Source organism: Piliocolobus tephrosceles, chromosome 9, assembly GCF_002776525.5.
Source record: "Piliocolobus tephrosceles isolate RC106 chromosome 9, ASM277652v3, whole genome shotgun sequence".
NCBI classification, from domain to species: Eukaryota; Metazoa; Chordata; class Mammalia; order Primates; family Cercopithecidae; genus Piliocolobus; species Piliocolobus tephrosceles.
Window position 1 is genome coordinate 54,127,838 of NC_045442.1, and position 141,355 is coordinate 54,269,192.

Below are 141,355 nucleotides of genomic sequence, written 5' to 3' on the forward strand. Positions count from 1 at the left end.
TCTTTCTTTCTTTCTTTCTTTCTTTCTTCTTTTTCTTTCTTTCTTTTCTTTCTTTATTGCCTGCTTCTTTCTTTCTTTCTTTCTTTCTTTCTTTCTTTCTTTCTTTCTTTCTTTCTTTCTTTCTTTCTCTTTCTCTTTCTTTCTCTCTCTCTTTCTGTCTTTCTCTTTCTTTCTTTCTTTCTGTCTTTTTCTTTCTTTCTTCTTTTTCTTTCTTTTCTTTCTTTCTTGCCTGCTTTCTTCTTTCTTTTTCTTTCTTTCTTTCTTTCTTTCTTTCTTTCTTTCTTTCTTTCTTTCTTTCTTTCTTTCTTTCTTTCTTTTTCTTTCCTGCCTCCTTCCTTCCTTCCTTCTTTTCTTTCTTTCTCTTTCTTTCTTTCTCTCTTTCTCTTTCTTTCTCTCTCTCTTTCTGTCTTTCTCTTTCTTTCTTTCTTTGTTTCTTTCTTTCTTTCTTTCTTTTTCACATAATGAGCACCTACTCTGTTCCAAACAGTGTTCTAGATGCTACAGAAGCAACCAGGAACAAAAATGACAAAGCTTTTGCTCTCCTTGAGCTTCCCTTCTACAGAGGGAGAATATGGTGGTGGGGGGGGGGGGGGGGGGGGGGGTTGGGGCACAGGATGGGAGAGACAGACAATAAATAAATAAGAAAAACATAATATATGTCAGATAATAATAAGTGCCATGAAGAAACATTTGACAGTGTAAAATGCCTGAGTCATGAGGCGCTGGCTCTTCTTACCCAGCAAAAAGCCTTCTAGGGCCACGATACGGGCAAAGCAAACTGGAAAGCGTTGGGGAGAAGTCTATTTAAATGTGACAACTCAAAGTTCCAGGTAAAGGCAAGTTCAAATTCCAGGCGTAGGAGGAAGAACTGCATGATGGGCAGTGCCAGCTTAGCCAGAGGGCTAAGTATGATAGGAATGTAAGGAAATGAGATCAGAGAGGCAGCCACAGTTTCGAGAATATAAGGCTCTGGAAAACCGTATTTTGGATTTTATTCAAGTGAGATGGGATACTATTGGAGGATCTTGAGTGGGAGAGTGAAATGATTTGACTCAGATTTTAACATCCTCATTCTCACTGCTAATGGAGAAAAAGGATAGGGTGACAAAAGGGAAAGCATGCAAGAATCTAAAAGGCCACTGAGCAACCCTGGAAAGAGATGATGGGGACTAACACTGGCGGTGGTGAGAGGGAGTCGGACTCTGGGTGTATTTTTGAAGGTAGAACTAACAAACCTTACTAATAGAATGGATTTGGAAGACAAAGTCAAAGATGACTCTTTTTTTGTTTTGTTGCAGAGACAACTGGAAAGATGGTGTTGACTCCAAAGATGGAGCTAAGGTTCACTACAAAGGAATCTATATTTTTCTAAGACTTTTTGGTATTGTTACTGCTCTGATGTAGCTAAATTACACTGTGACTATTTCTAATTACTTTGGCTGCTAAATGGCTAATGGCTTAATTCATGTAAAGTACAGTGCTGGGACTGACTACGAACTCAGTGAATACTAGCTACTGTTACTACACTTTAGACCACAATTGAACTTCTAGTTACTATACTTTAGATCACAGTTTAACTTCAGTAAAATATCCGGAATAACCAAACCAAAAATTGGAATAGTTCATGAGAAAGTAACCCAATGTTTTCCGACTTGGTGACTTATCCATTTAAGTAAACGAAGGGTGTTCAAGTGTGTGAATGCTCAGAAGAAACTAAACTTGAATGCATGGATCTCTGATTTGTTCTTTTGGAACACAAGTTTAAGAGCTAGAGATTAAAATAATTAGTGGTCTGCTAAGAGATGTTGCTGGGGGAAGGACATTTAACCTTTATAAACCAGAAAATGTGTTTTTCTTTCAGTCAGATTGTGTTCTGCTCTGTGCTTTACTGCTTAATTTTCATGAAAACAAACTCAATGTGTTTTAGAACAAGAACAGTTGGCAGAGCATGTGCAGGCCTTACATTGCCTATTGCTTATTTTCATAACTCTATTTAATTATAATTTACATATAACAAAATGCAACCATTCATAAGTTTCTCAAGTCTTGACAAATAGATAACATTTGTATAACCACTGTCACAATCGAGGTAAACAATATATTGCCATCTGCTTTCCCAGAACCCCTCATCTCTTGTGGAGATCACCTCTTCTATGTATTGTTAAAGATTATTAACTCCAAGTCACCAATCTCTGTCCAGCTAGGAAAAATGAAGCCTATGAGTTCAGTGGTTTTTCTCCTTTCGGGGAGAAGGAGGGAATTCCACCTCACAGTGACACTCCCTGGTATAGTGGGAAAGAGAGGGTGGTGTTAGTGACATACTTGCTGAATTTTATCTAATTCAGTCATCCTTTGGTATCTGTGGAGGATTGGTTCCAGATGGATTCCAAAATCTACAGATACTCAAGTCTATGATATAAAATATCATTTTATATGGGTAGGTTGCCTACCCATATCCTGCTGTATATTTTAAATCATCTCTAGATTATGTATTATACATAATACAATGTAAAAGCTATATAGTTGTTGTACTGTATTTTAAAATTTGTATTATTTCTAATTATTTTATTGTTACTTTTGTTGGAGTTTTTTTTTTTTTTTTTTTTCCTGAATATTTCCCATCTCTGATTGGTTGGATCTACAAATGAGGAACCTGCAGATACATAGAGCCAACTGTGTTCTTTTCCTCAAGTGCTACTAGATAAAAGTATGTCTGTCTGTCTGTCAGTCTGTCTGTCTTTGGGTGGGACTTTTCTAACTTCGTACTGATGCAAATGAACAAATTGTGTACCTAAAGTGTGGAGAAATGATAGGTACCAAGGGAGAAAGACAAGTGCCCACCAGCCCTGGGCCCAAATCTTAGCTTTAACACCAATTAACTGCATGACATTAGACATGGGCCTCAGTTCCCTCATTTGTAAAATGGACAATAGTGGCCTCATGTACTGACTGGATCAGTTTGTGTCCTGGAGGGTAAGGCAGGACCTGCTTCTGCTGCAACACTCACCATCACTGCTTCACAGGCCTGGCCCAGAGGAAGGAGCTGATCCAGACTGTGGAGCCCACAGCGTATCTCTAAGTGTCTTCTAAATCTTTTGGCCTCACCTCAACTTTGGTTCCCTCAGAAAGATTCTTTTTAAAGAACCTGTTTCTTGTGATATTCTTTGTGGCACACTCCTTTGTGGCCCATTTTCATGGAATGAACATAATGAAGACAGGAAAAGAATCAAGAGTAGAAAAGGCTGAAAATGCCTGAAATAATCAAGTTGCAAATTTTTATGTGGAAGAGGCTCATTTCTTCATTAAGAAAGACATTTACAGATACGAAAATACAACCTACATTTTCTATTTTTGTTCATTTACTATTTAAGGTCTTTTTAAAAATAATGCCACTGTTTTATGAGAACACATGGGATGATTTATTACACAAGGTCAAAGTATTTTCACTAGAGGAGAGGCCACTGAACTGCAGAAACTCTACTTAAACTTTTCTCACAATCTAATTAATACCCACTCCTAGTTTAGAAAAAATTACTAGCATGCTTTAGTGTGTTCCTAATAATGAAATACACCTAACTTGTGGCTAGAGCTTGACTCTCTTTGAATTGTGGTGTGGTGTGTTTGGGTTTGCACCCAAGTTCCTGATACTGTGGACAGAGCTGTTAAACCACTGGGGGCCCAAACTCTCTCATCAATCCAATGGGGATTGCAGTGAAAATAAATTGTAGCCTAAAAATGTTTTACACACACACACAAAAGCACTGCAAGATGAAGCTATGTGATTTTAAAATGTAAGAAGTGTAATTTCTTTTGTTCATTCAATACATATGTACTAAGAATCTCGAATCATAATTCATGACTTATCCATAATGTAAAAATCTTGTGACCTTGGGTTAAGTAAATACTTCTTAGAGCCGGTATCGAATGTACCATACATAAAAAAGAAAAAACACTGATGAATTAACTTCTGCAAATTTAAAAATTTCTGGTTTTCAAAAAGAATGTTTTCTCTGTAATGAGAATGAAACACAATTCGCAGACTGAGAGAAAATACTTGCAAATTATATCTAATAAATAACTTATATCCAGGATGTATCATTAACTCCCAGTGTGCAATAATGATATGGGTGGGAAAGCCTATAAGAAAGGAATGCTTAAAAAGTTAAACAGATACTTCTCCAAAGAAGATGTATAGATGGTAAATAAACACATAAAATGACATCATTAGCCATCAATGACATGCAAATTAAAACCACAATGAAATACTACTATAAATCTATTAGAATGCCTCAAATTGGAAAAAACAAAAAACAAAAAAACTGACCATATCAGTGTTGGTGAGGATGTGGAGCAACCAGAATGGTAAAAATGTGAAATAGTCAAATCACTATGGAAAACAGTTCAGCAATTTCTTAAAATGTTAAACCACTAAATGACCCAGCCAGTCTACTTCTAGGTTTTTATCCAAGAAAAACCAAAGCATATGTTCATACAAAGATTTGTACACAAAAGTTCGTAGTAGCTTTATTATGGTAATAGTCAAAAACCAGAAATAATCTAAATTTCTACCAACAGGTCAACAGACAAGAAAATTGTGCTCTCTCTCTCTCTCTATATGAATACTATGTAGCAATTAAAAAGAAATGAACTATTGATATATGAAACTATGAGAATAAATTTTAAAACAATTATTCTGAAAGCAAGAAGCCACACCAAGTAAATCAATAAATAGAAAGTATAGAAATAACAAAAATTCAAATAACTGTATGTACTTGAAAGCAGATCATTATTTGCCTGGGAATGGAGAAAGGAAGGAGTGATGATGAGGAGGGCCTACAAACAGGATTACCAATGGGCATAAGGAAATTTTTACAATTGATTGATATGTTCATTTTCCTGGTTTCAAGGTATATACATATATCAAAATTATCAGATTGTATATTTTATATATGTGCAATTTATTGTATATTATATAATAAAGCTGTTAAAAAACCAATTGATCATATTTGTTTGTGTCTACTTCTGAACTTTATTTTCTGTTCCATTTATCTATGTATCTATCTCTCAATACCACAGTGTCTTTGTTTTTTGCAGCTTTAGAGTGAACCCTGGAATTTGGTAGTGTGAATTATACAACTTCACTTTTTCTTTTTTTTTTAGATGGAGCCTCCCTCTGTCATCCAGGCTGCAGTGCAGTGCCGCGATCTCAGCTCACTGCAACCTCTGCCTCCTGGGTTCAAGCAATTTTCCTGCCTCAGCCTCATGAGTAGCTGAGACCACAGGCATGCACCACCACGCCTGGCTAATTTTTGTATTTTTAGTAAAGATGGGGTTTCACCATGTTGGCCAGGATGGTCTCGAACTCCTGACCTCAGGTGATCCATCCTTCTTGGCCTCCCAAAGTGCTGGGATTACAGGAGTGAGCCACCACACCCGGCCATACAACTTCATTCTTTTTCAAAATAGTTTTGGCTGTTTTATTCCCTTTGCCTTTCCATACATATTTTAGAGTGTAGATTTTTTTTAAGGGAAAAATATTCTGCTAGGATTTAAATCAGGATTGTTTCAAATCTACAGATCATTTTGATAATAATTGACATCTTAAAAACTGAGTTTTCAATCCATAACTATGCCATATCTTCAATTTATTTAGGTCTTCCTTGACTTTTTATCAGTATTCTGTGTATTGATTTTTAAAAATCATATGTGTGAATAGATTATATTACCTATAAGTTTCAGTTCAGGATAGCAAATACGGTTTTATAAAGTAGTCATTATTGAAACCTATTAAGTCTAATAGGTTTCAGAACCTGACCTAAAGAAGTATTACATAAAAGAGAAGACTGACTTTCAGAATACACCAAGACTCAAGGGTTGGTGAAAAGAGAATGATTCAATGAAAGGTGCTGAGAAGATAAAAGGTGGGAGAAAAATATGGAGAATGAAATGTCAATAAGGCCAAATGAAGAAAGAGAACATTTATAATGGAGAATACATTCAACTGTCTCCAATGCTATTATGTCATGTAAAATGAGGAGAATTGAACTTCAGAAGTAATAATATAGAAGTTGTTCTTGTCAAGAACTGTTTCAATTTATGGAGGTGTCAGGGCTGGGATGGTGAGAAAGCCTGATTAGAGTGAGTCAACCAAGAAAAGAAGGAGAATTGGAAATAAGTTGAGGCATTTTGCTGAAAAGGGAGCAAAGAAATAGGGTGGTAGGTGTAGGAGTAAAGGAAAAGTCAATAATAGATGCTTAAAGGGGGGAATATCATAGGTATGGAAAATCTTACCTGTATACTAATGGGAATGCCACAGTAGATAGAAAAACATTCCAGTTGCAGAAGAAAGGAGTGAGCATAGCAGTAGTAATGTTTTGCTGTTGTTTTTGAGACAGGTCTCACTCAGTTGCCCAGGCTGAAGTGTAGTGGCACCATCGCAACTCACTGCATCCTCCACCTCGTGGGTTCAAGTGATCCTCCCACCTCAGCCTTCTGAGTAGCTGGGACTACTGGCGCATGCTACCACAAATGGCTTTTTGTTTGTTTGTTGCTGTTTTAGAGGCAGGATCCCACTGTGTTGCCCAGGCTGGTCTCGGACTTCTGGGCTCAAGAGATCATCCCTCCTTGACCTCCTAAAGTGCTAGGATTACAGGCATGAGCCACCACACTTGGCCCAGTGATGGTTTTTAATATGAGAGAGAGTATTGGATCTAAGGGCAACAGGAGACAAGTTAAATTCACATAGAAAATGGCAGTGTTCATCCATTACAACAGCAGAAAAGAAAAATATATATATATGGATCTGGAAGGAGATGGATATGTAGGTTTGAAGATGTGCTAACATTTCAATTACAACCATTTTCTTAATGAAAAGGTAAAAACATGGACTAAGGGAGGCTGAGGGAGGAGGCATGGTGAAACAGCCCTCTGGAAGAATGGTGGGGTAATTGGCTTTGAAGGCGTAGTAAGATTGCCTTGACAGTAGTGAAGGCAATCTTCAAACCACTTGGAGTTTGAATAAATTTCAAGAGACACCAGGAAGACTGCTGTGTTTTTCTCCATTTTCATCTAGCTATTTTTATTAAAATAATTTCAACTTTTATTTTAGATTCAGGTGACACTTTTGCAGGTTTGTATTATATTATACATATTATATTATATATTAATACATATTATATAGATTATATTAATATATATTATCTATAATATATATTATATTACCTGGGTATATTATATTGTGTGATGCTGAGGTTTAGAGTATGATTGATTCCATCACTTAGGTACTAAGCACAGTACCTAACAGTTTTTCATTCCTTGACCCACCCCACCCCCAGTAGTTCCCAGTGTCTGTTGTTGCCATCTTTATGTCCATCAGTATCCTTTGTTTAGCTCCCTCTTTTAAGTGAGAACATGCCAACTTTTTTCATCTCTAAGGTACAGGTACTGAGTTGGTAGAAAATAAAGAAAATCAGGGTTTGAGTTTCCCAGGGAAATACAATGAAAGGAATAGGGCTAGAAAATCTGTAACTGTATATGGGAGTGACTGTAATGAAGGACTTTTGAATCCAAGTTGTATAAGGCTTAAAGTAAGAACATGAAGATGATGGACAATGCAAAGGTTAGAATCAACGCACTGGATCCTTGTGGGTGAAAATAGTAGAAAGAGGAAGATGAAAGTATAGGAGGAGATAGGGTGGGATATTAATCAGTAATGTCTAGAGTGCCCATGAGAATGAATGGCTGAAGTTAGGGTAGAAAATAAAATCACTGGAAGTGAGGAGGTCAGAGATTGAGAGGTCAAGGTATCGGAAAAATCACCTATGTGTACAAAAAATGATCAAAAATAACTTCAGAAACTGTAATGTGGAGTATGAATGTGAGCCAGGTACTTTGTTTTGACATCATTGGAGGAGCTATGGATAGATAACTGAAATAAGGAGGGAGAGCAGGTACTTCAAAGGCCTGCTGTTTTGACATCATTGGAGGAGCTATGGATAGATAACTGAAATAAGGAGGGAGAGCAGGTACTTCAAAGGCACTTGCCTTGTTTTATTAAAGGAAGGAGCAGGAATAACGATGATTCTGGAAGTGGCTACCAAACATCTACCACCTCCTGGCCTGACCTTATTTAAAAACGGTGAAAAAATAGTCACTGTTTACCTTAAATATCTCCTTCTGAAAATATAAAGAATTGTGCAATATCTTTTGGAAGGATTACTATAAACAGTTTGAGAACACTGTAATACTTGAAGAAATGCACTTCAGTTATTTGCAGATTTGTTATGTGGAAGCTTCTAATATGTTATCTGCTATTTATGGCTTCATCTCAAATGGATGGTATCATATTTCAAAAACTCAGATCCTTGAGCACTTTCATGAAAGTAAGGTCTCTACAAAAGCTATATGGAAAAAGTAAAAATTAGCCTGGAAAAGCTACATAGCACATATTTGTGTAGTAACTGAGCACAGGTCTGATTAACCCTTCTACTTAAGATTAGGCAAATTTACTTAAATCTAGAAACTAGAAATTAGGGATAAACACACTGATACATTTGGATAAGGCCAGAGTGCTAGATGTTGCCATTTTTCAAAGAAGATTTACTAATTTTATTATCCCCAAGAAATAGATTCAAAACTAATTATTACATATGGAAATGTACATATTATTACCAATAACAGAGTAAAAACCTAATAGTATCCCCTCTGGGGAAAAAATGAATGGGAAATGCATGGGAAAGGGAAATTATAAAGTAAATAGGCATTCCTCCTAAGACTTTTCACTCTCTTTGGTACATTAAAAAGAAAAAACAATAGCAGGGAGAAAATGACAATGAATTAATGTGAAATTCTGATTTAGGATGATGAAAATCCAACTAAACTGAAATAAAACAGCATATTCAAGTTCAAGCAGTATTTTAAAACTAAGTAGCCCCTGCATCTAAAAGCTGAACTAAAACTACTAGATTTGTGAAAGGAGTTTCAACATTAACTAGTGAACTGGTGTTTATAACACACAATAGAAGGTATGCATTATTTTGCATCATTTCTGTCATAGAAGTGAACAGTTTGCCTACACTAGAAATAAAATCAGTTGACATTGATTACCAAGGAAACTCTTGAATAAGACAAGATTGCTTAGGACACCAAACCACTCTCCAAACTATAACATCATCATTTAAAGTGGAAGATGGCAATACTCTAGGACTGCCCAGTGGGCTCTACCTAGAAGAGGTAATGGATGAAAGAAAAAAAAAAAAGAAACAAGAAAAGGGATTTTAAAATTCACATATGCTGCTTGTCCTGCTGCCTCTGTTCTGATCCACAGAATTAAATATCCAAGGTAAATGTCTAACTTGTTCTGACATTGCTGCCCCAGAAAGTCATGGACGACAAGACACACTTTCTTGGTGCCCTGTGTGAGTTAATCTGAGGTTGGAGCATGTAGTTGATTGTACTGTGGCTTCCGATATCCACACCCTTCTTCAGCGTCCTCCCACTCTGACTCTGCATTCAGCAACAGTAGCAAACTTAAACAGAAACTTGAAAACTGTTTGCATGTTTTCAGCTTCTCCTGAACTCCTAACTACAACTAAGAGAAATGCCTGGACTAGCCTGCTGAAATATGAGACACATTGTCCCACCCCTACCCCCAGACGACCTGCCAGCTGATTCTAGAGACATAAGTCTAGCCAAGATCAGCAAAACTGCTCAGCCCACTTACAGATCCATCCAAATAATTAAGGGAGTTAAGACTTACGCTGACACTTAGGGGTGTCATGCAGCAATAATTGTGGACAGAGTGGTCAGGCTAGTCCATGAGTTGGACTGATTATCCCCTCCACCTCTGACAATAACTTGGGTGGGTCAGGGCCAACCACTATGAAGAGTGGAAACTGGGAGTTAAAACGAGTATGAATTATAAGTTACAGTATTACAGTTTCTTTACAAATTTATAAATATGAGGATGTCATTTGAACTGCATTCAAGCCTCAAAAGCTATAAACTAGGTCTATTTACCTTAAGTATATGATCTTTAAAGTGTATGAGGTGAGACTGGTTATTCCTCTGTGCACTATCTCCACACGATGCTTCCACACTCATCATTTTCCTAGAGCCCATTCCAAGGCACTTTAAAAATTTAACTTTCATTAAATAATAATTTTAAAGACTTTCCTAACTCCTCTTAGAAAGACTTGGTTTTCAACATTTCTTGGCATTTGAGCCAATGGTACCATGTCATTTATGCCCAAAGCACATCTAGAATGTTGTCAGATGACAAGAACAATGTAATTAACAAGCATATGCAGATATTTTCTTAGGTTGGCAAAGTAGTAATTATTCACACAGAAAAAAAAAAAAAAAAAAAGGCTAAAGGCACAAATAATAGAAAATACCAAGTCTATCATTCAGGACTCCCAAAACTTGTTGCAGGAGGCATGGTTTAATGTCCTTGACATTAACTTTCCAATGAACTCAATGAACTTTTTCTTCCAATTGAGTGGCCAGCGTTATCTTAAGCCATTTCTAGCTGTATTTTCTTCACATTCTAAGCCCATTTCCTTTTCTGTTGCCAGCACTCTCTCTTGGCCTTCAAACAACTCTAGTTGGGCCTCTGTTCAAGTGGTAGTGCACACCCTACCTCCAAGGAACTTGTTGCAAATCTTGTTAGTCAAAAGTGTGCTCCATGGACCAGCATCAGAGTCCAGTCCAGTCTACTTAATCAGAATCTGCATTTAAACAAAATCCTGACCTGATTATTTTTACTTACAATTATTTTCACTTTTTATTCTTTCTCTTTAGCTTTTATTTAGTCTTTACACTTAGCTATAACTTGGGGACTGTGGCAGTGGGTTCCATTGGTTTTTTTTTTTTAGCAGTTAAGCAGCCTATCTTAATCAGGAGGGAAAAAACTACTACATCACATAGTATTGCTCCTCCTCATAGCATTCACAAAGAAGCAGGCATTAAGGAGGAATTCAATACAACCTTCTTTAGCACTACGATATTATAAATCACACTCTCTTCTTCCTCTTGCATGTTATTAGAATGACTTCTCTATCTTCACAACCCTGCTTGATATTGAGAAGTCAATCATAATTCCACTACTTTATCCCACATCAACATGTTTTTTTCTCTTTCAGTCAGTATATGTCTTGATAATAGGTACTGAATCCTTTTTAACTTTTTAAAATCTCCAAAGAAAGATATAGTGCCTGGAAAACCAGTAGGTGTTCAACAGTACCCTCTTTTTAACTAATAATGAAAAGAATAATTTGGTCACTAATTCCTGAAATTTCAAATACATGCAAAAACAAAAACAAAAACAAAAAACTTACCTACTTAAGCTTAAGTTATTGCACTTTCATAGCCATATCAATTTGTTTCTCCTATGGCCCACTTCTCCTTCTAGGTTGATTCTAAAGATTTTAGTTTATGTGATAGAAAAAATAAATATCCATGGAAAACTTTAAATACTTTATCATTTCCAATGTGTACGCTTAAAAAAAAATCCCTTCTCCAATTTTTCTGAAATTATGGAATTTCTACTGATGCACTTTGTCATCTTTGATTCCCCAATGATTCCTGTAGTTTCTGATACATAACATTCAAATATCTGTTGAATGAATGAGTTATTTTTAAACCACCATGTTAGCATGTTACAATTAATGAAAAAAGTTCCAATGCAAAACATTTTAATAGGTTGTCAAATATACAGTTATTAGAATTATGTAAATATCACTTATAAAAATTGGTATATCACATTAGATGATTCTATAAAATAAAACCACAAATCACACATTGACAATAACCCCTGCAGTCCAAGTATACTCCCACAATAGTACAAATTACAAACACATTTAAAAAAAAAAAACCCTAAAGACATTTATACATTTAAACCAAAGCAACTGTGACTAGACTAAATACATTCATTCATCAAGTACAATAAATTTAGCATTGCTGCTCATAGTCACTAATAACACAATTTTAGGTGCAATTTCACATGCTTTCATAAATCTTCCAGTACAGTTCCCATAGTAAAGTGTCTTTGTGCACGCCATTTTCATTTATATGCAGGTGCATCATACATCATACTTAAAACTATTTCACTTCACAAACTGTTAATATATATTTTAAGTGGACAGTAGGTAAAAAATTTAAACCTCAATGATGACAAAATCTAAAATTAAAGAAAAGTCTTGAAAGCCTATAGTAACTTGTTTACTTGCATGAATAATATTTTCTCTTAGTACAGGCTATTAATATAAGTAATGAGAACTTAAATATTAACTCAAAAAAAGATAGAGGCTCCAAACTTTTCCAAGAAATTAATGCGTTTTCAAAGTAATAATATAATCAGTCTGTAAGTCAAAAGTAATTTCATATTCATTGCCAAATTTAAAATAACAGTGATGTTAAGATTGAGGCCTAAAACTGTTGTACTAAATTGTAAAATACAGCAAAGACACAGCTCATTTGCTTGGGAATATGTAATGAAATGTTTCTCAGAGCAATGTTCATTACTTTAAATGGACAGTCTAAATAAATGTACCTTTGCCAGCAAGGAAAGTGAAAAATTAAGGCTTTTTTATGCTATCTGTAACTACTACCCAAACTTAAATAGAGGTTACAATACTGCAAAATATTACTTCTCACTTCAACTATTGTTAGTTGCTTCATTTCAACCCCATACTTAATATTTAGATGCCTATTTTTCTATATGTCTATTTTAATTAAGTCCCCAATCCCACCCCATCCAAAGAGAATGCTGAAAATGGTTAGGGCCTTTTATCTGTTTGGTTCACAGTTGTAATACTGGGGGCTAAAAATGCTTAACACATGGCATAAATCCAAGAAATATTTTTGAATGAACTAAGAAGCCTGGCCTCCAAAGACAACCCTACTTGTTTTTCCAAAGCAGTAACAGATAATTGTTACCTCTTTAGATAATCAGATTGACAATTATTCAAAAGGAATAGATGTTTCCTAGGCTATGAAAACATCAAAAACATGTAATAGAAAGGATAACTGGGGGTACAAACATATCAAATCAAGACTAAAGGCACCAGAGAAAAAATGTAAGCATTGTAAACATTTTTAAAAGCAAAACAAGTTTTAACGTGTAAAATGTCAAACTAGTAAGAGAAAATGTACTAAAATGATGACAATGCTTTACCATAGTAGACACAATTCCTGTAATTTCACAAACAGAATTCTTCTGTTGTTCTATCGTTTTCTTTCTTTCTTTCTTACATCTTCTACAATATTCCAACCCCTAGAAACAAATGTATTTTCAGTTGCGTGAAACAAAAAGTTTCAACTGAAGGGTCTACGGTAATTCCTTTTTCTTAAATGATGTTATAAATTTGATACACAGACTTGACAGACATAAGAACATCATCTTGGAAATCATAAAATACTAAATTATGCTCAATCAAAATACAGACAAAGGTTCTTCAGTTGAACAGTTTAGAGCCCCATAAGAGCAAATTGTAGTGTAAAGAGGAAAAGTAAGTACAATCTTTCCAGACACATGAAACAAAGAATAATGAGTACTGAGTTGAAATACCACAAGCTCCACATTAGAGCCATTTAATATACACATTTTCATAACTGTTTCTTGAAAAACTATTTAGATAAAATATTTAGCATTTATCATCGATTTTTAATTTACTTGAATCTATGCAATGTCCATCCATATTAAAATATCAATTAATGTAAATACTTCATTACAAAACTATTATACAATTTAAATTTTTATTAGAGAAAGGTATTATTCATATCCACAATTTCTTAAAGTCCTTTTTAAATGAGTGTATTCCATAAGAAATACACTAAAATCATTACTTATGTTTCATAGGGGAAAAAAACTATGAGAATCCTATTTACCCAAACTATATCCCTAATATGCTTATTTCTTAAGCCTTTACATGTTCAAATATGCTTGGTGAATAGTGATCATTCATCCCCACAGTGGTAAATTTCAGCATAACATTAAGTGACTGAGAGAGACTAAAATAGTCACATGTAGATTAGATAAACAGATACTTATTCTGTTATACCTAAGCTTTCTTATAAAGCAACACAAAATGAGCACTGGATAACAATAACAAATGTAAACAAACAGAATTAAATGTTAATCCCTTCCCTGAAAAAAAACAGATAAGAGGGCTTCTTGCTTTATTAAAAACAAAACTTGATCTATTTAATCAAAAGGGTAAGACATTGATTTTACAAAATTATATTTCCAAATACAGATAAAAAAAATCTTGAACAGTTACTTCAGATTTTATTGAGCTAAAATGTGCAAAAATCTGATAATACTTAAGTTTATTAAATTCATTGTACATAGGCTGATATAATCCCATACAAAAAAAGCCTCAGTATCTTGTTAAGATTCAAAATAGTGTTTAATCATCTGAACTTAAGATTTATCGAACCACTATCCAAATAACAACAAAATCCATACTGTAAAAGAAAAAAGTAAAACTAAAAATTTTCTGATTATCACTTGAAATTCATTCCCATTAAAACATAAAACTATAGCCAATATCCATTTGAAAAGTGAAGAAAAATTGGAAGTCCCTGTGATAATTACACCAATTCTAAATAAAAAATTAAAATCAAATTTTGCTATTACAAAATGCACGTGATCTTTTAAGTTATTCAGGTTTAATAGATTTACTAAGGATAGAGTTCATAGAGCATTTAGTTGGTACTTCTGTTTGGACTCAGGTATTTGCAAAGTACCCCCAGAGAAGGCTGAGAAGGTAAAATAAACATAAAATTGTGAAATTTTCTCCATACCACAACAAAGGCGCTCGGATTTAAAAATTCAATTTGTAACTCTAGAAGAAAAAGAGGAGAAACAATTTACAACCCCAAAATATTTTCCAGAACTATGACAAAACTGGTAACTACCTAGAAATGTTATTAGTGAATCGAAGTGCAAGTAATGACAGCATTAACATCAAATGTATTTGAAGACTCAAAGTTTTAAATGTTTTCAATGACAAACAACTAGTTGATTTTTTTTAAGGTGGTGGGTGTGAAACAAAGATAATACAAATCTAATTTTTCCAGGAACAGTAGCACTACCCCTGTCCCCATGAAATTAAGTTATAATTTCACCATTCAACATAATATAAAACTGTTTTGAATAAGAGTGAAATAGAAGCATGAATAGAGATACGCACCAAACCCTATATTAGGGACTAATTTACACATGGTATTTTTGATAACAACCTAATTAGATACTGTCTTTCATTGCTTACTATAATTCTGAGAAACTGCTTTTAACAACATTTACACTACTGCTTAACTAAATGGGGACATAAAAATACATACATTTTTAAAGAAAAAAATTCAAGTTATTTAGAGGAGAAATAAAACTTCAATTATTTACTTTTTTGAAGCTGCATTTAGATAAAAAGGTATATGGTTTACGATACTTTTCACAATGTAATAAATTTATATTCCAATTTTCTCATGAATGAAAGATTGTAAAAGAAAATATTTTGTTCCTTGAAAATAACATCTCTCTTCCCCTAACCCGGGTAAGAACAATTAGTGTGCCCTTAATTTCAAGACTTTGTTGTTGTCATCCACATCAACTGTCTTTTTCATGAAGTATAATATTTTGAGAGAGAGATGTAAAAATTAAAGAGAAAATCTGCTTTGGAATGCAACGATTAAATTTCACTAAGAAGCACCCTTTGATACGCTGGTCTGAACTTTTAATATAAAACCTAAACAGTACTTATTTCTGAAGTAGAATTTTCTCCAGTTTTAATAACTTCATACATAGCAATACTAAGGACATCAACCTGTGCTTTTGAGATTTTGATAGGTGTTCTAATAACGTAATATTTTAGATATGGCTCATTGTCAAGGCTGGGTGGACAGAGATTTCATGAACTGGCTACAGAAAGCTAACTAAACTCTTAATGACTGAATAATGGTGTGCATTTTGCTTGAGCCAAAAAAGATGTTTAAGCCACGTACCACCACATTCCCTGCTTAACATTCCTAAGTTTCTTTATTCTTCATAGTTTTCTAATGAACAAATAATTAGTTTTCCTGAGTAAGATTATAAAAAAGTTAACCTTTCTTCCAAAACTATAAAGACAAATAAAATGTCGACTCACAATACAAATTTTTTACACAGCATTACAGGTGCAGAGATACTGACTGCTCCTCTTCATTATGATTGGCCCATCCTTTAAAAAGACTGTAACAGAGAATTCAATTGTCTAAAATACTTCGAAGTACAGAAATTAAATGCTTTAGCCCATAAACATATCCCTCATCTATTGTGTTGCTAGGGAACACATGAGCAAAATCTATCATTCGTACTTCTACTTCAGCGATCTCTTGGCAACCAGTGGGAAGATGGTAGAAAACTTTTTCCAGTTGGGAAAGTACATTTCCATTTAAATGTTCCTGTGACATGCTTTTCCATCCATTGTCTTGCTCCAGATTTTCAACTTTCAATGAAGTCTGACTGTGATGCTTTTTTGTATACATTTTCCTGTGACGAGCATACATTTTGGACAAGCTTTTGCCCACTGAAGCCTCTATTTTTCTATTACCTGTGGAACTTAACACATGAAAGTTATTATTGTACTCTAGTACTTCTGTGTCTGACAGTTGTCCTTTGGACAAAAACTTTTCTGCCAAAGTTCTGTCATTCAATTTTGTAGTGGTTGGCTGAGATGAACCTTCATAAACAAATAGTAATGAACTTGCGTAAAAGTTAAGCTGCTTCTGGTTTTCAAACCACTGCAGAATTTTCTCAATCTTCTGAATACTGGCAGCAACAGCATCTTTTCTTAAGCAATATCCATTATGAAAAAATCTGGAGACTCCTATAAAAAAGAAAAATATGAGCATTATAATCAAATTATGAAATAACTATTATTTGGGAAGTAAACTCATCACAGAATTCTCCAATATTTTCCCCATCATCCCTTATAATTAAGTGAACAGTTAATCCTAGAATTCTAAGAATTCTAGTCTGATATAGAAATCTGACCTCAGCTTAATTTTTGGTGAAGATGCTCTTATTAGAAAACATTTAAATTACACTAACATGATATGAAATGTCCTATTTAGACAAAAGGAAATTTATTACACGTAGACTGATAGTTTACTTCTCTCACTATATTCTCTTAAGAAATAGGATTCCAGGCCGGGTGCGGTGGCTCACGCGTGTAATCCCAGCACTTTGGGAGGCCGAGACGGGCGGATCACGAGGTCAGGAGATCGAGACCGTCCTGGCTAACACCGTGAAACCCCATCTCTACTAAAAATACAAAAAAAAAAAAGAAAATTAGCCAGGCATGGTGGCGGGTGCCTGTAATCCCAGCTACTCGGGAGGCTGAGCAGAACTGCGTGAACGCGGGAGGCGGAGCTTGCAGTGAGCCGAGATCATGCCACTGCACTCCCACCTGGGTGAAAGAGCTAGACTCCATCTAAAAAAAAAAAAAAAAGAAAGAAATAGGATTCCAAGACTTGCTCTATTTGCTATTGTGAGAAATTTTACAGTAAAATTACTTGTTCAGGCTGGGCGTAGTGGCTCACGCCTATAATCCCAGCACTTTTGGAGGCAGAGGTGGGTAGATCACCTGAGGTCAGGAGTTCAAGACGAGCCTGGCCAACATGGTAAAATCTTGTCTCTACTAAAAATACAAAAATTAGGCATGGTGACGTATGCCTGTACTCCCAGCTACTTGGGAGGCTGAGGCACGAGAATCACCTGAACCTGGGAGGTAGAGGTTGCAGTGACCCGAGATCATGCCACTGTGCTCCAGCCTGGGCAATAGAGCAAGACTGTGTCTTGGAAAAAAAACCAAAAAAAAAACACAAAAAAACTTGTTTGTTAGAATCTCATTTACAGCTAACTAAAACCTAGAGTCAAATTTAATTATTTTTTAATGGTACCATTACCAAATACCAAACCATAACTCTACTAATTTTCATTTGCTCTCAATAATATTGATTCAATTGTTCCAAACAGTTCAGCTCATTTTTGGGAATAGTGCTTTTCCAGGTTAGGTATATTATTGAAAATTGAGACCTTTAAATGTTTTAACCTATCAGATTATTAGGGCTTTTTAAAAACTAGGCCTAGTTTATCATACTTGGGAATTTATAGGTATATATAATTTGATTTCTGCTTTTAAATAACTTGTTCCCCCAATTTGGGACAGAAACTATTAAAAGATATGTTCAGGTATGACTGAATTAGTAGCATGGGAAAATATTTTTTAAATAGCCCATCTGAAAGTTATTTTGCTGTTGATTAAGTACTCCAAGGCAAACACTAATTGTTAAGCTCATGCTATGGATGTTTGCTTTCTATACACAAAATAAAAATTCTTCTACAAACTTTTTACACTATGCATAAGTTCTTCTCTAACTATCTTAGCAGAGCTAAGAATAAACGTGTAATATAATGTTATTTCCAGGAATCTAGGATATTGTTGTTTTTGTAATATCTTGGCCATAAATATTTTAGAAGCATATATGTATGTTAACAGATTTTATTTAAATCAGTTTAATGCCACTTAATTATTCATTATGTGGAGCTCTAGAAACTTACATAGTTCAACTACACATGGAAAAATTCAATAAAAATACATTACATGCTACAACACATATTTTAAAGTCTCTTATGTAACAAGCAGTTTTAATATACTATGATCTATGTTTACTTACAAAATAATTTTACAGACAACCTCTAGTTCCAGTATTGAGCTAGATGGTTGGTACACAGCTGTTCATTATTTTTTTAAATTATATTAATAAGAAATAAATGAAAATGTAACAGGGCCATTCATAGTCCCATGGTCTTGATGTATTATGAACCAGGGCTTATGATTATCCAATTCTGTAAATCTAAGTTTCATTATTTTTAAAAAAAAATTTATTATGAATCAAATCACTTTTCCAAATGATAACTAAAACTGAAATAACTTTAGAATTATTTAACTGTTCAATCATAAAAGCATTAGTTTTTTAATCCTTACCATCCTTTATAGTTTCTTTTGTTAAGCTTCTTCCATAATGCTGATTTTGTGTCTCATAGCTATCGGAATGAACATGATAAACCTGTCAAAAAAAAAAAAATCAGTGAATATTAAAAAGCTAATACTCCTTGACCATGTGGGGTTTATCCCAGCTACAAGGGTGGCAAAAGATGAAATCTACTCAGGTAATTCATTCTAATAGATTTGAGAAGAAAAAAAAAAATCGCAGTCATATCAATGGATGCTGAAAAGGCACTTTACAAATTTAACATCCACTACTGATGAAAATCTTTGTAATATAAGGATAGATGAATATTTCCAATATGATAAAACTATCTACCTCAACCTACCAGGAGTTAGTCTCAAGTTTAAAGGACAGAACTGAAAAAGTACTTCTTTTAAAATACAAGAAGCTTTCACAAAAATATTTTATCACGATGTCTTTTATATTATCATCATCTAATATTCTGGAGTTCCTAGTAAAGGCAATTTAAGAGAAAGAAATTAGGGGTATAATAATTTGGAAAGGTGGAGATAAATACTCTGAAGATAATAGTTGTACACTGGAAAATAAAATTAAAGACAAATTCAAATAATAAAATATATGACATGGCATTTGAATACAAATTAGTAAACAGAAAATAAGCTTTCTAAACACAAACAACTCATTAGAAAATGTAATGAAAGACAAGACCCCATTTATAAAATGTAACCCCCCCAAAACATGAAAATAACCTAGATAAGTAAAAGATGTATAAGAAGGTATCTTTAAAACATTCCTAAGACACACACCTATGTTCTCAAAAAAGATTCAACATAATAAACTATATGAATTTTCCTTAATCTACAGCTAAAGTGAGATTATAATAAAAATACCATCTCTTTTTTTGGGAGGTAGGGAGAGACAGAGTCTCTCTCTGTTGCCCAGGCTGGAGTGCAGTGGTATGATCTCGGCTCACTGCAACCCCGGCTCCAGGATTCAAGTGATTCTTGTGCCTCAGCCTCCAAGTACCTGGGATTACAGGTGCGTGACAACACGGCCAGCTAATTTTTGTATTTTTAGTAGAGGTGAGGTTTCACCATGTTGGCCAGGCTGGTCTCAAACTCCTGGCCTCAAGTGATCCACCCGCCTCAGCCTCCCAAAGTGCTGGGATTCCCGGAGTAAGCCACCATGCCTGGCCTCAAAAATTGTTTTTAACCATAAGCCAACTCTAAAGTTCACATATGTAAAAAAAAAAAAGAAAGTTAAAATAAGATTAATAAGGTGGAACTAACCTTGCCATCCTACCAGATATTAAAACATATTTTAGAATGAAACATATGTGAGAACTTATTATATGATAATGGGATTATAAATCAATGGGAAGGATTATTTATTAAATGGTGTTATTCTGATTAAACAGTGATCAGGAAAAAATAAGTTGTATTCATACCTGATATCATGTCAGGATAAATTCCAAATGTACCAAAGATTGAAATGATAAAAGGTCCCCGAAAACATGTAGCAATGCTTGAGTAACTGATAATAACTAGGGACGGCATTTCCAACTAAAACTCAGAAATGTCACAGTTGTTTTTTTTGGTAGATAATATTTGTACATACTTATGGGGTACATGTGATATTTTCTTACAGGCATAGAATGTGTAATGATCAAGTGAGAGTATTTAAGGTATTCACCACTACAAATATTTATCATTTCTATGTGTTCACAGTGTTTTTCCCATGCAGAAATCAAAAGAAAAAAAGATTAAAAAAATCATTTGAAATGTATTTGATGGACAAAGGGCAGGTTTACACTTATGGGGGAAAAAACAAGAAACAGAAAGTGTTTAAGCTCGATTTTGTAATAAACATATATACAGTATTTGCATGTTTAAAATATCTCTGGAAGGACATATAGAGAAAAATAACTATAATACGATATCTTGTATGGAGGCAGACTATGCAACTGCACAGGTATACCTCATTTTATTGTGTTTCACTTCATTGTGCTTTACAAATATACTGCATTATTTACAAATTGAAGGTCTGTGGCAGCTTGAGCAAATCTACTGGCACCACTTCTCCAACAGCATGTGCTCACTTCATGTCTCTGTATTACAACTTGGTAATTTTTGAAATTTTTCAAACTGATTTTATCTGTTATGGTGATCTGTGATTAGTGATCTTTGATGTTACTCCTGTGATTATTTTCGGATGTCATGAAGCATGCCCACATAAGATGGCAAATTGGATAAACATGTGTGTCTTGACTGCTCCACTGACCAGCTGTTCCCCCATCTCTCTTCCTCTCCTCAGGCCTCCCTATCCCTGAGACACAATAATATTGAAATTAGGCCAATTAATAATTAACAACCCTCCAATGAACAATTAATAACCCTCCAACGGCCTCTAAATGTTCAAGGAAAGGAAATGTCACGTGTCTCACTTTAAATCAAAAGCTAAAAAGTGATTTACTTAGTAAGGAAGGCATCTTGAAAGCAAAGACAGGCCTAAAACTAGGCCTCTTGTGCCAAACAGCCAAGCTATGAATGCAAAGAAAAAGCTCTTGAAGGAAATTCAGAGTGCTAACTACAGTAAACACACAAATGATAAGAAAGTGAAACAGCCTGACTGCTAATATGAAGAAAGTTTTAGTGGTCTGGATAGAAGACCAAATCAGCCACAACATTACCTCAGGCCAAAGCCTAATCCAGGATAAGACTCTTTTCAATTGTATTAAGGCTGAGAATCACCATGAGGAAGCTGCAGAAGAAAAATGCAAAGCTAGCAAAGGCTGGTTCATAGACCCTAACAGAAGTTTATGGAAAGATGTTGTTTTTAACCTAAAATGCAAGGTGAAGCAGAAAGTGCTGTTGTAGAAGCTACAGCAACTTATCCAGAAGATAACTGATGAAGGTATCTACCCCAAACAACAGATTCTCAATGTAGATGAAACAGCCCTCTATTGAAAAAAATGCTACCTAGGGTTTTCATAGCCAGAGATAAGAAGTCAGTATCTGGCTTCAAAGCTTCAAAGGACAGGCTAACTCTCTTGTTAGGGGCAAATGCAGCTGGTGACTTTAAGTTGAAGCCAATACTCACTCATTTGTCCTAGAGTCCTTAAGAATTACGCTGAATCTCCCAGCCCTTTCGGAGGCTAAGACGGGAGGATTGCTTGAGACCAGAGGACAACTTGCGGCAAGGAGCTCAAGAACAGCCTGAGCACCATAGTGAGACCCTGTCTCTACAAAAAATTTAAAAATTAGTTGGGTATGGTGGAATATGCCTGTAGTCCCAGCTACTCGAGAGGCTGAGGTGGGAGGATTGCTTGAGCCCAGGAGTTGGGGGCTGCAATGAGCTATGATTATGCCACTGGACTCCAGCCCAGGCCAAGACCCTGTCTGAAAAAAAAAAAAAAAAAAAAAAAAAGTGCTGAATCTACTCTGCCTGGGCTCAAAGCCTGGATGACAGCACATCTGTTTATAGCATGGTTTACTGAATATTTTCAGCCCACCATTGAGAACTACTACTCAGAAAAAAAGATTCCTTCCAAAATATTACTGCTCACTGACAGTTCACCTGGTCACCTAACAAGAGCACTGATGATGTACAAGGAGATTAATGTTGTTTGCATGCCTGCTAACAACATTCCTTTTTGCAGTTCTATGGATCAAGGAGTAATTTCAACTTTTAAGTTGTATTATTTAAGAAATATATTTTGCAAGGCTACATACAGCTGCCATTGATAGTAATTCCTCTGATGGACTGGGGCAATGTAAATTGAAAAGCTTTTGGAAAGAATTCACCATTCTAGATAGCATAAAGAAAATTCGAGATTCCTGGGAGGAGGTCAAAATATCAACATTAACAGGAGTTTGGAAGAATTCCAACGCTCATGGATGACTCTGAGGAGTTCAAGACTTCAGTGGAGGAGGTAACTGCAGATGTGGTGGAAAGAGCAAGTGAACTAGAATTAAGACTGAAGGCTGAAGAGGTGACTGAATTGCTGCAAACATAAACCTTGAATGGATGAACAGTAGCTTGCTTGCTTGTTTTACTGATTGGCTGACTGAGATAGGGTCTCGCTCTGTCACCCAGGCTGGAGGGCAGTGGCACAATCATGGCTCACTCTTGTACTCAAGCAATCCTTCCCACCTCAGCCTCCTGAGTATCTGGTACTACAGGTGTGCGCCACCAAGTCTGGCTAATTTTTGTATTCTTTTGTAGACGGGGTTTCGCCATGTTGCCCAGGCTGGTCTCAAACTCCTGAGCTCTAGTGATCCACCCACCCTGGCCTCCCAAAGTGTTGGGATTACTGGCAAAAGTCACTGCCCCTGGCCTCAGAGTGGCTTCTTATGGATGAGCAAAGAAAGTGGTTTCTTGAGATGGAATCTACCCCTAGTAAAGATGCTGTAAGCATTGTTGAAATGAGAATGAACGATTTAGAATATTACATAAACTTACTTGATAAAGCAGAGGCAGGATCTGAGAGGAGTGACTCCAATTTTGAAAGTTCTACTGTGGGTAAAATTCTATCAAAGAGCATCACATGCTCCAGAGAAACCTTTCATTTAAAAAAGAGTAAATTTATGTGGCAAACTTCATTGCTGTCTTATTTTAAGAAATTGCTGCAGGTACTCCAACTTTCAGCAGCCACTACCTTGATCAATCAGCAGCCACAGGCAAGAGCCTCTACTAGCAAAAGGAAACAACTCACTGAACGCTCAGATGATCATTAGTATTCTTTAGCAATAAGTATTTTTTAATTAAAGCATACATATTGTTTTTTAAAGAACACAATGCAGCCAGACACAGTGCCTCATGCCTTTAATAATAGTGCTCTGGGAGGCTGAGGCAGGAAGATTGCTAGAGCCTAGGAGTTTAAGAGCAGCCTGGGCAATATGGCAAGACCCCATCTCTATAAGAAATAAAAAATAAGCCAGGTGTGGTAGCAAAGATATTTGTAATAAAAAGTTAACATTCTCAACCTAAAAACATGTAAATATGTAGCAAAACAGTATACAATTTTTTTTTTTTTAATGTAAAGAAAACTAAGAAACAGGTGTAGGAGGACAGAATGATAAGCAAAAGCAAGCTCCTGCTTTTCCTGGATTGTACATCACCATATTAGTTGCTCATTTTGCAACTTCTTTGCAGAAACTGACAAGCTGATCTTAAAATTCATGTGGAAACGAAAGGGACCCAGAATAGCCAAAACAAATTTGAAAAAGAAGAACAAAGTTGAGGCCAGGTGCAGTGGCTCACACCTGCAATCCCACCACTTTGGGAGGCCAAGGCAGGAGGATCACTTGAGCCCAGGAGTTCAAGACTAGCCTGGGCAACAAAGTGAGACACAGTCTCCACAAAATAACTTAAAAACTAGTTGGGTGTGAATGGTGTACACTTGTAGTCTCAGTTACTTGGGAGGCTTAAGTAGGAGGACTGCTTAAGCCCAGCAATTTGAGGCTGCAGTAAGACATGATCATGCTACTGCACTCTAGCCTGGATGACAGAGCAAAGACCCAGTCTCAAAATAAAATAAAATTTAAAAAAGAACAAAATTGGAGGACTCATAATTCAAAACTTACTCCAAAGCGACATTAATCAAAGCAGTGTAGTACGTGGCATAAGGATAGATAATATGAAACAATGGAAAACATTTATGGTCAATTTATTTTCAACAAGGGTATCAAGATATTCACTGGGGGAATAACAGTCTTATCAACAAATGGTGCTGGGACAACTGGATATCCATATGCAAAAGAGTGAAGTTTGACTCCTTCCTTAAAGCATACAAAAAATTTACTTAAAATGTATCGTAAATCTCAAAGCAAGAGATAAAACTACAACATTCTTACAAAAAAAAGTAATATTTGTACTTTTTGTAAAATACTGATGTAAATATTGATGAGTTTGGGTTAGGCAATGGTTTACACCAAAAGCCTAGGTAACAACAACAACAACAACAAAAAAGCAAATTGGACTTCAAAACTAAAAATTTGGAGGCTTCAACGAATACTATCACTTAAAGACAATCAGATTAGAAAAAATATTTGCAAATCAAAAGTTTGATGGATTTATATACAACTCAATAATTAAAAACAAAATGACTGAATAGACATTTTCCCAAAGAAGACATATGTAGTTAATAATATTGCACACGAAAAGATGCTCAACATCATTAATCATTAGACAAAGGCAAATCAAACCACAAGGAGATGCTACTTGACACCTACTAGGATGGCTTATAGCAGAAAAACAAAAAGGAACAAAGGTTTCAAGAATGTGGAGAAAATGGAACCATCACGAATTGCTGGTGGGAATGTAAAATGAATGGTGAAGACACCATATGTTCTTACTTACAAGTGGGAACTAAGGTATGAGTAAACAAAGGCATACAGAGTAATATAATGGACTTTAGACACCTGGAAGGAGAAGAGTGGGAAGGGTGGCTAGGGATTAGAAAACCTACATATTAGGTACACTGTACACTACTCAGGTGATGAATACACTAAAATCTTAGAATTTACCACTATATAATTCATCCATGTAACAATAACAACAAAAAAACTGTACCCCAAAACCTACTTAAATAATTTTTTGAAAAATTAAATAACTAAAGAAAATGGTGAAGTCACTTGGGAAAAACACTTTGGCAGTTTCTCAAAAAGTTAAACACAAACTTAACCCTAGGATCTACCAATTTCACACATAGGAATCTACCTGAGAGAAATAAAACATATACCTACACAAAAATGTGTATACAAATGTTCATAACCGTTATTAGTAGCCAAAAAGTAGAAACAACCCAAAGTCCATCAATGAATGAATGGATAAACAAAATGTGGTATATCCATATAATAGAATGTTATTTGGCAATAAAAAACAAAGTATTGACTTATATGACATGGGTGAACTTTAAAAACATGAAACTAAATGAAAGAAGACAGTCACAAAATACCACATATTATATTGTACAATTCGATTTATATGAATTGTCCAGAAGCGGCAAATCCGTAGAGACAGAAAATAGATTAGTGGTTCCCTAGGGAAAGGGAGTTTGGAAGGAAATTGGTAGGGACTGCTAATGCATATGAAGTTTTTTGCAGAAGTGATAAAAATATTGTAAGTTGAATGTGGTGACAGTTGCCCAAGTCTATGAATTGACTAAAACCAGTGAACTGTATACTTTAAATAATTAACAGAATGGTATGTAAATGACATCTCTCACTAAAGCCATCTTAAAAAAATAAACCTCTTTAAGAAATAAACAAACTTCTATTTATGTCTAGGGAAACAATATATCCCAGCAGAGTGAAATCATACAATACCTTATTTGCTTATCCTGTTTATGTACCCTAAAGGTAATGCAAACCCAAAGAAGAGTTTACTATTATTATTATTTTATTTCAATAGCTTTTGGGGAACAGGTGGTTTTTCGTTACATTAATAAGTTCTTCAGTGGTGATTTCTGAGATCTTGGTGCACCTGTCACCCAAGCAGTGTACATTTTACTGAATGTGTAGTCTTATCCCTCACCCGCGTCCTACTCTTCCTCAAGTTCCCAAAGTCCATTAATCTTATTCTTATGCTTTTGCATCCTCAAAGCTTAGCTCCCACTTGTGAAAGCTTACAGTATTTGGTTTTCCATTCTTGAGTTCACTTAGAATAATTGTCTCCAACTCCATTCAAGTTGCTGCAAATGCCATTATTTCATTCCTTTTTATGGCTGAGTAATATTCCATCGTGTATATTTCTTTATCCATTCATTGGTTGACGGGCACTTAGATAGGTTCCATATTTTTGCAACTGCCAATTCTACCACTATAAACATGCGTATGCAAGTGTCTTTTTCATATAACAACTTCTTTTTCTTTGGGTAGATACCCAGCAGTGGGATTGCTAGGTCGAATGGTAGTTCTACTTTTAGTTCTTTTTTTTTTTTGAGACGAAGTCTCGCTCTCGCCCAGGCTGGAGCGCAGTGGCGCAATGTCGGCTCACTGCAAGCTCCGCCTCTTGGGTTCACGCCATTCTCCTGCCTCAGCCTCCTGAGTAGCTGGGACTACAGGCACCCGCCACCACACCCGGCTAATTTTTTGTATTTTTAGTAGAGACGGGGTTTCACCGTGTTAGCCAGGACGATCTCGATCTCCTGACTTCATGATCCGCCTGCCCTGGCCTCCCAAGGTGCTGGGATTACAGGCGTGAGCCACCGCGGCCAGCCTACTTTTAGTTCTTTAAGGGATCTCCATACTGTTTTCCATAGTGGTTATATTAGTTTACATTCCCACCAGCAGTATAAAAGTGTTCCCTTTTCAACACATCCATGCCAACATCTGTTTTTTTTTATTTTTTAATTATTGCCATTCCTACAGGAGTAAGGTGGTATTCCCTTGCAGTTTTAATTTGCTTTTCTCTATTAGTGATGTTGAGCATTTGTTCATATGTGTGTTGGCCATTTGCATATCTTCTTTTCAGAACTGTCTATGTCATTTGCTCACTTTTTGAAGGGATTATTTGCTTCTCACTTGCAGATGTCTTTGAATTCCTTGTAGATTCTAGATAGTAGTCCTTTGTCAGATGCATAGTTTGCAAACATTTTCTCTAACTCTGTGGGTTGTCTGTTTACTCTGCTGATTATTTCTTTTGCTGTGCAGAAGCTTTTAAGTTTAATTAGGTCCCATTTATTTATTTTTGTTATTGTTGCATTTGCTTTTGGATTCTTGGTCATAAATTCCTTGCCTAAGCCAATTGTAGAAGACTATTTCCAAAGTTATCTAGAATTTTTATAGTTTCAGGTATTAGATTTAAGTCTTTGATCCATCTTGAATAGATTTTTGTATAAAGTGAGAGATGAGGATTCAGTTTCATTCTTCTACATGTGACTTGCCAATTATGCCAGAACCATTTGTTAGACACGGTGTCCTTTACCCAATTTATGTTTTTGCATGCTTTGTTGAAGATCAGTTGATTGTAAGTATTTGGCTTTATTTCTGGATTCTCTATTCTGTTCCACTGGTCTATGTGTCTATTTTTATACCAGTACCATGCTGTTTTGGCAACTATACCCTTGCAGTGTAGTTTGTAGTCGGGTAATGTGATGCCTAGAGATTTGTTCTTTTTGCTTAGTATTTCTTTGGCTATATGGACTCTTTTTTGGTTCCATATAAATTTTAGCTTTTTTTTTTTTTTTTTTTTGTAGTTCTGAGAAGAATGATGATGGTATTTTGATGGGCACTGCACTGAATCTGTAGATTGCTTTTGGCAGTATGGTCATTTTCACAATATTGACTCTACTCATTCATGAGCATGGGATGTGTTTCAATTTCTTTATGTTATCTATGTGTTATCTATGATTTCTTTCAGCAGTGTGTTGTAGTTTTCCTTGTAGAAATCTTTCACCTCCTTGGTTAAGTATATTCCTAAGTACTTTTATTTTTTATTTTGTGGCTGTTGCAAAAGAGATTTAGGTTCTTGATTTGATTCTCAGCTTGGTAGTTGTTGGTGTATAGCAGTTTGTGTATACAGATTTTGTATCCTGAAACTTTACTGAATTCATTTCTCAGATCTAGGAACTTTCTGGATAAGTCTCTAGGATTTTCTAGGTATTCAATCATGTCACTGGTGAACAGTGACAGTTTGATTTCCTCTTTACTGATCTGGATGCCCTTTATTTCCTTCTCTTGTCTGACTGCTCTGGCAAGGACCTCCAGTACTATGTTGAATAGAAGTGGTGAAAGTGGGCATCCTTGTCTTGTTCCAGTACTCACGGGAAATGCTTTCAACTTTTCCCTATTCAGTATGATGATGGCTGTGGGTTTGTCATAGACAGCTTTTATTATTTTGAAGTACGTCCCTCCGATGCCAATTTTGCTCAGGGTTTTTACCATAAAGGCATGCAGGATTCTGTCAAATGATTTTCTGCATCTACTGAGATGATTATATGATTTTTATTTTTAATTCTGTTTATGTGATATATCACATTTATAGACTTGTGTATGTTAAACCATCCCTGCATCTCTGGTATGAAGTCCACTTGATCATGGTGTATTATGTTTTTGCTATGCTGTTGGATTTGGTTAGCTAGTATTTTGTTGAGGATTTTTGCATCTATGTTCATCAGGGATATTGGTCCGTAGTTTTCCTTCTTTGTTATGTCCTTTCCTGGTTTTGGTATTAGGGAAATATTGGCTGCACAGAATGATTTAGTGAGGATTCCCTCTATTTTATGGAATTTCAGTAAGATTGGTACCAATTCTTCTTTGAATATCTGCTAGAACTCAGCTGTGAATCCATCAGGTCTTGGACTTTTTTTCTTGGTAATTTCTTTATTACTGTTTCAGTCTCGCTACTTGTTATTGGTCTGTTCAGAGTTTCTACTTTTTCCTGATGTAATCTAGGTGAGTTGTATATTTCCAGGAATTTATTCATCTCCTCTAGATTTTCTAGTTTGTGCACATGAAGGTGTTCATAGTAGCCTTGAATGATCTCTTGTATTTCTGTGGTATCAGTTGTAATGTCACCAGTTTTGCTTCTAATTCAGCTTATTTGGATCTTCTCTCTTCCCGGTTAATCTAGCTAATGGTCTATTGATTTTGTTGATCTTTTCAAAAAACCAGCTTTTTGTTTCATTTATATTTTGCATTATTTTTTGTTGTTTCAATTTCATTTAGTTCTGCTCTGATCTTTGTTATTTCTTTTATTCTGCTGGGTTTGGCTTTGGTTTGTTCTTGTTTCCCTAGTTTCTTGAGACGTGACATTACATCGTCTATTTGTGCTCTTTCAGACTTTTTGATGTAGGCATTTAATGCTATGAACTTTACTCCTGGCACTGCTTTTGCTGTATCCCAGAGGCTTTGATAAGTTGTGTCACTATTACCGTTCAGATTAAAGAATTTTTACATTTCTATCTTGATTTCATTGTTCACACAAAAATCATTCACAAAAGGAATTCAAGGGCAGATTATTTAATTTCCATGTATTTGTATGGCTTTGAGGTTTCTTTTGGAGTTAATTTCCAGTTTTATTCCACTGTGGTCTCAGAAGTTACTTGTTATGATTTTGATTTTCTTAAATTTATTGAGACTTGTTTTGTGGCCTATCATATGGTCTATCTTGGAGGATGTTTTGAATGTTTATTCTGCAGTTGTTGGGTGGAATGTTCTGTAAATATCTGTTAAAGTCCATTTGTTCTAGGGTATACTTTAAGTCCATTGTTTCTTCGTTGACTTTCTGTCTTGATAACCTGTCGAGTGCTGTCAGTGGAGTACTGAAGTGCCCCATTATTACTGTGTGTTATATCATTTCTTAGGTCTAGCAGTAATTACTTTATGAATTTATTAGATGCATATATATTTAGGATTGTGATGATCTTTTTGCAATGAATTTCCTAGGACTTCTTTGAGCTTCCTGTAATTGATGTCTAGATCTCTAGCAAGGCCAGAGAAGTTTTCCTCAATTATTCCCTCAGATAAGTTTTCCAAACTTTTAGATTTCTCTTCTTTAGGAAGACCAATTATTCTTAGGTTTGGCCATTTAACATAAACCCAAATTTCTTGGTGGTTTTGTTCTTTCTTTCTTTTTTTTTTTTTTGAGATGGAGTTTTGCTTTGTCAGCCAGGCTGGAGTGCAGTGGCGCGATCTTGGCTCACTGCAAGCTCCGCCTCCTGGGTTCATGCCATTCTCCTGCCTCAGCCTCCCACGTAGCTGGGACTACAGGCGCCCGCCACCACATGCGGCTAATTTTTTGTATTTTTAGTAGAGATGGGGTTTCATCGTGTTAGCCAGGATGGTCTTTTTTTTTTTTTTGTTGAGACGGAGTCTCGCTGTGTCGCCCAGGCTGGAGTGCAGTGGCGCAATCTCGGCTCACTGAAAGCTCCGCCTCCCGGGTTCACGCCATTCTCCCGCCTCAGCCTCCGAGTAGCTAGGACTACAGGCGCCGGCCACCACGCCTGGCTAGTTTTTTGTATTTTTAGTAGAGACGGGGTTTCACCATGTTAGCCAGGATGGTCTTGATCTCCTGACCTCGTGATCCACCCACCTTACCCTCCCAAAGTGCTGGGATTACAGGCATGAGCCACCACACCTGGCTCTGTTTTTTACATTTAAGTTGCTTTTCACCTTTCTCTGGTATCTCCTTGAGTAGCTTAATAATCAGCCTTCAGAATTATTTATATGGCAATTCAGAGATTTCTTCTAGGTTTGGAACCATTGCTAGGGAGCTACTGTGATCTTTGGGGGTGTTATAGAGCCCTGTTTTCGTCATATTACCAGAATTACTTTTCTAATTCCTTCTCGTTTGGGTAGACTGCTTCTTCAAATTGTTCTTGAATACATTTTTAATTGGACTTTAAAAAATTTATTTACTTTTTCTCTCTCTCTCTCTTAAGGATTAGGCTTTAATTTTTATTTTAGTCTAAACTGATTCTTGGTACTTGTAGGAGTAAAGACTCTGTATGATTTCCTTAGTTATAGAGAGTCTTTGTGTGCTGGCTTTCCCCAATGCTGGCTATAGTAGTTATATTATTGGTGGGTGGGTGAGTTCACTGTCTCCTATAGAGTTGGAATGGCAGGGATCTCCTGAAGCTTATCTTCTTCTCTCGTGGTGCATGCTTCATTTATTTAATTTTTTCCTGGTGTTTCATTTCCTAAGTTGATGATTCCAGTTTCAGGCCCACAGAGGAGGTATCCCTGGGTAGGCACCAGGTGTGGCTAAGGCAGGTGAGTAGATGTAATACCCAATGGTGGGCCAAGGTCCCAGCCTTGATGAGGGTAGCTGGGGCGGCTCTCAATTAGATGTGCTGAGGACTTATCAGAGTGAAGAGTGGAAACTACCACAGCTTCCCTACTAAGTCAGCAGGAAAATTATTTACCACGCAGCCTCATTCCTATACTAGTGTTTCAGCTATTCAGATCAGATAGGCACCTCTTTTCATCTATAGGAATGTTGGTATTCCAAACAGGGAATGATTGTGACTGTGCCTCTCACGCAGGCCTGAATCTGGGGGATGCTCCTCCTGTCAGGCTGTACTCACCCTGATTATTCCAGGAGGGCTGTCTGTAGATGCCTCCATGCTGCATTGCTGTGGGGGATGCCCCAGCTATATCTACAGTGGAGTGCCGGGGAGAACAAGGACCTTTACTCCAAGGTCCTTCATGATCACAGTGGCTGCCTGCCTGTTGCGGTGTATGTGCAGACTTTCCCAGCTATGCCTAGCACTGCAATTGTGTCTCCGCTGTGAGAAACTACCCACCAGTGAAAAGATGTGGAACTCAAGGCCTGCTGTTCAGATTCTTTTGTCCCACAGGGTGATCCTTTGACGTGGTGCTCTCCCCATTCCCCTGGTGCTGGGGCTTCCTGAGAGCCAGACAGTAGTGATTGTTATTGTTCTTCTGGGTCTAGCCACTCAGCAGGGCTACCAGGCTCCGGTTTGTGCTGGGGAACGTCTGCCTGTGATGCGATCAGTCTTCAGGTCTCCCAGTCATGGATAACAGCACCTGCTCTTGTGGAGGTGGTAAGGGAGTGATGTCGTCTCTGTGAGACTCCTTCAGTGTAGGTAGGTTTAGTGTGCTGGCTTTCTCGAATGCTGGTTATGCTAGCAGCGAAGTTGTCACATGGACAGACTGAGGACCACTGGTTAGCCAGGGTGTTGGAGGCAGTAGCTTTGGCGGTTGTTTTCTCCCTCCTGGGAGCAGAGTTATTCCGTCATGAGTTGCTGTAATGGCCTGAGTTGGTCGGCCTCCAGCCAGGAGGTAGCACTTTCAAGAGAGTATTGCAATACTTGCAGTATTGGCAGTAGGATTTGAGCTTGCCCTAAGTCGGCAAGCGGGAAGTATTCTGGTTTCTCACATGATGGGCATTGCCATAAAGCTCCCAAGAGTTTATGTCTTATCACAGCAGGTAGAGAAAAACCATCAGGTGGGGGCAGGGTTAGGCAGATCTGAGCTCAGACTCTCCTCGGGTAGGGCTTGCTGGAGCCACTGTCGGGGATGGGGAGTGGTTCTCTCAGGCCAATGGGGTTATATTCCAGAGGGACGTATTGCTGTCTCTGCTGTGCTATACAGTTTGCCAGAGAAGTGGGGAATAGCCAGTAGCAAAAGGCCTCACCCAGCTTCCATGCAGTTGGCGAGGCTGGTGTTGCTCCAGCAGTGCATGTTAACAGCTCCAAGTTTAGATCACATGCAGCCTGCATGTGAAACATAGGCCTGCCTTGGGCCATAAGCTTCCCCACTGAGAAAACAAGCATAGCTTTCAGGCCACATCCCTCCTTGTCTACCAACAATGGTGGTGGCTCCTGTGCTCCTATCTGCAGCAGTTCCCATTTGCCCCTGGATTCTGCTCAAGGAAGTTCGTGCCTACTTGAAATTGCCAAAAAATTCAGCTGCAAGCTTCTTTCACCCTATGACTACTCCCTAATTCTGCTGGCTACCTTCCCTGAGATCTCATATGAGATATAGTCAGGGATGACTTCCTCGGGCTTGCGCTGGAGACTGGGAGTACCTACAAGGTTGTTCCGGCTGTTGCTTATACTTGTACATTTTACGTGGCTCCCTAAATCCATTCCACCTCTAGGTAAGGTTAAATCCTTCTACTGTGATCTGGATTCTCAGATTCACCCAGGGGGTATGTGTTCAGAGGCAGGTTTTCCCCCCTCACACTTTGGGAACTCACAGTTTTTCACCTGACTCACAGAGTTTGCAGGGATCCTTTCAAAAGATCTGTGAATTCGTTTGGTTTTCCTGGTACTTTCCTGTGGTGGTTTTCAGAATGATAGCTCACTTTGTGAATCTCCACACACTGTTCTGTCTGTCCACATGGAAGATGCACATTAGCCCTGCCTGCCATCCACTATCTTCCTCCCATCTGACAGAAGAGTTTTTGAATAGGGAATATCATGATTAGATATACATTCTACAATGTTTAGAGAAAAGATAACAAAATGGCTCATGCCTGTAATCCCAGCACTTTGGGAAGCCAAAGTGGGCCGATCACGAGGTCAGGAGATCAAGACCATTCTGGCTAACACGGTGAAACCCCATCTCTACAAAAAAAAAATACAAAAAATTAGCTGGGTGTGGTGGCGGGCGCCTACAATCCCAGCTACTCGGGAGGCTGAGGTAGGAGAATGGGGTGAACCCAGGAGGCAGAGCTTGCAGTAAGTGGAGATGCGCCACTGCACTCCAGCCTGGGCGACAGAGTCAGACTCCATCTCAAAAAAAAAAAAAAAAAAAGAGAGAGAGAGAGAGAATAAATAGAAATGGGCTGGCAAAGACGACTGCAAAGTGGCCTTAGGCAGAAACCAGGAGAGGGGTGGGTGTCATAGATTCAAAGAAGAATGTTTCAAGGGGGACGTGGTTGGCATTGAAAGCTACTTTTCAAAGTAAAGTAAGGTAATGAAAAATGCCATTTGGAATTAGTGGCATGGTGGTGCTTAATGAAGAGCTAATCCATTAGCGTGATGGGGCAGAAGCCAGATTAGAATGAGCTGAATACTGAATGGGAAACAGAGAAATAGAAATGAGTTTGGTTGTAAAGCGAAGACAAGCTAAATCTGCAGTTGGAAAGCAAAGCAGGTTAAAGGTGGGGTTTTGATGTTTTGTTTTTTAAAAAACTTGACAGTGATTTGAAGATATTTAAAGCAAAACGATAAAAGCCAGTAAAGAGAGGCAGAAGTTGAAAATATAAGAAAGATAAGAGAAAATCAATAGTATAAGGTTCTTGAAGACGTAAGAAGGAATGAGATTCAGAGGGTATACAGAGGAGCAGTCCTTAGATAGGAGGACAGAAAATTCTTCAATGTGATAGGAAAGAACAATGAGGGAATAAAAGCAACTGCAGGTCTGGCATGTGCATCTGTTAGCAGGAAATTAAGGGAAATCCTGTCTGATGATTTTTATTTTTTCTGAAGCTTTGTCATCTGCTAAAAGTCAGAAGGAAAGAGGGAGGGTGAGAGATCTGAAAACAGTGGAGGCCTAAATAGTTGCCCAGTCAGATTTCTGTGGGATGTTTATTTCTTGTTTGTTTTAACTTCATTCCATTACCGCTTTTTCTTTTTCTATACACTCATATTTAATTATAGTTTTCTAAAATGAAATAACTGCTTGAACAATTTCTCTGGTTTTATACACAACCCAAATATCAAATTCAATTTTGCTATTTCCATCACAATGACAATTTATCCATAATGCTTCCTATTAGCTCTTCCGTTTAAAACTCAAAAAGGAAGATCCATATATCATTTTACAGGAATTTCAGAACTACCCATCATGCTTACATATAGGTAAACAAGTATTTGGTATATCCACAAATTTTACCTTCATGCATCTAGAAGATGCAGCATTTGTTCAGAGGACTTTACACCACATTACTTCTTTTTTTCAAAATGGCCTCAACAATTTTCCTTATCCTGTGCACATTGCTATTCATGCTGTGACTTTGCTTTTCCTACCGTCGGAGGTGGAGTCTGTTTCCTCACCCTACAAATCTGGGCTAGATTTTGCCCTACAGAATTTCATAGAAGTGACAGCAAATAACTTCCTAACCTAGAGTTTAAGAACCCTTATAGTTCCTGCTGTCACCTTCTTGGAATGTGGTACTTCAAAATAAAAAAGCCCAAGCTAGTCTTCTGACAGATAATACCACAAAGAAAAAGTCCCAGCCAACAGTACCAGCTCCCTGACACAAGAACAATTTATCTGGTTTTATATACAAACCAAATAAATGAGAGAGAGTCATTTTAGACCATCTATACCCAGCTGAACCATCAGATGACTGTAGAAGGACCCCTAGATGAGATCAGGAAAAGAACTGCACATTTGAGACTAGCTCAAATTGCAAATTCACAGAATTGTGAGAAAATAAAACAACTGTTTTAACCCAAAAAGTCTGAAACAATGACCTATTTGTTTTTTTGGGGGGTGGGGTGGGGGGTGGTGGGCGTTGTTTGTTTTTCTGAGACAGGATCTCACTTTGTCACCCAGGCTGGAGTGCAGTGGCATGATCACGGCTCACTTCAGCCTTGACCTCCTGGGCTCAAGGAGTACCACCTCAGCCTCTTGAGTAGCTCAGACTATAGGCACACGCTACCTCTCAACCAGCCAGTTTTTGCATTTTTGTAGAGATGGGGTTTACCATGTTGCCCAGGCTGGTCTGAAACTCCTGAGCTCAAGTAATCCACCCACCTTGGCCTCCCAAAGTGTGATTATAGGCGTGAGCCACTGTGCCCAGCCACACAATTACTAAAATTTTAATTTATTTTCTATTTTGAAAATGCAGAAAAATGACTGAATATATAAATTTAGCACTTTTCTCATGGGACAATCATAAACAATATGACATTTACATTTAATATTTGCTGGCACCTAAATTTAAGACTTCTTTAAAACAAAATTACCAGAATTATAGTCTTGAGATTCAGCCACCATCCATTTATTTATTAATCACCCTACTATGTTGCCGAAGCAGAGAAACTGATCGTATATCAGTGAACAAACAAAAAAAATTTTTTTAAATCCTTGCCCTCACTTTTCACATTGGGGAGTTTATAGACAACTCAATTCCAGAATACATTATTTTCTAATATATTAGTACTACAATGACATCCATAATTTTCAAGGGAAGAACATGTACAGAGAAATGTGCATATTACACTAATAAGCACTCTTACCCTCATGCCAAGCACCAAGAACCCAATCTCTTCCATTAATGGGTACTTGCTGACCTGTTGCTGAATCTTCTCAGATGAGGCAAAAGGATCATAGCTTTTTTGCCCTATCTTTACATCCATTATACAGGGCTTATTAAATTTATGGGTCACATCTTCCAGTTTTAGGTATAAATCTGTTATTAAAGAAAAATATCAGTTAGTAATAGGCAAACATATTACTACTCAAGTACTTGCCAGGAAAAAACAAAATGAGAAAATCCTAAAACAGAGAAAAAAGTTAAAATAAATGTAGAGTCGGCCGGGCGCGGTGGCTCAAGCCTGTAATCCCAGCACTTTGGGAGGCCGAGACGGGCGGATCACGAGGTCAGGAGATCGAGACCATCCTGGCTAACCCGGTGAAACCCCGTCTCTACTAAAAAATACAAAAAAAAACTAGCCGGGCGATGTGGCAGGCGCCTGTAGTCCCAGCTACTCCGGAGGCTGAGGCAGGAGAATGGCGTAAACCTGGGAGGCGGAGCTTGCAGTGAGCTGAGATCCGGCCACTGCACTCCAGCCCAGGAGACAGAGCCAGACTCTGTCTCAAAAAAAATAAATAAATAAATAAATAAATAAATAAATAAATAAATAAATAAATGTAGAGTCAATAATTATTCTTACTCTACCTAAAAAAAAAAAAAAAAAAAACCCTAAACAACAAATTTATAACAAGTATAAACATCACAGAGAAACTCCTGCAGGAGGTGAATTAAATAAATTCAACCATAAGCAAAAGATAGCAGATATAAGGTTTCCAACAATATTAAAAAGGCAATGGGATCATTTCAAAAGTTTTTCCAGAATGCATTCCCCTTGTGAATACAATTTAAGCCATATATTTCAGCAGATCTCTTAGTATATTATTAATTTTTAAAAATTTATTCGTTTAAAATTAGTAATCGGAATAAATCCTTCCCACAGAGCAATACAACAGAAGTACAGATTAAGAAAGGGTAAACCAATCCAAATGATGATCATTGTCAAATATACATTTTAGTCTTACTAGTTTCTAAGGAGAAACATGTATCTTGCTTTTCATTTTTTTGAGCTAGAGTCTTGCTTTGTTGCCTGGGCTAGACTGCAGAGGCCAAGCTTGGCTCAGTATAACCTCTGCCTCCTGGGATCAAGCAATTCTTGGGTGCCTCAGGCTGTCAAATAACTGGGATGACAGGCATGTACCACCGCCTTTATATTTTCAGCAGAGATGGTGTTTTGCCATGTTGGCCAGCCTGGTCTCGAACTTCTGGCCTCAAGTGATCTGCCTGTCTCAGCCTCCCAAACTGCTGAGATTACAGGTTTGAGTCACCACGCTCAGCCCCTCTAGCCCTTTTTTTTTTTTTTTTTTTTTTTTTTTAGAACACAGGCATTTCCCAAAAGTTGCTCTGTATATCTTGCTGGCATCCTACATGCATCTTTCCACAAAAAAATTAAATAGAGATTCAAATATAGTATTATAAAAGCCCCAGTTATCATACACGGCTGACCTTATAGTTTTAGTTTGAAAGCAAGGGTCCAGGTCCCCTGAGGGAAACAGTAAGGAAAGAAATTCTTCCCTCCTTTCCTGGGTTAAAGAATTGTCTCAGCCGAGCCAGGTACCTCATGCCTGTAATCCCAGCACTTTAGGAGGCCAAGGCAGATGGATCACCTGAGGGTGAGAGTTCGAGACCAGCCTGACCAACATGGAGAAACCCCATCTCTTCTAAAAATACAAAATTAGCCAGGCATGGTGGCAGGCGCCTGTAATTCCAGCTACTTGGGAGCCTGAGGCAGGAGAATGGCTTGAATCTGGGAGGCAGAGGTTGTGGTGAGCCGAGATCACGCCATTGCATTCCAGCCTGGGCAACAAGAGCAAAACTCCATTTCAAAAAAAAAAAGAGAATCGTCTCAAAGTTCTGAATGAGATCATGACTCATTTTTTAGTTAGGAATGCAATAAAAAGTATTTCTCCTCAAAGACAGAAAATATTACTTTCAACCAAGGTGACAAATAAGGTTAGAGAAGGTGTGTATTTTTTCTGAACTAAATAAAAGAGTACCAGGGTAAGAGAAGCCTTACTCTCTGATGTCCTTTCATTATCCCCATCCCACCAAGACTAGCATAGTTACTGAATTACAATAAAGTTTGTGCTCAAACAAAAGTGAGAACCCAGTTAAGGCTTGAAAAGTTTTAAGCCCCTCAGATTTAAAAGGCATAAATCTTCTCCTTCAAAGGATAAGAGATACTTTTTATTCTTTAGTCAAAGAAGATGAGAGCAGGGTTATAACTCTGTAGAACTAAGTGAAGTTAAGCCCAAATATAACAAAAAAGTTATTGCAGTCCAAGGGAGCAGCACTGACATACCCAAGGAGCCCTCCACACTTGAAAGAAAGGTTCTCCCAGACAGACACCTTCAGGATAAGATAAAACAAAAGATCTTGACAGAGACATGAAACTGCTGTCTGTGAAAACTAATGGGACAAATGGAAATATCCTGATCAAGGAGTTGGAACACACCTAAGCTTCTGTGTCTAAAAGATAACCACGGATGGTATGAGAGAAGAAAGCAGCACACAACAGTTACCTTCAGATTTTCTCCTCACATCTCCAACTACCTTAAGCAAAAAGAAAGAAAACAGATCCAGCCCCTCTCTAGGGCTGCATAATAATTTCAGTAAAAATACTTGAATTTCAAATATCAGAATAAAACTAATTAGATAGTAATACATAGTAGAGCAGATCCTTGGCATTCACCAATTTATTATCATTAATTTAGACTCAAGGGACTCCAGAAATCTTACTGGGGTAAAGTTGTATATGGGAGTATAAAGATAGTGAGAGAACATAGCTAACTGTCATAGCATCTATATCGCACTGTAGGGTTAGTATCTTCTACCTGTCAACTTGATAGTGATTAAAAACAAACAACAAACTTTTTATGACAAGATAAAGATAACAGAACCTAGAATAAAGGCTTTGCAAATCTGAAATAAAATCCTGTATCTCTTCCTTTTTCTCTTTGAAAGGAGTAAAATACAAATGCAAACTATATATAGTGGAAATACAATAAATGTTTGCTGAATGAATGAGTGTTTGCCCTTCCCATTCCTATTATCTAGTGAAACTTTAGACGTGGCCTTCCTCACGCTATAATAAATTGAGGCACCCATTCAGTAAATAGGGATGAATACCACGGGTTTTATTTGATATTTAGTTACACTATCCAAATGTGTTTTTCTTTACTTTACTTTCAGGTCCTTATTATGTTTCATATGGTTGGAATTACCAAATAACTGCTAAATTATTTCTTATTAGCCTTCAGAAATAAAAGTGTAAGTTAAGCCCATTGAAGACTGGTTTGGTGTTTTCTTTCTGTTCTCTAATCTTACATTTTTTTAAGTGAAAATAAGAACTTGAGATTCTCATTTCTATCTTTCCCTCTGAGTTAAAAAATAAACATCAAAACCTGCTTTAGAGATGCAGAATTCTTACAAAAGAATGCGATACCATGTATTTCACCACTTACTGCAAGTGATTTTGAAAAAGGTAAATAGAAAAATAGGGTATGATCTGAGCATTGAGATTTTTACTGATTTTTTACAGGCTGTCATTAATAGAAATAAATCTGAGTATTAATTCACCCTGAAAAATGCTATTAGCAAATTCTTTCCCTAGAATAGAGCTTAATTCAAGGTAGGTCAATCCTGAGACTCAAATACTTAAATGACCAAAGACATTTTACTACAGGGAGCCTCACTTACAAAGCAATATCAAATTCTGGATTAACAAAGGACATCTTTTCAGCTAGGCCCCTCTGGGTGTAGAGTGGAGCAGTATTTTTCCATTTCTAGGTCACAACCCATCATTGGATTATGAATTCAACTTAATAGGTTGTAACCAAAAGTTCCCTAAATGAAAGAGAAAAGAGAATATATGAGACTATCTCACATAGAGTAAGACTAAGTATTGTTGTCTGGGTTGGTCTCAGTCTTATAGACATTGAGTTGCAATGTAAAAATGTATTTATTACGTATCATAGACTAAGAAGTTTATTCCCCCCATGCCCTAAAGGCCCAGTGTTTTTTTTTTTCCTTTTAGACAAAGAAGTTTTAAAAACATCTAACTAGATAGAATGTCACTACGTCATTAGTATGTCTGCCCAGCTCAAGAACTATCCTCAGACCTACAGAAGTGGTCCCTTTGCCAACACCATCATACTTTGGGAATCCAGCCCATGGGCCATCGTCACTGACTAGGGCAGGAGCAAATACCTGATACAAGCTTGGCCAGTCTTGCCAATTTGGAACTGGAATGCAGAGAAAACCTGTTGCTAACCTCTATAGGTGACTGATACTATAACATGTAAGTCCCTTGGTAGGGAGGGGAGAGGTGTGGATAGCAAGGAAGGCAGAGGAGAGAACAGAAAGGGCTAACAAAATATGCAGAGAGAGATCTCCCTGGGCTTCGGGTTCAGATTCTACTTCCAGTCCCATCTGAGACTCAGATGCATGACCCTTGGCTTTCATAAGACCCCTCATATCCTTATAAGAACTTTTCCTTGTTGCTTAATCAAGTTGAAGTTCATTTCTATAACTTGTGCCCAAAGAAACTTAACTGAGATAATACAGTTTAAAGTAAATGCTTTAGAAGAAGAAAAAGGAGGCTCAAATTTCAACTCTACAATTTGCTAGCCTGTGACCTCAGGAGCACTTACCAAAACCTCAACTGTATGTAAAATGCAGATAATTATAGACTCTACCACACGGATATTAAGAAGACTAAATGAGATAAAATACAGTAAAGCACTTAGCATAGTGTCAGTCCTCACCCCATAAATGCAGGTTACACATTCCCACATCCCCTCCAAAATAAAATTTCATACATTCCATGTATAATTACTGTCAAGGCACACAGGTGAAGAAAACAGATAAAAACCTGCCTTCATAGAGCTGCTTTTGAAGAGTTGAAATCGCATTACGCTTAGCATAATTGCTGCTACGTATTTGGTACTCACTGAATATTAATTTTATCAGTATATATATATATTAAACACGCAAGTCACTGATAAATATTAAAACCTGCTAACCATGTTAGGTCACCAACGAGTCCAGGTCTAACTTCGATATTCAGTATAAATAAAAATATAAGATGATTCCCTGGAGTCTATTCTTATCCTTCCAGATGAGACAAGCATAATAAACACAAAATTAAAAGATGTATTCACAACTCAGTTATGCACTTGATAATGGATATTCTCCAACCCTCAAGCTAATATCAAGCCTTAGCCTTTAGTTAAATATTAAAAATAATAGCTATATATAATAAACCTATTTATTACATATTGATTTCATCTCAAGTTAAAGTAACTCTCTTTTGCATGTGTCATGTCTGCAAAACACACTCAATCTGACCACTGACCTCAAGTATGCCCTTAAAGTTGCTCAACTATCATGATCTGTTTCCCAAATCTCCTCACTTTTCCATCCTCTGAGACTACTATTTCATCCTTCCTTCCCCCATCATCCATAAGCTCAGCTTGCCTATTTTTTTTTTTTTAATTCTAAAGAAAAAGGTACAGCTTAGTCAAGGTTATAGATGGTAAACATTACTACAATAAATATGACAGCTAGGTTTTCTTTGATGCAATAGTAACATAAAAAAGATGACAGTAAATAAGAAATTTGTTCTAAGACTGATAAAAAAATCTAATGAACTAAAAATAAGATAGATTTTTGTTGTTGTTGTTTGAGACAGGGTCTCACTCTGTCACCCAGGATGGAGTACAGCAGTACAGTCATGGCTCACCACAGCCTCGAACTCCTGGGTTAAAGTGATCCTCTCACTGCAGCCTCCTGAGTAGCTGGGACTACAGGCGCATGTCACCACACCCAGCTAATTTTTATTTTTTTCTTTTCTTTTCTCTTTATTTTATTTTTGAAACAGGGTCTCTCTCTGTCACCCAGGCTGGAGTGCAGTGGTTGATCTTGGCTCACTACAACCTCTGCCTCCTGGGTTCAAGCCAATTCTGTTGCCTCAGCCTCCTGAGTAGCTGGGACTATAGGCACCCACCACTATGCCCAGCTAATTTTTGTATTTTTAGTAGAGACAGGGTTTCACCATGTTTGTCGGGCTGGTCTTGAACTCCTGGCCTCAGGTGATCCACCCGCCTCAGCCTCCCAGAGTGCTGGGATTACAGACATTAGCCACCGCACCTGGCCTAATTTTTAAAATTTGTTGTAGATACAGAGTCTTGTTATGTTGCCCAGGCTGGTCTTGAATTCCTGCCTTAAGCAATCCTCCTACCTTGGCCTCCCAAAGTTCTGGGATTACAGGTGAGAGCCACTGCGCCTGGCAAAATAGATGTGTTCTATCTGGAATAGTTTAAGTTCACTCTGTTCAAGGTCAAGAATATAAATTAGACTATATTAATATGATGTTTGGAAAATATCTTGTAAAATAATTATAATATGACTATTTCATATGATGTAGTTTATAAGGCAGAATTCTGAATATTAGAATAGAGATTATTTTTACATATCTATATACATAGACATGTGTGTATCATAAAGATAGCACAATTAACTAGATTTACTTTTATAACTCTGAAAATTCTATTTAGGACTCTTATGAAGTGAGTCCTGCAGAAGTCTAAGGACGGGCACTTGTAAACCCCAGATCTAAGAGAGAGAAAGTCTGTAAAGTTTAGTGCTGGTACTTGTATAATAAATAAAAGGATATCTACTCTTAGTAAATACATAGAGTTCATTTCAAGAGGTAACAATGTTTAGAAATAAAGTTACGTTTAAGAGGCTATGGTCAATAACTTATCACTTATTAATTTATAGAAAGTATATAAAGAATTTCTATAGTCCCTTAATTTTTCTGAGGTAAAGATCACGAAAATATCACGTGTTCAGAAATATAACACTTCCTGCTGTTTTAAGCAGACTACATAAGATCCCTCTGTGGCTTTACCAAGGACATTGTTTTCATGCTCAAAATATTTATATATTTCATGATGCTGATGACAGTATGAGATTATGTTTGGTTAAGTGAAGTAACTCAGGAATGGAAAACCAAACACTGTATGTTCTCACTCATAAGTCGGAGCAAAACTATGAGGATGCAAAGGCATAAGAATAATACAATGGACTTTGGGGATTCCGGGGAAAGGGCGGAAGGTGGGTGCAGGATAAAAGACTACACACTGGGTACAGTGTACAGTGCTCCGGCAATGGGTGCACCAAAATCTCAGAAATCACCACGAAAGAACTTATTCATGTAACGAAACACCACCTGTTCCCCAAAAACCTATTGAAATTTAAAAAAATTTAAAAATAAAGATTACCCCAGGTTACTATGAATGGAACTTTTCTATCTTGCTAAACATATATAATTAAATATAATTATCTTAAACATAAGTTAAATATACATATTGTTTTATAAGTGTTAGGTATAAAAAAATTCCTTTAGCTAATTTTCTACTGCTATTCTTGATATCCTAAGAAAAAGAGGCAAAAAGTGCCCTACAGAAAAATCTCAGAAAATCTAGAGATAACTAAATAGTAAAGCTGAAATAACCAGTTCCTTTAAAGGGAAGAAAATAGGGAGGGTATTTAGGGAATTGAAGGAATACTTATTTATAGCCCCTTAATCAATATTGTTATTTCATAAATTATGAAAATACAGGTTTCAAATTGCATTAAGTTTTTCCTCACCCTATCTGGAAAATCTACTAGGTATTAGCTACTAGTTTGATTTCTAAACCTCACAAAAAGGAGGAAAAGCCAGAGGAAGAACCACTGCTCAATTATGAAGCCAACTGGAAAAACAGATGATATGGTTTGGCTCTCTGTCCCCAACCAAATGTCACCTCTAATTGGAATCCCCATGTACTGAGGGAGGAACCTGTTGGGAGGTGAATGGAATACGGGAGCGTTTTCCCCCAAATTGTTCTCATGACAGTGAGGGAGTTCTCATGAGATCTGATAGTTTTAAAAGTGGCAGTTTCCCCTGCACTTTCTCTCTCTTGCAGCCATGTAATACCTGCCTTGTTTTTCCTTCACCTTCCCCCATGATTCTAAGTTTCCTGAGGCCTCCTCAGCCATGCAGAACTACGAGTCAATATATATAAAGAAAATCTCTTTTCTTTATAAATTATCCAGTCTCAGGTAGTATCTTTAAAGCAGTACGAAAATGGACTAATACAATAAGACCTTTCTTTTCTACATCAATCTCCAGCTATTCCTGAGAACAATACAAGTTAAAAGCAGAAAGAATAATAAGTAGAGAATTTGGGTCTGCAGATTAGGGGTGAAGGAAGAGGGATGCAACAGACATGTATGTCAGCTTGTTTCAGTTCATGCCTCCTGCAACATGACTAGTAGCTAGCTCCAGAAAACTACCAAACAGGCTAGAGATTACATTTGGAAAACTCAATTTTTTCAAACCTACTAAATGTTATACTTTTCTATCCCTCCAAATAATTATATCCAAAGGTTTTTGATGCTACATGTATTAGCCTCTTATGTGTTTATACACAGGTACAAATGATATTTATTTGTATGAATAGCATGAAATGTTCAAAGATAATTGCCAACAAATGTTATATTTTTAAATTCCAGGGCGGTTCCAAGATGGCCAAATAGGAACAGCTCCAGTCTACAGCTCCCAGCATGAGAATGCACAAGACGGGTGATTTCCGCATTTCCAACTGAGGTACTGGATTCATCTCACTGGGGCTTGTTGGACAGTGGGTGCAGCCCACTGAGCATGAGCTGAAGCAGGGTGAGGCGAGGAAGTCCAAGAGGTCAGGGAATTCCCATCCCTAGCCAAGGGAAGCTGTGACAGATGGCACCTGGAAAACTGGGTCACTCCCACCCTAATACTGTGCTTTTCCAAGGGTCTTAGCAAATGGCACAGCAGGAGATTATATCCCAGGCCTGGCATAGAGGGTCCCACACCCATGGAGCCTCGCTCATTGCTAGCACAGTCATCTGAGATGGAAGTGCAAGGTGGCAGCAAGGTTGGGAGAGGGGCGCCCGCCATTACTGAGCCTTCAGTAGGTAAACAAAGCAGCCAGGAAGCTTGAACTGGGTGGAGCCCACCGCAGCTCAAGGAGGCCTGCCTGCCTCTGTAGACTCCACCTCTGGGGGCAGGACAAAGCCAAACAAAAGGCAGTAGAAACCTCTGCAGATTTAAATGTCCCTGTCTGACAGCTTTGAAGAGACTAGTAGTTCTCCCAAAATGGAGGTTGAGATCTGAGAATGGACAGACTCAAGTGGGTCCTTGACCCCCAAGCAGCCTAACCAGGAGGCACCCCCCAGCAGGGGCAGACTGACACCTCACACAGCTGGGTACCTCTCTGAGACGAACCTTCCAGAGGAAAGATCAGGCAACAACATTTGCTGTTCAGCAATATTCGCTGTTCTGCAGCCTCCGCTGTTGATACCCAGGCAAACAGGGTCTGGAGTGGGACCTCCAGCAAACTCCAACAGACCTGCAGCTGAGGGTCCTGACTGTTAGAAGGAAAACTAACAAACAGAAAGGACATCCACACCGAAACCCCATCTGTACGTCACCATCATCAAAGACCAAAAGTAGATAAATCCACAAAGATGGGGTAAAGAAAGAGCAGAAAAGCTGAAAATTCTAAAAATCAGAGCACCTCTCCCCCTCCAAAGGAATGCAGCTGCTCGCCAGCAACAGAACAAAGCTGGACGGAGAATAACTTTGACAAGTTGAGAGTAGGCTTCAGATGATCAAACTTCTCCAAGATAAAGGGGGAAGTTCGAACCCATGGCAAAGAAGATAAAAACCTTGAAAAAAGATTAGACAAATGGCTAACTAGAATAAACAGTGTAGAGAAGTCCTTAAATGACCTGATGGAGCTGAAAACCATGGCATGAGAACTACATGACGAATGCACAAGCTTCAGGAGCTGATTCGATCAACTGGAAGAAAGGGTAGCAGTGACTGAAGATCAAATGAATGAAATGAAGCAAGAAGAGAAGTTTAGAGAAAAAAGAGTAAACAGAAACAAAAAAATCCTCCAAGAAATAGGGGACTATAAGAAAAGACCAAATCTATGTTTGATTGGTGTACCTGAAAGTGACAGGGAGAATGGAACCAAGTTGGAAAACACTCTGCAGGATATTATCCAGGAGAACTTCCCCAATCTAGCAAGGCAGGCCAATATTCAAATTCAGGAAATACAGAGAACACCCCAAAGATACTCCTCGAGAAGGGCAACTCCAAGAAGCATAATTGTCAGATTCACCAAAGTTGAAATGAAGGAAAAAATGTTAAGGGCAGCCAGAGAGAAAGGTCTGGTTACCCACAAAGTGAAGCCCATCAGACTAAGAGCAGATCTCTCAGCAGAAACTCTACAAGTCAGAAAAGAGTGGGGGCCAATATTCAACATTCTTAAAGATAAGAATTTTCAACCCAGAATTTCATATACAGCCAAACTAAGCTTCATAAGTGAAGGAGAAATAAAATCCTTTACAGACAAGCAAATGTTGAGAGATTTTGTCACCACCAAGCATGCCCTACAAGAGCTCCTGAAGGAAGCGCTAAACATGGAAAGGACAACCGGAACAAGCCACTTCTAAAACATGCCACATTTTAAAGACCATCAATGCCAGGAAGAAACTGTATCAACTAACGAGCAAAATAACCAGCTAACATCATAATGACAAGATCAAATTCACACATAATAATATTAAACTTAAATGTAAATGGGCTAAAGCTCCAATTAAAAGACACAGACTGGCAAACTGGATAAAGAGTCAAGACCCATCAGTGTGCTACATTCAGGAGACCCATCTCACATGCAGAGACACACATAGGCTCAAAATAAAGGGATGGAAGAGGATCTACCAAGCAAATGGAAAGCAAAAAAAAAAAAAAAAAAAGCAGAGGTTGCAATCCTAGTCTCTGATAAAACAGACTTTAAACCAACAAAAGATCAAAAGAGACAAAGAAGGCCATTACACAATAGTAAAGGGATCACTCAATTCAACAAGTAGAGCAAACTATCCTAAATATATATGCACCCAACACAGGAGCACCCAGATTCATAAAGCAAGTCCTTAGAGACCTACAAAGAGACTGAGAATCCCACAAAATAATAATCGGAGACTTTTACACCCGACTGTCAACATTAGACAGATCAACAAGTCAGAAGGTTAACAAGGATATCCAGGAATTGAACTCAGCTCTGCACCAAGCAGATGTAATAGACATCTAAGAACTCTCCACCTCAAATCAACAGAATATACATTCTTTTCAGCACCACATCGCACTTATTCCACAATTGACCACATAGTTGAAAGTAAAGCACTCCTCAGCAAATGCAAAAGAACAGAAATTATAACAAATTGTCTCTCAGACCACAGTGCAATCAAACTAGAACTCAGGATTAAGAAACTCACTCAAAACTGCGTAACTACATGGAAACTGAACAACTTGCTCCTGAATGACAACTGGGTACATAACGAAATGAAGACAGAAATAAAGATGTTCTTTGAAACCTATGAGAATAAAGACACATGTACCAGAATCTCGGGGACACATTTAAAGCAGTGTGTAGAGGGAAATTTATAGCACTAAATCCCACAAGAGAAAGCAGGAAAGATCTAAAATTGACACCCTAACATCACAATTAAAAGAACTAGAGAAGCAAGAGCAAACACATTCAAAAGCTAGCAGAAGGCCAGAAATAACTAAGATCAGAGCAGAACTGAAGGAGACAGACACAAAAAACCCTTAAAAAAAAATCAATGAATCCAAGAGCTGGTGTTTTGAAAAGATCAACAAAATTGATAGACTGCTAGCAAGACTAATAAAGAAGAAAAGAGAGAAGAATCAAACAGGTGCAATAAAAAATGATAAAGGTGATATCACCACCGATCCCACAGAAATACAAACTACCATCAGAGGACACTATAAACAACTCTACACAAATAAACTACAAAATCTAGAAGAAATGGATAAATTCCAGGACACATACACCCTCCCAAGACTAAACCAGGAAGAAGCTGAATCCCTGAATAGATCAATAATAGGCTCTGAAATTGAGGCAATAATTAATAGCCTACCAACCAAGAAAAGTCCAGGACCAGACGTATTCACAGACAAATTCTACCAGAGGTATGAGGAGGAGCTGGTACCATTCCTTCTGAAACTATTCCAAAGAACAGAAAAAGAGGGAATCCTCCCTAACTCATTTTATGAGGCCAGCATCATCCTGACACCAAAGGCTAGCAGAGACACAACAAAAAAAGAGCATTTTAGACCAATATCCCTGATGGACATCCATGCAAAAATCCTCAATGAAACACTGGCAAATCGAATCCAGCAGCACATCAAAAAGTTTATTCACCACGATCAAGTCGGCTTCATCCCTGGGATGCAAGGCTGGTTCAACATACACAAATCAATAAATGCAATCCAGCATATAAACAGAACCAAAGACAAAAACCACATGATTATCTCAACAGATGCAGAGAAGGCCTTTGACAAAATTCAACAGCCCTTCATGCTAAAAACTCTCAATAAATTAGGTATCAACGCGACGTATCTCAAAATACCAAGAGCTATTTATGACAAACCCACAGCCAATATGATACTGAATGGGCAAAAACTAGAAGCATTCCCTTTGAAAACTGCAACAACACAGGGATGCCCTCTCTTACCACTCCTCAACATAGTGTTGGAAGTTCTGGCCAGGGCAATCAGGCAAGAGAAAGACATAAAGGGTATTCAATTAGGAAAAGAGGAAGTCAGATTGTCCCTGTTTGCAGATGACATGATTGTATATTTAGAAAACCCCATCGTCTCAGCCTAAAAGCTCCTTAAGCTGATAAGCAACTTCAGCAAAGTCTCAGGATACAAAACCAATGTGCAAAAATCACAAGCATTCTTATACACCAATAACAGACAAACAGAGAGCCAAATCATGAGTGAACTCCCATTCACAATTGCTTCAAAGAGAACAAAATACCCAGGAATCCAACTTACAAGGGATGTGAAAGGACCTCTTCAAGGGGAATTACAAATCACTGCTCAATGAAATAAAAGAGGTCACAAACAAATGGAAGAATGAACATTCCATGCTCATGGCTAGGAAGAATCAATATCATGAAAATGGCCCATACTGCTCATGGTAATGTATGCCATCCCCATCAAGCTACCAATGACTTTCTTCACAGAATTGGAAAAAACTACTTTAAAGTCCATATGGTACCAAAAAATAGCCTGCACTGCCAAGTCAATCCTAAGCCAAAAGAACAAAGCTGGAGGCATCAAGCTACCTGACTTCAAACTATACTACAAGGCTACAGTAACCAAAACAGCATGGTACTGGTATCAAAACAGAGAGATAGACCAATGGAACAGAACAGAGGCCTCAGAAATAATACCACACATCTACAACCATCTGATCTTTGACAAACCTGACAAAAACAATAAATGGGGAAAGGATTCCCTATTTAATAAATGGTGCTTGGAAAACTGGCTAGACATATGTAGAAAGCTGAAACTGGATCCCTTCCTTACATCTTACACAAAAATTAATTCAAGATGGATTAAAGACTTAAATGTTAGACCTAAAACCATAAAAACCCTAGAAGAAAACCTAGGCAATACCATTCAGGACATAGGCATGGGCAAGGACTTCATGTCTAAAACACAAAAAGCAAAGGCAACAAAAGCCAAAATTGACAAATGGGATCTAATTAAACTAAAGATCTTCTACATGGCAAAAGAAACTACCATCAGAGTGAACAGGGAACCTACAGAATGGGAGACAATTTTTGCAATCTACCCATCTGACAAAGGGCTAATATCCAGAATCTACAAAGAACTCAAACAAACTTACAAGAAAAAACAAACAACCCCACCAAAAAGTGGGCAAAGAATATGAACAGACACTTCTCAGAAGAAGACATTTATGCAGCCAACAGACACATGAAAAAATGCTCACCATCATTGACCATCAGAGAAATGCAAATCAAAACCACGATGAGACACCATCTCACACCAGTTAGAATGGCGATTATTAAAAAGTCAGGAAGCAACAGGTGCTGGAGAGGATATGGAGAAACAGGAACACTTTTACACTGTTGCTGGGAGTGTAAACTAGTTCAACCATTGTGAAAGACAGTGTGGCGATTCCTCAAGGATCTAGAACTAGAAATACCATTTGACCCAGCAATCCCATTACTAGGTGTATACCCAAAGGATTATAAATCTGGCTGCTATAGACACATGCACACATGTTTGTTGCGGCACTATTCACAATAGCAAAGACTTGGAACCAACCCAAATGTCCATCAATCATAGACTGGATTAAGAAAATATGGCACACATACACTATGGAATACTATGCAGCCATAAAAAAGGATGACTTCATGTCCTTTGTAGGGACATGGATGAAGCTGGAAGCCATCATTCTCAGCAAACTATCGCGAGGACAAAACACCAAACACCACATGTTCTCAATCATAGGTGGGAATTGAACAATGAGAACACTTGGACACAGGAAGGGGAACATCACACACCAGGGCCTGTCGTGGGGTCGGGGGAGTGGGGAGGGATAGCATTAGGAGATATACCTAATGTGAATGACGAGTTAATGGGTGCAGCACACCAACATGGCAGATGTATACATATGTAACAAACCTGTATGTTGTGCACGTGTACCCTAGAACTTAAAGTATAATAAATAAATAAAATAAAATTCCACTGCTCACGTGCTAAAAGTAGATAATCGTGATGACTGTACAATTCTGTGAATACACAAGAAACCACTGAGTTGTATACTTTAAATGGATCAGTTTTATGGTATGTAAATTATAGCTCAATAAAACTATCATAATAAAATTAAAAGAAAAAACCTCATTGGTCAAAACATTCTTATTGTTCAAATTATTATATGATAGTTTGTTGAACAAGTTGGCTTTCAGCATTTTACTACTTTGGATTATTAAAAACAGTATCAGCTTTACAAAATTCTACCCTGAACACATAAGAAAAGATACCCCAACAACAAGAACAAAAACCAACATGAAATAATGTCATTAATTTAAGACTACATAAAACACAGTAATGCAAACTGTAGTATTCTACTAAAACTCAAGCAAATATGTTTTCATGATCCTGTGAGCTAAACATGTACATACGTTTGCCATCTTCTATTTCTTTCATTTGCAATCCAAAGGATAAAAACAGAAAGATGATTCTATGAAGTTGCCAGTAAAATCAAAAGAAAACAATCTGCATGGTTCAACAGTTTTGCCCCACTTCTTCCAGAGCTAACAAAGTAGGAAAGAAGTAGAAAATCCCTTGAAGCAACTGTTGCTACTACTGGACCACTGTGTTATCATATATACTTTATTTCTTGTCCTTTTTTCCCTTCAGTTTATGTTTTCTCCTCTCATCACTCAGCTTCCTCACTTCATCCTCTCATCTTAGTAGCACAATATCTCCAAAAATGGAGATATTTGAAAATAAATATCTCCATTTATTTTCAAATGAGAGAATTAGAGTTTATAAAATATTTTCACATAAGATAACATGCATCTTTACAACTCAGTGGTATTACTTTCTATTTGTAGAAGAAAAGGTGGAGCTCAAAAAGATTACTGAGTTAGCCAAGTTCACAAAATTTGTAAATAACCAAGACAGAGGCCAAATATTTTTACTTCAAAGTTACTGCTCCTTCTATATTAGCATAGCTGAACTTCAAGATTATATAGTACTGAAGACCAAAAAGGTTGATTACCAGCAATCCCTTGATTATTTAAATTATATGATAGTAATCCTAAACTAAAAATGCTATCTTTAATTAAAATATTTCTTCTCTTATCCAAATTCTTTCTGTATACTCTATTCATAGTAATTATGCTATGTTTGCTGTTATTCTACTCTTTCCAAACAATCCTTTAAACTAAGCGTTTAATTATCTAGATTTTTAATCAAACACCATCCTCTGCAACCTTCATTAATTTTTCAGCGTCACTTTACTGAGGAATAATGATTTACTCTAAATTAAACAGCAATCAGTAGCAAAGTTCATTGGAATCTAGATATTGTACTTTCTCCTTTCCTTTATCTCATTTATAGCATTCCTGAAAACTTCCACTTACAGCAAAGGGAGGAAAAAAAGGAAGGCATTAAATGAGTTTGCGAGAGATTATATAGGGAATGATGACCAAAGGGCAATCATAATGACTTGTAAAGTAATTTAAGCAAAATGTTGATCTGAATCATAGACACATAGATATATTTAGGACTAAAAAGACCTGTAAGCCCACAAAAAAGAAGGAAGGAATTAAGGGAGGGAGGAAAAAAGATAGTTAATAGAGCTTCAGCTCACTTTCTTTTTTTTATACAATTAAAGTACAGAGGAATCATAAACACTCAAGGGAGATACGGATTTACTATTAGCTAGCTGAGGATACTCACAGAGAGATACCAGGGTTCCCTATTAGTGAATCCTGGCACACAAAGTCAGTAAGTTAAAGGAAGACAAGAACTGACCAAAGGAATAGGCAGACTCACACTGGAATCCCCTTCTCTTTCTGTCCTCCAAGTGTGGATCAAGAACTATCCACATCAGAAATACCCATGGCTTTAAACAGGTATATCACTATACTCCAACATAGACCTGTATAAACAAAATGTCTGGGAGTTGGACTTTTATATTTGCATTTTAACAAGACCATAGGTTATTTTTAAATCCACTGAAGTTTGAAGCCCTTTCCCCTCAATTCACCTTTGTCAATGGTCAGTCAAGCTGCTTGTTTAATTAAATTGTGTCTGCTTTGGCAAATGCCTTCTGGGGGCAAATACTGCTTCAGGTATTAGTTAATCTTAAAAAAGAGAAATTCTGTGTCCTTATTTAGGTCATTTTATTCCCTATGAAACTTACCAGTGATTTTCAAAAGACTGTAATTTAAAGCCTGGAGGTGAGGGATGAAGGAATAGGATAAGAGACAGGGAGGAAGTCATGCAGAGACAATATTTTTCTTGATTTTGTAAAAATTACTCAAAATGGGAAAAGAAACTACACAATAAATTAGGACAGAACATCTGCAAATTAAGATAGTATTAAGTATTTACGCTTCCATTCAACTATAAGAGATTGGCCATTTACTTGTATATGCCACTTTAAAACTCATTATGAAAACAAAAGTATTAATAAGTTTCATTTAGTGAAAGAAAGATTAGAAAGCAAAACATATATATTCTGTGTTTTTATAATACATACTATATTAAATTTTAATTTTACATAAGGCCTTTAAAGAAGGTACACTCATGAATTAAAACTGAAAGATATTTTTATGAAAAGATTACCGTTTGGTGCAGTGGGAGGTGACCAGATGCCATAATATTTTGGCAAATATTTTCGTAGCTCTAGAAGAACACCATCAAAACAGTCAGCAGCATAAACCTGAAACAGAGAAATATAACATTGCTAGGTTCTTACAATGCTTTGTAACTGTCCTGCACATTTCTCAAATAAAATATATTATGTTGAATTATAATTCATCTGGTATGGCTTCAATTGCAAGTAAATTTGGAACAAGCAAAAAATATTACTGTGTGTCTCCATGTCTCCAATGAGTAACTATGTATTATTTAGAGTACACTCTTGTTGGTTATCTAATTCTAGCCTTTTACTATCCTTGAACTATTTTACAACTTCGTAAGTTATAGATACTGATAGCAAATGCAAAATAACTCTTGTCCATAGACATGTAAATACATTCTGGCCAGAGGATGTTCTTCTGACTTTCCTCCATGCACCCTGAGAGGAGGAAATGTAGTGGCAATATGAAAATTCACATCAAACTTCCATTATTCCAGATAAATGTGTGTTTCTTTAACTTCTCTTTTGAACAAGTTTTAACATCTATCTGGTTCCCTCATTAAACAATACGTTAAAGCAAATCTTTAACATATATTTATTTTATATCTATAAGGTGATTTTTGATTTTATCTTTTTTTAAAAAAATCCTTTAACACAGTGTAAGTCTAATTGCTGCTCATTTAATTCCTTGATTTGTAACCATTAATAATTCTAAAAGATACTAGAAAATTCTAATATCCTAGAACTAGATTCTAGTTTTCCTAGAAGAAAAGAGATAATATTTTTTGTTTAAAAAATGACATGTAACACATTTTATCTAATGAACTTTCTCTAAATATTCCCTACCTAATTATTTAAAATCATTGAAGTTTACTGATGTAAAATGCTTACGAAAACTTAGTATTAGAATCTAATTATATATGCCAAACCATATTTATGTCAAGTAGTTGTATGCAACATAATTCTTCAGAATAAATTCAAGTGTGGCAGACTCTTGGCAGACCAAATATCCATGTGGTACATTGTATTTCCCAGACTCGCCTGTTGAATTGTTAGTAGAAGTGATTTATATTAGTCACTTCCAGGCCAAGGTAATTTAGAGCAAGTGTACCTGAACATCCCTCCATTCCTAGCACAATGACCATGGGTGCAGTGCTGAGGATGAGCTAATTACAAGATGAAGGAATGAAGTAGATCTCTGTGTACTATCTAAAGAACTCCATGCTATATTTATAAATGAAAAAGATAAAAGGCATATTACATACAAATATATATAGCAGGTCTATGGAATTAAGTAAGATACATATGCAGGTATCATCTCTGCAAAGGCAAAGGAAAAATGATAAATATTCATTTGAAACTACTGATAGTTTAATTCTGGAATGGAAATGAAAGATAAATTTTCTCTTCTTATTTAGAATATTTTTTAAAAGTAGTGGGGCTGGTGTTTACTGCAACATGCCAGGCAAGATAACGTAAGAACCTTTCTTTTTGTTGTTGTTTTTTGTTTTTTGAGATGGAGTCTTGCTCTGTCGCCCAGGCTGGAGTGCAGTGGCGTGATCTCAGCTTACTGCAAGCTCTGCCTCCTGGGTTTACACCATTCTCCTGCCTCAGCCTCCCAGGTAGCTGGGACTACAGGCATCCGCCACCATGCCTGGCTAATTTTTTGTATTTTTAGTAGAGACGAGGTTTCACCATGTTAGCCAGGATGGTCTCGATCTCCTGACCTCCTGATCCGCCCGCCCAGCCTAAGATAACCTAAAAACCTTTCTATCTTGAAATGTAGTATAAAATATAACAAATATTTTCTTAAATGCATAGCTGAGCTCTCAAGGAAAAAAAAGGAAATTCTTCTTAGTTTTGCATGCCTATGAAACAAAAGTGTTAACACAAGCAGTGATGTTTGGGCTTCACAGAGGTTCACTCAAGACCTGAACCAAAGGATCTCAGAACTCAGGGATGAGGCAGAGCTGAGGACAGAGTTACTATACTGAAACACAGAGACTAACTAAAATTCTAAATCCTGAAAAATAAAAATCTTGGCTTCCTTCTGCCTCCCCTAACCACTGAACTCCAAGAATGCTGGCAGCTAAGCTTACAGAGAAAAACAGAGAAGCAGCAAATAAACAATATTAGGAATGAAAAGGGAATCTCAACTGATAGAGCAGAATTTTTTTTTAATACTAGGAAAAGCTTTGTCAAGAGGGCAATTTGTATTAAAAAAGCAATCTAGGCCAGGCGCAGTGGCTAACGCCTGTAATGCCAGCACTTTGGGAGGCTGAGGTAGATGGATAACCTGAGGTCAGGAGTTCCAGACCAGCCTGGCCAACATGGCAAAACCCCATCTCTACCAAAACTACAAAAATTAGCCAGGCATGGTGGCATGCACTTGTAATCCCAGCTACTCAGGAAGCTGAGGCAGGAGAATCACTTGAACCCGGGAGGTGGAGGTTGCAATGAGCAGAGATCACGTCACTGGACTGCAGCCTGGGCAATAGCAAGACCACCTCTCACAAGAAAAAAAGTAATCTAAATATATTGTACTATCACACTAACAAATAAAAATCTGAAGAACTTTAAGAAACTGAATCACTGGTTAAAAATATATCCCTTCCCAGGAAAAAATGAAAGAAAGCACGAAAAAGAGGAAAGAAAGAAAAAGAAAGAGGGGGACATTCCAAGATGGCTGAATAGAAACAGCTCCAGTAGCAGCTCCCAGCGTGATCCATACTTGCCTCACCAGGGAAGCACAAGGGGTCGGGGGATTTCCCTTTCCTAGCCAAGGGAAGCCGTGACAGACTACCTGGAAAAACGGGACACTGCTGCCAAATACTGCACTTTTCCCAAGGTCTTAACAACCGGCAGGTAAGGAGATTCTCTCCCATGCATGGCTCGCTGGGTCCCATGCCAATGGAGCCTTGCTCACTGCTAGCACAGCAGTCTGAGATCGAACTGTGAGGCGGCAGCCTGGCTGGGGGAGGGGAGACCACCATTACTGAGGCTCGAGTAGGTAAACAAAGAAGCTGGGAAGCTTGAAGGGGTGGAGCCCACAACAGCTCAACAAGGCCTAACGCCTCTAGACTCCAACTCTGTGGGTAGGGCATAGCTGAACAAAAGGCAGCAGACAACTTCTGCAGACTTAAACATCCCTGTCTGATAGCTCTGAAGAGAGCAGTGGTTCTCCAAGCATGGCGTTTGAGCTCTGAGAATAGACAGACTGCCTCCTCAAGTGTGTTCCTGACCCCCGTATACCCTAACTGGGAGACACCTCCCAGTAGGGCCAACAGACAGCTCATATAGGCGGCTAATCCTCTGGGACAAAGCTTCCAGAGGAAGGATCAGGCAGCAATATTTGGTATTGTGCAGCATTTGCTGTTCTGCAGCCTCCACTGGTGATACCCAGGCAAACAGGGTCTTGAGTGGACCTCCAGCAAACTCCAACATACCTAGAGCTGAGGGACCTGACTGTTAGAAGGAAAACTAACAAACAGAAAGGAATAGCATCAACATCAACAAAAACTTCATCTACACCAAAATCCCATCTGTAGGTCACCAACATCAAAGACAAAAGGTAGATAAAACCACAAAGATGGGGAGAAACCAGAGCAGAAAAGTTGAAAATTCAAAAATCAGAGTGTCTCTTCTCCTCCAAAGGATCACATCTCCTTGCCAGCAATGGAACAAAGCTGGACGGAGAATGACTTTGACGAGTTGACAGAAGTAGACGTCACAAGATCGGTAATAACACACTTCTCTGAGCTAAAGGAGGATATTCAAATCCATCATAAGGAAGCTAAAAACCTTGAAAAAATATTAGACAAGTGGCTAACTAGAATAAACAGTGTAGAGAAGTCCTTAATTGACCTGATGGAGCTCAAAACCATGGCAAGAGAACTTTGTGATGCATGCACAAGCTTCAATAGCCAATTTGATCAAGTGGAAGAAAGGGTATCAGTGATTGAAGATCAAATTAATGAAATAAAGCCAGAAGACAAGGTTAGAGAAAAAAGAGTAAAAAGAAATGAACAAAGCCTCCAAGAAATATGGGACTATGTGAAAAGATCAAATCTACGTTTGATTGGTGTACCTGGAAGCAATAGGAAGAATGGAACCAAGTTAGAAAACACTCTTCAAGATATTATCCAGGAGAACTTCTCCAACCTAGTGAAGCAGGCCAACATTCAAATTCAGGAAATACAGAGAACGCCACAAAGATAACTTCTCGAGAAGAGCAACTCCAAGATACGTAATAGTCAGATTCACCAAGGTTAAAATGAAGGAAAAAGTGTTAAGGGCAGCCAGAGAGAAAGGTTGCATTACCCACAAAGGGAAGCCCATCAGACTAACAGTGGATCTCTTGGCAGAAACCCTAAAGCCAGAAGAGAGTGGGGGCCAATATTCAACATTCTTAAAGAAAAGAATTTTCAACCCAGAATTTCATATCCAGCCAAACTAAGCTTCATAAGTGAAGGAGAAATAGAATCCTTTAGATAAGTAAATGCTGAGAGACTTTGTCACCACCAGGCCTGCCTTATAAAAGCTCCTAAAGTAAGCACTAAACCTGTAAAGAAACAACCAGTACCACCACTGCAAAAACACGCCAAATTGTACAGACCACTGATGTTCTGAAAAAACTGCATCAATTAACGGGCAAAATAACCAGCTAACATCGTAAAGACAGGATCAAATTCACACTTAAAAATATTAAACTTAAATGTAAATGGGCTAAATGCTCCAATTAAAAGACACAGACTGGAAAATTGGACAAAAAAATCAAAACCCATTGGTGTGCTATATTCAGGAGACCCATCTCATGTGCAAAGACGCACATAGGTTCAAAATAAAGGGATGGAGGAAGATCTACCAAGCAAATGGAAAACAAAAAAAAGCACAGGTTGCAATCCTAGTCTCTGATAAAACAGGCTTTAAACCATCAAAGATCAAAAGAGACAAAGAAGTCCATTACACAATAGTAAAGGGATCACTCAATTCAACAAGAGCTAACTATCCTAAATATATATGCACCCAACACAGGAGCACCCAGATTCATAAAGCAAGTCCTGAGAGACCTACAAAGAGACTGAGAATCCCACAAAATAATAATCGGAGACTTTTACACCTGACTGTCAACATTAGACAGATCAACAAGACAGAAGGTTAACAAGGATATCCAGGAATTAAACTCAGCTCTGTACCAAGCAGACCTAATAGACATCTACAGAACTCTCCACCTCAAATCAACAGAATATACATTCTTCTCAGCACCACATCGCACTTATTCTAAAATTGACCACATAATTGGAAGTAAAGCACTCCTCAGGAAATGTAAAAGAACAGAAATCAAAACAAACTATCTCGCAGACCACAGTGCAATCAAACTAGAACTCAGGATTAAGAAACTTACTCAAAACCACACAACTACATGGAAACTGAACAACTTGCTCCTGAATGACAACTGGGTACATAACGACATAACGAAATGAAGGCAGAAATAAAGATGTTTTTTGAAAACAATGAGAACAAAGACACACAGACCAGAATCTCGGGGACACATTTAAAGCAGTGTGTAGAGGGAAATTTATAGCACTAAATGCCCACAAGAGAAAGCAGGAAAGATCTAAAATTGACACCCTAATATCACAATTAAAAGAACTAGAGAAGCAAGAGCAAACACATTCAAAAACTAGCAGAAGGCAAAAATTAACTAAGATCAGAGCAGAGCTGAAAGACACAAGAAACCCTTCAAATGATGAATCCAGCAGCTGGTTTTTTGAAAAGATCAACAAAACTGATAGACCGCCAGCAAGACTAATAAAGAAGAAAAGAGAGAAGAATCAAATAGACTCAATAAAAAATGATAAAGAGGATATCACCACCGATCCCACAGAAATACAAACTACCATCAGAGAATACTATAAACAACTCTATGCAAATAAACTACAAAATCTAGAAGAAGTGCATAAATTCCTGGACATATACACCCTGCCAAGACTAAACCAGGAAGAAGTTGAACCTCAGAATAGACCAATAACACAGAACTTTGGGAGGCAGAGGCAGGGGGACTGCCGGAGCCCAGGAGTTCAAGACTAGCCTGGACAACATGGTAAAACCCCATCTCTACAAAAAAAAAAACTGTTTTAAAATTAGCCAGGCTTGCTGGCCTGTGCCTGTAGTTCCAACTACTGTGGGGAGGTTGGGTGGGGGGGGGGGGGGAGATGCTGAGGTGAGAGGATCACTTGAGCTTAAGTGTTTTAGACCAGCCTGGACAACAAAGTGAGACCCCATCTCTACAAAAAAATACAAAAATTAGCCGGGCTTTGTGGCACACGCCTGCAGTTCCGACTACTTAGGAGGCACAGGCTGAGCTGGGAGAATAGCTTGAGCCTGGGAGGCAGAGGTTGCAAAGAATCAAGATCATGCCACTGTACTTCAGCCTGGGCAACAGAGCCAGACTCTATCTCAAAAAAGAAAAAATCAAAACAGAAAAGATGCTATGTATCGTCCCTTTCCCACTCCACCCTTCTCTACCCAAGAGGCTGACTTGAATCAACTGCATCAGTGAGGTCCCTTGCCCTCTTGCCCTTGGAAGACATAAACAAGAGACTGGAGGGTATGAGAAGAGTTGAAGTCAGTTATTTACTTTTCTAGCTCCCTCCTTAACAGGTCATGTCTTATCATAAAGTTACCTTCCCTAGGTTCCGGGAATCACTCTCTCCACTTCAGGCCCAGGGATGGTATAACATTATAACATCTCTTGCAGGTTGCCATAAGCTCTAACCCTACCTTTGTAAATATCCCTTTATGAAACCAACAGAGTATATCATTTGTATCTTGACAAAACGTTGCCTCACACAGAGGGTATTTTAATTTCTTTAACCTGAGAAGAAGTATCTACCATAAACACAGAAGAAGAATCTAAGAATTGAAATAGAATAGAAAATACTAGACTGCATCACATACACATACACATGGAAAGCACTGCTTTCCATGAAACTTTTGTTTCCGTTACATACACACAGTGACTATACTGTAAAATATGTGTCTAACTGTGAGTCACCACCAGAAAACTCTGAAAAACACTTTGAAGACAACAAAACAAATCTTACCTCACTTACCATATTATAGAATTCCAGCTCTCTTGGGCCCCTTGGAGGTGGTTGTAACTGTTTCAAAACTGTGCCATCTGGATGTTGTAGTATACCTACAGAACCAAAATCAGAAATTTTTTTAACGCTTTAATAATAGTAAACCTTGCTTCATTAAATAGATTTGTTCCTGAAGTGACAGGTAAACTACTTCCATTAAACTTAATGGTTTACTTTTACTTATTTCAGAAATTTTAACATTCAACCAACATGTTTCAGTACTTATTATATGCAAAGCACCAGAACATAAATTCCAAATATCTTCATTTTAGTGTCTCCAACCACTACCTCTTTTGGCACCCTCAGGCTTTATAATACATAGAACGTAAGTGTAAATTTGTATAAAAATTCCTCAGTAATAGGCTTTCTATAAGATGTTAATTTATAGTTATAAGAAGCAAGTTAAAAGCAATAGCACAAATTGACCCCACTTTTAAAACCAGAAAAGAACATTTGTGTTAACAGTGGCAATATATGAATTTCCTACTTGGCAACTTTTTACAAGTCTCTGTTGTCTAACAGCAACTAAAACATTTGCTGATTCAAATGCACTGTATACAATTGTATAGACAGTACCAGGGCATCTAGCCAACGGGTAAAGTGAGGGCTGAAATCAGGCAACAAGCCGAGAGCAGGAAGGGGCAACTTTTTATAATCTGTCCAAAGAGGGAGACTTTTTATAAAGTTGCCATATATATACACCAACACTGGTCCTACCCCTATACCATGAAGACACATTCCAAATTTATATGTTAAAATCTTAAATTTTGATGTATTGGGATTTTATAAAATCATGCTAGTCAGAATATCGCTCAAATAAACATATTTAGAATTTTGATAAAATATGCCACTTGAGTTTCCTTTTCTTTTTGGCAAGTGTTAGGAATTTTTTTCTTTCTGTCAGATAGGTAATGTGCTAACACTGCAATAAGATTAGAGTGAGGCATATCTCACGCATAAGCATGAAAACTCAATCATTGTGCTTATGAACTACAAAAGGATCTAGAATTTTTAATAATGCCAAAAAATGCAGAATTCAGCCAACAGAAGCAGAAAGTCTCAAGAGATACAGAAATCAAGTTTTTTTTTTTAATCTTAAGACTTAGAATAGGCCAGGCATGCTGGCTCACACCTGTAATTCCGGCACTTTGGTAGTTCATGGCTGGAAGAGTCTGAGATGAGTCTGGGCAACATAGTAGATCCTGTTTCCACAAAACATTTAAAAAAGAAACTTAACTGGGCATGGTGGCATGTGTCTATAGTCCCACCTACTCAGGAGAACGAGGTGGGAAGATGCCTTGAGCCCAGGAGTTTGAGGCTGCAATTAGCTATGATCAGGCCACTGCACTTCAACCTGGGTGACAGAGCAAGAGCCCTTCTCTAAAAAAAATTGTTTAAAATTTTAAAAAGGCCTAGATACAGAATAGAAGGAAGGTAAATATTAATCTTTCTGTATAAGACTGGTTGGTAAAGTTAAAAGACTTCAAAGAGTAGTCCACTATAACTAAAAATTTCTGAAGAATTCTGTTCCTGAAGGTTTGGATGGAGCACAAGAAAGGCCTTTATTCCCATGGTTATAACATTTTTTGTGGAGCTTAAAATGAGTAAAGAAGCTTTGATGAATAGTATTCCAGAGGAAAATAAAAATTGAACTTTCATAAATAAGCAGAGAACCATGACAGCTTCCCTGCCTTGGAGCAAACACCTCAGTCTAGATACAGGTGATCTTCCCATTAGACAAATACATTTTATCAGGCAAGCCGTAATCAGCCAAGCCGTAGACAACTGTGTGGGATAGCAGGATGGATTAGAGACTGTAATAATCCCAACACAAAAAGAAATTGCTTGATCCAACATGTCTCCCATATTACTCACCCTGCAACATAACCCCTCACGTTTGAGAAGATAGAAGGTGGTAATCTTGGCATTCTCTGGGTGAGTGAATTCCAGGATCCAAATAAACCAACAGTCAACCAACAGTTTCTCAGCCTGCAACCACGTACCCACCCCCAGCTCAAAAACTGTCAAGATAAAAAATGAGGCACCTTGGAATGGGCTGAGCCAATAACAGATACACTGAATCTAAGACTGCAGCCCCCTAACACTAGCTCAACTAAACTCAGTCCCTTACCCTAAACACCGGAAAGGGCTTGTACTCCATGGGGGATCAAAACAAAACAAAAAAATAGTATGCATCACTTCCCACTGTTCTTTAAACAAAATGCCCTAGATTCAAGAAAAAATTATGACACGAGTATATCAGCAAAACATGAAGCACAATCAAGAGAAACATTAATAGGAGATGACATACAGATGACCAAGTCATTGTAAGTAGCAAGCAAGCATTTTAAAACAAAAAGTATAAATATGCCAAAGAAACTATAGAAAAAGATTAATGTAAATGCTAAAGAGATTAGGTACTTCAGGAGATAAACTATGAAAAAAACTCTAAAACTGAAAAGGCACAGTATCGGAAATAAAAAATTTAATTAATGGGATTTAATCAACAGATAAGCAATCACAGAAGAGCAAAGAACATTCAGAAAGACCAATACAAAATATCTAAATTAAAGCAAATACAGAAAAGTATCTAAAAAGAAAAAAAAAATGTATACAGCATTAGAAACCTGTAAGGTAATACCAAGAGTTTTTAACAAACGTGTAGTTGGGGTACTATAAAAAGAAAAGAGAATGGGCCAGAGAAAAAAATCTAGGCTTTCAAGTTTCTACCTAGGATACAGAAAGCTGGAAGAAGCATTGCTCCCACTTATAATCTACAAAATCATAATTTTTCATGAAGCCATCAAAGTGTTGAGATAATAACCAACAAACTTGAAATCTAAAGGAAGACATACACCATGAAAAAAAAAAAAAAAGACAAATGAGAGCGCTGGCTCACCCATGGAGGGAAATGGGAAGGTGGGGTTACCTTACAAGGGGGTTAGAAAAATACAGCTAAAATTTTTAACAAATAGCTAATGGCAAAGTGTAGATTCGAGTGAGGGTATAAAACTCCAAGAAGTTGCAAACACTTGCGACATTTTCTTCCAGGCTGTCAAGAAAAAGACTGGAGAGACGCAGAAAGCCAGAAAAAATGACCATCAGAGGTACAGGCATGGAGGAAGTGAGGCACCACTACTAAAAAAGACCCTATTCCCCTCTGGATCCAAAAGTCTTAAGTTGTTGAGGTAAGAGCAGCAAATCATGCTGCCCCAAGAAACAGGTGACAAGCCATTGTGGATGGTAAAAGAATACAGAAAAATTTTCTCCAACCCTGGGAGGGTGAAGGAAGACAGGAAATCATATGCAGTCCTAGCTTTAGAGGTCTCCTACTGCTGGAGGTGAGAAGGAAACTCATGCAAAGGACCTGATGAAGACACAAGGCAGTCTGACTTCTACAGGAAAGAGGGGCAGGATCCCTGAACAAGTCCCATTCCCCAAAACTTAGGATCACAGAGCATACCTAACACTGAAGCTGGGCCAAGACAATAGAGGATACCTCTTCAGTCTAGCACCAGGGTAGCTATCACCAAGTAAAAAATAATAGTAATCTACATTTGCGGGAGGGGCATGAACATAGAGAAAACTGCCTCTGAGGCCTAGGTGCACAAAGAAGACCTAAAGCAGAGGGTTAAACAGGAATACTGAGAAAAATCCTCTGGCAAATCAGGTCCACCCTGAACAAAAGATGACACTAGCAGAATTTCAAATCTGTGGTGCACTGACAGTATTTTAGTCAGCCGGGGTTTGCATAACAAAATGCCATAGACTGAGCAGCTTAAACCATAGAAATTTATTTTTCCATATTTCTGAAGGCTAGAAGTCCCAGACCAAGGTGCTGGGAGATTTGGTTCCTAGAATGGGCTCTCTTAGCTTGTAGAAGGTCACCTTCTCACTGTGTTCTCATATGGCAGACAGAGAGCTAACTCTCTAGTGCCTTTTCTTACAATGACACATTCTGTTGGGTCAAGACTTCACCCTTATTACCTCATTTAACCTTACTTACCTCCAGAAAGGTGCAATCTCCAGATATGCTTACATTTCCAGGGGAGGGGGGCTTCAACATATGAATTTTGAAGGACACAAACACTCAGTCCATAACAGAAACCAATTCTAACAACAACATTTAAATTTATCTAAACTCCTCATTAGATTGGTTCAAATCACCAACATTATCAGTCAAGCAGAAGAGGTATATTCAATTCAGTAACAAATACTGTTGCCTTCAGTTTGCTACAGTCCTACCCATGATGCCCACTAGAATTTAATAAAAATTACAACAGATAAAAAAAGCAAGGAAAATAATACTGTCAAGAGATACAGGAAAATACAGACCAGTATCAGAAATGACAGTGATGCTAACATTATCAGACAGGGGAATTTAACCATAATTAATATGTTAAAGCTGTAAGAGAAAAAGTACACAACATGTATGAAAAGACAAGTGCTTCCATCAGACAGAAACTTTAAGAGTTTAATGGAAATAGTAGAAATAAAATACATGGTAACAGACATGAAGAAAGCTTTCTACAGGTTCATCACTAGACTCAAAACAACCAAGGAGAGAATCAGTAAATTTGATGTCAGGTCAATAGAAATTACACAAATTGAAACACAAAGGGAGAAAAAACAAAAAGGAAGGAGAAATCAGAAGAAAGCATCCCAGATCTTTAGAATAATATCAAACCGTCTATGATAATGATAACTATCTGATATGTTTTGGTTCTGTGTGCCCACCCAAATCTCATGTTGAATTGTAATCCCCTGTGTTGGGGGAGGGACTTGGTGGGAGGTGACTGGATCATAGGGGCAGATATCCCCCTTGCTGTTCTCATGATGGTGAGTTCTCATAAGATCTGGTAGTTTTAAAGTGTGTAGCACTTCCCCCTTCTCTCTCTCTCTCCCTCCTACTCAGCCATGTAAAGAAGGTGTGGGCTTCCCCTTTGCCTTCCACCACAACTAAAAGTTTCCTGAGGCTTTCCCAGCCATACCGCCTGTACAGTCTGTGGGACTGAGTTAATTAAACCTCTTTTCTTCATAAATTACGTCTCAGGTAGTTCTTTATAGCAGTGTGAAAATGAACTAATACACTATCCTAGGAAAAAATTCTGAGAAAGGCACACCCGTGTTGATTATAACATTATTCACAATAGCTGAGAAGTGGAAGCAACTTCTATGTCCATTGACAGATGAATGGGTAAAAAAAAAAAAAAAGTTGTATAGGCATACAATAGAATGTCATTCATTATTTTGTATATATACATGCATATGCATTGCATGTATAGATATGCATTGCATATGCATACAATAGAATGTCACTGCCTTTAAAAAAAGAAAAATTCTGTCTTATGCTAACGCATGGATGAAACTTAAAGACATTATGCTAAGTGAAATAAACCAGTAACAAAAAGATAAATACTACATGATTACACTTATATGAGATATTCAAAGCAGTTAAAATCTTGGAAAACAGAAAATAGAATGCTAGCTGCCAAAGGCCAGGAAAAGGGAGAAAAAAGGAGTTGTTGTTCAGTGGACATGAGTTTTAAAAGATGAAAAAGTAGGCCAGGCAATGGTGGCTCATGCCTATAATCCCAGCACTTTGGGAAACCGAGGCAGCCAGATCACTTGAGGTCAGCAGTTCGAAACCAGCCTGGCCATCATGGTGGAACCCCGTCTCTACTAAAAACACAAAAATTAGCCAAAGGTGGTGGTGGTGGCACATGCCTGTAAACCCAACTACTCGGGAGGCTGAGGCAGAAGAATCACTTGAATCCAGGAGGCGGAGGTTGCTGTGAGCTGAGATCACGTCACTGCACTCCAGCCTGGGTGACAGAGCAAGACTCTGTCTCAAAAAAAAAAAAAAAAGAAGAAGATGAAAAAGTCCCAGAGATCTGTTGCACATCAATGTGCACGTAATTAAGAGTACTGTACATTTAAAAATGGCTAAGGTGGCAGACTGCATGTGCTTTTCAACAAAATTAAAACTGTTTTATATTCAGCAGGATTACAAATATTCAAAATAAATGCACGCTAAAATTTCTATCTGTGGAAGGCACTTTCTAAATATGTTTTTTGATACATAACTGTACATACTTATGTGTATGCACATATATGTATTTTGATATGTGCTTACAATGTGTAATGATCAAATAAGGGCCATCAGCATATCCATCACCTCAAATGCATAATTTATTTGTGTTGGGAACATTTCAAATATTCTCTTCTATTTTGAAATATACATTTTTATGAACTGTAATCACCCTATCATGCTATTAAACACTAGAACTTACTCCTTCTAAGTGTATTTTTGCACCGGTTAAACAATCTCTCTTCATTCCTCCCAACAACCTTTCCCAGCTTCTGGCAACCATCATTCTACTCTCTACCACCATGAGATCAATGTTTTTAGCTCCCACATCTGAAGAAGATCATGTGTTATTTGTCTTCCCATGCCTGGTTTATTTCACTTCATATAATGAGCTCCAATTCCATCCACGTTGCTGCAAATAACAGAATTTCATTCTTTTCTATGGCTGAATAATATTCCATTATGAACCACACTTTCTTTATCTATTCATCTGTTGTGGACACTTAGGTTGATTCCATATGTTGGCTATTGTGAATACAGCTACAGTAAACATGGGAGTGCAGATATCTCTTCAACATATTGATTTCTTTTGGATATATATTCACAAGTAGGAATGCTGGATCATATGGCTGATTTATTTTTAGTTTTTTGAGGAATTTCCATACTATTTCCCAAAGTGGCTACACTGATTTACATACCTAACAACTGTGTAGTAGTGTTCTCTTTCTCCACATCCTTGCCAGCATCTGCTGTTCTTTTACTTTAAAAAAAATGTATATGCTGTTACTGTTTTTGAGATAGGGTCTCACTCTGTAACACAGGCTGGAGTGCAGTGGCACAATCATAGCTCATTGCAGCCTCCAACCTCTGGGCTCAAGCAATCCTCCCACCCCAGCCTCCCAGGGCTGGGACTACAGGAATAAGCCACCATGCTCAGTTTGATGTTTTAATAATAACCATTTTAACTAGCATGAGATAATATCTTATTGGTTCTTAGATTTGCATTTCTCTTATGATTAGTGATGTTGAGCACTTTTTCATACCCCAATTGGTCATTTGTATGTCCACTTTTGAGAGATGTCTATTCAGAATCTTTGCCCAGTTTTTATTGGATTATTTTTGCTGTTGAGTTGGTTATTTATATATTCTGCTTATTAATCTGTTCTCACATGGATAGTTTGCAAATATTTTCTCCCATTCTATAGGCTGTCACTCTGTTGATTGTTTCATTTGCAGTGCATAAGCTTTTTGGCTTGATGTAACCCCATTTGTATGTTTGCTTTTGTTGCCTGTCCTTCTGAGGTCTTGCCCAGAAAATCTTTGCCCAGACCATTGTCCTAAAGCATTTCTTCAGTATTTTATTCTGGTAGTTTCATGTTTTACATCCAATCCAACCAAATACATATTCATTTTTTATATATGGAAAGGGATAGAGATCTAGTTTCATTTTTCTGCTTATGGATATCCAGTTTTCCCACCCCATTTATTGAAGACACCATTCCTTCCCCAATGTACGTGCTTGGCACCTTTGCCAAAAATCAATTGGCTGGAAATGTGTGAATTTATTTACAGGTTCACTATTATGTTCCATTAGACTATGTGTCTTTTTGTGTCAGTGCCATGGTGTTTTGGATATTAGACCTATGTGGTAAATTTTGAAGCCAGGTAGTATGATACCTCCAGCTTTATTCTTTTTGCTTAGGATTTCTTTGGGTATTTGAGGTCTTTTGTGGTTCCATACAAATTTAGGACAATTTTCTATTTCTCTGACGAATGTCTTTGGTGATTTGATAGGGATTACATTGACTCTGTAGACTGCTTTGGGTAGTATGAACATTTTAATGATATTAATTCTTCCAATCCATAACATATCTTTTCATATTGTGTGTCTTCTTCAATTCTTTCAGCAGTGTTTTATCGTTTTCATAAGTTATTTCACTTTTTGGTTTAATTTTTTCTGAGGGTTTTTGTTGTTGTTGTTAAGTTGTTGTTGTTAACTATTGTAAATGAGATTGCTTTTTTGTTTTTCATATTGTTCACTGTTGATGTGTAGAAATGAAGATTTTTGTATGTTGACTTTGTATCTTGCAGCTTTGCTGAATTCTTTCATCAGCTCTAACAGTATTTCGTTGGAGTCTTTAGATTTTTCTAAATATAAGATCATGTTGTCTGCAAACAAGGATAATTTGACTTCCTCCTTTCTTATTTCCTTCTCTTGACTAACTGCTCTGACCAGGACTTCCACTTGTATGTCAAACAGAAGTGGTGAAAATGAGCATCTTTGTCTTCTTCTAAGATCTCAGAAGGGCTTCAGTTTTTCCCAATTCAGTATTATATTAGCTGTGAGTTTTCACAAATGGCCTTTATTTGTTCTGAAGTACATTCTTTCTATACACAGTTTGGTGAGAGTTTTTATCAGGAAGCGATGTTGAATTTTATTACATCTTTTTCAGCATCTATTGAAACAATTACATAGTTTCTGTTTTTTATTCTGTGAATGTGATGTACCATTTGCCATAGTATGTCAAACCATCCTCAGAAACTTTTCGTCTATTTCACTTCTACTAATTTTGGTTTTGGTTTGTTCTTGCTCTTCTAACTCCTTGAGATGCATCATTAGGTTATTTGAAGTCTTTCTACATTTTGACATCAGTGTTTATTGCTATAAACTTCCCTCAAAGAACTGCTTTTCTTGCATCCCATGTGTTGGTATGCTGTTTCCATTTTCATTTGTCTGAAGGAATATTATAATTTAATTTCTTAATTGACTCCATTAATTGTTCAGGAGCATGTTGTTTAATTTCCATAAATTTGTACCATTTCCATCTTTCCTTCTATTATTGGTTTCTAGGTTTATTCTGTGTGGTCAGAAAGGATTGTTGATATTACTATTTGTTTGTTTGTTTGTTTTGAGATAGAGTCTCGCTCTGTTGCCCAGGCTGGAGTGCAGTGGCACGATCTCGGCTCACTGCAAGCTCTGCCTCCCAGGTTCACGCCATTCTCCTGCCTCAGCCTCCCAAGTAGCTGGGACTATAGGGGCCCGCCACCATCCCCGGCTAATTTTTTGTAGTTTTAGTAGAGATGGGGTTTCACCGTGTTAGCCAGGATGGTCTCAATCTCTTGACCTCATGATCTGCCCATCTTGGCTTCCCAAAGTGCTGGGATTACAGGCGTGAGCCACCATGCCTGGCCCCCCGTTGATATTATTTTTAAAAATTTGTTAAGACTTGCTTTGGAATCTAACATATGATTTGTCCTGGAGAATGCCACATGCATTATTGAAAAAAATGTATACTCTGCAACTGTTTACTGCAATATTCTGTAAATATCTGTTGGGTCCATTTGGCTTACAGTCCAATTTAACTCTGAAGACTGCTGATTTTTCTATCTGGATCACATGTCCATTGCCAGAAGTGGCGTGTTGAAGTCTCCTACTATTATTCTATTACAGTCAGTTTTTCCCTTTAGGTCCATTAGTATGTTTTATATACTTGGGTGCTCCAGTGTTGCATACAAACATATTTACAATGATTATATCCTCTTGCCATACTACTGACTCCTTCACCATTATGTAAGAAAATGGCCTCCTTTGTCCTCTGTAACACTGTTGACAAAGTTTATTTTATCTGATACAACCATAGCTACTGCAGCTCTTTTGGTTTGCATTTGCATGGAATATCTTTCCATCCCTTTACTTTCAATCTGTGCATGTCTTTAAAGGTAAAGTGAGTTTCTTGCAGACAGCATATAGTTGGGTCTTGTTTCATTATGCATTCAGCAACTCTATGACTTTTAATTGGGGAATTTAATACACTTACACTCAAGGTATGATAGGTAAGGGTTTACTTCTGTCATTTTGTTAGTTGTTTTGTTTTGCAGATCTTTTTTTCCTTTTTCCCACTTAATGTCATAGTTAAGGATTTTTTTCTAGTAGTATGTTCTGATTCTATGCCATTTATTTTTAGTGTCTCTCTTACAGGTTTTTGGTTTGTGGTTACCACGAGGCTTATAAAAAATATTTTGTAGTTACAACAGGTTATTTTAAACTGATAACAACTCAATGTGGACTGACAAGCATCAAAAACAAACTCTGTATTTTAACACCATATCACCCCTGTACTTTGACTTTCATGCTTCAATTTATACCTTTTTATATTGCCTCTTAACCAATTGTTGGAGTTACTAAGAGTTTTGTCTTTTAGTCTTCATACTTAAGATATAATAACTACAGTATTAGAGTATTCTGAATTTGATTGTTTCACTTTTTTTTTTTTTTAAGGTTTACTTTTAGGCTCAGGGGTCCAGGTGCATGTTTGTTCTGTAGGTAAATTGTATGTCACAAAAGTCTGCTGTACAGATTATTTCATCACACAGATAATAAGCATAATACCAAATAGTTGTTCTACTTTTATCCAAGAGTTTTCTTTTTTTTTTGAGATGCAGTCACCTTCTATCACCCAGGCTGCAGTGTAATGGTGCAATATCAGCTCACTGCAACCTTTGCCTTCTGGGTTCAAGTGATTCTCCTGCCTTGGCTTCCTGAAGAGCTGGGATTACAGGCACCCATCACCCGCCCGGGTAATTTTTGTATTTTTAGTAGAGATGGGGTTTCACCATGTTGGCCAGGCTGGTCACAAACTCCTCACCTCAGGTGATCCACCCACCTTGGCCTCCCAAAGTGCTAGGATTACAGGCATGAGCCACTGTGCCCAGCCTCATCCATGAGTTTTTTTAACTTCAGATGTTTTCTTGTTACATCTTAGCATCCATTTCCTTCAGACTGAAGAACTCCCTCTAGCAGTCTAATATGGTTTGGCTGTGTCCCCACCCAAATCTTACCTTGAATTGTAGTAATCCTCACATGTCAAGGGCAAAGTCAGATGGAGATAATTAAATAATGGAGGTGGTTTCCCCCATACTGTTCTTTCGGTAGTAAATAAGTCTCTGATAGTTTTATAAATGGGAGTTCCCCTGCACAAGCTGTCTTGCCTGCCACTATGTAAGATGTGACTTTGCTCCTCATTCACCTTCTGCCATGATTGCCAGGCCTCCCAAGCCATGTGGGACTGTGAGTCAATTAAATCTCCTTCCTTTATAAATTATCCAGTGTTAGTTATGTCTTTATTAGCAGCGTGAAAATAGACTAATACACAGTTCTTGCAAAACAGGTCTGGCATTGATGAACTCCCTCAACATTTGTTTGTCTGGAAATGTTTTTATCCTTCCTTTGTGTTTGAAAAATAGCTTTACTGGGCCAGGCACAGTAGCTCAAGACTATAATCCTAGCACTTTGGGAGGACAAGGCAGGCAGACTGCCTGAGCTCAGGAGTTTCAGGAGTTCGAGAACAGCCTGGGCAACACAGTGAAACCCTGTCTCTACTAAAATACAAAAAATTAGCTGGGCATGGTGGCATGTGCCTGTAGTCCCAGCTACTCAGGAGGCTGAGGCAGGAGAATGCTTGAACCCAGGAGGTGAAGGCTGCAGTGAGCCATCACGCACTGCACTCCAGCCTGAGTGACAGAGTAAGACTCCATCTCCAAAATAAAAAAGAAAAAGAAAAATAGCTTTACTGGGTACAATATTCTTGGTGGACAATTTCCCTCCCTCTCTTCCTCCCTCCCTTCCTTTGAATATAGCATTCCAGTCTCTCCTGGCCTTCAAGGTTTCTGCTGAGGAATCCATTGAAAGCCACATTGGGGCTCCACTGACTGAGATATGTTTCCTTTCTCTTGATGTTTTTAGTATTTTTTCTTTGTCTTTGATTTTTGCTAATTTGATTATAATGTGCCTTGGGGAATTCCCTCTCTAGGTTGAATTTGAATGGTAATCTCTCAGCTTCCTTTACCTAGATGTTGTCATCTTTCCTCAGATTTTGGAAATTTTCAGTCATTATTTCCTTAAATATGCCTTCTAGGCCTTTTTCACTCTCATCTCCTTTAAAAATTCCAATTATCAGAGGTTGCTTCCCTTATTGATGTCTCATAATTCTTGTAGGCCCTCTTCATTCTTTATTCTTTTCTTTTTGCTCCTCTGTTTAGGTAAATTCATAGCTTCTATCCTCAAGCTCAATAATTCTTTCCTCTGTTTGATCAAGTCTGCTGTCAAAACTTTCTAATGAGTTTTTTCATTCAGTTATGGTACTCTTTATTTATGGGATCTCTCTCTTTTTTAAAAAACACTTCTATTTTTGTCAAACTTCTCATTTCATTTCGGGAGTGTTTTCCAAATTCCATTCAGATTTCTATCCATATATTCTTGTGATTCCCTGAACTTCCTCAAAAAGTAATTCTAAATTCTCTTTCAAAAATCTTGTAGATCTTCAATTCTTCTAGTTCATTTCTGGAGTTGAGTTGGTTTCTTTTGGTAGTATCATACTTTGTTGGATTTTCACAATCCTTGCATCTTTATGTTGATGCCTGCCCATTTGAAGAGACAGTTAACTCTTCTAGTTTTTGCAGGTGTTCTTTATTGCTGTTAGTTAGACCTTTACTTTTTAGTATCAGAACTTAAACATGGCCTGTTGTTTCTTCCTGTTTGGTGGATGACTCAGAGTAAGTACTGGAACTAAAACACTGCATTAGAACTAATTCATTGCCCTGTCATTGTTTCCTGTTCTGGGGAAGACTTATAATGAACATTGAAGCATAAATGCTGTTGCAGGATGAAATCACTGCCCTGCCATTGTTTCCCACTCTAGGGAAGACTTGAAGTGAGCACCAAAGCTTAAACACTGCCACAGAACTACATTGCTGCCCTACCACTGTTTCTTAAACTGGAGAAAACTTAAGTGGGCACTGGAACTTAAGCATGACTGTTAGTTGTTTCTATATAGGGAAGGTTCCATGCAAGCACCTGGGCTTTGTGGAAAGCCTGGGATTCAGGCTATCCCACAGACTATGTCCCTACAGCTCTATGGCATCAGCCAGTCTCTTCAACACGGTTTCCCAGCTGATTGGAGTACTGAGTAGCCACAAAGATCCACACACCTGTCACTGTAATCACTGACCCACTTTTGTTCCCAATACACTCCAGTTGGTTCAATCCTTCTGGCATTTCCAGTGGTACCTATGAGATGGAGCTGGAGTGGGCTTTCCATGAAGATTCCCAGACCAGTGAGAAGATTAAACATCCACCTCCAATTCTCTCCTCTCACCTCAGAAACCATGGGTCAAGGGAAATTTTCTGAGTGGTGTTATGCCAGCTTCGGGGAGGGGTTGGCACAATCTGAAATGATGATTTCTCTTATCAGCCAAGGTTTCTCTCATGTCTGTGGATACAGGGGATTTCTCTGATTCTTCCGAGTTCTGGTGTATTCAGGCTGGTGCTCTTGTCTTTGAATGGTTTCTAATTGTATTTTTATGAAAGCAGTGATGCTAGGGGATCTTCTATTCTGCCATCTTGATGATATCACCATCTAGGTAATTTATATTTCTTTGTTTTTTCTTTTTTGTAAATTTCTCCTGGAAATTTCTATGATAAATATATATTGGCCAGGTGTGGTGGCTCACACCTATAATCCCAACACTTTGGAAAGCTGAGACAGTGATGTGGGATGTCAGAGACCCAGACCAGAGGGACCGACTGAAGCCACAGCAGAAGAACACAAATTGTGATGATTTCACGGACATTTACTAGTTCCCCAAATTAATACCTTTACAATTTCTTACGCCTGTCTTTACTGCAATCTCTGAACATAAATTGTGAAGATTTCATGGACATTTATCACTTCCCCAATCAATACTCTTATAATTTCCGATGTCTGTCTTTAATCTCTTTTTTTTTTTTTTTTTTTTTTTTTGAGACGGAGTCTCGCTCTGTCACCCAGGCTGGAGTGCAGCGGCCGGATCTCAGCTCACTGCAAGCTCTGCCTCCCGGGTTTATGCTATTCTCCTGCCTCAGCCTCCTGAGTAGCTGGGACTACAGGCGCCCGCCACCTCGCCCGGCTAGTTTTTTGTATTTTTTAGTAGAGACGGGGTTTCACCATGTTAGCCAGGATGGTCTCGATCTCCTGACCTCGTGATCCGCCCGTCTCGGCCTCCCAAAGTGCTGGGATTACAGGCTTGAGCCACCACGCCCGGCCGTCTTTAATCTCTTAATCCCATCATCTTCACAAGCTGAGGATGTATGTCACCTCAGGACCCTGTGATGATTGCGTTATCTGCACAAATTGTTTGTAAAGCATGTGTGTTCGAACAATATAAAATCTGGGCACCTTGAAAAGAACAGGATAACAGCGATTTTCAGGGAATTAGGGAGATAACCATAAGGTCTGACTGCCTGCAGGGCCAGACAGAACAGAGTCATATTTCTCTTCTTACAGAAGCTAATAGGAGAAATATCGCTGAATTCTTTTCTCAGCAAGGAATAACTCTGGGAAAGGAATGCATTCCCAAGGGGAGGTCTCTAAAATGGCCACTCTGGGAGTGTCTGTCTTATGTGGTTGAAGATAATGGATGACATACGCTCTTGTCTCCTGCAGTGCCCTCAGGCTTGCTAGGATTAGGACACTCCAGCCTGGCAAATTCTAGTCAGACCGGTTGTCTGCTCTCGAACCCTGTTTCCTGTTAAGATGTTTATCAAGACAATGCATGCCCAGTAGGACATGGAACCTCATCAGTAATTCTAATTTCGCCCTGGCCTTGTGATCTCGCTCTGCTCTTCTGCCCTTGTAATCTTTTATTGCCCCTTGAGGCATGTGATCTTTGTGATTTACTCCCTGTTCGTACCCCCCTCCCCTTTTGAAATCCCTAATAAAAACTTGCTGGTTTTGTGGTTCAGGGGACATCACAGAACCTGCTGACATGTGATGTCACCCCCAGAGGCCCAGCTGTAAAATTTCTCTCTTTGTACTCTTTCTCTTTATTTCTCAGACCAGCCAACACTTAGGGAAAATAGAAAAGAACTTATGTTGAAATACTGGGGGTTGGTTCCCCTGATAAGACAGGAAGAAAACTTGAGCTGAGGAGTTCAAGACCAGCCTCAGCAACATAGTGAGATCCCATCTCTACAAAAAATAAATGAAAATTAGCCAGGCATGTTGGCACATGCCTGTAGTCTCAGCTACTTGAGGGGCAGAGATGGGAGGATCACTTGAGCCCAAGAGGTTGAGGCTGCTAGTGAGCTGTGATCACACCACCGCACTCTGGTCTGAGTGTAAAAGACCCTGCTTCTAAAATCAAACGGAATAAAACAAATGAAAACAACATATTTTGCTTTTATTATTAGAAAAGAAAACCTGTGATATAAGAAAGTATATACATTATATACATACTAAGAGAATAATAGATTTTGTTTAATCTCAGTTAAACACAGGGTATTTTAACAGCCAGGCCCAGTGGCTAACACCTGTAATCCCAGCACTTTGGGACTCCAAGGCAGGTTGATAGCCTGAGGTCAGGAGTTCGAGACCACCAGCCTGGTCAACATGGTGAAATCCTGTCTCTACTAAAAACACAAAGATTAGCCAGGCATGGTGGCATGCGCCTGTAATCTCAGCAACTTGGGAGGCTGAGACATGAGAATCTCTTGAACTTGGGAGGCAGAGGTTGTAGTGAGCTGAGATTACAACACTGTACTCCAGCGTGGGCAATGGTGCAAGACTCTGTCTCAAAAACAATAATAAATTAAAAAAATAAAATAAAATAAAGAACATTTTTAAAATGTGAGAAAGAGACTGAGAAAATATTGAAAAGGCAATGCCTGAATTGTTCTAAAAGTATTAAGAAACATAAAAACACACAGCCAAGATGCTCAGAGAATCCGAAACAGACTAAAAAATATCAAACCCCTAGACACTTTTTAAAGACACAGATGAGTTAAAAGTGAAAGAATGGAAAAGATATATCATGCAATTATTGCTCATAAGAACGTTTGATATAGTAATATTATATATCAGACCACATAGTATTAGAGACAGCAGACTACAAGAAACAGAACATTATATATCAAGAGAGACATTTCATAACAATAAAAAGGCCAGTTCATTAAGATGATACAAAAATTCTAAATATGTGTGTACTAAATTAAAATTATTTGGTGTTTCAAAATACATGAAGCAAAAACTGACAGAACTGAAAGGGCAGACAAATCCACAAAGGACAAATCCATAATTACTTTCTCAACAATTGATAAAACAAATAGAATAGGCCGGGTGCAGTGGCTCACACCTGTAATCCCAGAACTTTGGGAGGCCAAGGTAGGTGGATCACGAGGTCAGGAGTTCAAGACCAGCCTGGCCAACACGGTGAAACCACCATCTTACTAAAAATACGAAAATTAGCCAGGCATGGTGGCACGTGCCTGTAATCCCAGCTACTTGGGAGGCTGAGGCAGGAGAATCGCTTGAACCCAGGAGGTGGAGGCTGCTGTGAGCCAAGACCACGCCACTGCACTCCAGCCTGGAGACAGAGTGAGACTCCATCTCCAAAAAAAAAAAAAAAAATAGAATATTAGTAATGATATATAAAACTTGAACAGCAACAAACAAGTTGACCAAATTGACACCTGTGGAATGAATGCTATATCCAACCGAATATACATTCTTTTAATATGTAAATGGAGCATTTACCAAGATTGACTAAGTGCTGGACCATAAAACAAATCTAAAATCTAACAAGATTGGAATCACAGAGAATATTCATATAGGAAATATTCTCTGACCACAATGGAAGTAACAATAAGATATTTGGGAAAATACCAAATAGTTGGAAAGTAAACAACACCCTTCTAATTATTCATGTATCAAAATTCACAAGGGAAATTAGAAAGTATTTTTAATATAAATTATAATAAAAACTCTATCAAAATTTGTGAAATGCAGATAATGTATTGCTTAGTACTTAAAGGGAAATGTGCAGTTTTAAATGCTTGTATTAGAAGAAAAAGGAAGCCTCCAATTTAAGATGCCAGAAAAAAGAATGTATTAATTCCAAATAAATAGAAAGATAGGAATGAAAAATCAAAGAACTAAGAAATGGACAATGAAGAAAAATCAATGCAATTTTAAAAAATGGTTCTTTTAGATCGTTCCAGGAACATAAGTTGGTTTAAATATTTCAAAATGAATAAATATACTGATGTTTTGAGGAGACAGAGTTCTCACCGAGGAAGAAGGGAGATGTAAATACAGAATAGAGGGAGACAAAAAAGAACTTCATGGTGTTGAATTTAAATTATAGGTAGAGGGATTAACTCAAATGGTTAAGAATATGAAATTATACATTTCTTAGTCCAGTCTGTGAATGGAAAAACAGCAATCACACCCAAGAAACCATGAGCACACCTAGTGGCCAGACCATAGTTTCTAAATACCATTTACCCCTAAAGGAACAAGCGTTTCTTGAAGAAAAATGGCTCATTTCAGGGCCGAGACAGGGAAAACACAAAAGGAATGTGGAATATCTTTTTATGCCAGAAAATTTAAAAATGTTTTAAAAGAAAAAACAGGAAATATCAAAAACACATAGGAGCCAGCTTGAAGTTCCCACTGCTCAAATCTGAGACAACCATAACATCAAGCAGCAACAATAATGGATAATATCTATCCACTGAAGTTTGAAAAAAATCCACCTTAACAATCAATGAATGAATCAGAAGGAAAATCTATTCCTTAATATAGAATGCCAACTAACAAATGTAATAGAAATGAGGGCTGGGCACAATGGCTAAGGCCTATAATGCCAACACTTTGAGAGTCTGAGGCGGGTGGATTGCATGAGCTGAGGAATTCAAGACCAGCCTGGCCAACGTGGTAAAACCCCGTCTCTACAAGAAAAAAAAAAAAAAAAAATTAGCCAGGTATGGTGGTACATGCATATAGTCCCAGCTACTAAGGAGGCTTAAGTGGAGCATCACTTGAGCTTGGAAGGCAGAGGTTGCAGTGAGCCATGATTGTACCACTGCACTCCAGCCGGGGTAACAGAGCAAGAACCTGTCTCAAAAAACAAAAATGAAAACAAATGTAACAGGAATGCTAGTTAGAATATTACTATTTTACAATTATCATAGTACTACGTGAGTCTGTCAAATATTATCAATCATGGTACAGTTCCATGAGGAACAGAATATATAACAGTTTCAAAATATTCCTCTCAAATTACTTAACAGCAAAAATGATAACTTTCCTGTGGAAAAACCTGGCAGAAATCACTTAACCAGGTGATCAGTTACATCACCAATAATGCAACTGACATCTTATGTCTTATGATATGCTTTGAGGACATGACATAGTCATATAATATTCTCACCAAAAATGCATAATCTGAATATAATCATGACAAAACATTCAGACAAAGTGAATTTAAAGGACATTCTAAAATGTTATATACCTATATTCTTCAAAAATTCCATGGTTATGAAAGATACAGAAAGAAGTGCTCCCAATAACAGGAAACGAAAGAATCATAACAACGAAATGTAATGTGTGATCCTGGATGAGGGAAAGTGTTGTAAGTGATATTACTGGAATAACGGCAAAACCCAAATGCTAAATACTCTCAATTTTGTAATTTTATTATGGTTAGGTAAGAAAATTGTCTTATTTTTAGGCATATACACAATTATTTAGAGGAAAGAGGTTATGATGTCTAAAATTTATTCTTAAATGTTTATGCACAATCATCATATACAGAGAGTAATAAAGCACATGTGGCAAAATTAGTATTAACAATTGATAAATCCAGATGAATGGCATACATTAGTTCACTGTACTATTCTGGCATATTTTTATTAAATTTAAATTTTTTTCAAAAAAAAACCTTAAGGCAGTACAATTTACAGTAAAAGCAAATACTTAAGGAAAAAGCCTAGTAAACAATATTTAAGTCCTGTACACTGAAAACTATGACTCACTGAGAGAAATTAAAGGACTAAATAGAGAGATATACCATGTTCAAGTATTGGAAGACTCAATATTGTAAAGAAATCGATTCTCACCAAAGCAATCTACAGATTCAAGGCAATGCCAAATAAAATTTCATCGGGTTTCTGAGGAAAAGTAATGAGTTGATTTAAAATCTGTATGTAAATGCAAAGGACCAGAAAAAGCCAAGACAATCTTGAAATAGTAAGTGGAATGCATGAAGACTTATTACAAAACAACTTGAATCAAGACCGTGAAGTAGGATAAACAAGCCAATGAAAATAAAAGGCCAAAAGCAAATCCAGGAAATTGATTGAATATGCACAGTTGAGCTGTAAAAAAAAATGAGGCAGAACTCTAAGAACTGATACATATCAATTTCTAGGATATAGTCTTAACTCTTAAAAACCAGGTGAAAAACAGTATATAAAGCATCCTAGCTTTTGTATCAGAAAGAAAGGGAGATAAAACTTACATATCTGTAAAAAGAACTCAAAAAGGATAAATCAGAAAACAATCAACTTGATTACCTACAAGAGATGCTGAGGAATGGATGGGGTGGAGTGATAAGGGAGTGACAATTTTAATTATACTTTTCTGTAAAGTTTTGTTTTTTGGAAGCATGTTAATGTTATGAGCTTTCAAATATATAATTAAAAAAACAAAATTTGAGGAGGCAGGGATATGAATTTAAACAGAAACAAATGAACCCAACTGTATTTCAAATGAATACTACTACTGCAAAAAAAGAGAAAAAGAAATAACAACCAAAACCAAAAAACCTAATCCAACTAACTTTTGTTTGTTTGTTTGTTTGTTTTTTAGACAGTCTCGCTCTGTCACCCAGGCTGGAGTGCAGTGGCATAGTCTCGGTTCACTGCAACCTCCGCTCCCAGGTTCAAGAGATTCTCCTGCCTCAGCCTCCTGAGTAGCTGGGACTATAGGTGCCACCAACACATTCAGCTAATTTTTGCATTTTTTTTGTAGAGACAGGGTTTCACTATGTTGGCCAGGCTGGTCTCGATCTCCTGGCCTCAAGTGATCCACCTGCCTTGGCCTCCCAAAGTGCTGGAATTACAGGCATGAGCCACCGACCGTGCCCAGCCCCAGGTAATATTTGAACACAGTTTATACCCTCAGTATAAGAAAATCTCATCCTGAATTCATGAGTTCATGTCCCTTGTAACAACATGGATGAAGCTGGAAACTCATTCTGAGCAAACTATCGCAAGGACAGAAAACCAAACACCGCATGTTCTCACTCATAGGTGGGAATTGAACAATGAGAACACTTGGACACAGGGTGGGGAACATCACACACCGAGGCCTGTCGTGAGGTGGGGAAGGGGGGAGGGATAGCATTAGGAGAAATATCTAATGTAAATGACGAGTTAACGGGTGCAGCAAACCAACACTGCACATGTATACATATGTAACAAACCTGAACCTTGTACACATGTACCCCGGAACTTAAAAGTATAAAAGAAAAGAAAACAAAACAAAACTCATCCTGAATTCTTTATTCTAGGCTTGTTTTCTGAAGTAGTATGGGTGTAGAAATTCTGAAAATTATAAGATTAAGCAAAAGAATAAACATATTAATAACACTGGGAGCCAGGTTTCTTACTAGAGAAGAAGGGAAATACAAATTTAGAATCAAGGGAAAGGAAGAACTCGGGTTTAAATGAAATATGAAATTACAATTCCTAAAATATTTACACATACTTTAAAAATCATATCCATTGAAAAGTCCTGGAAGAAATGATACTCCAACAGCTATTACAACACAGATCTTGGTTTCTAAATACCATTTTCCACCCAAAAAGAAACCAGGGCTCCTTGGAGAAATGGTTGACTCTAGGGCTGGGGACGATAGTTATGAGATAATTCTAAAAAACCTGTTATGACAGAAAGGAAGTGCTCTCAATGGTCAAATTTGGGACAATTTGAGCAACAAAATAAATAAGTTCTTTTTTAAAAACATTGAGATGTGATTAAAGTCAAATAAATCAGTTCCATAATGGGTAATGATACATGTTATCAAATAGGAATCCATGATGCAAACTGATTATAAATAAGGACATAAATACTTAGGGGTAAAGGGAGAGCTATTTCTCAGAATGCTAGCTGTTAAAGCAGACGGAGTGAAAGAATGGGGGAAAAAATCACAATTTTGTAACTATCAGAATAAATACAGCTTCAGGCAAGAATCAACAGATGCCAAATCTAGGGGTGAAGTTGATGAGAACACAGATAGCTGCATAACTGTAAAGTGTCTCCTCACATACAGCTTATTAATTGTAGAACAGAAAACATTAACTATATACTGAAGTCAGGCATGGTGACTCATTCCTGTAATCCTAGCACTTTGGGAGGCTGAAGCAGAAGGATCACTTGAAGCCAGTAGTTCAAGAGCAGCCTGGGCAACAAAGCCAGATCCCATCTCTACAAAAAATGTAAAAATTAGCCTGGCCTAGCGGTGACTCACACCTGTAATCCCAGCACTTTGAGAGGCGGAGGTGGGTAGATCACCTGAGGCCAGGAGCTCGAGACCAGCCTGGCCAACATGGCAAAACCCCGTCTCTACTAAAAATGCAAAAACTAGTCGGGTGTGGTGGCACACTCCTGTAATCCCAGCTACTTATGAGGCTGAGGCACGAGAATCATTTGAACCTGGGAGGCAGAGGTTGCAGTGAGTCAAGACTGTACCACTGTTCTCCAGCCTGGGCAACACAGTGAGACTCTGTTCAAAAAAAAATTAGCCTAGCCTAGTGGTGTGCACCTATACTCCCAGCTACTCAGGAGGCTGAGGCAGGATTGCTTGAGCCCTAAAGTTTGAGGCTGCAGTGAACTATATCATGTCACTGCACTCCAGCCTAGGTGACAGAGCAAGAGCCTGTCTCAAAAAACAAACAAAATTATATACTGAAGAAGCCAGACTACACTTGAATCAGACAACCAGAATTAATCCACTACTAAAGGGCAGCTATTGTTAGCCTCCACTTATACAATGTTCCAGCTGGAAATGTATCACCTGAATCCCATCATAAGGAACTATCAGAAACCCAAATTAAAGAACATTTCATAAAATAACTGGCCTGTTCTCTTCAAAATGACAACGTCATGAAAGACAGGGAAAGGCTGGGGATCCGTTACAAATGAAAGGACACTAAAAGACATAACAACTAATTGCAATAAATGATTCTGGACCGGATCCTGTACTGAGAAAAACAAATGTGACAAAAGACATTACAGTATTGGAACAGTTGACAAAGTGAGAATATGGACTACAGATTCAAGTATTATATCCCTGTTAAATTTCCCATAGTTGATCAATGTGCTGTGGCTACAGAAGAGAATATCCTCATTCTTAAGGAAGACACACTGAAGTATTAACATGTAAAGTGACATAATGTATGCAACCTACTTGCAAATCGTTAAGAAAACATCATTTGTATTGAAAGATAATAAAACAAATTTGGCAAAATGTTAATTTCTATTGTTCTTGCAACTTTTCCAAAGGGTTGAAATAATTTTAGGTCAATGTTTCAGAGGATATCTAATCAAAAGAGACTACTAAGCCAAGATAATTGTAGGTCTTTCTCCCCCACAACAATTACCAGTTTAAATCCTTGTTTTCCCTATAGACTGCCGCATTTCTACATCTTATATCGGATCAAGAAATAAATATCAGATTTCCATCATTTGTTTAAAACTTTAAGGACTTTTTAAAGAAATTGATATTAAAAGAATGTTATGCAGAAAAATATTTATGCTAACTTTGGTCAGTTTTGGGAAATTATATAGATCTTTTTTTGTGAAAACTTCCTACAGAGATAGGTACACAATGTGCAAGGTATGCTATAATATACAAGAATGTTTAATAAGTACATTACTTATCACAGCAAACAAATGGTGAAAAGTCTAAAAATCTACGATTAGAGAAATAAATAAATAGTGATAAATCCACATTGTAGAACACAATTTTTAGAAAGAATAAAGTATATCGTAAGTACAAAAATATAGGTATAATACATGATATAATACAGAATGAGTGAGAAAAGTTGCTGATAGATTTATTTGTATGAAAAAACAGAACTGTGCTAATGTGTTTATGTATGTGCCCAGAAACAAAGGCCTGAAAGGATAGACAGGAAGTAGTTACCAGTGATTGCCCCTGGGAGAATGAGTAGGGGGAAGGGCACTACTCAAACTGAATTTTTTTCCTAAAAGATCCGTGTACTATACAATTTTTACAATTTAAAAAACAAAATACTTTGTATTCTTAGAACTAAGATTTAAATGTACTTTGATGAAATATGGTTTTAGTGAAGAATGTAAAATATAACTGATATCTGAACTACCAATATATGCTTGTAACTTAGCATATATAACAAAATCTATTTTTCTGCTCAAGCACCTTTGTTCTATCAATTTCCATGAGTTTAATTTTTAAACTAGCAAAGCCAACAACTTTTTGGAAATAGGTAAAATAGTCCTAAATTGAACATTTCTGGTTACTTAATGATGGTAACACAAATTTAAAAACAAAACAAATACCAACATAATGTCTTTAACAAAGCTTATCCTGAGAATTACTTCAATTGACAGACCAAAGCATGATCTAAATTATATTCTTTAAACTGTACATGACTTATGACAGTGGAGAAACATAATAAAACTGTTGAACTTTGAATTAGTGACCATCTTATCCATTTTACAAATAGGGAAGATAATCATCATTCAAGTATCCTTTTACTTAACAATACATGCAGGATTGTATAACTGAGAATTAAATTCAACAATTTATTAGGTTGATAGCACAGTATGTTCAATCCATTCTATTATGGTGACACAAAGACTGTCCCTACTCAAAAGACCCTTATGAAACTGCAAAAAAAGTTGATTTTACATGGAATGAAATAATAAAACTAAGGAGTACTAACTCCAGAATCTAAACTTTTCCTTTAATTAGGCAATTTGGGTGACAAATTAACTTTTCAGCCACTATTTGCAATAACTCTCTGAATGGGATCACTATTACATACTGTGAAAAGCAGTGGTTATGCTCTTAAGTGACAATTATCATTTAGATTGTTTTTATGTTGAGATTTCTAAAATCTATTCTCCTTTGCATATAAGTCCATCTCTAGGGACCTTTAGGGAAACATTTACTTTTTCAGGCATTTAGAATATTATTAGGAATATTAAAATCACAATTTATTAATATAAATCGATAGGCATTCCTCTATTAACTGAAACCCCATAAGTACTCTCAAATTCTCATTACAAGACACCGACACACAGGAGGAAATGTCTATACTGAGCACCTTGAGGAGGCTGTTTCTTTACCTCAGTGTACTAAAAGAACCGTCAATTTTCACTATTCAATATTTCCCGACTGTTACTGAGTCCCAGTCCGTGCACAAGGCTATGAGAATACAGATTCCCTCTGTAACCTCTATGAATTCACAGTTTAGTGGGGAGAAAGGCACCAAACAATTAAACAAAGTAGGTAAAAATAAAAGTAGTGGAAAATGTCGCTTTGAGAAACAGCATATACTCAAATTAATACCCATTTTCTAAAAGTCTTGAGTTGTTTCAGCAAACACAATACATGGTGAAAAAAAACAGTACTCCAAGGAAGAACTCTTGGTTTCACAATTCTTAACATATTGTAACGTGACTTTAGGCACGTCATTCTTAACCAGGGTTGGTCTTAGTCACCTCGTCTAAAAATGTCAGTATTAGCAACCTAAACCCGAATCATTTTACCAGCATAAACTAAATTGTATCTAGTGGTTCTTCTGGGTCAAAGATCCACAATATTCACATACTCATCCATCAGATTACCCAAGTAATCATGGCCCAGGAAACCACTACGAGTAAGCTAGATGAATTAGAGTTCCTAAGCTGAGATAAGCTTTAAACTTGTGAACTCAGAAAATGTATTACAGTAGCCATGGTACAGCCTTATAAAATGAACGAGAATAGTTGAACATTTTGTGTATCATTCTAGTACCATATCCGTGTGAATTTCCTACCAGGAATCCGAGTTTCTGCACTACTGGAACCACGCCTCCCAGAGAAATCAAGGAGACACCAGAAAAACCTCCTCAAGGGACAGGGAAAAATCACAGACAAGCTTTCTTCCCTTCTCACCTCCCCCCCAAAAAAGCCCAGTGTTTTTCTTCCCCTCCAGCTATGCAGCTGCACCCAGCAGAGAAGTACTAGATTAGCATCATCTGCATTTCATTCCTTTTCTTTTGCAATAGCTACTCGCCTATAATAAACAGACCTTGTGCTCAAGGGAGAATTTACTTCCCCGTCCAGTAAAAATGAAGTTCCTTATTTTCACTAACAACGCGGTCTCCAATCAACACCCAACCTCCCCGGGGGGTGGGTGAGACCAGGCACTCCTCTCCCTGCCACCAGTGCTGCAAGCCTGACGACCCACACCCTAGGAATTGTCCCACTTTCCGAGCCCCTTGTGCTCGAGTGGCGAGGCTTCGGGGGACAGCGGAAGAGGCCGGGGATTTGGCGTGCACACCAGGGGGGCCCGGGAGCGCCAGGCTGCCTCGGCTGGCAGGGGGCTCGCGGAGGCGGAAGGGGAGCGGCGAACCCCGTGCCACCCCCACTTACCCACTTTGTCCTTCCCGTACATGTGCCCGGCCACCTGATGCGAGAGGGGTACGCAGCCGTTGAGGAAGCGGAGTCTGCCGCCCGCCGACTGCGGTGTGCCCTCAGGGGTGGACTCGATCGCCGGTGGGGTCCGCATTTCTGGGGGACCCGGCGCCTCGACCCGGAGGGGGGATGGTGGCTCTGTTGCCATAACGGAGAGCAGAAGCGGTAGCGGCAGCGAGAGCAGGGAAAAAACAGGGCAAGGGAGGGAGCGCCGGAGAACCCGGGGGTCGCTCAGGCTAGGGCGCGAGGAGGCCCGGGGGTTCCCGCGGCTGGTGCCCGCTGAGGCCTGGGGAGGGGGCCCATGACGCCGTGGGGACGCGGGCGCTCCTCTGCCCAACTCTCGGCGGAGCGCGGCTCCCGGCTCCTGCTTCTCTGCCGCCGCAGCCGCTGGCCCTGGCGCTGCCCAGTGGACAGAACCGAGCCGAAGAGCAGCAGCAGCGGCGCCCCGCGCTCCCTGGGGCCCTGACGGCGACGGCGGCCCCACCTCCTGCGCCCCCGCCCCCTCCCGCCGTCCTCCAGTCCCCTCAGCTGCCGCGCGCGCGTCAACGCCGCCTGCACCGCCGCTACTGAGCATGCCCAGAGGTCGTCCGACAGGACACCCCCCGGCCATCAGATGGGAAGGCGCGTGGCGCTGCCAGGACCTGGCGACGGCGAGCAGGGATGGGGCGAGCGCACTCGTGTTCCTTCTCACCCCCACCTCGCGGGCATTTCGAAGTCACGCGTGCTGCTGTGGCTTCATTCATTCAACACGCTTATCAGCGCGTCAGCTCAGAGAAGCCAGGGACTTCCAAGGGTGCGGAGCAGTGTGGCATTAGAATTGCAAGGCACTAGCATTACCAAGGGTGGCTCTAAAGGCCACCCCTGACTGCACTCAACTCCCTCCAACTCCCACCCCGCACAAAAACAACAGAAGTTAAAACAGGCAGCTTATTAGAAGATGCGCCTTCAAAATACCCTTCTAGTTAATCTCAGCCCCCCTCCCCGGATTGCTGTCTCTAAACCGCTCTTACCAAAAAATAAAACATATAAAAATAAAATAAAATTGGAACCAACAGTAATTTCAGACTGTAAAAGAGAAAAATCCTAATTTTTTTAAGTGAGCACGTTGTTTAAAGAAAGGAGCAAGTTTTTTCTCTCTCCAACTCGACCTTTAAGACAGTGCAGGTTCCAAGGTCCTGAGTAGATAATTATATCAAAAGCAGGAGAAAGGGATGGACACCGGTAGCTAAGCGAGGTTCTGGAATGGGACTCAGTCATTGATTCCTGTATGTCCGCCACTGGCGTGTTATATAAAAGCTGGACCTGGCCTTGAAGGTAAATCGTCACAAGCCCCGAGCAAGAAAAACTGGGGTCAAATCTTAGGTATCTGATTAAAGTAAGTGTCCTATTAACACCTGTCTCTGCCCCCAGAAGCCCACACACCTGGAAGAGACGTAAAATCTGGCCTGGATTCCCTAATCCCAGGGCCCTGCCCCTCCGCTTCAGGGCCGCGCCCCTCGGCGTTGCGCAAACTCTGTTGCTACCTAAGTCTTTTCCTCGTCCCCGCTCCGGTGGCTGTCAAAATCTGGAGTCCAGACTTCCTTAAGGCCCAGGGCACAGCTCCACGCATGCTCAGCACCTACCAGGGTCGAGCTCACACACGTGCTTACGACCCGCCGCGGCGCCTGCGCGGTAGCAGCGCAGAGTCGGTGCCCTTAGTACGGCGCTGGCACCTTTAGTCTCGCCGGCCGCGCGAACCCGTTTGTGCTCAGTATCCTAGTGCACACGCCTTGCAAGCGACGGCGCCATGAGTCTGACTTCCAGTTCCAGCGTACGAGGTGAATTGGGGCCTGGGAGCGGGTGAGGCTGGTGAGGCTCACCGGTTGCTGCGCCCGCAGCTCAGCTGGGTTGTTTTACCACTGCCGTACGCGCCCGCTTGTCCTATAACCTTGAGATGCAGAAGGGCAAGTGCTCGGCCCGACTGCGGGCTCCGGCCCGGATAGGGAAAGGGGGCGAGGTCAGGGATGGATTGATGGTTTGGGGCCATGCCAGACCTGAGTCCACGTTTCCCCCAACTAGCCAAACCCTAACACCTAATGACCGCGCCGCTAGCTTTTCTTGTTCTCTTCTAAGACGCTTTCATATCCTTAAGTCACAGAGCCGGGAAAGGAAGGAAAGGTGGGAGAAAACAACAGCAAACCTGTTTACCTTTCTCCTGTTTCAGTCAGCGTCGGGCCACAACGTCGATTTCCTGCAATCCTGAAGCATTGCATGACTAATCACATCTTAGTTTTGCAGATTTTTTTTTCCAGGGATGAAACCCAATCCGAGGTCTTCAGTTTTCCCAGTTTTTTGTTATGCCCCTGGCATCTGGCACTCGGTGGCAGCAGTCCAGGATAAAGGATTGAAACCCGCGTTCGTTGAACCTTCAGCTTTCTGAGTCTTCTTTACCCTAGGCTAGTACTTAGCGTTTGGAAACAGTATTTCTCAGAAAGTCCCTTATGATAAAATTAGGAGACTTTATAAGCAGTCATTTAGTGTGGAGTTTCACTTTATAACCATTCTTGGTGATGTTATAGTTGTTGATATAATACTGTGTACCAGACACACGGTATGTGTGATCTTTGCCCCTCTATAAAACACCACTTCGCAAGGTTTTGAGTAAAGGCAAAGAGATTGTCCAGAGGTTAATTAAAAATACGTTCAGTAAATATTGAGCATCTGTAGTGCCAGGTAATGTAAAGTCCCTACTAACTTGAGCCCTACTTTTTTAATAGGTAGTTTCCAAAAATTGAAGAGTTCCACTTCTGTTGACAAAATTTACCTGGCTAAGTAAGGGTGATATTCCATGACATTTCAAAGTTACTAATGATATAGAGATTATTATTTGCAAAAATTATTTTAAAGGATACTTATCTTGAGACTTTTTTTAATAGAGGCAGCTTGGTGCATTTAAAATAGGGTGTGATTTTTGTTTTTGTTTTTTGGAAAACTATGTTCTCTTGGGAGTAAGACTTGTGAAATGAGATGTTCGTGTGACTTGTGCCGCTGATATTTTTAATTTTACAGGAAGACTGCACATGTTTGAGGTGGACCAAAAGATTCCACAATGTGTGTTTTAAATGTGGGATCATTTTATGTACATGAACACTAAACGTTATTTAGGTTGCATATTATTGATATGTGAAACAGGTGATCCCCTAGGACTTACCATTATCTGCAGGCTAGTCTGCAAGATTTCTTTTTTAAACAAGTTTTTTTGTTTTGTTTTGTTTTTCAAGTCTAACCATAGAGGAATTCAAAGGCAACTTTCCCAATCATTTTCCATTGCCTAAGGAATAGGAAATCACTGAAGTAGGTTATTGGCTTCAACTGGAAGTATTCACTTTGTTATGAGGAGTGACTACTATCTATTTTTTGAGACAGAGTCTCACTCAGTGGCCCAAGCTGGAGTACAGTGTTGTGATCATAGCTCACTGCATCTTTGAACTCCTGGGCTCAAGCTGTCCTTTCTCCTTGGTCCCCTGGCTTTCCGAAGTGCTGGGATTACGTATGTGAGACACCACACCCTGCCATGAATACTTTTTTATTTCACCAAAAAGCATACAGGTTGTCATGAGGACTGTGGGGAGAGGCCCAAAGCCTGTGTAAATCTCTTCTATCAACACTTCCCTCCTCAATATAGTAATAGGTAGGCAGGGTAGGGACAGAGAATGTCAAAGTGATTTAACTTTTAATGTTTAGATCACCCAAGTTTGGTTCTACTCTCAAACTTTAAACCAAATTTATTCCTACAGATTGAAAAGCAATTTAGATCTTTTAATTGAGGGGAAGATATCATGTCTCTTCTCAATTAAATGAATTTGTAATTATAAAGGGCTTAGAATGATATGTGACAATGGTAAGCACTATATAAATATATGTTAAATATAAAGTGTGTACATATATGCATAACTCTTGTTCATCTTCAGAAGAAAAATAAAAAGTAGTTTATAAATAAAATTTTACGGGGACCAGGCCAGGACTGGAATTACGCAGAGGCAATGAGAATGAATGATTGGAACTGAAATACTCTTAAGATCCTGATCACTGAGATAGCTCTTGATACCAGTGTGGTCGATAAGACCATTAGTTTATTATATTTTCTAGTACTAAGTGGCCTTCACTGCCTACTTGTCCAGTCTCTTATGATTCTTCCTCGTATCCAAATAGATGACCTTTCTGAACATCATCCTGCTCCTTGATAACTCTAGCACTCACTGATTGCTTTCACCCTTAACCCTTTCCCTTCTGTTTGCAAGGAAGATGTTAATTCTTAGGCTGTTCTCTCTCCATGTCCTCCAGATGCCATTTTATTTTGCTTAAATCTTTGTCTCAGTGATACCTGTTGCTCGTAAATATTTAGCGCCTCATGAAGATTTTCTTCTCTTCAGCCTAAAGTCAATCATAATTCACCCTCATCTTTAAAAAAAAAAAAGCCAACTAAACCAGATAATTTTAAAAGGCCTTCCTTAACCTGCCTTCGCCTGAAATCACTTTTTTTTAAATTTACCCTCAAGTTGCAACATAGGGATTTGTCTCTTCATCTTGTATTTCGTTATCTATCCCAAACCCTGATCATTACAATGCTTGTAACCAAAATTACTTTCATAAATTCTTATTCTCTTTTATATTCTTGTGTATTTTATTGAAACTAATTTTCTAATTAATTTAACCTCAACATAGGAGAATATTGTTTTGGTTCACTAAATTCACCAAGTCATTTAAAGTCACTATTTAAGGGTTTGTTTTTGTCTGAAAAGGAATGTATGGATCATACTGAAAATAAAGGGGATAGCTCCTGTAAGTTACAAACAATAAATGAAAAATAAGAGGGCTGGGCGTGGTGGCTCACGCCTGTAATCCTAGCACTTTGGGAGGCCGAGACAGGCAGATCATGAGGTCAGAAGTTCGAGATCAGTCTGGACAACATGATGAAACCTCATCTCTACTAAAAATACAAAAAATTAGCCAGGCATGGTGGCACATACCTGTAGTCCCAGCTACTCGGGAGGCTGAGGCACGAGAATTGCTTGAACCTGGGAGGCAGAGGTTGCGGTGAGCTGAGATCACGCCACTGCACTCCAGCCTGGGCAACTGTGTCAGACTCTGTCGCAAAAAAAAAAAAAAGAAGAAGAAAGAAAAATAAGGGGGGAGTTTGGAGCTATGGATTGGCCAAACTGATGGTTGTTAGAGCTAGTTGAGGGTAGCTCATGAATAATGGGGTTCATTATAGTATTCCCTGTGTGTGTCTGAAATGGTCCATAATAAAGTTTTTTTAAACATAGCTTCTTATATTTGCCTGAATTTTTTTGTTTGTTTGTTTGTTTTTAATATATGTATCAGAGAGTAAATTCCACACCCTGATACAGCAGGTTAAGACGAAGGTAAAGATAAGTCATTTAGTGTAAGAGCAATGCAGTGTAAGGACAGAAAAATTGCACATAGTAATTGCAAATTTAAAGTAGTCATCCGTTATTTCTTTTGACTCAACCAACATTATTGAATACCACTTATATGCCAGGCCTTGAGAAAAAAAAAAAAAATTACCAGGCACAGCCTGCCAGCCTATGGGAGATCTAAGGGAAGGAAGAGTTTAAACACAGCTCCCCTCCCCCTCTCCTGACAGGAGAGGAGAAACATGATTCTATGGCAGTTGATGGTTGGCTGGAGAGGGCAGTTTAGAGCAGAAAAGGGGCTAAGGTAAAAGAAGCTGAGAGAGATTTCTAAGTTAAAGCAAAATAATGCTCACGGTAAAAAAAAAAAAAAAAAAAAAAAAAAGCCAAAGATTGGGTTATAAACAAGGCTGTTGAGTTTGGGAACAAGTCCATGTTTTCTCTCTCTCTGAATAATTTTAAAGAGAAAACCAAGTATTATACAATAGTACGCCAATGGAAGAATAAGCAAATGGGAGGATTATTTAGAAATTATTAGAAGTGTTACCTTTCTCAACATTTGTGATCTTTAATGGTATCTGTGTAGATACAAAGCAGGTTACATAAGGTCTGGTAGGGTGGGGTTTGACCTAACTACAGGAATTAACTGTTCCTTGAGAAATGTCTATAGAAAAGAAAAGTGAGGGCCAGGCATGGTGGCTCATGCCTGTAATCCCAGCACTTTGGGAGTCCGAGGCAGGCGGATCACCTGAGGTCAGGAGTTCAAGACCAGCCTGGCCAACATGGTGAAACCCCGTCTCTACTAAAAATTCAAAAATTAGCCAGGCGTGGTGGTGGCGCCTGTAATCCCAGCTATTTGGGAGGCTGAGGGAGGAGAATTGCTTGAACCTGGGAGGCGGAGGTTGCAGTGAGCTGAGATTATGCCATTGCACTCCAGCCTGGGCAACAGAGCAAGACTCCATCTCAAAAAAAAAAAAAAAAAAGGGTGATCCAGAAGAGGCAGAAATAATGCTCAGGGGCTGGGTGCCATGGCTCACACCTGTAATCCCAGCACTTTGGGAGGCCGAAGTTGGTGGATCACTTGCGGCCAGGAGTTCAAGACCAGCCTGGCCAACATGGTAAAACCCCTTCTCTACTAAAAAAAAAAAAAAAAAATTAAAAAAAAATTAGCCAGGCGTGGTGGTGCATACCTGTTATCCCAGCTACTCAGGAGGCTGAGGCAGGAGAATCGCTTGAACCTGGGAGTTGGAGGTTTAGCCGGGATCACGCCACTATACCCTAGGTTGGGCAGTAGAAACTCTGTCTCCAAAAAAAGAGAAAAACAAAGAATGCTCAGGATTTTTCTAGATCCCAAGTCTGAACCAGTATCTGAAAGGTGCCAACAGAAATATCCATCTATCTGTGTATAATTTCCTTTTCCTTTAGAGTTGTCAGTGGCATCCACAGCTTTTTGCCAGAAAAGACTGATTCAGGCTGCAGTCATGAAATGATAAAATAGCAACTTTTTTTTTTTTTTTTTAACTTCTGAGAACTATTGCATTTGTCCCTAATGAGATTAGAGAATTAGAATTTGGGAAGAGAAAAAAAAAAAGAAATGGGAATTGTTTTCTCAAGACCTCAGAGCAAATATAAAGCTATTTTGCTCCAACACATGGTATTGTGACATTTGCACAGGGTCATAAGTGACCCTTGCTGGGGAGTAGGGGGTAGAGCGCAAAGTGTGTGTTTTGATTCCCCATGTGTATTTTGATGCCCCCATGGGGCAGCTAATCTTGGGGATCTGGAGTCAGTTTCCATTTCTTTCAATGATGCCTTTGGTGTTAACCCTTTTCCATGTCAGTTATTCTGTCATCTCTCCCACCATCACAAAATCCAAGGGAGGTGAAGCTTGAAAAGAAAAGTCACCTGTGGGTGCAGTTGGTAAATTATATGAGAAAAAAGAATGCAAGAAGAATGTTTTAATGACTAGGAGAAATTGTTTTCACCTATCATGATGGGTTTCAAGTAGAAATTCCTATAGTATTCTCTTTTTAGATCATGAAACAAATTAATACTAGCCAATGTAGTTCTTTGGATCTCTCAGGACTTTTTGCAATATGCGGGTGCCATCCCAACAAATATGCTATGAAGTACTTTATAATTCACCTAAAAAGTAAAGTGTTACTAAAATCGACGGCATTAAGGAAGTTATTTTAGTCTTTTAGGATATTGCCCCCCTTTAAGTTTGTACTAAAGACGATGTTCAGCAAATGTTACGGTGCATATAGTATGCAAAGCATCATTTTAGCCCATTTTGTGATAGGTACATTAGCTATTCAGAGTGGCTTTCCATTAGCTAAGAAGTGGATTGCTACAGCTCCTGGCAGAGGAAATGTTTTCTCAAGAAAGTTCCATGGTAAATAACATTAGAAAGGAAGATCATGAATCTAGCTAGAAGTCCTAGCAAAGTTGCAGACCTGCTTGGAATAACCACAGGGTAATGCCATGAAGTGGCACTAAAATTTGAGATAAATCTACACACAATGTGTACCTACTTAAAAAACGTCTTCTGATGAAGCCAAAGGTTTGAAGCTGTCAGATGATCTATTAACTTGTCTTCTCAGTCATGCAGGACCTGGGAAAGACGAAATGTTAATGTCTATTAGGGATTTATAGCAAGAAAGAATGGAAATGTTATGGGAAGGACAACAGTATAAATTAATTTGTTAAGAAAAGTACTACCGTGGTTGAAAATAAAATCCAAGGAACACGTTAATTAGAAAGCGAGGATAAACCAGAAGAGGCGGAAATTATGCTCTCTTACGAGATGAGCAAAATGCAGGAATAATTTAGATAAAGTCTAAATTATTAAATAAACTAGAAAAGGAGACCAAGATACAAGAGGCTGAGAATGATCCTTTCTATTACAGTTTTAGAAGACTGAGCTCCAGTTTTATGTAATGTACTATTAGGTATGGTGAAATAAGAAATTTGACTCAATAGTGCAAGTAAACTATACAACTAATTATTCATTATGTGTTTTTATTTGGCCTTGGAATGTGTTTTTTTGTACTTATCTCTCTAGGGTTTTATTTGATAGTCTGGGAACTTATTTGAAACACTGAAGATCTGACTCAGGAAGTGCTGGGAAGAAGTCCAGTGTGTTTATCCTCACCCCTGTTCAACTTCTTCCTGCAGCCCACTCCATACTGGGAATAGACAACTCTCCTCTGAGGCTGAGGCTAACCAGATTATGCAGAACTTTCTTCTCTCCAACATTGCCTGGAGCTGGGGTAGTTGTTAAGCCCTTGGGTTTCTAAAGACTTGAAAAGCTGCTTGAAAAGAATTACTAGATGGCTTGTTAGTCAAACAGTTTTTTTTATTATTAGAAAGCAGAACAATGCCATTAAATTTAAAATGAATTTTATAGAAAATTAAGATAAATTTAGAATTCATTTAATGAGAATATAACTATACTTATATTAATCATGTTTTCTACAAAAAATGAAGTTAGTACATTCTAATTTTTATTTTAATGAGAAAACACTTTGAAATTTTAAAAAAAAGGACCTTTGAATGAAGAATGACTTTGAAACCTGGAATCCTGCTACATATATTTCTTTGAGTGTTTAACATTAAGGGTGGTTTTGTTTTGTTTGTTTGTTTGGGTATCATTTCTCTTATAACTTTCTGCAATAGTTGCAAGTGAGTTTTGGTAAATTAAATCATTTAAAAATCACTAAGGGATCTTACTATTTAAACTCAAATGAGTCATTTTGTTAACATAACAAAATGTTATTTGTAATCTGAATTTTTATGTTTCAGGGCTTTTTCTCTTTTTTAAGCAATAGGTACCTGCAAGTTCACATGTTATTTAAAATCTACTTATAAACACTTTTTAAATGATTATTGAGCTTTGGGTTTTTTTTTAACTCCAGCTCTAAAATAATAGTTTTAAGTTTCTTCTTCTTAATGTAGCTGTCATCACTCAGCAGAAAATACACAATTGCTTCAGTAAGGGCCAGGGAAAGTCATAACAAAGGACTATTATACCAGTGTTTTCTGGTCATTTTGTTAACATTAAAAACCTTGGACTATTAGGATGCTTAATACTCAAAAACTGGATTTTCTGAACATTCATGTGATATTATTAGTGTATATTTTGGTTTTGATAATTATTTTTTTTCCTTCCCTGCTCTAGTTGAATGGATCGCAGCAGTTACCATTGCTGCTGGGACAGCTGCAATTGGTTATCTAGCTTACAAAAGATTTTATGTTAAAGATCATCGAAATAAAGCTATGATAAACCTTCACATCCAGAAAGACAACCCCAAGATAGTACATGCTTTTGACATGGAGGATTTGGGAGATAAAGCTGTGTACTGCCGTTGTTGGAGGTCCAAAAAGGTGAGGAAAGCCATTCCTTCATACAGTACCATTTTAAATGTTGTTTTAAATTATTCTGTCAGACTTGTATCACCAGATATTGTTATGATATCCCTTTTTTGTTGTTGTTGAGACAGAGTCTATTCTGTCATCCAGGTTGGAGTGCAGTGGTGGGATCTTGGCTCACTGCAACCTCCACCTCTGGGTTCAAGCGATTCTTGTGTCTCAACCACCGAGTAGCTGGGATTACAGGCATAAGCCACCATGCCTAACCTGTTATAATGTCCCTTTTCTCTTTCCTTCTTTCTTTCCTTCTTTCTTTCTTTCTTTCTTTCTTTCTTTCTTTCTTTCTTTCTTTCTTTCTTTCTTTCTTTCTCTTTCTTTCTTTCTTTCTTCTTTTCTTTTTCTTTTTCTTTTTTTTGAATCCTATTCTTCTTTGTCTTCCATACACTCTTAAAGGAATATATTTTCTAAAATATCTAACCAGTATGCAGTAGAATTACATTGTACCTTCATCGAGTTCAGGCAGATTTAACCATACTCTTGGCCAAAGAAAAGAGGAAAATCCCTTTAATTTGCTCTTAGGATTTCTTAGCTTCCACTGTCTCAGAAAGTGAAGTATACAGCCTAATCACAAAGAGAAGCAAAAGAAGTAAAATATTTTTTTGAGCTTTCAAACACCGGATACTAAGACAAGTGTTAGAAATTTGAAAAGAAACTTCTTTAAAATTACCTGTAAAAACTTACCTGGTAAATGTCCTATACCTTCTTTCAGCTGCAACTCCTCCAGTTAAATATCTAACAATATAGGATCCTAAAATCTTATTTTCTTATATGAGAATTGTGTTTTATCAAGTCCCTTTTGGAAGTGTCATCTATGAAACCTGCAGGTTTTAGACATGATAGCAGCTAGTGATCCACAGTTGATAAAATACTGTCTCAAGCATCTCAAAAGGATTTGTACACCGAATGACTTCGGGATTTCTGGTGTGTTGTGAGAAATATGGTATAAACACTGTACTACCACTCTTAGCATTCAAATAAAATGGATTTCAGCAGGGCGTGGTGTCTCACACCTATAATCCCAGCACTTTGGGTGGCTGAGGCAGATCGCTTGAACCCATTAGTTCAAGAGCAGCCTGGGCAACATAGTGAGACCATCTCTTAAAAAAAAAAAATTGCCAGGCATGGTGGCATGCATCTGTAGTCCCAGATATTCAGGAAACTGAAGCAGGAAGATCACTTGAGCCCAGGAGATTGAGGCTGCAGTTAGCTGTGATTGCACCACACTGCATTCCAGCAACAGAGTGAGACCCTGTCTCAAAAAATAAAATACAATGGATTTTACAAAAAAACGTTAAAGGGCCCTCAAAAAAATCAATAAAAATGATGTATCTGTTTCTGAAAGCACGTTATGTTTGGGATCTCTTCCCCTAGTAGAGGGTCATTTTCACAAATAACTTGTCACAAATATGGAAGAAGCCACATACTAGGTACAGGTTAAGCTGTACCTTCTTATTTGGATTTCTCTAATCCAAATAATCCAAAAATTTGAAATCTGAAAGACTCAAAAATTTGAAATATTTTGAACACTGACATGATACCACAAGTGGAAAATTCCACACCTGACATCATGTGACAGTTCACCAGTTGAAGTCAAAACACAGACACACAGGACACAGTTAATTCAGTGACCCAAAAGGAAAAAAAAGGCCCCCCCAGCTACTGATGTCGGTATTCCGGCTTAATTTCCCGGAGCACTTTTTTTTTTAACCGAATTAATGGTATGGTATGTTTTTTACTATTAAGTACTCACATGTGAATACATGCGAGAAAATGTTTGCTTATCAGTAGCATATAAATTCGTAGTCGGGAATGATGGTGATGCAAGATAACCACAGATTGTCCACATGTGTGACTGAGATAGTGACACCTTTGCTTTCTGATGGTTCATTGTATACAAACTTTGTTTCATTCACAAAACTGTGTAAAATAGTGTATGAAATTACTTTCAAGCGGCTGGGTGTGGTGGCTCGCATCTGTAATCCCAGCACTTTGGGAGGCTGAGACGGGTGGATCACGAGGGTCAGGAGATCGGCTCCTGGCTAACACGGTGAAACCCCATCTCCACTAAAAATACAAAAGGTTAGCTGGGTGTGGTGGCAGACACCTGTAGTCCCAGCTGCTTGGGAAGCGGAGGCGGGAGAAAGGCATGAACCCGGGAGGCGGAGCTTGCTGTGAGCCCAGATCTAGCCACTGTACTCCAGCCTGGGCGACAGAGCAAGACTCCATCTCAAAAAAAAAAAATTACTTTCAGCCTACGTGTATAAGGTATATATAAAACATAAGTAAATTTTGTGTTTAGGCTTGGATCCCATCCCCAGAGATAACCTCATTAGGCATATGCAAACATTTCAAAAGTTGAAAAAATCTGAAATCCAAAACTCTTCTGGTCCTAAACATTTTCTTTTCATTTTCTTATGACCAAGTATTTCAGATAAGGGTTACTGAACACACAGTAGAAAGCATATTTTACTCCTTTCTCCCAATAGGTTTGCTGTTGTACAATCCAGTGATAAAGTACTTAGGTTATGCCATTTTGTTCAAAAACTCCTTGATGAGTATTTTGAATATAAACCAAAAATTAATAGGCCCATTACAAATTATGAAGAGCACTATTCACTTGGAATTTGGAATTGTTGATAAGTACTAATGACGTTACTAGAAAATAATAAAGTAATACATCTAGAAATTGTGGAATTTCTAAGTTGGAGTTTTATAGTTCTTTAGTCAGTGATCTTCAATAGTTCATTTGCTAATTACTATATGTGCATGCATGAGAAACATTAAAGAGTAAAACAGATGTCACAGATGTATATAGTACATGCAGTGTAAGTGGTCTAAATAAATGGAAGCTAAGAGGAAGAAATTACACCATGAGGCTGGATGCAGTGGCTCACACCTGTAATCCTAATACTTTGAGAGGCCAAGGCAGGAGGATCACTTGAGGCCCGGAGTTCAGGACCAGCCTGGGCAACATGGTGAGACCCAGTCCCTTTTTTTTGTTTGTTTGTTTGTTTGTGTGTCAATTAAAAATAGACCACATCTTCTGGGAAAGCATAGTCATATACTTGGGAGTCAGATTGCTCTGAGAAAAACTGGTAGCATTTGATTAAACTGCATATATTGGAGACTCTCAAAATCTGCAAGAAAGGACTTGTGAACAAAGGTGAAATGGATAAAGAATCTAGTCTGGTTCTTGTACTGCCCTTCCCCCAAGGAATAAATCTAAAATAAGGAGAGTCTTGAGGACAGTGTGAGGGGTTTGTGACTCCAGACATGGGAGCTCCTTGACAGGGGTTTCAAATATAGAGTTATGATACTTTTACCAGGGTGCTAGCTATGGAAATGGAGACAAATGAGCAAACATGAAACATTTCGGGTAAAGGATCAGCGAAATGCACTGACTTCTGTGTGAAAGACTAGGGGAGAAAAACTAAAGCTCATTGAAGGATCTAAGCATGTAGGATTAGAAGAGTGTTATGCCATTAACAGAAATAAGAGATTCGAGGTGAAAGGCTAATTTTCCAGGACAGCTATAAGTTCTGTTTCAGAGAGCAAATTTGAGGTGGTAGTTGAATGGAAATACACAGCAGACAATATGAAATGTGAGACATCAGGGTTGGAGATAGAGATCAGCAAAACTGATGAGTCAAGTGTAGGAATGCAACTGATCTTTGATATGGATAAAAATCAAGGGCTAAATATGAAATCTTGGGGAATTTTCTGCATTTTGGAAAGGGCACAAGAGCCATTTAAGGAGATGGAATGGGCCAGAGAGGTTAGAATAAAACTAAAAATACCATAGCTTCAAAGTAGAAGAGGGAAAAGTTTCAAAGATTTAGTACTGAACATTGGCCTATGCAAAGACAACTACATGAATAGACAAGACTATTAGATTAAGCAATTGCCCTTTTGGTGTCATTTCAACAGAGTAATTAGAATAGAAGCTATATCCAAGTGAGTTAAAGTGTGAATTAACTAACAAAGAAATGACAGAAGTCTATGTCAGATTTTCAGTAGATGCAACAGTGAATGGAAAGGAAAGTAAGATAATTGCTTGAGTGAACACTACAGCTTGGCTTTGAGATCAAGTAAAGCGTGTTTGCTTTGATTCGGTTTTCCCAGAGGGCAAAGAATCCAATGAAGTAAATGTGGGCTTTCATGAACTAAGATCTCAAATATTTTGGGAAGAATCACCCATGGACACAAACTAGTGGTGTAAATGTTTATTAGACTTTATAATTCAAAACATTCCAGGATTATTCTTTCATTTTACAATTTAGAGTTTCCAGATAGTTAGGCCAGAGACCACCATTTCCTATAGGTAAACTTCAGAAGAGGGAATGAGACCAGTCATTTTATTTCCAGTTTTCTCATGCGTTTTTTTCCCCTCTGGCTTATCTTTCATGCCATTTAGTGATCCTCTTTGTGTCTTGAATTTGTCAGTTCTGAATTTTCATTGCATCTTGGGCACTTATTCCTGCATTAATCAATTAACAGTTTGCTTTGAATATTATCCAAGTTAACAAATTTTTTTTTTATTTTTTGAAACTGAGTCTCGCTCTGTCGCCCAAACTGGAGTGCAGTGGCCAGATCTCAGCTCACTGCAAGCTCTGCGTTTCGGGTTCGTGCCAGTCTCCTGCCTCAGCCTCCCGAGTAGCTGGGACTATAGGCGCCCGCCACCTCGCCGGGCTAGTTTTTTTTTTTGTATTTTTTTAGTAGAGATGGGGTTTCACTGGGTTAGCCAGGATGGTCTCGATCTCCTGACCTTGTGATCCGCCTGTCTCGGCCTCCCATAGTGCTGGGATTACAGGCTTGAGCCACCGCGCCCGGCAACAAATGATAATATTCTTCAGACACTTTTGGAAACTCCCCACATTCCTGTGGTTCTAAGGTTATCACACAGGTGCCAAGTCACACACTTGCATGCCAGTTCACAAAGACTAATTAATACCTTTGATTAAGTGGCTACCTTTAGTTTATAGTCAGTAATTTTTCCCTCATACAAACCAGTTGTATTTATAACAAAATTTAAACATCATTTTACCAATGGAAAAAATGTTATATGCGATACAAACTTCAATTCTAATTCATTCTTAAGGTGCAGTCACTAGTAACCTGTTATGTGTCTGTAACATTTTGAGCAGGTTTCTCAACCCCAGTGAATCAGATTTCTTAGTAATGTACAGAAATTACTGTTTTTAAAAACATATCCCTCCCTTTTGTCCAGTGCTTCTCTTGCCAGCATTGGTATGTCATCTGATGTTTCAGAAATTGGCTTGGCTTTTTTTTTTTCTTTTTCTTGAGACAAAGTCTCGCTCTGTCACCCAGGCTGGAGTACAGTGGCGTGATCTCAGCTCACTGCAGCCTCCACCTTCTGGTTTCAAGCAATCCTCGTGCTTCAACCTCCTGAGTAGCTGTGATTACAGGCATGCACAACCATGCCTGGCTAAATTTTGTATTTTTAGTAGAGATGAGGTTTCACCATGTTGGCCAGGCTGGTCTTGAACTCCTGACCTCAAGTGATCCACCCACCTTGGCCTCCCAGAGTGCTGGGATTACAGGTGTCAGCCACTGTGTCCAGACCAGAAATTGGTTTATTTTATAGTACAGTCTTCCCTCAGTGTCCGTGGATTGGTTCCAGGACCTCCCATGGATACCAAAATATGAGAATGCTCAAGCCCCTGATTTAAAATGACAGTATTTGCCTATAAGCTATGCACATAATCTTGTATACTTTAAATTATTACATCATCTCTTGATTACACGTAATATCTAATACAGTGTGAATGCTATGTAAATAGTTGTTGTACTGTATTGTTTAGAAAATAATGACAAGGAAAAAAGTGTACATACTCAGTACCCATACAATTATTTTAGCGAGTATTTTCTATCAGCAGTTGGTTGAATCCATGGATGTGGAACCCACAGATACAGATGGGGCCGACTGTATTTCACGAAAGGGCTGTCCGTATTTGAAGTGAGAATAAAATGAGCCAGTATAGAGGAAATGATTAAAATGACTACAGGGAAAAATACTATTTGAGACTGGTATCTTGACAAAGACTGGAAGGAAATGAGAGTAAGAGCACAGATGTGAAACTCAGCCTTAAAAAGGAAGAGAGAGTCTTGCTTTCGAAACAAAAAGATGAAAGGGCTCTGATGTAAGAGGGAAGGTTATGGGATGTAGTATTGCTAGATTCCTCTCCCTGCAACTTCAGGTTGGTTACATCATTTGCTGAGTTCTATTATGGCCACCTAGGAGGCAGTTCAAACAAGGACAGCAAAAGAATACAGACTAAGAAGAAAGAGAGGAAAAACTTCCCAGTTAACATCAGGAGCTCAACTGAAATTGAAATGAAATGCAACTGGACATATTTAGACTCATTTTCTTTCATTTACAGTGTAAGATTTGAGTTTGATACTTTTGTCGTTGGTAGTAGGCTTGATCCTGGGTTGTTTTTTGTTGTTGTTGTTGTTGTTGTTGTTGTTGTTGTTGGGGAGGGGGCGGGTATTGGAGGAAAAAGAGAAATCCTCCATCCTGTTAATGGCTTAGAAGTGGGTTTTACTGAGTCTTTCTTCATAAAAATGATATTCTGAATGTTGGTGACATTCCTTGGCCAATCCACATAAAGACCACATAAAGACAGTCTTACAAAAAATCTTAATTTCATATTATAGTTACTGTCTTAGGTTTACTGAAGTAGGTACATAAGAATGGTATAAAATGTCATAATCTCTAGGGTAGTCTCAAAAAATCTCGTTACTTCAGTTTTCTTTCTCAACCAAAACAAGCATATTTTTCTGGACAGTTTATGGTAATGAGCCAAAATGGTGCCAGGCAACTTCCTTGGGACAGAAAATCAAAACTAATACAAAGTACAAAGTTCAGAGAAGGAAGATAGTCTTTAAAAGAAAATTGTTTCAGGTGGAAGAGATAAGTCAAAGAGGAGCATTTATTTCTACCTTGAATTACCCTCAAAACAGAGACGTAACTTGAGATGTGGGACCATTAAAAAGAAATCTTGTGTTTTTATGAAGATCCAACTAGCATTGCTAGCTTTCCAGGTGGAGAGCAAGGATCTCCAGTGTTTTTTCTACTAAACCTTTATTCCAGCTTCTTCTTCTAACATTTTCTTCCCCACTTTTAAAGATATTTGGGATTTGTAGTGTTCAAATTAGGTTAAAAACATAAAAGGATGTTTTCTGGACATAAAGGAAATTTAGTTTATAGACCTTTTCCAGGATTTGTTAATAAACACTGACATCTTAGAACAAATTAAGTGTCAGTACTACATGAACTGAATTTAATATTCTTTGTGTGTTTTTTTCATAATTTAAAACAATTTAACAAATTTCAAAATTTTTAATGAAAAAGGGTTAATAAAATTGTCATTTTTGTACATTATTTAATGTAAAAATTACTGTACTTCCTACATTGTATTTGAAAGTGTATAATGCCAGGCACAGTGGCTTAGGCCTGTAATTCCAACACATTGGGAATGTAATGGGCAATGTAGTGAAACATTGTCTCCACAAAAACATGTAGAAATCAATTGAGTGGGATGGCATGCACCTATAGTCCTAGCTACTCAGGAGGCTGAGATGGAAGGCCCACTTGAGCCTGGGAGATTGAGGCTTCAGTGAGCTGCGATTGCACCACTGTGCAATCTAATTTAATCTCTTCAAAAAAAAAAGTATATATCCGCCACACATTATCTTTTTCCTGCTTAGGTCAGAAATAAAGCAAGACACATAACGCAGTAACTGGGGTTAAGTGGTATAAAAAGTACCATTAAAAAAATATATCTCTGAACAAAATTATACGCCTAGTTTACATTTTAAAGGCATAAAAGCTTTATACACTTTAATCACATGAAAGTTTATTAACTAATAACCGGGATAAACTTGCTTTTTAAAGAAATGTTTATTTGTTTATGTGTTTGCTTTTAAGAATATGAAGAAACAGGCTAATTTCAGTTTTTAGGCAGAATTGGGTGATTAGAAAAAGTGTATTCTCACTTTCAATGTATGACTTTCTTAATATTTTGTAAGATTTTCTTTGGATATTTTTCTATAGATTTCTCTCCTACTCTGTGTATGGAAGAAAATAATTTGAGAAAATGTTAGTTTCTAATATTTTCAACATAAGATTAAAAAAGAAAAGTTAAATATGCCATTTCAGTAAGTTATTTAGAAATATTTCATTTTTCAGAAATGTAGCCTGTGTGGATTTACAGTGAAGTGTTTTGTGTGTGCTGTTTATAAAAATAGAATCTTTACAATGTAAACTTTTATACCCACTATAAAATCATCTGTGTTTGTTTATTAAACATATGTCACTTTGAAATGCTGTACTTTGCTGTGGGATACATTTTAGTTTAATTTTTATAGCCTCTTTCCTCATCCATGCCAAGAAAAAACTGAAAGCTTAACTATATGTTTTTGCATCAAGGGCTTGTTTCTAATATGCATATACTGTGTACCACATCTTATTGACCTCAAAAAAAGAAATAATGTAAACTTTACATATATTACATTTACACTGCCCTCTATGACAGGATAGAATTTATATCTGGAATTTATATCTGGAAAAACATATGCCAATGACTTGAGTTTTTCTGTAATTTTTAGCTAATTTAGTGCCTCTTGCAATTATTTACAGATAGATTAAAATTTGATTACTTTAACATGAAGTAGACTTTTGGATATCAAAGTTTAAGATTAAATACCATCGTCAAGTTTCACTGATCTATTATATTCCCTTCACTGCACATAATGAGGTACTTGTTACTCATAAGGCTAAGACTCCTCTTACTTTACTCTTCTGAATAGGCTTCTTCAAAGCAACAGCAACAGCGTACCTTAGACTAAACAGTGAAACTCTAGATTCTAGATTGCAGATACATTCAAAACACCAAGATTAATGTAAAGTTGCTAGCTCTCGTCATTTGACATGAAATAGAAATAAAAGATACAAATATAGAGAAACAAAAAATTACTGATAATTATACCTTCTAAGTGTAAAATCCTGAGGAGTTAAGTAAAATATTATTAAATTCTTATTTTTTCATTTTATAATGGAGAAGGATATACTTGTTAAAAATGATTTTATATAGCAAGAGTTCAGATATGAAAATAACTAATTATAATAGTGTTTAAAAATATGACAGAAATAATCTTACCAGAATATACATGAGATCTAAGAATGAAAACTACAAAAGAAATTAAGACTTGGCAAAAAACATTCTCAAGCTTATCTAGAGGAATAAAGTGATAAAGTTTAATAAAGTTAACAGAGATGAATAATGAAGGAAAACTAGCCCTACAAAACACTGAAATGTTTAAAATACAAATATCCCAGTGTAGTAGGCTGATCAACATAATATAGAACCTATAAATAGGTGCTTTTACATGTATAATTTATTTTGATAAAATTATGAATAAAGGTATTAGTGTGGGAAGCAACACTCTCCAGTAATACTGAAGCAACAGGATCTTAGAACAGCATTTGCAAAGTGTGTTCTACAGAAAGCTATGATAATAGAAATCAAAATTTAAAGTGTCCATAGTCCAGTCACCTTGAGAAACTCTGGGATAAAATTGTGTTTTTTATAGCAAAATTAAAATAATGTGTGCTGTGATTCAAATGGGCTATATGGTATGTTTTTTAAACACAGAATGAAACCAAATCAGAGTGTCTTGCAGGATTCAGCTTCTTTGGACCACATTCTGCAAAACACTCTGTTAGAAATTTAGTTTTGTCCCTTTCCCTCCCACTGTACACCAAAACGTCAGTTATATCTAAAATGTGAAATCATGAAAATGAACAGAAATTTATATTTGTCACATCTCTAGAAGAAAGCTGTCTCCATGAATGATGTTAAAAAGGGAGATATTGGCATATTTGTATGAAAGTGGAGAAATTGAGAATATGAAAAAAAAGCAAAATGAAAAGATTTGGGAAAGATGGCTGCAAAAATAACAAAGGGATAATATGCAAATTGATTTTATTTTTTTATTTTTTATTTTTATATTTTTTGAGACCAAGACGAGTGCAGTGGCGCAATCTCGGCTCACCGCAACTTCCACCTCCCAGGTTCAAGCTTCAGCCTCCCAAGAAGCTGGGATTACAGGCACTCGCCACCATGCCTGGCTGATTTTTGTATTTTTAGCAGAGACAGAGTGTCACCATGTTGGCCAGGCTGGTCTTGAACTCCTGACCTCAAACGATCCACCCATCTCAGCCTCCCCAAGTGTTAAGATTACAGGCATGAGCCATTGCACCTGACCACAAATTGATTTTAAATAAATGAACTTAAACTCTTAGAAGTAAATAGGCAATAGACATATTCACTAGAAAGGAATGTAACTAATACATAAACATAAAAAAGGCCTTCAACACTCATCAAAATCACAGTGAAATTCAATAAATGATGGGTGTATTATGCTCAAGTCAATTTCTTCCTCCTACTAAGTAGTATAGTTTACATATGCTGTTTAAGAAAGCCTATATAAGACAGCCAAGAAAATCTTTTATGTGATGTTATGTGAATTAAGCATCACCTTCCACTCTGCCAAGCATAATACTGATTTTGAGATTAGATGTTTCACATTCATTCTTTCTCTTCCTAGTTCCCATTCTGTGATGGGGCTCACACAAAACATAACGAAGAGACTGGAGACAATGTGGGCCCTCTGATCATCAAGAAAAAAGAAACTTAAATGGACACTTTTGATGCTGCAAATCAGCTTGTTGTGAAGTTACCTGATTGTTTAATTAGAATGACTACCACCTCTGTCTAATTCACCTTCGCTGGGTTCTAAATGTGGTGTATTGCAAACTGCAGCTTTCACATTCATGGCATTTGTCTTGATGAAACATCGTGGTGCACATTTGTTTAAACAAAAAAAAAAAAAAAAGGAAAAACCAACCTCGTGGCCTGTGGGTTATTTTGGTCTTGTAAGGATCCGTTTCTTTAAAATATTGACATATAGAGTTGTATCTTACATAGAATATAGTTGTATCTTGAAGTCAACATATTAAATTATTCTCAAAATTATGTATTTGCAGATTGTACTTGTAAGTTTCAAAGAAAAATTACCATCTTTTCATATTAACCTAGAAACTAAATATGATGTGATTCAGCTATATAAATTTCTTAATACAATCTAGGAAAGACCTGTTGTGACCTTGATTTTCTTGACATTGGTAATGACATTGAGAAAGTATGGCTTCTGTTTTTCACAGTTTTCAATCAAAATGATTGATGAATGTTATTCTGCTTAATTTCACAAGTAAGGTCAATAATAAAGGGGTGGTAACTTCTTCGTATTCATCTTCATAGATACTTAATGAAGATGGATCCATTAAAGGAGCTAATAGTGAAAATGTAGTTAAAAGTGATATTAGATTTAAATTAGTCATGAAGAATGTCTTAAAATCTAATGTTCCAGAATTCTGGCCCAAGGAATGGTAAGCACTTGAACTGAGGACTTTGAAGGAATTGGAGCACATAATGTCAAGCCTTTTGATCACTAAGCCACATATCCTGACAGAAATAGTAGTCACAAGATTAGATCAAAGGCGTGGGAAGATTTTTTTTCCCACTCTAGCTAATGAAGCACATGGCTTTTAAATTGTATGATCTTTTTCTTAAAAGCAAAAATTTGAAGACAAGTGTTTGTTTATGTAATATTCTTCAAAGACTCAGAGCAGAAACATTGCATTCATTGTTGATTCAGAAAAAAGAAAATATAAAAACAAAATAATTAGCAATAAAAGAGTTAAGACAAATAATTCATAATATTTTTAAAGAGAGATTAGATTTTTGAATTTCATAGGTTAGAAGGAAAATCATGGCAAAATATATAGAAAATCGGGCAAACATAATTGAAATTGATTAAGCTGGTAAACATCTTCATTATTTATTTTAGTTTACATGAATTCTCAGCAGTAGTCGATCACAGGTTTGTACTTGATAAAATCCATTTACCTTGACAGGAATCAAACCTGACATCAACATTCCTCTGTAATATATCATCATGGCTATTTTTAAATACATAGTTTTGTGTATTACTGTAGATAAAAGATGGTAACAGAATTGTACACTGGTTTTAAGAAGCCTGTGTAACTAACTTGGACATGTCTTTAAGTCACATATTCATCATAAAATCTAAAATCCTACAAACTGATTCTATTAGATTCTTAGGGTAAGTTTTTTCTTTGCCCACCTCCTTTTTAAAATAAGTATGCATGTCAGCAAAACAGAGCAATCATGCTTTTAAAGATGAATTGTTTTATAGAAAACTAAATGCATCAGCTCCCAATGTTTCTGATAAAGGGACATCCTTCTAACTTAACAGACTGTTCTTTATCTTGAATTTGAAATTATATTGTTAATCATGCGTTTTTGTAATGTCAGGGGGAAGCTGGTACCAGTTCTCAAAACTGTAGGATTATATGAGTGTGTGTATATGTATGGCAAAATTATAAATGACCACCTTACTGTGAAATACAGATCTTGAGCATTTTGAAAGGCCAAAATAATTAAGTAAATGTATTTTCAAGGTCATGTTAAAATTTTTACATGCTCTTGAACTAGCATTCATTTATGATTAAAACCTTTTCAGGTTATTTAACCTAAAAACCAAAGTGAGTGTGGTTAGGTTAATATGAGATTTTTTTTACACAGAAATCATCGTGTGCAATTACTGTTCTAGCTAAGCACCTTAATGCTTCTAAGTGCTTTTCATTTTGTTAAGGCAAGACAAGTGGGACTTTCATCCTTTTTTTCTGTGTCATTTATATTCTAATTATTTCTGAAGAGTTTTTACTAGGTTGAGAAGTTTCTAATGTGAAAAATCTTGTTCATCTGTTCATGCAACAGACATTTATTAGGCATCTGTAGACCATATAATTGAGACAGAGAAACATTTTGGAGAATTAGAAGCTTACACTATTTATGGCATAGGTTATGTAATTATGGTAATTTATGATTTATTCTCTTGACAGAAACAGCTACAACCATGTATACCTACTATTTCTACTACAAAGTAGGTGAGATTTTTTGATTTTACATTAGGTAGGTTTTTGATTTGATTTTGCTTTAAGATAGGCATTGACTATGACTCCTGATTAGCAACGTACAGTATTTTGTGCTTGGGTATCTGTGAGGGTGTGTAATTCTAGCTGTCAAAAGCTGTGCTTTTTCTCCTTGATTTTAATACTAGCTGACCTCAGGCAAAGCCACTCACCTCTCAGCCTTTTAAACTGTGAAGTGAATGGACTAAATGGCATTTTAGGCAATTGTTCCCAGATTCTAGACCAAGACTGAATTTTCAGCTCTCCTCAAAGGAAAAATGTAAATAATACTGATAGAAAGCTCAAATTTGATTTTTTATTATGATTATTTCAGCTCTTGTAGTATTGAAGTGTCTTTTATGAAATGTTGATGGTAGTAGCTTGGCAAAATAATAAGGTGGCAGCGCAATGTTGGTCCCTACTTTTTTTTTTCACTGCTCCATGGAATTTAAAAGTCTGGGAACCACTAAGCCATCTAAAGTTCTGAGACTTATTAAGGTATTAAAATAACAGTTTTATTTTGAGATTTAGTTTGTGTTATATGGAATTTTTCATTAGCACAATGGGTTGACGCTTCATGGAAAGTTACTACAAAAAAAGAAAAAAAGTCTTTACTTCCATCCGGTTTACCATCATGGATCCAAATCAAGGGTAAAGGCAATACATCCTAATGTCTTCCCAACCGATAACTTTAATTAAATGATTAAATAAAATACACAACAGGGAGATCGATTGTTAACATGTGTTAACTGAAATTGCCAGGATCACCCTAAAGGGGAAAAAATGTCTAATCAGTGAAGAAATATAAGATTATAAATGAGAAGTGTTGCTATGGTGTTAGCTCTTACATCCCTGAACAACAAAAAAGTTCAACCCGAAGCATGGAACAGAAAAATGCTGAGCTTAGAGTGTTGTCAGCTAGATATTGTATAAAGTAGATGTTCTCTTTAATACCTGTATCTCTGTGGATAATGTATTTCTAGTTCTTCCAGCCTATCCCTTACAGATAACCAGAAGTCAATTCATGTTAATAGTTTATTCTTTAATTGTGACATCATTTTCATTTGTAAATATGCAGCGTTATGTAGATTCCCAGCTTTTTCATTTAAAACAATTTTGAGCATTGTCCACCTGCCTGAATCCTCATTACTGGGAGGTAAATGATTTTTCTGCTGGTGATACTGCTTGCCAACAATTTCATAAGCAGGGCTTTATCTAACTCATTATACAAGATAGACATGAGATACAGACAAGAGAGATTATGTCTCTTATGGCTTTATCATCAGTTAAACTTAGCAAAGTCTGTTAAATTTATTTCAGAATCTCCCAACTATGAAAAGTAGAGTTCCACTTATGTCATCCATATCTGCACAGTAATCTTTTTTTTTTTAATCCTGAACTTTCTTAACAGGTTTCTTCTCTTTATTCTAAACAATAATGCTGTGTGTTTTCCTTGAATACCATGATTTTAAACTTTTAAAATGTCTCAGCCTTCATTTTTCCAATGCAGTCTGCCCTGTAGCCTTCACATGTACCTTCTATATCTCTTCACTTTCACATCCCTCCCGGCAAAGAACATTTTGATCATTACTTAAAGCAACATCACCCCTTTCTCTTTTAAAACTGTTTCTCTTAGAATCCACAGGGAAGGTGCATCGAGCACAGAAGTTAATACGATTGGCTTTCCATTGCTAGTTACTGCTTTCAGCCTGACCCTGGATGCCACCTAGTGTTGAGTCTCTGATAATGAAAATATGAAGCCATGTAATATGAATTACATTTCATAATTTAACAATGCCATCCAGTATATATGCATTTGGTATATGTCCCTGATCTTGCAGTACCTTTGTACTCCAAAAAGTTTGGTCACTTGCAGCAGTTTACGTTTCTGTGACTCCCTTATGCTTTTGGCGTCTGGTTTGGAAAGTAACTATAATGTTCGAGCACTCACCTTTTTTAATCCCTGAGAAATAAAATAATTTTTAAAATTTTGATTATTACAGTAGTCTCAGTACCCAGAACAGTTACAAATACATTTGCAGATGTTCAGTAAATATTTGTTTAATAAATAGATTTGAATGCAAGATTTTTAAAGCATACAAAGGTAGCTGCCAAAAAGTCAATATTTTGTCTTGTTCTGTCCCCAAACCTGATTACCTTTTTTTTTTTTCTTATTTGTTTCTCTACATCCTGTATTCTAAATTTTTGAACATGCCTGTTAGGAAAATGTACTGAATAGCTATCTTATTCTGACATGATTGGCTATAAAGTAGTCTACCTAACCAACACTTCTATGGCTAAACTTGTGGTATAAAAACCAACCAACCAACAAAACAACTATCCAAGTCAGCTTGTTTTAAACCAGTTGTGTACATGATGTATCATAACTGGGGAGAGGTATGGTACTTGGTTATTTCAAATCTGTGGCCAATGCTGTGGGAGAAAGCTGCTATGAAGAAGACTGAAGTTTCTGGTGTTTGTCAGCTTGGAAGTCCTGGTGATTGTCCTTGGGGCAATGTGGGAGCAACAATGATGGAATTCTAAGTCAAACTTAAATTCAGATCCCTGATCTGCCCCTCATTATTTGATATCTTGAAGAAATTATTCTCTCTAATGGTTAATTTTATGTTGCAATTTGACTGGGCTACAAGGTGCCCAGATATTTGTTCAGACATTCTTCTGGGTGTTTCTGTGAGTGGTTTTGGATGAGATTAACATTTAAATCAGTAGACTAAGTAAAGCAGATTATAGTCCCTAACGTGGGTGGGCCTCATTCAATCCTTTAAAGGCTTCAATAAAGCAAAAATGCTGTGCCTTCTCCAGGAAGAGAGAATTCTTCCTGCTTGACGGCTTTGAACTGAAATAAGCAATCTTCCTGGATCTCAAGCCTGCCTACTTTCAGGCTAAAACTAAACCATCTGCTCTCTTGTGTCTCCAGCTTGCTGACTCACCCTGCAGATCTTGTCAGCCTCCGTAATCATGTGAACCAATTCCTAATAATCTCTCTCTCCATCCTATTTACCTTTTTATCATGTAAAAAGGAGATTGTCCTTACCCTTCAAGCATTAGAGATAATGAATTTAAACATCTATCATGGTATCTCACACATAATATAGACAAGCTTAGCCTCCTTAGCCTGAAATCATGTCACTTGCTAAAAGTAGTACAATGATTCAGAGTTGTTTCCTACATAATTTTAATATGGAGAAATGATTGAACATTGGCAAACTTGTTAACATCCTAAAACAATTTTGGAAAAAAAATACTTTTAGAATTTTTATGCATGAGAGAAAAAAAGGGCCATTTTATAGTAATTTCTGCAAATAGTTATTGTTGGCCTAAAGAAAGAAACTGAGTCAAAATTAATATAGGCAAAAAGTTTATTTGAGGACTGCAACCCAGGAGACACAGATTCAAGTGGCCCTGAATATATACCCCGATTAGCAGCAGTTACAAGTGGGTTTTTAAAGGAAAAAAAAGTGTGTGTGGTAGGGGCAGGGGTGGGGGCACTTCTTACATTGGTTCATTAACCATAATAAGCTATTGATGGGCTACACATCATTCTTCCTATCACAAATTCCAGTAATATGAAGATAACAGGTGAGGGTTACATTGTGCAACTTGTGATAACATTTTAGGTAACTTATTAGCTAGTCTGGAAATTACAGGAAAGGAAAAGTAAAATGCCCTTAAACAATTGCCCCGAGGCATGAGTGAGTGGGTCTATTAGTCCATTTCCATATTGCTGTAAAGAACTGCACAAGACTGGGTAATTTATAAAGCAAAGAGGCTCAATTGACTCACAGTTCAGCACAGCTGGGGAGGCCTCAGGAAACAAACTCATGGCAAAAGGTGAAGGGGAAGCAAGGAACCTTCTTCACAAGGCAGCAGGAAGGAGAAGTGCCAAGCAAAGAGGGAAGAGCCCCTTATAAAACCATCCGCTCTCCTGAGAACTCACTATCACGAGAACAGATAGTGGAAATGACCTATGATTCAATTACCTCCACCTGGTCTCTCCCTTGACTTATGGGGATTATGGGGTTTACAATTCAAGATGAGATTTGGGTGGGGACACAAAGCCTGACCATAACAGTGGGTAAGGGTGTGATTGAAGTCTCTTATTCCTGTCTCTCACCTGATTAATTCTGCATACCTCACATAGCTCAGACTGCTCTGAGCTACTTTTCTTTCACATTATCGAGCACCTACTGTCTGCCACACGATAAGTACAAGACGGAAACAATTTCTGCCCTCCTGGAGTTCATCAATACACATACACACATTTCTCTTAGTAGGAGAAAAGGCTAGTGTTAGAGACAAATAAAAAGGTCATTCTTTCTTAATATGATTAGAGCTATGAGGTGGGAGAGTGAAGTACAAAAGCTATATGAGTACAAGAGGCATAAATCTAGAACCACCCAGGTCAGGGTAATAACTAAATAATGAGTTATGTTTTTGAAGGGAAATGGAGGCAGCAAGTTTCAAAGCTTGGAGACCAGTTCAAAGCAATACACTTTGCCCTCTCCAAGCTGGATGTGATTGGTTCCACCACTTGTTATGTCTGCAGTGTGCCTTCCTGTAGAATATCATTAATAGCATTTTTTCCCCTGACTTTTAATATGCAAGATGAAATCTAGTTGTCACTCCTGACTCAATATCAGAATTAAACAGAAGAGGCAGCTCACATTGCCTTGGCCAAGACTTAAAAGGTCTTGTATTCAAATGTAAACCAAAAATAAAACTCCAAGCCTCCCAGCCAATTAAATGGACCCCTCTCAGCCAAAGGGATGCCAAACAAACGTAAAAAACTAGATCAGGTCATGTTGGGAAGTGGGAGCTCAGATATGCCTCATTATGTCTCTTTCTTTTGGGGTTTAGACACAACAAACCAGCATTAACATTAAAATAGAGATCTTAAGACTGACAGGCTCGGCCGGGCGCGGTGGCTCAAGCCTGTAATCCCAGCACTTAGGGAGGCTGAGACGGGTGGATCCCCAGGAGGTCAAGAGATCGAGACCATCCTGGCTAACACGGTGAAACCCCGTCTCTACTAAAAAAAAAAAAAAACTAGCCGGGCGAGGTGGCGGGCGCCTGTAGTCCCAGCTACTCGGGAGGCTGAGGCAGGAGAATGGCGTAAACCCGGGAGGCGGAGCTTGCCGTGAGCTGAGATCCCGCCACTGTGCTCCAGCCTGGGCAGCGACAGAGCGAGACTCCGTCTCAAAAAAAAAAAAAAAAAAAAAAAAAAATACTGACAGACTCTTAGTAGCAACAAGACATGAAATTCTGGCCAGGTGCGGTGGCTCATGCCTGTAATCCCAGCATTTTGGGAGGCCAAAGCAGATGGATCACTTGAGATCAGGAGTTGGAGACCAGCCTGACCAGCATGGTGAAACCCTGTCTCTACTAAAAATAGAAAAGCTAGCCAGGTGTCATGGTAATCCCAGCTACTCAGGAGCCAAGGAGGCGGAGGTTGCAGTGAGCCAAGACCATACCACTGCACTCCAGCCTGGGCAACACAGCAAGACTCGGTCTCAAAAAAAAAAAAAAAAAAAAAAAGATGAAACCTGACACTAGTATAGCATTACATGACAAATAGCAGGCCCTGAAGGAAATGAAAGTATTTTGTCCCAAAATATATTTCTTTGACATATTTTAAAATGGCCCTGCAAAGCTACCTCTTGTGGGGGAAATGTACATTCCATAGAGAATCCCCTTCCCTTTGCAGATCTTTTTCTGATCCTGAGGAGATTAGCTGAGAGTCTCTAATATCTTTTAAATATCTGAAGAGGAAATATTTGCCATCTATTGCCTCTAAGAGCAGCCACCTTTGAGGCTTTATCTACACAATAACCTTGATCTTCCCAACTGCTTATCTTTACTCAGACACTCTGTTCTGTTTATTCTCAGCTTGTAAATAATAACTTAGATCTTTCAACAAATTGCCAATCAGAAAATCTTTGAATCCACCTATGACCTGAATTGTCTTGATGTTCTGGATGGAACCAATGTATACTTCACACAAAAACCAAGCTGTAACCCAACTACCTTGGACACATGTTCTCAGGACCTCCTGAGGATATGTCATGGGTCACAATCCTTAACCTTGGCAAAATAAATCTCTAAATTTATTGAGACCTGTCTTAGATAATTTTTGGTTTACACAAACATGATTATCTCACCAGAGAGGCTAAAATGTTAAATCACTGGTGGTTACGTACTCTCATTTCCTATTGAAGAAATACCTGACCTGGATACAAATGTTTCATGATCTCAGTACAAATGGTGATGTTTTAAATTAAGCTATACCGGCCACACGTGGTGGCTCACACCTGTAGTCCCTGCATTTTGGGAGACTGAGGTGGGTGGACCACTTGGGGTCAAAAACTCAAGACCAGCCAGGCCAACATGGTGAAACCCTGTCTCTACCAAAAATACAAAAAATTAGCCAGTTGTGGCGGTGGGCACCTGTAATCCCAGCTACTCGTGAGACTGAGGCAGGATAATCACTTGAACCCAGGAGGTGGAGGTTGCAGTGAGCCAAAATCACACTACTGCACTCCAGCCTGGGCAACAGAACAAGACTCCATCTCAAAAATATTAAAAATAAAAATAAATAAATTAAGCTATACCACCATGTGATTTTTGAAGAAGAAGGCTAAGTGGGTGTGTATATCAAAGCCATTCTTTTCATTATTCACTGCTCATTACTGAACACATTGGGGGAATCCCTAACAAAGAGATAAGGACTTTAGATCAGGTCATTTAGCCTCTTTGAGAACCTATAAAACATGGATAAGAAGATTTATCTCACAGAGCTGTCATGAAGGTGAAATGCACAGGAAGCACTTTACACTGTGCACAACACCTGGTAAGTGTGTTCCATTATTCATTACTGTCCATTTTGGTTCAGCTGTTTAACAGCATATCAGAATAAGTAGGAATCATGACTACTGCATAGTCATGGATGTTTCCATTCAAAGAAGCCATTTTCTTTATTAGAAACTATAGCTTAGTGGTAACTATAGTCAACCAACTACAGTTGGTTTGGGGACTAAGGTTGCTTTCTTTGTTATACCCTTTGATTAATACTGTTAGAAGACCCAGAAGAAGAAACTGGAGAAGGACAGAAGCAATAAACACACCAAAGGTGAGGAGGTTGGAAACCTGAACTGAGAGAAGTAGCTCAAACATTTCTACCTTTTTTCTAGGTCCTATTTTGTCCTTTAGCCTCCTCTTAATATCTGCTCCATAGGAGGAAAGCCTAGCGAGAAATCCAAGTTTTAGGGACCTCTATGCACTTGTTACCGTGTCCTCCAGGGGGAGGCCTGACAACAGTTTTCTGTGGCAAGGTAATAGGTGGGAGTGGGTCAAACTCTCTTTTTTGTAGAAGTTTCTCATTAACACTTCATCAAGATTAGAAAATCAGTGGTACTGTTGACGAATGCAAGTGTGCCACTTGATTTCAAAGACGCAAGTTGATTTCAACCAGCTAAGTTTTTATTGGTGTGCTAAGAAAGAGTCGAATATAAACCCTAAGGGCAGAATCAAAAAGCACACTGTAAGCTGATCAAAGCAAGGGGATCTTAGACTGTTCTTTTATCAGTGGGACAGAAAAATGCACACTGGCAGAGAGCTCTAAGAAATTCCACATGTAATATCAAATAAAATTTCTAATCTCACATCGCCTTCAAATACATCTTAAATTATCAGAAATGTTTAATACATTTCCGGGGTGAAGCACATTTCTCTACCCTTACTCTTCTAATTTAATGGGTTGTTTTTTTGTTTTGTTTTGTTTTCCTGCTGGGTAAGAAGGATTCATAATTCCTCACTCAGATAAAATGAAGAATCAACTCGGGACGGGGGAGGGGGAAGGGGATAGCATTAGGAGATATACCTAATGTAAATGATGAGTTAATGGGTGCAGCACACCAACATGGCACATGTATACATATTTAACAAACCTGCACGTTGTGCACATGTACCCTAGAACTTAAAGTATAAAAAAAAAAGTTAACTACAAAAAAAAATGAAGAGTCAACTCTCTATCTGTATATATCTCTGTGTATTTATATATTTGTAGTATTTATGTCTTACAAATACCAACCACAAGCTAAAAAGTCACTTTACAGATACATATCAAGGTATAAAGTATGCAATTAGAAAACAAGTAAACATGCCTTTGGGATTATTATTTATTTATTTATTTTTGAGACCAAGTCTTGCTTGGTCACCCAGGCTGGAGTGCAGTAGTGCGATTTCAGCTCACTGCAACCTCTGCCTCCCAGGTTCAAGCGATTCTCGTGCCTCAGCCTGCCGCGTAGCTAGGATTACAGGTGTGCACCACCATGCCTGGCTAATTTTTGTATTTTTAGTAGAGACAGGGTTTCACCATGTTGGCCAGGCTGGTCTCAAACTCCTGACCTCGAGTGATCCACCGCCTCGGCCTCTCAAAGTGCTGGGATTACAAGCATGAGCCACTGCACCCAGCCTGATTATAATTTATATTGGAAGATATTGTATAAGCAGAAAGTTCAGAGAGATCCAGAAAAGAGGTGGGAACTCTTTAGGTTTTAATAGTTGGAAAACACTGCATGGAAAAAGTCCAACATGAACTGGGTCTTTATAATAGTATACACAAGGAAGAGACCTGTAAGGAAACACCTGTCATACTTGTCTGTTCAATGGCACTAACACAAATAAGCAAATAGGCTCACTCTCAATGTTTGAACACAGACCAAAGCAATAAAAGCAGAGCTCAGTGTGACATGGAATTCCATGGCAACCTTCCTCCTAAGCAAATGCCATTAAATTTTCAACCCCACTTAATCACTTGCACCATCAGTTTAAATTAGATTTTATAAGAACCTGCCTACTAATGAATACTATTATTTCTGCATAGGGTTTGATAGCAATTGCAAAATGCTTCTCATATATCATCTCAGTTGATCTTCACAGCAAATCTGTAAGGTTGGTAAGGTTTCTTGGTCCTCATTTTATAGATGGCCTGAAAAGTTAGGTGCCTTGCGAAGGTCACGCCATTAACAAGGAAGGTATACAATGTTGACTCAAAGTCCTATATGTTTTCTGCAGCAACAGATCACCTCTTGTATCATGCCCAAATGTGAATTTAACTCACTTTAATTCACTCTTTCTCTTCTGTCCCTTCCTCTGTCTCCATGCTTCTGTTTGAAGGTCTTCCCTTAATTTTTTTTCCTGAAGCCTACAAATTTTTCCCACTTATTTATCTCTTTATTATTTATGTAGCTCTGATCCCTCAGGCTACTCACCTTTTGCAAGGATATGGGTAATGTCTACTTTCCTTTGATTATTTTGTTCTCCTCCTGTTTGTTCTATTCTGACTCTAGAGACAATAGGCTGTTTGGCATAGATTTTATATGTGAATTGGTCCCTTTTCTTCTTATCTGAGGCATTTAAGCATGAGTTGGCCCAAACTGACATGCTCTCTAGACTTCCATTCATTATACAGACTTTAGCTTCTACAACATCTGAAATAGTCTCTAACTGGATATCAGATTTCAGAGTGTTTGTTTCAGGACTTACTGGTCACAGTGCCACCAAACCTTTATATTCTCAGGTCCACATATCAAATATCTGCCCTGGATTATAATATTGTCCTGCTTTACCACAATATGTCTTCCACCTAATCATATGATCTCCAACAATTTTATTCCTGAATAATAATGTACGTAGACAAATCTTTAGCTTGCTGCTTAATACTATGTTGTTTAAAAACTGTTCTTCAGATCTTATTTCTTCAGATGTTTCTTCACACATAAACCATAAGCTTTACATCACACTCCATCACAGTCTGTCTAAAACTGGGCAAAATGGGATTTCACATCAAAGTTTCACCTACATAATCCCTGAGGACCAGCTGACTTGGAAACTAATCCTAGCAACAGATAATCTTTGCAGAGATTTCTGATGAAGTGTTTTTTTCCCTGAGACATTGCTGGCAGTCCTTTTTAATTCCAGTGACCTTAGAAGAATAAGCAGATGTCCCAACCCTATCAGAAATTCCTTTTGCCTTTTCCCCTCCTCAAGGTACGGCAGAATTTCTCTCCCTGCCTTTTTTCTGTTCCATCCTTTATACATTTTTTTAAAAAAGATATCACAACATTTCTTTTGCTTCTTTTTCCACTACCTTTCTACTCTTTGAGGCGACTATTATCAGACAAAGCTGGCTGCAGATCTTGGCTCCACCCCACTTTATCACCTGTGTGACCCTCAGCAAATGAATCTCTGAATCTCTGAACCTCAGACTGTGTGTGTAACATACGAAAGGTGATATAGCTACTTCAAAAGGCTGTTGTCAGGAACAAGGCAGACAATATACCTAAAGCACGTAGCACAATGTCTGGTACATAATAAGTGCTAAGTTGCCATATTATTATTTATTATTATTTTTCCTCTTCTCAATTTCAGTTCTTCCCAGTGCTTACTTCCCAGTTACTTCATGGCACAATCTTTTTACTCTCCATCAATTATTTTTCAAGGACTCTGTTCCCTCTCAAAGTGGACTACTATCTAACCTTCTACCAAAGTAGCAATCAATATTCAGGATGCCAATAATACTGATTGAATATTCACTGTAATGTCTAGTCCTATATTAGACATCATGACCTCAGAGATGTAAACTGAGCTCAGAGAGAAGGGCTCTTAAACAGCTGGAACTCCCACGTTTCGATTCCTGGACAATCCACAAATAAATATCCAAAGTAGGATACATTTGCATTTGTCTTCCCATTGTCTTTTGATTACTCGATTGAATTTTCTAAAAATCTGAAAATTGACATTTATGAATAATGTCCATATGAACTAATGGATTAAATCTGAACCCCTCACTGGACATTCAAGACCCTTCATAATATAACCCTAACTTAACTTTCTTATCATTAAATACCCCCTAGTGCCTGCCTTACGTTTCATCTCTTGTCATTATTCATTATTCTGCAGTATTTGCCTTGACATTTTGGCCTCTGTATCTTTGCTTATGCTATTCCATTTGCATATGTCTTCTCTCATACTTTTTTTATGTTAAACATTACTTATTCTTAATGTCCATTTCAAATTATCTCTCCTCTGACATCAGTGACAATCTTACTCCTTTTGCATTTCAGAAACACTCATATGCAGGTATCTATTCATTCAGGGAACAAATACAAAGTATCATACTGATGCTTTGGATACAAAGATTAATTTTTAAAATTTAAAACAATTCCAGCCTAGTGGGAAAACTAATAATAATACCTATAAAATAGAATAAGTAGTGTTAAAATAATAGTATGTGCAAAGTACAGTTGTTCAGTCTATTCAAATTCTGTTCTTGGGGGCTACAGGGTGGTTGGACTGACTGTCTTTCCAGAGAAAATGGCACTGGAACTGGTACACAAAGAATAGATGAGATATGCCCAGTCCAAGAATAAGAGGAAGTTAAGAGGGGCTGAGGGGGTGGGGGGTGGGGGGTGTGAAGCCACTGGGGAAAAGAAGAGGCATTAGGTTGCATAGTATGCTAATGTAGATCAAGGTCATTCAGTGTAGTTCTTCAAGACCAAGCCTGACTATCCTTCTGGCACTGTAGTCCTTCATCTGCAGCCCATACCCTAGAAATCAGTGATTCCAATCTAATCTAGATCCCACACCAAGCTGCTCTTTTTTCTTGCAACACCTCCCCACATCCTTCTTTCTTTCTCTTCCTTCCTTCCTTCCTTCCTTTCCTTTCCTTTCCTTTCCTTTCCTTTCCTTTCCTTTCCTTTCCTTTCTCTCTTTTCTTTCTTTATCTCTTTCTTTTCTTTCTTGACAGTCTTGCTCTGTCACTCAGGCTGGTGTGCAGTGGCGTGATCTTGAGCTCACTGCAGCCTTAACATCCTGGGTTCAAGCAGTTCTCCCACCTCAGCCTCATGAGAAGCTGGTACTACAGGCATGTGCCATCACACCCAACTAACTTTTATATTTTTCTGGAGAGACAGGGTTTCACCGTGTTGCCCAGGCTGGTTTTTTTTTTTTTTTTTTTTTTTCTGGGTAAATCTGCATATTGCTTCCTCTGGAGAGCCATCCCTACTCCTTCAGTCAGAATTAGGTGCCCCTTCCTTATAGCCCTCAGAACTGTGCATAGTTTTTGTCAATAGTTTTACAATGACTATAAACCTTTTTACTTAAGCTATAAAGTCTTATGTATTTCCCTGCTGTCTAACATATGTTTGAATGAATGAATGAGTGAATGGACACCTGTTATGTGCCAGAAATTCTGGTAGGCCCTAGGAGGGAAAGTGCAGTAAGACATAATTCTTGCTCTTAAGGAGTTTAAAGCTCAGATATGTCATAAGGGGTGTATCAGTGGCTGAGGATGAAGGGAGAAGAGAGAAGGAGGCATTGAGTTGTGGGAGCCACTGGCCGAGACTGCAAAGAGGAGACAAGGAGGAGGATTCCCTTTGTGTGTCCCCAGCACCTGCCAACATAAAGACTGAAAGCTGTTGGACTCATGCTCAAAAGAATCATAGGCAAGTTGTGTTTGTCCCATTAAGCTAACATTTAAAAATCGGAAGATTTTATCCAAAAGCTGGATTTCCAGCTTCTTTTGAATAATCTGGTAACATGGGACTGTAATCTCAGAACAGAAAAGCAGCTATCTTTTAAAGATAAGGTACTAACTCTCACATTTACCAGTTTTTATTTTAAATAAACCTATTTCAGTTAAGAGATGAATTACTTTAAAGAAAAATAAAGGTAAATAACTAGACAAGCAGTCCTTGGATATGGCCTAAAATGTGAAGGGGTTCTTCAATGATGGTTCAAGGCCATAGAGAGCAGCACATGGGCCTCTAGTTTGTCTACCACTGCCCACCCTATCCCAATTCCAACTTCCAACATTTTAGTCAAAATGTATACGTAAGTTGGACATATCTGTAAAATCATTGTGTATTGCTTCCTTTATAGGGTGCCATCTTTGTAATTATTTTCCAGAATTTAGTCTCACCTGATGTTTATATTGCAACCTCTACTTTCCTACTATTTATATTTTCTTAGAATGTCTTTGTTCATTCTTTTATTTTTAAGTTTTCTAAGTAATTTTAATTTAGTGCTCTCTTTATATACAGAGTATACCATGTAAATGCTCTTTGCTTTATAATTCAAGCAGATTATTTTATAATAGATAGGTTTAGCATATTTACATTTAAGGATATAACAGATGAGTGTTAGTTCTATCATTTTTTAATGATTTCTTTCTTATTTTGGCTTATTTTTAATGATATTTCACTATATGTTCTATGCTTGTTTTGTGTTGTTACTTTTTTTCTGACAATTGGAGAAGTTTGTATTTTTGTTTTACCTTTATTGTGAAATATACATACTCTTCTATTTGTTTTTTGTTTGTTTGTTTGTTTGTTTGTTTTTAGATGGAGTCTCTGGCAGGCTGGAGTGCAGTGGGTGTTCTCCGCTCACTGCAACCTCTGCCTCCTGGATTCAAGCGATTATCCTACCTCAGCCTCCTGAGTAGCTGGTATTACAAGCACCATCAACCACACCTGGCTAATTTTTTGTATTTTTAGTAGAGATGGAGTTTCACCACGTTGGCCAGGCTGAGTTAGAACTCCTGACCTCAGGTGATCCGCCTGTGCTCAGCCTCCTGCAGTGCTGGGATTATAGGCATGAACCACTGTGCCTGGCCCTATTTGTTTAGATAATATTTAGCTACTACCTATTAAGAAATTATGACATAGTGTATTTACACTTCCTTCTCCCTGTCTTGCGTCTCTGCCACCATCCTAAATGGATAGCGGAGGGAAGCAAGTTCCAGGAAATGGGAATGACAAGTGTAAAGGCATCCTGCGGTAAATTATGCTTAGTTTGTTGATGTATTCACTTAAGAAATAGCTAAAATGCCTGTGGGGCTGGAGCTGAGTGACAGAGGGAGTGGGAGGAGATGAGTTCTAAGAGGTCATTAGAGCTGTGTTAGTGATGGTGGCTTTTATTCTGACCCAGGCTTCTATGTGGAAACTAAATAGTAAAGACACCAACACAGAAGCAAGGAAATCATTTGGGAGGCTGTTGCAATAATCCAGAGGACAGAAATGATGGTGGCTTTGTCTTGGATGGAGCGCTAGAAAGTTGGTCAGATTCAGGATATATTTTGAAGGTAGAATGGGCCAGATTTGCTGATGGATTAAATGTAGTGTGTGAGAAAAGGATTACTGCAAGGCTTTTGACCTGAGCATTTACTGGGATGTTCTCCAGATTGCTGTAGGAGGATAGCAAAACCTATTATTAAACCCCAAATCAGCAAGCCGGATAGTTAAACCTATATTTAAACTACAATAATAATTGGAATGATGTGATAAATGGAGCATAATTTTTTTAATCTGTGAAAAAGAATAGCAACTTAGAAAGGACCTTAATTCAAATGAGAATTCAATGTAAAAGTAGCATTTCAAATCATCATAAAAACGATAAGAAATCCAAAGTATTGTGCTGAAACAACTAGATAGCCAGCTGGGAAAAAAAAATAATATTGGATACCTACCACTACCTGATATATCTTACAGCAAAATAAATTTCAGATTCATGTACCTCCCAAAAACTGTGAAGACAAAGAGGGACTATAACGCTCCAGAAGAAAATATAGAACAATATTCTTTAACTCTTCAGGTAGTAAAGACTTTTATAACACAAAATACAGAAGCCGTAACTTTCGAGTTCATTTTAAAAAACAAAACAAAAAAAACCTTCTGCATCACAAACACCAAACACCCAAGAAATAGAGTCAAAAGATGAATAAGAAATTGGGAGGAGGAGAGAGTTATATGTGCAAGTATTACAAACATATATGATGTTACTTTTCAATTTTTCTGTATTAATAAAAATTTAATTCAAAAATCTCATATAAAAATATGAAGAAGGAACATAAACCCTACGGAGAGTCAGGAACTGAGCATTAACTTTGAACATGGTGGGAGAAGCTTGGCACTGAAAACAGAAGGATAGCTTAACCATCTGACTAAGGAGGTATAGACACCTCTTATATACCTTATATAAATACCCTGTCATACTCACTTGGGCAGATAGCTGTCCCTCTGCACATTTTCTGAAAGACGATTTGAGGTTTACCCTGGGGAGAAGTTGTCATGGAGGGACACTGGATTCCAGCACCCTAGATACGGTGAAGAGCTGAATTAAAAACCAAAGGGCAAAGTTAAGATCTGTCTATTAAATGGTGAGCTTTATAACCCTTTTACTGACAGCTTGCTTATAACTCCTTCCCATGTCCCCTCTCCACTGTAGCCTGACAGAGTAGCCAAGCGAAAATACTAACATTTGTAACACAAATAAATAACCCTAAAGTAATACCCATCATCACTCCTAAATGTGAACCAATAGACAATGATTGACCTGTGAGGTAAACCTTTAATGTGAAAAACTGAAGCAAAAAAAAAAAAAAGTGAAAAAATTTTAAAGTTAATAGATACATTAACTCCAAGACAAGTAAGTATGATATAAGACAATAAAAAGTTGTGTGTAGCTCTGCTGTGAATACTATTTTTCTGATTATAATAATTAAACTATTAAATTTTATTTTCTCCAAACTGGGTAACTAAGAGAGGACAGCTGTTTTCTCTTCAGAACCTTGTAGTATTATTTGACTATGAAAATTATGTACAAGCCAGTCATTGTAGTGCATGCTTGTAGCCCCAGCCACTCCAAAGGCTGAGGCTGGAGGATTGCTTGAGTCCAGGAGTTTGAGGCCAGACTGGGCAACATAGCAAGACCCCATCTCTTTAAAAGCAAATTTTAAAAACTATATACAGACAAGTCCCTGAAGGTCCTAGTCAGTCATTGGGGAAGTTGGTCAAGGGAGAACAAGAAACTTAAATAAGAGATAAAAGGATTGATAAGGATGAATACAATTGTAGGTGGTCTGTCTGTCACTTAATGATCTCCAGAGTCTTAGCTGTCACCTTACAATTACTCTTGACTTTGGGATACATATGGTGCCCTAAAGATTGTTGACATGGACATCTTGGAATCATTGGAGCATAGAAAATCATACAGGTTGCTGAATACAAGTTCATGATATCAAAATCCATTATATTCATATACAACCAATAATTACCAAAATACCAAGAAATAAATTTAATGGAAGAAGTGAAGATCTTTGTGGAGAAAATATACAATTTTAGTAAAGAACACATAGGAAGACCTCAGTAAATGAAGAACACAGCATATACAAAAATTGTAAGAACTGTCATCATAATGATGTCAGTTTCTCCCCAAATTAATCTTTACACTTAATGCAATTACAATTGAAATCTCTTCAAGGCTTTTCATGCACATTGACAGGCTGATCTTAAAATTCATATGAAAGAATAAAGAAAGGCAACATAATTTTCAAGGCAAATAAGAAAGGAACGCTTATCTTACAAGGAAAGCAAACCTCATTATAAAGCCGGAATAATTGAAACAGCATATTTCAATATGACACAAAAATACCAGTGAAAAAGAATAGCGAGTTTATAACAGTTCCATATAAATATGAACAGTAGCAAGACAATTGTCTAACCATATGGAAAAAGATAAAATCAGATAACTATCATTCCATACAAAAATAAATTTTAGATAAATTAAAGATCTAAATATAAAATGCAAACTTTAAAATGTTTAGAAAACATACAGCAGCCAGGCGTGGTGGCTCACGCCTGTAATTCCAACACTTTAGGAGGCCAAGACGGGCAGATCACTTGAGGTCAGGAGTTTGAGACCAGCCTGGGCAACATGGCAAAACCTCATCTCCATTAAAAATACAAGAAATTAGCCTGGCATGGTGGCAGGCACCTGTAATCCCAGTTACTAGGGAGGCTGAGGTGGGAGAATCACTTGAACCCAGGAGGTGGAGGTTGTAGTGAGCCGAGATCATGCCATTGCACTGCAGCCTGGGTGACAGAGTAAGATTCCGTCTTGGGTTAAAAAAAAAAAAAAGTAAACATACAGCAAAAAAATGTTTAATGACATTGACATAGGGAGAGATTTCTTAAACAAGATCCAAAAAGCACAAACTGAAGAAAAAGACCTAATTATATAGATCACACAGATAATTGATTAGATGGATATTTAAAACTTCTGTTTAACAAAATACAATCCATCTAGTACCTGGAATGTATAAAGAATTTCTACAAATTCATAAAGAAAAGATTTTAAGAATGGCAAAAGATGTGAAAAGGCAGTTCACAGACAAGGACCCCCAAACCCAAATGATCAATGATCTGGTAGAAGGTGCACAACCTCTTGAGTAATCAGGAAAACGTAGATTAAAAATAAACAGGAAAATACTGATATACTTTGGATATGCGTCCCCTTTAAATCTCATGTTGAATTGTAATCCCCAATGTTGGAGGTGGGACCTGGCGGGAGGTGACTGGATCGTGGGAGTGGCCTCCCATGGTTTAGTGGGTTTAGTGCTGTCCACACAACAGTGAGTGAGTTCTCGTGAGGTCTGGTCGTTTAAAAGCGTGGAACTTTCCCCTCTCTCTCTTACTCCCGCTGTGTCATGTGAGATGTCTGCTCCCTCTTTGCCTTCCACCATGATTGTAAGTTTTCTGAGGCTGCCCCAGAAACAGATGCCAGCACTATGCTTCCTGTACAGCCTGTAAAACCATGAGCCAATTAAACCTCTTTTCTCATAAATTACCCAGTCGCAGGTGTTTCTTCTCAATGCAAGACCAGCCTAACACAAATACCATTTGACATACATCTGATTATCAAAAAAGTCTGATAATGCTAAATGTTGAGGGAGAATGAGGGAGTGTAAGCTGGCACAACAAGCTTGGAAAACCATTTGGCAATGTTGAGTAAAATTGAAAATGCATGCACTCTATGACCCAGCAATTTCATATGTAGAATTTAACTCAGAAAAACTTTTGCTCAATTGTAAGATACAAAAAGCAAAAGCCATCAGAGGTATATTATTAGTAAAAATAAAAAACTGGAACAATCTAAATATCCTTTGACATGAGCTAATGACAAACTGTCATATATTCTTATATAATATGCAGCAATTAAAATTACTTAATAAGTTATATGGAGGTCATCATGCTAAGTGAAATAAGCCAGGCGCATAACGACAAACATTGCCTGTTTTCACTTATTTGTGAGATGTAAAAATCAAAACAATTGAACACATGGAGATAGAGATAGAAGAGGGTTACCAGAGGCTGGGAAGGGAACAGGGAGGGGGAAATGGAGATGGTTAATGGGTTAAAAAAAAAAAAAAAGTTAGAAACAATGAATAAGAACTAGTATTTGACAGCACAACAGGGTGACTATAGCCAATAATAATTTAAGTGCACATTTAAAAATAGCTAAATAATATATTGGATTGTTGGTAACACAAAGAATAAATGCTTCAGGGGATGGGTACTCCATTTTACATGATGTGATTATTAAACATTACATGCCTGTATTAAAAAAACTCATGTACCCCATAAATATATACAATTGCTATATATCCACAGAAATTAAAATTAAAAATCAAATAGTAAAAAATAAAAACAAAAAATGTAAAATTACTTAAGAAGTTATATATGCATAAAAACGAACAAAACTAAAAGATATTTTTGTTGAGCAAAGAAAGGAGATTGTAATTTGATAAAATGTGATACTATTAATGTACTATTTTAAGACACAAAGCATATATAGCTAATAATATAATATGTAGAGCTATATGTTTGTGAATGTGTAATAAAGTTATAATAACATACACAGGAAGGATCACACAAAACTTCAGTATAGGAACTACCTCTTCAGAAAGAAGTAGGAGATGAAATGTTTTTAATTTTATCTGAAACATTACACATTTTAAATATATACATTGATTTAATCTAGGTACTGGGCCTGGGAGTTGGGATTTTTCACATAATTTTGGCATTTTCCAAATGCTGAAAATAGATCACAATTTAAAGAGAGAAAGAAACAGACAAACTTAATCTAGCACCAAAACCTTAGTCATCACTGAGAAGGAATGATTTTAAGTAACACATAATATTTCTACTCAGATTCTTCATTTAGTCAAGTCTCCACCATCACATGGGCTTATGCCCAAAGTTTTCTGGGAAAGACAGGAGGCTAAGAGAGGGAGAAGGAGGGAAATGCTGTAAATATGAACTGCAAGTATGCTATTCTTAAAATTCTAGAAGACATAGTGGTGCAAGGCATCGTGGAGCAATTTTTTTCTTGCACTTCCTTTTTGATTCCTGGTATACACTAAGGCTGTGGAAACACAGAAGAGCAGTACAATTCAACACCAAGGAGGAGACAGGCATCCTTTCTGTATATTGGAGCTATGCTGACCAGAGGCTAATTTCAACAGTGTGAAAAGTTAGCTTTCTTTTAGGTGCTCTGCTGGAAGTTTAACACTAGCTGGCATTGCTATTGAGAGTCATTAGCCACTCATTAGCTCCACTGAGAGCACATTTTTTATAGCCATGATATTGCAAGTGAAGTTCAGAGACATTAAATATACTTGCCCAAGTTCACATCGCTGTTAAGTAGAGGGGTCAGGATTCAAACCTAAGTTTCTCTGACTCTAAAAATCCAAGCTCTTAAGTGGGACACAGTGGCTCACGCCTGTAATCTCAGCACTTTGGGAGGCTGAAACGGGCGGATCACCCAAGGTCAGGAGTTCGAGACCAGCCTGGTCAACATGGTGAAACCCTGTCCCTATTAAAAACACAAAAATTAGCTGTTCATGGTGGCAGGCACATGTAATCCCAGTTACTTGGGAGACTGAGGCAGGAGAATTGCTTCAACCCAGGAGGCGGAGGTTGCAGTGAGCCAAGATAGCACAATTGCACTCCAGCCTGGGCAACAGAGTGGAAACTCCATCTAAAAAAATATAAATAAATAAATAAACAAATAAATAAACAAATAAATAAATAGCTGGAGATACTTCAATAGAAAGAATTTAAAGAAGAGGGAAAAAAGGAGAATCAGAAGAGAGAAGGGATGGGAAGTATATTTGTTACTTATTACTGCAAAGCAGTATTACCAGAAATTTAGTGGCTTAAAATAATACATTTATTAGCACATCATGTCTTTTTCTTTTTCTTTCAACTTTTATTTTAGAATCAGGGGCACATGTCCAAGTTTATTACATGGATATATGGTGTGATGCTGAGGTTTGGGGTAAAAATGGCCCCATCACCCAGGTACTGAGCACACTACCCAATAGATTTTCAACACCTCCCTGTTTCCCTGCCTCCTCCCTCTAGTAGTCCCCAGTGTCTATTGTTGCCATCTTTATGATAAACATGCCATCCATGTGTACCCAATGTTTAGCTCCCACTTATAAGTGAGAACATGCAGTATTTAGTTTCCTGTTCCTGCATTAACTTGCTTAGGATAATGGCCTTCAGCTGCATCCATGTTGCTGCAAAAGTCATTCTCTCTTTCTTTTTTTATAGATGTGTAGTATTCCATGGTGTGTATACACCACATTTTCCTTATCCAATCCATCATTGACAAGTACCTGGATTGATTCCATGTTTTTGCTGTTGTGTGACACAATTTCTGTAGGTCAGGAATCCAGGCATGGCTTATTGTGAGGGTCTCACAAGGCTGAAATCAAGGTGTTGATCAGGTTGGTTTGACTGGGAAAGATCTGTTCCAAACGTAGATGGTTGGTTGCAGAAGTCAGTTTCTCATGGCCTATTGGACTGAGAGCCTCCTTTTCTTGCTCTCAGTGGAGGCTGTCTTCATTTCCTGCCTGGTTCTTGGCCAAAGGCCACCCTCAGTTCCTTGCCACATGGGCCTCCTCAACATGACCCTTTGCTTCATCAATGCCAGCAAGATGGGCATTTGTGGAGGGCTGGTTGCAGGGAGAAGTGGGGATGGTTAATGAGTACAAAAAATTGGAAAGTATGAATAAGACCCAGTATTCAACAGCTCAACAGGGTAACTATACTCAGTAATAATTTAATTGTACATTTAAAAATAACTAAAAGGGTGTAATTGGATCGCTTGTAAGACAAAAGATAAATACTTGAGCACATAGATACCCAATTTTCCATGACGTGATTATTACTCATTGCATGCCTACATCAAAATATCTCATATACCCCATAAATACATACAACTACTATGTATCCACAAAAACCTTTTCTAAAAGATGGGCATTGTACCTTAATAATGTAATTGCAGAAGTGAAATGCTGTATGCTATCACCTTTGTAGTATTCTGTTGGTTAGAAACAAGTCACAGATTCCATTCACAATAAAGGGGAAGGGATTACACAAGGGCATGATACCAGAAGATGAGAATCTTCAGGGGCCATCTTAAAGTCTGTCCACAACAGGGAGCAGAGAATGTTAGGCCTCCATACTCTAGCTTGCCTCTCTATAAGCCTAAAAGAAATCCCCAAAACTCAAATTTTATTCCCATTTTGTCACCTGCCAGATGCATAATCATCCTTCAAAATGCAGATCAACTATTCGTTTAACCATTAAATTGTTTTTAAATTTTTGTCTCTTATCTCCACATTCCATCATTCCCTCCTCTGTTGTACCATGGTGTTCTGTTCAAACTTCTAATAGAGATAGCACTTAACGCTTGGTATTATTATCTGTTTATGTGCCCCTTTCATACTATCAGCTTTTGAGGGTATAGCCTGTCTTATTTATTAAAATATTCACAGAATGTATGCAAATGTCTGACACATATTATGGATTGTTCATAGGTGTTTACTGATGAACTACTATATTAAATATCTCAAGATAAGGGATAATAAGTCCCAGAAAAATGACATAGATAGTAAGTCCTGTAAGCAATCAGAGGAGTGAGAAATTACATTTATTTCATATGACTCCAGAGATAGCAATTGGACTGATAGGTAAATGTTACAAGGAAAGCAAGTTTAGGCTCACTATAAGGAGGAGTATGAATAATCAAACTATCCCAAGAGCTGATCTGTTTCCCCAAACTCACTAGAGTTTCTTATCATTACAGGCCAGTGGTCTGGGATTCCTGTATTTGTTAAAGTATGGGACCAAGGACCCCTAATATCTTTTCCTAAGTTCTAATCTATGATTTCATGAAGTTACTGAGTGTTTGTTTCCATTAGGCATCTCATCTGTATTTTATTCTTGAGTTTGGTATTTAAGAGGAATTCTTCTTGGAGGACATGATGAAGGAATTGGAAATAGAGTGAGCTCAGAGCTTTTTTCAACAAATCAAACCTTAGGCTGCATTCAGGTGATGGATTTACCCTGCGTCATGCATCCTGTCTATTGGGATGAAGAAGAGATACCGGAGTAAGAATTCTGGTTCACAAATGGGTTAACTATGTGCTTAGGTTTGCAGTAACCATTTGGTCAGAGAAGCAAAGAAGCAAGGAAGAGAAAGGTAAGACACCAAATGTTTTGGCCTGTGTCACATGGAAGAAGACCAAAAAGAGAAAAAGAGTCTTTTTGGTGGAAAGAAAATGGAAATAATTTGATTCTAGGTAGTAAGAACCCATTACATGTCTTTTGGTGGAAAAAGCCTGAGAGATAATGACAGTAAAGACAGCAATGAGCCTTTTTCAACAAACCCCACCGGCTTCTTTTCTTGTATAACTTGTCTAAGCTTCCTGTCTCCCCAAGAGCTTTTCTCATTGCCCACCAAGAAATCCAAACCCCTCTTCCTCTCTGTTTTCCCTCCAAAGCTATTTTTCTCTTCTTCCTCAGCCACCCGAACTTTTTCTTGACTGATCACCTAAATTGTGTTCATTTTCTCAGGGTATTTATTCCAAGTTTGATCTCTGTTGCTGGGTTCTCAAGACTGGGGCACCCAAGACACCATTGACCTCGTCTGCCCCAAGTGTCTCAAGGTTTTGAGAGCAGCCCAGGGAAGAACAGAAAAGATGTCTTCTTTCAAGATTTCTCTGCATGCTGTTCTTAGTGCTTTCCACTTGTGTGAAAGTGGATGTTTGATGGAGCTGGTAGTTTTGTATTCAGTAGTATTTGTAGTATATCTCTACCATGTCACCTCCCACAGTCCATTTTATTGCTCACTGTTTTAAAATATGCTTTGCACATAGCACAGACTCCAGTAGCATGGGATGAAATGAATTGAATGTGCTTTCATAGTAGTCTGCTTCGGTGGACTCAGCAGACACTACAAAGCATTAATGAATCAATCTTTTGTTTCTACAAGAAAATAATTAGGTTACAGGTAAGTTAAAATGAGTGTCAATGTCTATGAAAGGGATATTGGGGCTACCTTTAAAAATTAAAAAGTCACCTAACATTTGACCCAAAAACTTTATTTCTAGGAATTTGTCCTATAGATTTATTCACATATGAGTAAATGAGGTAGGTTTAAGATTACTACATGGCATGCTGTTCGTAATAGCAAACCAAAAGAAACAACCTGAGGTTTAAAGAATAGGGTTCAAATTAATTATATCACAGCACATGATCACAATGAATTAAAAGGCAGCCCTTCAGAGAAATGAGGCACATATTTCCATACTGATATGAAACTCTATACAATATATGTTAAGAAAAGTAAGATGCAAAAGGGTATGTATATGCTTTATTCGTAGCTACCATTTCACAACATTTGTGTGAAAATATACATTCATGTGTACATTTGTGTGTATATACATATATAAGTAATTTAAATACCATAAAATTTCAAGAAAAATCAATGCAAGGCTTTATCCATAGCTACCATTATCTAAATATTTGTTACACTGGGTGCAGTGGCATTAGCTTCTGAAATCCAAGCCTAAACTTGAAGATGGCTGGAAACAATCCAGTCTCTGTTAGCTAAGCATGTAATGAAATAGCTAGCCTGCACCTGTGGGAACAAAAACAGTAGGGTTTTGCCTCTCTTACATCAGTAGACCAAGAGGACATTAACTTTCTTCTCTAAGCAGGTACCTCTAAATCAATTTAATTCAGTACTTAGAGTCCTAACAGGCCAGGAGCCCTTCAGATTTCCTCATGTTTATTCCTCTTTCTTTTAAAGTTCTGAATCTAAATACTTCTTTTCAGGCCCTGCTCAAGCTTTCCCCCGCAAAACATCTCAACTGTGAGAGCCCCTAGTAATGGTACCCTTTCCTGGCCCTATAGAGGTTTTGGTCCAGGTCTTTTCTGGGTACTTGACATATTAGTTGTATTACCTTCATGTACGTGTTCTGAATTCCTAAGTAGACCATGAACACCTGCAGAGCAATGTCACTCATTGGAGGTAGACAGATGTGGATTCAAATCAACTAGCTGGAAACCACATGTTACTATGTAACCTTACACTAAAGCTCTCTAAGCCTCATCTATAAAATAAAAATGATAAAACCTACTTTAGGGTTTTGATGTGATGATTAAATCAAGCAACACATGAGAAACTGCCTGTCCCAGCATCTGATACATGTGAGTATCAGAGGTGAGTCATCTTGCCCCCCAGGCTCTAACAAAGTAATTTGTAGAAAGGAAGTCATTGGTGCATATTTATTTATTATAACATGGGTTTTTTTTTTAAAGAAGAGAAACCAAACATAAACATAATTTTCAAATATAAACAGTGCAGTAGTCAAATATCGTGCAGGGCAGAATTTTATATTAATATCCCTTCCATCCGTTCTATATGACAGAATTGTTTTCAGTAAAACTGGAAAAAGAAATGATGAATAATGGCCAGAAAAGAAATGCAGATGAAGCAATTTTCTTCAATCTAACTTCAAATACATAATCATTTTGGTGTAAATAATAAAAAATTAAACATTTCAGTAAAATAAAGGAAAATAAAACATTGATCCTTTTTAACCATGTTGATAGTTTTTATACAAAGGAAAATACCTATATATTGGTCTATGGCAGAAATAAATAACATTACATTTTCTCTTTTTAAGTGTTAACTTACAAAATTTTATAATGACTTCATCAAATTTGACCTTCGCATTTTCACATTCAATGAATATTCTAGCAGGATTTACCTACCAATCTATCTTGAAAGAAAACAATATGTTATAATAATTTTAATTTGGAAGTTTCTTTCACATGAGGCAACAGACATACATTTAAACATGAGGATAATTTTGGCAGACTCATAAAAATTAGATTTAACAAGAAATTTTGAAAATTGTAATATCCTTATATCTTTGTCTTTAGGAATAATTCTAAAGGCTTTCAAAGGTCTCCCAAAACATTTCTACTAAAATGCTATCTTCACCAGAAATGTTTGTCAGAAATTTCTTTTCTATAATTTAGTAAAAACTTCCTGGTTTTCATCTTATACATGAATCTGAGAAAAATGACTGAATAACAGTAAATATTGGCTTTGTGTGTGTGTGTGTTTTTTAAGAGTTCTGCATCTTGGTGGTCATAGTTATTGGAAGAGCTTAAGAAAAATGAAAATACCATTTCACTTAAGAAGTTGTGAGTTATCTGCAAATCAACTCATTTCAGGCATGGAAGAATCCCCAGAATTATTTCTTAATATCAAAATGTATGCAGGTTTCTCTTTTGAATGTTTTGTACATTTAGAAAGGCCACTGTACAAAGTCTCCTGTTTTCCATACAGGACAAATTCTTTGTTTCAGCCAACTCTCAGTGGAGGGGCAACCAGGACAACGCCGTCTCCCTGGACAAAGAGCATTGGAATATTCCGTTTGGTTGATTTATATATCTCTTCATATGTTTCTTCATCAATTTCTATAGTAGTCATGGTTTCTTCCACGTCTCCCAAGATCATATTTAAATGTTGATCATAAGCATGTAATCTGCCTCGAAGCTCTCGGTCATTTCTCATCTTCACATAAATTCGCTCATCTAGGCTGAGCCTGATAAGATCCAGGGGCTCCTCTACAGTGTTGGTAGTTTGTTGCTGGTCTACGTCGTCCGCCATGTTTCAAACCCTGCGCCGTTTCCCGTCTCTCTTTTTGTGTTTTTTTAATCCATTGTTTTAAAATGGGTATCCAGTGCTTGGTATTCAGACACTGACTTTTGCTTTCTTCTAGCAATGAAATACCAACTTTTTCATTGTTTATCTTGGCATTCTTTGAACTTGTATTCTTTTCTAAATGTAAATATCCAAGTTTCTTACATTTTGTTGTTGTAGAGCCTTCTCTACAATATCTATGCACAGATCCTCAAGGAATAATTTTAAAGCTTTGTGTTTCACTGTATATTATTCAAGTCTGATTGTGGCTATTTGCAAACATTTTTATATCTGATTAACCTCATCTAAAAATTTTATGCCATAAAAAAATTCAAAAAATATTGCTTACATCTATCATTGTTTGTTCTGAATCCACTGTTTAAATGAAGGAATATGTAAGTGGTAGAGTTGGTTGTCCAGAAACTTCAAACAATTATCGTCTATTATGAGCTTACTTTCAAAACAAATGCATATAGTTTAATTCCATGAGTCAGAAGCTAACAGTATAACTGGAAATTCTCCAAATTAACTTCCATGTAGTAGTATGCAAAGCTATTAAAGAATTAGTAATGTAAATATACTAATTAGAAACTTATGTAAGTGTTACTAAAACTCAATAGGTGACAAAATATTCTAAATTTAGATTACAATGATGGCTACACAACTCTGTGGATATACTACAAATCATTTAATTGTATATTTTATATAGATCAATTTTATGGTTTGTGAATTAATGTTAAAAAAGAACTTAAGAGGAATTGCAGTGATTATTTAGAACTTAAAACAGTAATATATTTTGGAGGTTAGGAGTATCTCATCACTGGCATTCTGTCGAATTACTGAAAGATTTATACTATTCTTAAATTCCCTACAATGAGCCTTGCACCCAGGGTGAACAGCACCTGTATCCTTACGACTTTGGCACACCGCTGGATCGATTAGTGTATTCATAATTCTATGTAACATAATTACTATTAAATTCTACTCCATTAGGCTTAAACTCGGGGCAAGGATCCAAATATATGCCGTGTCTATTATGACTGCCCAAATGCTAACCCACAGTAATCCAGGGGATTGTGGAATCCAGCACTAAATGACGTATTCAGGAATGGCCTTGCAGTATCCCTGCTTCTGATACTGAATTTTCTGTCTTGCTGTTTCTTATCTGTTTTGGTCTCTCTCTCCCCCTCACTCTTTCTCTACTTCTTCCTTTCCTTTCTCCAGCGTTCTGTGTTAGAAATATCTGAAAATTATTCTGAGAGGCTTAATGTTCTTAAACCTGCCAGTTGACTGCGACTTTTTAACACCAGCTGAATAAGGTGATCTTTCTTTGCTAAGGTGCGAAGGTTACAGCAGCTGTGTAGCTAAAACACCTATATTTATACTAGTTCCACCTCCTTTTCCTGCAAAGGCAGGAGAAATTTTTTTTTATTATTTATTTATTTAATTATTTTTTTTATTATACTTTAAGTTCTAGGGTACATGTGCATAACGTGCAGGTTTGTTACATATGTATACATGCGCCATGTTGGTGTGCTGCACCCATCAACTCGTCAGCACCCATCAATTCATCATTTATATCAGGTATAACTCCCCAATGCAATCCCTCCCCCCTCCCTCCTCCCCATGATAGGCCCCAGTGTGTGATGTTCCCCTTCCCGAGTCCAAGTGAGCTCATTGTTCAGTTCCCACCTATGAGTGAGAACATGCGGTGTTTGGTTTTCTCTTCTTGTGATAGTTTGCTAAGAATGATGGTTTCCAGCTGCATCCATGTCCCTACAAAGGACGCAAACTCATCCTTTTTGATGGCTGCATAGTATTCCATGGTGTATATGTGCCACATTTTCTTAATCCAGTCTGTCACTGATGGACATTTGGGTTGATTCCAAGTCTTTGCTATTGTGAATAGTGCTGCAATAAACATACGTGTGCATGTGTCTTTGTAGTAGCATAATTTATAATCCTTTGGGTATATACCCAGTAGTGGGATGGCTGGGTCATATGGTACATCTAGTTCTAGATCCTTGAGGAATTGCCATACTCTTTTCCATAATGGTTGAACTAGTTTACAATCCCACCAACAGTGTAAAAGTGTTCCTATTTCTCCACATCCTCTCCAACACCTGTTGTTTCCTGATTTTTTAATGATTGCCATTCTAACTGGTGTGAGATGGTATCTCATTGTGGTTTTGATTTGCATTTCTCTGATGGCCAGTGATGATGAGCATTTTTTCATGTGTCTGTTGGCTGTATGAATGTCTTCTTTTGAGAAATGTCTGTTCACATCCTTTCCCCACTTTTTGATGGGGTTGTTTGTTTTTTTCTTGTATATTTGTTTGAGTTCTTTGTAGATTCTGGAAATTAGCCCTTTGTCAGATGAGTAGATTGCAAAAATTTTCTCCTATTCTGTAGGTTGCCTGTTCACTCTGATGGTAGTTTCTTTTGCTGTGCAGAAGCTCTTTAGTTTAATGAGATCCCATTTGTCAATTTTGGCTTTTGCTGCCGTTGCTTTTGGTGTTTTAGACATGAAGTCCTTGCCCATGCCTATGTCCTGAATGGTACTACCTAGATTTTCTTCTAGGGTTTTTATGGTATTAGGTCTAACATTGAAGTCTCTAATCCATCTTCAATTAATCTTCGTATAAGGAGTAAGGAAAGGATCCAGTTTCAGCTTTCTACTTATGGCTAGCCAATTTTCCCAGCACCATTTATTAAATAGGGAATCCTTTCCCCATTTCTTGTTTTTGTCAGGTTTGTCAAAGATCAGATGGTTGTAGATGTGTGGCATTATTTCTGAAGGCTCCGTTCTGTTCCATTGGTCTATATCTCTGTTTTGGTACCAGTACCATGCTGTTTTGGTTACTGTAGCCTTGTAGTATAGTTTGAAGTCAGGTAGCGTGACGCCTCCGGCTTTGTCCTTTTGACTTAGGATTGTCTTGGCAATGCGGGCTCTTTTTTGGTTCCATATGAACTTTAAAGCAGTTTTTTCCAATTCGGTGAAGAAACTCATTGGTAGCTTGATGGGGATGGCATTGAATCTATAAATAACCTTGGGCAGTATGGCCATTTTCACGATATTGATTCTTCCTATCCATGAGCATGGTATGTTCTTCCATTTGTTTGTGTCCTCTTTGATTTCACTGAGCAGTGGTTTGTAGTTCTCCTTGAAGGGGTCCTTTACATCCCTTGTAAGTTGGATTCCTAGGTATTTTATTCTCTTTGAAGCAATTGTGAATGGAAGTTCATTCCTGATTTGGCTCTCTGCTTGTCTGTTACTGGTGTATAAGAATGCTTGTGGGCGGAGCAAGATGGCCGAATAGGAACAGCTTCAGTCTCCATCTCCCAGCGCGAGCGACACAGAAGACCGGTGATTTCTGCATTTTCAACTGAGGTACTGGGGTCATCTCACTTGGGAGTGCCGGACAATCGGTGCTGGTCAGCTGCTGCAGCCCGACCAGCGAGAGCTGAAGCAGGGCGAGGCATCGCCTCACCTGGGAAGCGCGAGGGGGAAGGGAGTCCCTTTTCCTAGCCAGGGGAACTGAGACACACAACACCTGGAAAATCGGGTAACTCCCACCCCAATACTGCGCTGTAACACCGGCACACCGGAGATTATATCCCACACCTGGCCGGGAGGGTCCCACGCCCACGGAACCTCCCTCCATGCTAACACAGCAGTCTGCGGCAATCTAACTGCAAGGCAGCAACGAGGCTGGGGGAGGGGCGCCCGCCATCACTGAGGCTTAAGTAGGTAAATAAAGCCGCTGGGAAGCTCGAAGTGGGTGGAGCTCACAGCAGCTCAAGGAAACCTGCCTGTCTCTGTAGACTCCGCCTCTGGGGACAGGGCTCTGCTAAAGCAGCAGAGGCCTGTCCAGACGCGAATGACTCTGTCTGACAGCTTTGAAGAGAGCAGTGGATCTCGCAACATGGAGGTTGAGATCTGAGAAGGGGTAGTCTGCCTGCTCAAGTGGGACCCTGACCCCTGAGTAGCCTAACTGGGAGACATCCCCCACTAGGGGCAGTCTGACACCCCACACCTCACAGGGTGGAGTACACCCCTGAGAGGAAGCTTCCAAAGCAAGAATCAGACAGGTGCACTCGCTGTTCAGCAATATTCTATCTTCTGCAACCTCTGCTGCTGATACCCAGGCAAACAGGGTCTGGAGTGGACCTCAAGCAATCTCCAACAGACCTATAGCTGAGGGTCCTGACTGTCAGATGGAAAACTATCAAACAGGAAGGACACCTATATCAAAACCCCATCAGTACGTCACCATCATCAAAGACCAGAGACAGATAAAACCACAAAGATGGGGAAAAAGCAGGGCAGAAAAGCTGGAAATTCAAAAAATAAGAGCGCATCTCCTCCTGCAAAGGAGCACAGCCCATCGCCAGCAATGGATCAAAGCTGGTCAGAGAATGATTTTGATGAGATGAGAGAAGAAGGCTTCAGTCCATCAAACCTCTCAGAGCTAAAGGAGGAATTACGTACCCAACGCAAAGAAACCAAAAATCTTGAAGAAAGAGTGGAAGAATTGACAGCTAGACTAATTAATGCAGAGAAGGTCATAATCGAAATGACAGAGATGAAAACCATGACACGAGAAATACGTGACAAATGCACAAGCTTCAGTAACCAACTCGATCAACTGGAAGAAAGAGTATCAGCGATGGAGGATCAAATGAATGAAATGAAGCGAGAAGAGAAACCAAAAGAAAAAAGAAGAAAAAGAAATGAACAAAGCCTGCAAGAAGTATGGGATTATGTAAAAAGACCAAATCTACGTCTGATTGGGGTGCCTGAAAGTGAGGAGGAAAATGGAACCAAATTGGAAAACACTCTACAGGATATCATCCAGGAGAACTTCCCCAACCTAGCAGGGCAGGCCAACATTCAAATTCAGGAAATACAGAGAACGCCACAAAGATACTCCTCCAGAAGAGCAACTCCAAGACACATAATTGCCAGATTCACCAAAGTTGAAATGAAGGAAAAAATCTTAAGGCAGCCAGAGAGAAAGGTCGGGTTACCCACAAAGGGAAGCCCATCAGACTGACAGCAGATCTCTCGGCAGAAACTCTACAAGCCAGAAGAGAGTGGGGGCCAATATTCAACGTTCTTAAAGAAAAGAATTTTAAACCCAGAATTTCATATCCAGCCAAACTAAGTTTCATCAGTGAAGGAGAAATAAAATTCTTTACAGATAAGCAAATGCTTAGAGATTTTGTCACCACCAGGCCTGCCTTACAAGAGACCCTGAAGGAAGCCCTAAACATGGAAAGGAACAACAGGTACCAGCCATTGCAAAAACATGCCAAAATGTAAAGACCATCGAGCCTAGGAAGAAACTGCATCAACTAATGAGCAAAATAACCAGTTAATATCATAATGGCAGGATAAAGTTCACACATAACAATATTAACCTTAAATGTAAATGGACTAAATGCTCCAATTAAAAGACACAGACTGGCAAACTGGATAAAGAGTCAAGACCCATCAGTCTGCTGTCTTCAGGAGACCCATCTCACATGCAGAGACATACATAGGCTCAAAATAAAGGGATGGAGGAAGATCTACCAAGCAAATGGAGAACCAAAAAAAGCAGGGGTTGCAATCCTAGTCTCTGATAAAACAGACTTTAAACCATCAAAGAT

At 37.9% G+C, this 141,355-nt stretch overlaps 2 protein-coding genes, 1 non-coding gene and 1 pseudogene across 5 annotated transcripts; 1 reads left to right on the plus strand and 3 right to left on the minus strand.

Annotated features, from left to right (window-relative positions):
- Positions 1-11,676: 11,676 nt before the first annotated feature.
- Positions 11,677-87,350, minus strand: IPMK (inositol polyphosphate multikinase). 2 transcript variants are annotated; one of them, XM_026454834.1, is made up of 6 exons: positions 86,804-87,350; positions 61,181-61,266; positions 54,050-54,146; positions 36,677-36,849; positions 19,029-19,110; positions 11,677-16,865 (listed from the first exon to the last, which is right to left on the minus strand). In XM_026454834.1, exons 1-6 carry the CDS (start codon positions 86,991-86,993, stop codon positions 16,243-16,245), a joined length of 1,251 nt encoding a protein of 416 aa, XP_026310619.1. In that variant the 5' UTR covers positions 86,994-87,350; the 3' UTR covers positions 11,677-16,242. The 2 variants fall into 2 exon arrangements, with proteins under 2 accessions (XP_026310619.1, XP_026310618.1); XM_026454833.1 differs by having other exon boundaries at positions 61,172-61,266.
- LOC111521947 lies at positions 62,109-62,212 on the minus strand. Its single transcript, XR_002725123.1, has one exon. It is a non-coding gene; the product is annotated as a small nucleolar RNA U13 (small nucleolar RNA).
- Positions 87,351-88,411: 1,061 nt separating the features above from the next.
- CISD1 (CDGSH iron sulfur domain 1) lies at positions 88,412-110,724 on the plus strand. The gene is made up of 3 exons (XM_023185584.2): positions 88,412-88,662; positions 96,440-96,645; positions 107,323-110,724. Exons 1-3 carry the CDS (start codon positions 88,632-88,634, stop codon positions 107,410-107,412), a joined length of 327 nt encoding a protein of 108 aa, XP_023041352.1. The 5' UTR covers positions 88,412-88,631; the 3' UTR covers positions 107,413-110,724.
- Positions 110,725-135,135: 24,411 nt separating this feature from the next.
- LOC111521943 lies at positions 135,136-135,688 on the minus strand (annotated as a pseudogene). Its single transcript, XR_002725121.1, has one exon. The product of XR_002725121.1 is annotated as a U6 snRNA-associated Sm-like protein LSm3 pseudogene (transcript).
- Positions 135,689-141,355: the final 5,667 nt, after the last annotated feature.

Excerpts from the sequence above, each read along its gene's own strand:
- IPMK (XM_026454833.1), bottom strand. The coding sequence starts at position 86,993 with ATGGCAACAGAGCCACCATCCCCCCTCCGGGTCGAGGCGCCGGGTCCC. Across the intron at positions 19,111-36,676 it reads TCTTGGTGCTTGGCATGAGG|GTTTATCATGTTCATTCCGA; the intron begins GTAAGAGTGCTT and ends TTTTTTTGACAG. Across the intron at positions 16,866-19,028 it reads AAAAGAAACTATAAAGGATG|GAGTCTCCAGATTTTTTCAT; the intron begins GTAAGGATTAAA and ends TCTTTTTTATAG.
- CISD1 (XM_023185584.2), top strand. The coding sequence starts at position 88,632 with ATGAGTCTGACTTCCAGTTCCAGCGTACGAG. Across the intron at positions 88,663-96,439 it reads TTCCAGTTCCAGCGTACGAG|TTGAATGGATCGCAGCAGTT; the intron begins GTGAATTGGGGC and ends TCCCTGCTCTAG. Across the intron at positions 96,646-107,322 it reads GTTGTTGGAGGTCCAAAAAG|TTCCCATTCTGTGATGGGGC; the intron begins GTGAGGAAAGCC and ends TTCTCTTCCTAG.